Source organism: Gopherus evgoodei, chromosome 12, assembly GCF_007399415.2.
Source record: "Gopherus evgoodei ecotype Sinaloan lineage chromosome 12, rGopEvg1_v1.p, whole genome shotgun sequence".
In the NCBI taxonomy this organism is placed as follows: Eukaryota; Metazoa; Chordata; order Testudines; family Testudinidae; genus Gopherus; species Gopherus evgoodei.
In genome coordinates, this window is record NC_044333.1 from 17114945 (window position 1) to 17259123 (window position 144179).

General features: G+C 40.8%; 3 protein-coding genes across 18 annotated transcripts; 1 reads left to right on the top strand and 2 right to left on the bottom strand.

The window, feature by feature from the left end:
* Window positions 1-11381: 11381 nt before the first annotated feature.
* HEATR3 (HEAT repeat containing 3) lies at window positions 11382-46127 on the bottom strand. 4 transcript variants are annotated; one of them, XM_030581389.1, is made up of 15 exons: window positions 46041-46127; window positions 37991-38163; window positions 36686-36773; window positions 33103-33215; window positions 30334-30443; window positions 29465-29605; window positions 27760-28043; window positions 26442-26532; window positions 22853-23010; window positions 18204-18286; window positions 17697-17833; window positions 15518-15606; window positions 13711-13854; window positions 13434-13610; window positions 11382-12460 (listed from the first exon to the last, which is right to left on the bottom strand). In XM_030581389.1, the coding sequence occupies exons 2-15, from the start codon at window positions 38107-38109 to the stop codon at window positions 12338-12340; spliced, it is 1857 nt and encodes a 618-aa protein (XP_030437249.1). In that variant the 5' UTR covers window positions 38110-38163; window positions 46041-46127; the 3' UTR covers window positions 11382-12337. The 4 variants fall into 4 exon arrangements, with proteins under 4 accessions (XP_030437249.1, XP_030437248.1, XP_030437250.1 ...); XM_030581388.1 differs by lacking the exon at window positions 46041-46127 and adding an exon at window positions 45053-45282; XM_030581390.1 differs by lacking the exon at window positions 46041-46127 and adding an exon at window positions 44784-44958.
* On the bottom strand, window positions 46059-56658 carry CNEP1R1 (CTD nuclear envelope phosphatase 1 regulatory subunit 1). Of its 6 annotated transcripts, none has more exons than XR_004002786.1 (7): window positions 55809-55910; window positions 54000-54071; window positions 51934-52007; window positions 49604-49713; window positions 49444-49498; window positions 48799-48900; window positions 46059-46140 (listed from the first exon to the last, which is right to left on the bottom strand). XR_004002786.1 is itself a non-coding variant. In XM_030581393.1 (6 exons), exons 1-6 carry the CDS (start codon window positions 56551-56553, stop codon window positions 48859-48861), a joined length of 378 nt encoding a protein of 125 aa, XP_030437253.1. In that variant the 5' UTR covers window positions 56554-56658; the 3' UTR covers window positions 47530-48858. The 6 variants fall into 6 exon arrangements, 4 of the variants coding, with proteins under 4 accessions (XP_030437253.1, XP_030437254.1, XP_030437252.1 ...); XR_004002785.1 differs by lacking the exon at window positions 46059-46140 and adding an exon at window positions 46256-47434; XM_030581393.1 differs by lacking the exons at window positions 46059-46140; window positions 55809-55910 and adding an exon at window positions 56529-56658 and having other exon boundaries at window positions 47530-48900.
* Window positions 56659-60461: 3803 nt separating this feature from the next.
* Window positions 60462-92082, top strand: LOC115660303 (nuclear receptor coactivator 5-like). Of its 8 annotated transcripts, none has more exons than XM_030581581.1 (12): window positions 60462-60567; window positions 64750-64816; window positions 69038-69070; window positions 72338-72418; window positions 73218-73300; window positions 74062-74277; window positions 79231-79357; window positions 82037-82236; window positions 83115-83390; window positions 84116-84334; window positions 86599-86736; window positions 91713-92082. In XM_030581581.1, exons 2-12 carry the CDS (start codon window positions 64758-64760, stop codon window positions 91772-91774), a joined length of 1494 nt encoding a protein of 497 aa, XP_030437441.1. In that variant the 5' UTR covers window positions 60462-60567; window positions 64750-64757; the 3' UTR covers window positions 91775-92082. The 8 variants fall into 8 exon arrangements, with proteins under 8 accessions (XP_030437441.1, XP_030437445.1, XP_030437440.1 ...); XM_030581580.1 differs by having other exon boundaries at window positions 60464-60686; XM_030581583.1 differs by having other exon boundaries at window positions 60464-60686; window positions 74065-74277.
* The last annotated feature ends 52097 nt before the right edge of the window (window positions 92083-144179 follow it).

Consider the following 144179-nt stretch of genomic DNA (forward strand, 5'->3'; position numbering starts at 1 on the left):
GCTAAGCATTCTAACTGTTCCGGGTCAGATTCTGGAGTAAGGTATTGAAGGGGAGTAAGGATAGCATGGCCCACTTCAAGCATTGCTTTGAGGGAGTGCTGTGGAAAGTGCTAACTGTATTTAAAAATGTAAGTACAGTGTTAATCTCAGTATTTATGAGATGATTACTATGGAAGGTCACCTTCCTGAAATGTTAAATCATTTCTGACAGAAGGAACATATGGGGAACTCCGCAGGCAAAGTCTTTAACATAGTTCTGCTTTGCAGTTTAAAAGAACCTTGCAAACAGGTCCCACTACTGAACTTCTGGCTAAGAGTATACTGCAGGTACTAGGTTGACATGCTCACACGCACGTCTGTTCAGAGAGAAGCAGGACCTCACTTATCTATTCAGGGGGATTTCTGAGTTTCTCTTTGTGCTCTCTTTCCCCAAGCCTCTTCCTTTCCTCACCTTACAACTTCAATAATTATTACATGAGGAGCACTTCAAGATACTTTACAACATACACTCTCTATATGCTAAGTGTTATAGATAGGGAGAGTGAGGTACGGAGGGTGCTGAATGACTTGCCAAGACAGGAAGACTGTATAAACTGGGAATGGAACCCAAACTCCTGCCATCCACTCCTGTGCCTTAAACACAAGTCCATCCTTTCCTCAATTTTCCACATTTACACAATCTATGTTACTTCACATTGTTTTCTCCCTGCCTCACAGGATCTTTCCTTAGTCAATTATACATCCTTCAGACCCCTCCTACTTCCAACTGCCACTCTTAACTGCCATGGAACCTTCTCATTCCCTCCTTTTTCCACACTAATGGGGCATCACAAAGCATGTTTTGCCTACTCTCTGATGAGCAGTAGGAAGGAAAGGAATGTAATTGCAACCAGCTCCATTGGATTAGATTCACTTTCTCCTCTACCCCATTCACTCACTTGGCAAAGTATTTTATTTCAAAAACTTCACAAAATTTGTATATATTTTCAAACCATTCAGCCAGCTCTTTAACCTGCCTTCCATCCCAGCAGTAACTGAATTGGAACGAAGGACACTAACACCCGAATCTTTCTCCATGGGTCCTTTAATTTGCTGGATCCCACAAATCCAACTGGGAGTATTCTATTGTCTTCTATACATTAGCCAGTTACTGTCTTGGTACACAGATCATGCTAACAGACAGGGCAATGAATAATAAAGCATATAGCATCTTTCATAGACATTATTTTGTTTTCTTTCTGTTATGTTGCCAGTAGAATTTAAAAAGAAAAGTCAATCAAGAGATACCCACGCTTTCTACCATTCAACCCTCTAATATTAGAACAAAAACACAACACAAATTTACTACTTGATTAAAACAAAACATTTTTGGTCCAGTGCAGCATCAAAAACAAGTCTCAGGGTTACTGATTATAAAAATCTTAACTTGCAGTGGAAGGAAGACGCACGCTGTTTAGGTAGTCCGCAGGTGGTGATGGGAACATATGAAGGATCTAAAAGTGACAGTAGTGGGGATGTATAGGACATATAGAACATAACATTCAAAAGCATAGATAATCTTTACAAGGAAGATTTGGAAAAGGGTAACAGGATGCTCCACAGGGGAGTGAGAAGGAGGACTAGAGTTTGAAGATGAAAGATCAACAGAAATCAAATGCAAAAGCTGCTGCCTCAGCAATTTGTCTTCCTCGTTTGTGCCTTTATCATAGATTTGGGCCCTGGCCACAGAGATATGGATGCAAATGTCATACAGTGGTCGGATTGTACAAATAATTATTTTAATAGTACAGGGAAAATATGATCCTCTCCTTTGTACTGGCTGCCTAATGATTGCGACATGCTAAAGATCTGGAGACTCAGACCATTGTACGGTTGCAATGTAACTGACCAGGTAGTTCTTTTAGCTTGTATTGGGGCTCAAAGCTTACAAGTAGTAGTCATCTGCAACTTGGCTTAGAATGTGCAGCTCACGGTGTCATGAAGGATCGTGTTCACTCAGAAAGAGTGCTTTTTGGAAGGAAAAATTCTAGCAGCTCATCAGTCCTACAAGGACAAAGGGAAAATTGTACCGGATATTAGAGCAGCGGGGAAAGACTGAGGAAGGTAAAGGCTAGAGGGAGCAGACTGCACTGCAGAACACACTATTGTGGAACATTTATTTCTTTTTCTAGTGGTAATAGTAGTAGTTTTCATAGTAGCTCGTCATGTTCTGGAACAGTGCTTCTTGTTCTGTCGTATCTAAATTAGGATACCTTTTCTTGTCTTCATACCTCAAAACCATGCTTATGGACCACAGGCGATTAACTTCTTGATATCCTAGGGCTTGTAAGTGTCGTGTAATTTTCCATGTCTAAGGGCTTTAACATAGTATGGACAGTTACCAGGGCTAACTTAGAATCCTACAGTTTATCAGCTCTTACTTGTCAGTGCCCTAAACATCCAAAGTATCAGCTCCTGAGGACAAAGCCCTTTCTATCTTCACAGACTGAAGACGACAGGACAGTGCAGGCCAGGCAAGAACTCAGTAACACTCTTCACTCATGAATTCTTCAAGCTCAGCCATAATCAAGCCTGGAAAAGGCTACAACAGGCTGCAAGGCTTAAATGACAGAAAGATACTGAAAAAACAAAAATTTGAAAACCCACTAACAGTTAGGCTAAGAACTGCAAAACCAAAACCTAGCACCAAGGGTATGGACAAAAATTAGGCAAGAATTTGCTGTCCGTGCTATTGCAGACAGCTGACCGTGGAAGAAACCAAGGCAGTTGGGCACCATGTAACCTCATTGGGTTTCTGTACGCACGGAGCTCATCAACCAAAGTCCCTGGCAGAAAATGGGTCTGGGCTTGTGGTCAGAGTTGCATTACTTAAAGGGTGGGGCCTATAAACAGATTTATAGATTATAAGGCTAGAAGGGGCCACTGTGATGATCTCGACAGCAAGATTTCTTACCCGATAATTTCCTTTCTGCTAGCAACATCTCTCATAATTCTGACACGTATTGGCTATTTCCCTATCTCCGGGTTCCGGAGGCAGTTCAAGCCTATAGCACGGCCAATGCCAGCCATGCCCCTCTTCTGTGGCCTGCTGCCACGTGATTCATTCCAAAACTGTGTAAAAACTCATACAATGTGATTAGTAACAATAACTTCAATGCCAGCTAATAAATTATGTACAGTAGGCTATGGCCTACAAGTGTAACTACCAAATTAAATACTGTTCCTTGGCTATTAAGCCATCCAGAGAGGTTAGAATTACGGAAGATACTGCTAGCAGGAAGGAAATTGTCTGGTAAGAAATTTACCATTCTGCAAGCTCCGCATCTCCCACTGTTATGATAGTTATGGGAAGCAGCAAGAACTGAACAAAAGTAGGGATGGATAAGAAAAACAGAATGAGATAGGGAAGAGCCCTGTGATGTTTCTCGGACCACCCAAAACTGAGTCACCTTGTTGCCATTGTCCTGCAGCCATTGACCCTGCAAAGTGTCCCCCTGGTGTGTACAATCCCTGTTCACTGGACACCCACAGAAGTCCCAGATCCTCCATTTTCAAAGGAACAATTCACGCCAGTTAGCCAGTTTTACCTTAGACCATCAGTCCTGCATCAGACACAACACCTGAGTTCAAATCACAGTAAAACAAAAAGAAATGTATTTTAAGAATAGAGATTCAAACAGATTCTTATCCCACAGTTCATTACAGCCTTTGCTGGCCCCAAGGAGCCAGGGCAGTCTTTCATGAAGCACCTCATTGTCTCAAGGTGCCTAATCAGCAAATGGCTCCCGGGTGTCTTTTTCCACCCAATGATATACTGACTCAGCCTTCTGTCTTTACTCACATACAGGGCAATCCCCTCACTGTCATACTGTTCCTCTTCACTTCCAAGTGGTTTCTATGGGTATAGTATATCTTTGATGTTTTTCCTTTGACTTTTCTGTGTTGTTGCAATAGTAGGCAATTAAACAATACATTATATAATCCCCTCCTGCTTGAATGGACCATCACCAAGACACATGACTCCTTGGTGACTCACTTGTACTCCAATACCATGCAGTCATAATTTTCAAAATAGTTACATTACTCCTTAAATATTGCCCATACACACATCTCACAATGATTATGGGTATCAGTAAGTCACAAGCTTTCAGCAGACCTTACATCTATCCTACATGGATAAATACCATGAAAGTGGTGTAATGGGTGCACCGAGTTTGTCAAGTCTGAGACAGGAGCTGCTTGTAAAGAACAGTGAGTCTTTTGCCAATTGGCACCAATAGGCCTCTGTGTCACAAGCCCCTAGAGTTAATTGCCCCAAATGGCAGTGCTATTACTAGATCACTGCCTGCAGCACCTTCTGCCAAAGGAGGTATCTGCAAAGGTCAGAAAGATCATTTTATAGTGTGGACCCAGCTTGATGACCTGGACTTTGCTGACGACCTTGCACTCCTTTCGCACAGTAAACAGCAGATGCAAGAGAAGACCAACGTAGTAGCAGCCACGTCATCACAGGTTGGCCTCAACATTCACAAGGACAAGACCAAGATCCTTAGGATTAACTCCATCAGCAATGACCCAGTCACACTGAATGGAAGCCCCCTGGAAGAAGTGCAGTCCTTCACCTATCTAGGTAGCATCATCGACAAGCAGGGTGGCACAGATGCAGACATCAAAGTAAGGATTGGTAAGGCAAGAGCAGCCTTCTTACAGCTCAAGAACATCTGGAGCTCCAGAGAGCTGTCTTTGGCAATAAAAATTCGACTGTTCAACTCCAATGTGAAATCAGTCCTACTGTATGGAGCTGAAACCTGGAGGACAACCAAAACAACCATCAGGAAGATCCAGACCTTCATTAATAGCTGCCTCAGAAGAATTCTCCAGATCCGCTGGCCAGACACCATCAGTAACATCCACCTCTTGGAGAGGACCTGTCAACTCCCAGCAGAGGAAGAAATCAGAAGGAGAAGGTGGGGTTGGATAGGACATACACTACGTAAGCAGCCAACTAACATCACCAGACAGGCAATGCGGTGGAACCCCCAAGGCAAGCGGAAAAGAGGCCGTCCAAGAAACACCTGGCAACGCGACCTTCAGGCTGATAGCAAAAAAATAGGCTATACCTGGAACCAGCTAGAGCGAATGGCCCAAGATAGAGGACTCTGGAGATCTGTGGTTGGCGGCCCATACCCCAATTGGGGTGACGGGCATGAGTGAGTGAGTGAATGAATAAAGGTGTTAACCGATCACCATGTTACTGACCCACAGACCTCTGGTGGAACCGCAAGCTCTTTCTGCCCACAAGGTCGTCATAGATTTTGTGGCGTGTGCCTTGATGCCATCTAGCAGAGAAGCACCTGGTGCTTTATATGCCTCAACAATGTATAGCTTGATCCATCTAGCTAGTGGGAGCTTGGATACCCTGAGCCCTTGGCACTTCAGATGAAAGGAAACAAACAAGGAGCCTGGTCATTTAGTTGATTTGGTGTCCTTGACATAACTCTTCAGTGCTCTTCAAACATCTAAAATGTGCTACAGCTTTTCTATTGGGGCTCTGGCTTTGAACAGAATGAAGGGAGGACAATCTCCTGTGAGGCATGGAAAAATTAATTCACCATAGGCAAGATCTATTCTGGGATTTTTAGTATCACCTAGTCATGGAATACACAGTGGGATTCCTGCATAGATAAAGCTGCCAGTTCAGAGACTCATGTAGCAGACATGATGGTGACCACAAAAATGGGTTTTGTAGGAAAGGTAGACTGGAGATGTGTCAGTGGCTCAAAAGGGTAGGTTGTTAGGGTTTTTAATCCAGTGGTAGGTCACACTAGGAAAGTTTGGTCTAATCACAGGTTTAGCCAGCCTGACTGCTCTAAGAAATCCGGATACCTGAGGGTTCTCTGTCAAGGAACCAGAGGTCTCGTAAATAGGACGCTATTTCCAGATGACACCTGACATGCTATGAAGCTGCACTGAAATCTCTTGTCTATGGCTTCCTGAAGAAAATCCAGGATAACTGGGATACCAGGATCCATGGGATTGTGTGTGTTCTCAACACCAAAAGCTAAACCTAGCCCAGATGGAGAAGTAGGCTGTGTGTTGAAGCTCGCCTGCAGGAGAGTAAAGTTCCAATCACTTTGGAAGATAGTCTGAGCTAACCTTTCCCTTTCAATAGCCAGGCTATTGGTTGTAGCCAGTGTGGGTCTGGATGGAAGAATGGGCTTGGGTAAAAGATATCTGGTCTCAAGGGCAGCTGAAATGATAGTTCCAATGTCAGTTCAGAACTCGCACCATCACCTTTGCTTCTTCTCACCTCATCCTCTGGATCACCTTCCCCAGAAGTGGAAAGGGCAGGTCTTGTGACCATCTGTGTAAAGAGCATCCCTTCCCAGGGATTTGAGGTCTGCTTCCAAGGTGAAGTTCTTTGATCGGCAATCTGGTCAGCTGCTGGAAGACTGCACTCCTATGAAATCAGAGTGAAGACCTTCTGACTCAGACATCATTCTGAGTTGTTGACTGAACCAGACTGAGCAAGTCTGCCTTTTGGTTCAGCCCTCCTTTCAATTGTATTACTCTTATGGAAAGAAGGGTCCTCTCTGCCCATTCCATTATCTCCATCACTTGTGCAGGCAGAGTTACACTCCCTGTTCTCCCTTTGGTTGTTGATATACACCACAGTGATCCTGCTGTTGGATTGGACCAGAACACATTCACCCTTTAGGTAGTTCTGGAACCTCTGTAGGGCTAGTCTGACAGCTCTGAGCTCCAACAGAACGCTGCTATGGTACCTTTCCCTGGGGTTCCAGGCACCTTGCACAGTGCCTGTGCCCCAGGCTGGCACTGATTGTACCTCCTGGTCTGAAAAGCCTATAGGAAGACCTTTGCAGATGTGCTGTGTGATTGTCCACCACTACAGAGAGATCAGCACCTAGTTTGGAACCACTGCCATGCATTACAGTGACCAGTTCCATGCTTTGAGAAGAAAGGCCTAAATGCACCTGATATGGGAACTTGTTCATAAGGTGATTCCTGAACACAAAACCAAGAGGCCAAGTAGCTGCAGACAATGAGCTATGGTCAGCCTTGCACACTTTACCAACATGGATATCAGGTTATGGATCTTGTGAAATCGACCAGTGATGGGTACACCTTTACCACAGAAGTGTCCATTTCCACTTCCATGTGAGCTATTTTTGAGGATTGAGTCAAGCAGCAATTCCTGGTGTTTATCACAAATCCATGTGCTTGAAGCAGATCTGGCATCTGGATTGTGGCACTGTCGGTTGGAGCTCTGATCAAGATGTCATCTAGGAAGAGATACAAGTAACTGCCCTGAAACCTGACCGTGCCTAACTTGGCAAAGACCCTGGAGGAAGAAAATGCAAAATAGGAGCATTTGGTATTGGTAGCAATACGCAGAAGGAGAAGGTGGGGTTGGATAGGACCATACGCAAATCTGTGCCATATGCAAAGGTGGCACGTGAGCTGATTTTCAGTGGCACTGACACTGCCTGGGTCCTGGCCACTGATCCAGGGAGCTCTCCATTTTAATTTAATTTTAAATGAAGCTTCTTAAACATTTGAAAAACCTTATTTACTTTACATACAACAATAGTTTAGTTATATATTATAGACTTATAGAAAGAGACCTTCTAAAAATGTTAAAATGTATTACTGGCATGCAAAACCTTAAATTAAAGTGAATAAATGAAGACTCGGCACACCACTTCTGAAAGGTTGCTGACCCCTGTGCTAAGTCCACAGAAATGAGGACGTCCCCTTGGGACAGGTATGCTAGTCTCTCCATCCCATTTTCTTCACCTAGTTGTTGAGCCATTTGAGATCCAGGATGGCTCTGATACCCCTCACCCCCCATATGCTTCTGGACAATGAAGAAAATGAAGCATAGTCCTAAGAATCTTTCTTCTGAGGCAATCCTTTTTATTGCTCCTATGTTCAGGAGATAGGAACATAAGAACAGCCATACTGGGTCAGACCAAAGGTCCACCTAGCCCAGTAGCCTGTCTTCCAACAGTGGCCAATGCCAGGTGCCCCAGAGGGAATGAACAGAGGAGGTATCATGAACTGATCCATCCCTTCACCCTTTCCCAGCTTCTAACAGAAGCTAGGCACACCATCCCTGTCTATCCTGGCTAATCTAGTTCTTTTTGAAAACTATTATAGTCTTGGCCTTCACAACGTCCTCTGGCAAGGAGTTCCACAGGTTGCTTGTGCGTTGTGTGAAAAAAAACTTCCTTTTGTTTTAAACCTGCTGTCTATTAATCTAATTTGGTGACCCCTAGTTTTTGTGTTATGAGAACAATGTGAGATTTTGTTTTAACACAACTCACATTGGATGGGGTCACTCAAGAAGGGGGATTGGATGAAAGAGAAATAGGGCAGGGCACTGAGTTCAAGGGAGTATTTACAACTCACTACCTCTCTCAACCACCTGTCTGTGCTTGACTGAGACCATTCTTCTTAAAAGGGTAGGTCTACACTGCCACTTAAGTCAATCTAACTTACGTTGCTCAGAGGTGTGAAAAAGACACCCGAGTGATACAAGTCAAAGCGACCCAAGTGCTGTCCACACTGGCACTATGCTGGCAGGAGACGCTCTCCTGCTGACATATCTTCTGCCTCTTGTGAAGGTGGAGTAATTATGCTGACGGGAGAGTGCTCTACAATGCTGCACTGCTAGTGTAGACTTGACCTGAGAAGTGGGAAATTCTGCCTCCTAGATTCAGGCCTGGGAGGAGGCATGATCATTTGTCATAGTGGGATCTTAACCCTGGTCTACACTGAGATGGAGTGGGGGGGGGTGAGGGGGCATATCTTAGATCGACTTACCTGGCTGTGAAGACGGCAGCGAGTCGACCGCTGCTGCTTCCTCATCGACTCCACTTCTCCCTCTTGTGAGCTGGAGTTCTGGAGTCAACGGGGAGCACGTTTGGGGATCGATGTATCGCATCTACACGAGACACGATAAATCAATCCCCAATAAATCGATCCCTACCCGCTGATCTGGTGGCTAGTGAAGACCTGCCCTTAAGAGATGGTGGATCCACTCTGGATTTTTCTCTTGATCCTCAGTTCCTGGGTTTTCCCCAGTATACCTGCTCTCTTTCTTCTGGTACATTTGTGAGGTAGATGGAAGGAGCATTTTTGTCTGTTACTGGGTTTGTAGTCCCTTCTCAGAGTACTGAGTTGGGAGGGAACGGGTAAGACTGTTTCAGTGCTTTCTGCCACTATTTTGTCTGTTGTTTACCCAAAGAGTAGAAAGCTTGTGAATTTAAATGATCACAGAATTTGTTTGGAGCAAACATCAACCTTCCTGGAGCAAAGCCAGATGTTGCATCTGGCTGATGAGTTGGATCCATGGCTCTGGCTAAAAATCTCATTGCATGCATTGTGGCATCTGCCTCTAAAAGCTGTTGCTACGGAAATTTTCTTAAGCGTAGACAGAAAATCAGGATAGTCTCTGTCCTTCATGGCTTTAAGGTCATCAAGCCAGGACACTGGCTTTTGCAAATCATGTAGATGCTCTATGAATGGACAACGAAGTTGAGAAGACCATTCTGACAGTGGCTTCCACATTTCTATCAGTTGGATCTTTGGGAAAGAATCCCTTTCAAATGGGATTACCCTATCTTTTGCTAGCAATACCACTGCACCACCTTTGGCGTACCTATAATGGCATTTTTTGGCTCTTGCAACTTGTAATGTCTAACTACATACCTGCTTATGCATTTACTCTTATCAGGGTTTCCCATTCCTCTCCAATTACATCCACGAAGGATGCGTGCAGTAAGATTTCTGTCTCAAGCAAGGATTTACAAGGTAGGCATCTGCCTTTGGGCTTGTCTTCTAGTGCCTGCTCAGGTTGGATCTACACTGTGGATGCACGTGGTTTCAAACAGAAGGGTTAGACTAGATGACCTTTGCAGTCTCTTCTAACCGTAGGATTCTATGATCTCAGGGGAGAAAAAAATATTTTATTGTATCTTTTAAATGTCCTGCTCAGAATCTGAACCCAAGATCTCCCCTTCCTCAGTAGGGGATAAGGTATCAGAGTCAGAAGAAAAACATCTTTTAGTTTTTATTATTATACCTTTTCTTTTCCTTTTTGTTCTGCTCTGAGTCTCCAGATTGGGCTGTTCTGTGCTGAAGTCATGGTTCTTGAGTGAATGTGGAGACACCACCACCCAATATGGCTACCCAATTCAGTGCAACTGTCAACTGACTGAGAACAGGAAGGGCATAATTAGTTCTCCAAAGAGCCTGTAAAAGCTGCCTCACAAATAGAACACTGCTTGGATTTAGCTCTGTATTTGCATAGCTTAATATCCGAATCAGGAGAGAGGCAAGAAAGAAAGGCTACATGCTACTGCTGGACAAAATGGAAAGAAAGACCAGGAGCCAAGTGAACAGCCACTTGACTGCTCTTGCAGAAGCAGATCTGTCAGAAGGCCAGAGAAGTGACATGGATAGCATGGGCTGTGCTACAGCTTCTCACTGCCTGCAGAAACTGAAGACCTGAGGGACTAGAACAGAGGTATCAAGAGTTGTAGGATGCGGAATGACCTGCTGCATAACACAGGTCATAGGTCTTCCCTGAATTAATTCCTGTTTGAACTACAGCATTCTTGAATAACCACCAAGTTAGTTTTTCAACACTGATTTCTCTAACTTTTACTGCAAAAAATATTTTATTAAAAAGTCTGCTAGTTCACACTTAGGAACGATTTGTATATTTACAATGGACAAACTCAACATTGTCCAAAAAGGAAAACCACACATAGAAGCCGTGAGTAAAATCTCCTCTTCCAGAGGAATAAAGTAATATATTTTTTCTTCTCCTCACTGGGACTAGGACACTGAACAATAAAAGCAAAATACATCCATTCCTGGAATCTGGTAAAAACTTCTGGGCTGATAGGGGTAAAAATCTGATCAGAACAGTTAAAACACTGAGTATTTAGAAGAACCAATTTAGTGTTTGCTACTAAAACCTCTGTGGAACTGACACAATAGCATCAGAACATTAAAGTCTTCAAATACTCCATTTCAATCATGCAACAAGGCTTAACAGGTAAGCTCTAAAAATACCCCCCACTTCCCCTCCCAAAGGTTTATACAGTATTTTACATCTTTAAAGTGTTCAATTCTTCCCAATTTTATTTGTCTTTGAATAAGGCTCCACCTCACATAATGAATAAAACTGACAGGTTTTTAGATGTAATGTCTGTATTCCCAGTTCTCCAAAGACACATACACACACACATCCCCTAAATTTATTTTTCTACATTGTGTATTTGAGATACTTTTGTTTTCATGAATTAAACAAACATATTTTTAAAAATTAATAAAAATTGTTTCATATATAAAAGTCCATCTTTGTCTTTATGCATCCATAATCAGTGACACTTCTTTCAAAATAGGTAACGTATTTTACAGGCATTTCACGGGTCTCAGTTTAAAATCCTTAACACACACATCTGAGTTGATATCATTTAAACAATTTTTAAAAAAATCTTTTATATCACATATCAATACAAAAATAGTTGTATTTGTTATTAGGTGTATTACTTCCCTGAATCCAAACTTTTACCTTAATGTAGGATCTACATAAGGGAAATAAAGCCTATTGAACTGATTTTCAGAAAGCTGAACACCCACAAAATGAAGTGAAAAATCAGGCTGAATATCTTTTGCAGGTTTCTTCTAAACTAACTTCCACAATAATTGCCCGTCATGTAGGAATTTATTGTACTGGATGAAAGTGAGTTTGACATAGCTTCTTCTTTGACAAGCCTCAAAGGACAAAAAATCCAAATGCTGATCATAATCTATGTACCTATCATACTTTGCTCAGGAAACTTGCCCAAGCTTCCCTTTCAATTTTGGACACAGCTGACAGTATACCTTAACTTTCGTAGGCATTCAGCCACTACTTAGATCCTCTTAAAAAAAGTCTAGGCTTCTTATGAGTTTTCTCAAGTTTTTAGGTAACTGTGATTTTCTTTTTTTAACTAATTTCTTGTGGTATAATTCTGTGCCAAGGTATATGAAGGTTTCCACACAATGAGAGTAAACTGTATTTACATATCCCAAGATTGCAACATCATTTCTTGCCAGCATGAACATGAAATTTCAAAGTAATGCAATACTTTCATATGCTGAATCCAGCTTTAATATTGCATCTTCCCAGAGAGTATAAAATACGTATAATGTAAGAAATGCAATGTTAACATAAAAACAGAACTCCCTCTCCCCAAAATTCTAGAATTCAAAAAACTTATATATTTGACAATCAATAAAGAAAACCTTAAAGTCCGTTTCAAGAAGTCTTTTTTCCCCCTAATGTCTCTTGATAGGCAATGAATCTTCTCAAATTCATTTTGACATTGTCAAGAACACACAACTGATCTGTACTGTACTGTCCTTTTCCTTCTTTTCGCATCTGCAACAACAACAAAAACACACACACACACACACACATATATATATAAAATTGAGAAGGCAGATTTTCAGATTAGGACAGCCAATCACTCCTCAGATACCCTCTGGCAGGATATGATGCTCCTGCCTTTCAAGAATTACACAGTTAAATCTGTAACATGTATTTATCCTCTGTAGATATTTTAGGGAAAAGACCTAGCACTGCACTCAGAAATAAAATGAAGTGCAAAGCACTCACATTTAATGAAGGGTCAATTGGTGGAGTATGACAGCCGGTTCTGCTAGAGTGAATTTGTTGTGCCCTAGAATGCATCCAGCAATAAACTATAGAAATAAAAATGTATCTATTTTAAAACTTTATTTGAGCTTTTAGCCTCCTGGGTGTCACCTGGCTAAAGGAACACAATGCTTTGAAAATTTACCCCCCTTTTAAAGAAAAAAAAATTAATTTGAGTGATCAGAAGTTTCACTTGTATAATTTCACTTAACAGTACAAGATTCTGGTTAGGACCTATCTTAACTAAGCAGTAACAGGATAAATACATGCACATTTGGACACTCATGCAAATTAAAACAAGAAGTCAAACTAGCTTCAGAAGAGGATTTCCTCTCTAAAGGTTAACCATGTTTGGCCCTCTCTACCCATGGAGGAATTTGGAGAATCAATGTACCAGGATTTCAGAAAAAGATGGCCAATAACACCAAAGGCGCCTTGTAGTAAATATGGGATTAATTCTTTATGCACATAGTTAAACTGACTGTCAAGAAAGGAATTTTTCTTTCCATCTAAAGCATACTAAGAGCAAGTGAGATTTTTTTTTTTTTTGCTCTCTTTTGTGCACTGAATTTTTTAAAATCATGTGGGCATATTTCACATAATTTCCTAGTAGTACAAGCAGCAAAACTAATCTCAAGTGTTAACTTAAACTGTGTTTTGAGGCCTTGGACTGGTTACTAGTTTGTGAGATGCCTACCCTTATTTTGAAGACTGGCTGGAATTCTTTCAGTGCAGGGAGCAATTTAATCTGAACTGCTGCTTTTTCAGCCTCTGTCCCATCTGCAAAAACATCAAAGAGAGCATCCAGAGCTTCTCCAGCTACCACAAGAGAAGAATCCTTCATAGCAACCTCAAGAAGAAATTTTCCAATCATCTGAAAAAAGAGACTTATTTTTAAAAACATGGCATTATAAAACAATGGCACGTAATTGTCACTAAAGCAGTTTCGGGTTTGCTACCCATGTATTTTTTACCTTTAGTGTTTCAGCTGTATCTTCTATTTTTGCCAGCACGCTGCCAGCAATTCCCAGGATGCTAACTACGTTTACTCTAACACTGATATTACTGTTATGAATACTGGCTTCACATAAAGTCATCAGCTGCTCAGGAGTCATACACTGTTTAAAAGAAAAGTAAAGGTCAGACAAATTTAAATTTCCAGAGAAACACTATTTCAAAGACAAATTTTTAGGTCATTTGCTTCTATATAAGACAGACAAACCTATAGGAGATAAGCAGTATCTGTATATTATGAAAAAAGTTAAGACTGAAGATGGAATCAGCATGGAGATTATTAAACTATCCTTTTACTCCTTTAGGAATTTCCTCCAGAAAAGGCTCAAGGCTCATTGTCATGACTCTGTAGGTAAAAACCTGAACCAAAAGCCACATATTTACCCGAAATATTTGAATAACTCCTTCTAAACCATTAATAGACACTAAAGAAACTCTTTACTCATAAATTGATAGCATTTAAATCCAGAAAGGACCATTAGGTCATCTAGTCTGACAAGTATCACAGGCTATTAAAGTTTCCCCAGTAACCACTCAAATGAACCAGTAACTTGCATGGTTAAAGTACAACTTCTAGAAAGGCATCCAGTCTTGAAGCTATCAAGAGAGACAGAATCCACTACTAGCCTTGGAAGTTTAGTACGCAAAATGTTAAACTGTGGCTGCTGCACAAACAGATATAGCTTGGGTTTTACATTTCCTTTTGTTTTTGAAAAGTCAGCCCAACTGTTTTTCTTTAAATATGTATACAAAACAACCACCAGGCTCAGAATTAATGTGAAAAGTTTCTTCTAGGACAGGGGTGGGCAAACTACAGCCCGAGGTCTACATCCAGCCCATCAAGACCTCTTAATCTGTCCCTCAAGGTCCCGCCGGGGGGGGGGGGGGGTCAGAGGCACGGCCCGCTCCGCATGTGCCATGGCTCAATGTGGCTCCCGGGAATCAGCTGGCATGTCCCCCCTCCGGCTCCTACGTATAGGGGCAGACAGCGGGCTCTGCACACTGCCTCCATCCCCCCGCAGCTCCCATGGCCAATGAGAGCTGCAGGGGCAGCAGCTGCAGATGAGACAGCATGCAGAGCCACCTGGCTGCACCTCAGCCAGGAGCCAGAGACAAGACATGCCACTGCTTCCGGGAGCTGCATGAGGTAAGCGCCGCCTGGAGCCTACATCCCTGAGCCACCCCCTCTGTGCCCCAACCCCCTGCCCCAGCCCTGATCCCCCACCTGCCTTCTGAACCCCTCAATCCTAGCCTGGAGCCCCCTGCTGTACCGCACACCAGAGCCCGCACCTCCAGCCGGAGCCCTTATCCCCAGCTCCCGCACTCCTGCCCCAGCCCAGAGCCCCTTCCCACACGCTGAACTCCTCATTTCTGGCCCCATCCCAGAGCCCTCACTCCCAGCTGGAGCCCTCACCTTCTCTCACACCCCTACCCCAATTTCATGAGCATTCATAGCCCACCATACAATTTCCATTCCCAGACGTGGTCCTCAGGCCAAAAAGTTTGCCCACCCCTGTTGCAGGAGCATACTTTTTTCAGCAACCTTAGTTATCTATGAGAAAAATTAGGATGAATTTTGTTAAACCTGTAATTCTAGCAGTGTTAATAAGCACTGTTACAACGCTTAAAACATTAAACATCAAGTTACAAGAATTTAGCACTCTTTAAAGATTAGTTTGTTTCAAAACCATTCAAGTACAATCTGATGTAAATTTCCTGAACCTGTATCTACCAGAATGCCCAACGTTTGGTAGAAAAACCTCTCACCTGAGATATATTCTTTGATGCCATTGTTTGCAAGAGAGCCCTCATAGCACTAGTTACGGCTTCCAGGAATTCAGTGTGTGTAGGAAATTCTGCTCAAAAATAAACACAAAGCTGAAGAGTTAGAACAAATTTTAAATCATTTTAAGGACTTTCTGCACTGAGAGCAGAGAAAAATGTCCTTCCATTCCACATCTATTGGTGCTACCCCATGTTAAAACCTAGATTTTCAGAGACTGGGTCTCTAGCTTTGTGGGTGGAAATTGCCAACGATTTCATGTTCATATTTGTATCTGCAACTTATGCCATAGATGTCAAAAGTCCTAGTTTTCAGACACAATCCAGGTCTAGGACTTCTAAGTGACATCAAATATAGATGTAAAATTATGCATGCAAAAAGTGAGGCCTAATTAAGAACAAACTGAAAATTTAGCACAAGTGTCCCACACCAATATTTCAGACCATAAGCACCACTGGAGCACTAAGAGGAGCACTGCAAAGAAGCTAAGCAGGTATTTTAAAACTCACTTCCTAGATCTCTTAAGAAAATTTGTAAGACGTCCAGAATTTTTCCAGGGACTCAGAGCTCCAACATGCACTCAGAATATTAGCATCTCTACATCACCTGTTAGTTTCCCCCTGGCATGCAGTAAACCCAGGACTCGAACTGTGCCCACAAAATTTTGAATACTCAACTGCTCCCCAATACCAACCACCTTCTTACATGCATGTTCTTCTGTATTTTAACACTTTTCATTCTCTGCTAATGTTCTTTTGTTGCTATTTATAGGCTTTTGCAGGAGTAAAAACCTGAAGTGGCACCTTACCGATTCCTATCCCAGTTAGGAGGCAATAGCTTTGAACAGCTACTTATACCAGTAGTCCACATAATTCGTTACAGTGTTTTTAGGCCTGTCTACAAGAACCATGTGTTAGCATGATTATCTGCTACAGCTAGGAGCATTTGTCATCCGACACACCTATCCACAGCAGAGAATCATGAGCTAATGTTGTTCTTGTAGTGTAGGTGGGCTCTTAAACTGCTGATTTCCAGCACGCTTGCTCATCAACTGGTCACCTCTCAGTCTGAAAGCAGCATTAGTAACTGGGAAATCTTCACAATAGCTCTCAGTGGAATTAACAGAGAAGCTTTTTAGAGACATAGGAATAAGTTTGTTACTCAACAACAGTACTGTTTTAAAACAAAATTGTCCAACAGGTTTATCATCTTCATTCAAATCAAATCATCACCACACCAGGAAATCTGATAAGCAGTATTCATGTTTAGTCCTAAATGCAAAATGTTTGGGGCAAATGATTAAATTTATTAGACATCTACGTTTTCAAGAGTGGTACACAAAAAATACACGCATAACTTGTGCCCCAGAGAAAGAGAGGCCTGCTATATTTCCTATTTTGATAAGTATGCAAATACTAGAGAGTTTGTTTCAGCTTTGGAAATCACTTTGGGAATAGCGTCCTGTGATGCCTAACCTGAATTATAATGCTGGTGACATGCCATTTCAGATAAGTGAATTCTCTCACATTCAGATTTGTTTACATATACTCAGGAGATGTCCTGCTCTCCCTGACAATAGCTTGTCTTATGTGATCAATTGAAAAAACTGCCACCATCACAGGTATGACCAAATGTAGATGTTGTGGTCTCATGTTAGGATGGGGCTCCCACACTGGTTAAGTCACTTTATATTTCAGTGCTTGCATATACTGATGTAAAACATACTACGCACTCTAAAAACTTTATTCGATCAGAGCTTTCCTGGGTAAGGAGATTATATGAGGTTTACATAGCCTTGGTGCATGGCAACATATTCCCAACATCAGTTTTTCTTGCATCTGGAAGGCAGTACGGAGGGGATTAGTAATAAAATTGTATTAAATTAAATGCTATATACACCTCTACCCCAATATAACGTGACCCAATATAACACGAATTCGAATATACGCGGTAAAGCAGCGCTCCAGGGGGGTATGAGGCTGCGCACGCCAGTGGATCAAAGCAAGTTCGATATAACACAGTTTCACCTATAACGTGGTAAGATTTTTTAGCTCCCGAGGACAGCGTTATATCAGGGTAGAGGTGTATATAAAATTTACTTATAATAGAAGCAAACAAACCCTTCTGAGTTAAGTTTCTCTAATATTATGGCCTTAAACCTACCTGGCTGAGAAAAAACTAGCTGGGAGAGGTGCTGTGCAAGTGACTGAAGTATTGAAGCTCCTCCAAGACAATCCACATCTGATACTAACAAAATGCTATGGAGACAGGTTAGAGCTCTGCACTGTACCGTGTTCATTCTGGAACAAAGTAAACAACAGGAATATGCCTTTTGAGGCTCTATTAATTAAAAAATGATCAATATAAACAAGGAATTTTAATTTAATTATGCAGTGTTGAGGTGGGGTATAATTTACCTGGGGATCACAAAATATCTGCATGTAAATATTTGTATCTTGTTACTAAAACAATGTAGCAGACTGGTAAGGTCCAGCTCTCTAGGGTGACCCAAGAACCCCACACACATTAAAGTATCAATGTTTATAATACAGAAAATCTTGAAATTGAAGATCTGGTGTTACGTTCATAATTATGAATTATGAATGTAACACAATTTAATTACAAATGCACTGAAAATTAAAAAAAAAAAAAAGTCAAAGAAATTCCTACTTTTTAATTAATGGCTTCCAGGATGGACTGTGTGTACAGATGTCTACAGCAACACTGTTCGGAAAAGCGGTTTTTTCAAGAATCTGGAAAAAAAAAGTTAGGCAACAGTGTTTTGGGGGGTGAAGGACAGTTTAATGTTTCCATATTTAATTAAAAACCTCTTTAAACAATTGAAAATGAATATGCTACATAATTTCCACAATGCTGCAGAATCCAGGGACCTTACCAGAGATTTTGGCTTCAGTTTGCCACAGAGTACACAGGGCCTTGAATACAGTTAACCTTACGCAAACACCCCCTTTGTTCTCAATTCTATCACACTGCCATACTACTACTACTACAAGATGAGGCATGTTACCTTCGCAACCCACAATTAAGAATGAGCTAGGCACTTTACAAATAAACAACCTTGAACTTTTGCCAATCCCTCATACCAAGTTTTTAAGGTTAAAAAGTTTAGGTAGGATTCCCGCAGCCGAACAGACAGAAAGATTAACTAGAGAACTTCCAAAAAGTTCTTCCCGTTGTTCACACAAAGAACTTGTTAGCAAGTAGGGAGCAAATTAGACTATTAAAGAATGACAGGAAAGGCTTTAAAAAAAAAATCAGATGTTATTCAGACCATCCAGTGCCATTCTGGATCCTCGTTTGAAAGAAATCAAACTACTTCACCTGCACAACTAGATGAAGCAATTTTATGGTAACATCAACCCCTAATGGCAGAGTCCCCAATATGACTATATACTATCACTGAACAAAATGTTTGGAAGTTTGATCTTTTTATTACAAAGGAACAGCTTCAATGTGAAATCAGTCAATTTTCTTTCTAAATGTACTCAAACTTGTCTCAGATTTTACACCTAGCCTGAAGTTCCCCTTTGAATTTTTGTTATTTTACAGTCCTATTTTCTTATCTTAAAAAATGTTTTCCTCTTCCTTGTCACTGCATGAAAAACCTACACACACAGGGGAAACTCACTAGCTTTTTCTGTGTAAAGTCAAGAGTGACCAAGCAAAAAACCCCAAAACACTGTCAAATAAAGCAAACAAACTAAAACAAATATTTTTCTCATGTTGCCAGTTACAGTTATCTGAGTTGTTACTTGTAAAAGTAGCAGGTGAAATATTTTTCCAGAAACATGATTTTTTTAAGTTGGTATCCTTTTAAGTTCTAGAGGATTAAAGTTATTTTCTTGGGCTGCATCAGTTATAAAGATGAATTAGAAATAAGTTTTAACAACCCAAACCTCTTAACCTGTTAACAAAATATTGTGTATTTTTGAGAAGGATCCAAGCATATGTACATATATTCTAAAATAAACAGTAAGAGTCATGGCTCTGCTTCTGTTAAAGTGGCCTAGAGAGCAAAAGCAAAAATTGAGCTAATCACAGAAACCTGTGCGGAGACTGGGGCAGGGAAGGGTAGGAACAGAAATAACTAGATTCATAGCTTCCAAGGCCAGAAAGGATCACTGTGATCATCATCTGACTTCCTGTTAACAGGCCACTGAACTTCCGTAAAATAATTCCCAGAGCATATCTTTTAGAAAAACATCCAATCATGATTTTTAAATTGCTAGGGATAGAGAATCCACCAAGACCCTGAGTAAACTGTTCCACTGCCTGATAACCTACACTTAAAAATGTATTCCTTATTTCCAGTCTGAATTTGTCTAGCTTCAACTTCCAATCACTGGAGTGTGTTATGCCTTTCTCTGTTAGACTGAAGAGCCCATGATCAAATATCTGATCCCCACGTAGGTACTTATAAACTGTGATCTAGTCATCCCTTAACCTCGTCTTTGTTAAGCTAAATAGATTGAGCTCTTTGAGTCTATCACTACAAGGCATGTTTTCAAAACCTTTAATCATTCTTGTGCCTCTTCTCTTAACCCACTCCAATTTATCAACACCCTTCTGGAACGGAAGACATAGTATGCCAGTAGCAATCACACCAATACCAAATACAGTAGTAAAATAATCTCTTTACTTCTACTTGAGATTCCAGTATATGCATCCAAGGACTGCACTAGCCTTTTGGCCACAAGAGCGCATTGGGAGCTCATGTTCAGCTGATTATCCACCACAATCTCCAGATCTTTTTTCAGAGTCACTGCTTCCCAACAGAGAGTCCCCCGTCCTGTAAGTATGCTTACATTCTTTGTTACTACATGTATATATTTAGCCGTACTAAAATGCTAATTGCTTGCTTGTGCTCCAGATTGCTATTAGTGATTTGTCATCTTCATTTTTAACCACTCCCCCAATTTTTGTGTCACCTGAAAACAGTGATTTTATGTTTTCCTCCAGGTTATTAACAAAAATGTAAAATAGCTTAGGACCAAGAACCGATCCCTGCACAACCCCACTAGAAACATACCCACTCAATAATGATTCCCCATTTACCATTACATTTTGAGACCTATCAGTTAGCCAGCTTTCATTGCATTTAATAGGTACTACGTTAATTTTATACTGTTCTAATTTTAAAATAAAATGTTATGTGGTACCAAATCAAATGCCTTACAAAAGTATATTACAGCAACACTGTTACCTTTATCAACCAAACTGGCAATCTCATCCAAAATAGATATCAAGTTAGTATGACAAGATCTATTTGCCATAAACCCATGTTGATTAGCATGAATTATATCGCCCTCCTTTAATTCTTTATTAATTGACCCGTATCAGCCACTCCATTATCTTGCCCAGAATCAATGTCAGACTGAGTGGCCAATAATTAAGTAGGATGTCCCATTTACCTTTTTTAAATATTGGCACAATATTTGGCACATCTTCAATACTGCAAACAGATCTGGTTGTCCCATCTCAACAATGATATATTGGAATTGGAAAAGGTACAGAAAAGGGCAACAAAAATTATTAGGGGTATGAAACAGCTTCCATATGAGGAGAGATTAATAAGACTGGGACTCTTCAGGTTGGAAAAGAGACAACTAAGGGGGGATATGATAAGAGGTCTACAAAAGCATGACTGGTGTGGAGAAAGTAAATAAGGAAGTGTTATTTACTCTCTATCATAACACAAGAACTAGAGGTCACCAAACAAAAATAGGCAGCAGGTTTAAAACGAACAAAAGGAAGTATTGCTACACAGTCAACCTGTGGAATTCCTTGGCAGAGGATATTGTGAAGGCCAAGACTATAACAGCGTTCAAAAAGAACTAGATAAGTTCATGGAGGATAGGTGCATCAATGGCTATTAGCCAGGGTGGGCAGGGATGCAAAATCATGCCCTGAGGTGTCTCTAACCTCTGTTTGTCAGAAGCTGGGAATGCATCACTTGATGATGACCTGTTCTGTTCATTTCCTCTGAAGCACTTGGCATTGGCCACTGTCAGAAGACAGGATACTGGGCTAGATGGACCATTGGTCTGACCCAGTATGGCCGTACTTATGTTCTTAAATCACAACATTAGTTTTCTTCCAGTGTTCTGGAACTTCCTCAGCATTCCAAAACCTAAAATCCATGTTAATGGTCCTGCAAGCTCCTCAGCCACCTTCTTTAAAACTTTTGGATGCTAGTTATCTGGAACTGCTGATTTTAAAATGTCTATCTTGAACAGTTACTGTTTAACATCCTCTTGAGCTAATAGTACACTAGAAAGAACGTTATATGATGCGAGTAAACTATGCAGTTTTCAGTGTTGTAGCTATGTAGGATATGACACACACAAGATGGGTGAGGTAATATATTTTATTGGACCAACGTCTGTTGGTGAAATAGACAAGCTTTCAAGTTCCACAGAACTCTTCTTCAAGTGACCTCCAGCTTCAGCTGGAGCTCACAAGCTTGTCTCTCACTTACAGAAAATGGTTCAATAAAACATATTACCTCACCCACCTTGTCTCTATCTAGGTTGTGAAGGGTAATCAGCACAGATGATTTATTTTGCCCTTCTTACAGCTTCTACAGAAATCTTCTCACTAGTTAAAGGCTAGTTGTTGAGGTTCCAGAACAGTTCATGCTACAGAATCTATCTAAGCACTGATGCAACAGAGAGATCCTCAAAGTGTGTAGACACAGGGACTGGTGTACAGTGTTCAAAAAAAAACTTTACTATAGTCACTTTAAAAAATGACCATTTCATATTTTCTGATGCCTGTGAAATCCTACTAAGATGAGTTCTGGAGACCCAACAGCAAACTCAGAATTGGCAAGTGGACTACTGAAATTAACAATTTAAGGGGTGGGGGATGGGGGGGAGAAGTTTGTATTTATTTCAGTTTGCTCTCTGGCATTCTCCCCCAGCCTGGCTAGGAGTGAACATTGGCATTTATTCCCATGGCTTGTTCAATTTCCATTTTCGCTATGCAGGCACCCTTAACATATCCAACTTGTAAAATCATGCACAGTTTCAGGAAAGACCAATATCTGACTTCATTCCTGACATACCGGAGGAATTGTCTTGTCCCATTTACACCACAGAATTATTTAAGTTAAGTCAACTTGTATGAATTATGCTGTATATCCAGGATTTTTTAAAAACGCTAAAGGTTGATTAAAAATAAATCTTCCTGTACTGGAGTTGGATTAGAATAATTTGTTGGTCTAAACTGAAGTCTAAATCAAAACCAGTGAAAAGACTGAATTTGAGTTGTGATCAGATGATATACAGCGATTCTACCTTCTTTGGAATGAGGTTGTTCATGAGTGCTGCGTGAACCTCGGCAGAGAGGCAAAGGGGTGACATGGGCTGCTCACTTCCCTCATCGAAGGAGTTCTCCATAAACAGATCACTCTCATCACTGCTGGAGAGTTCTTCCCATTCGTCATCAGAGGGATCTGAGAATAGAACACAGCTTTAAGAATGAAATCTGAAGTCACACACAAACTAGGTACCCCCGACTCCTGAATTATCAAGTATGCAAATCAGTGTCTGATGCCCAGTTTAACTCCAGAAAAATATCACAAGACAGTCTTTAGGAACTAGTGCTCTAGTACATTTCAAGTCTACAGCCTTGTGCATGACACACACACAGTATCATATGAATTATTTTAATAAAAGGCTCATGTTTAGGTTAAGCTTATTCAATTTATCAAGTACTACAGGATGAAACGTACTGCTGAGTTTGGTATATTTTTATGAATTCTGAGACTGCATCTGTAGAGGGCAAGGGATATATTTACATATATACATATACTACAGTATATGTAGCTATTTCCTCATTACAGCTGATCCTCAATCAACCCACATTTGCAGCCCCACTTGACAACTCCTGCTCCCTGCATTATGCCCCCATTGAGAGGAAGCTGGGACCTGGAGTGTGGAGTCTGTCTCATGCCAGTTCAGCTAATTCCCTTGGGTCCCCTGGTGAGCAGAGTATGTCTGTGAATTCAGTACACTGAAGTTCAGAAATCAAAATATCTTTGTCCCTTAGCAACCTGAAAATTAAATGAACATCCGTCTCTGGATTCCTCTTAATTCCTGCAGACCTTATTTCTGTCTAATCATGGACTGTAATAACGCAAGGGGGTTGTATTTTATAGTGAGTAAACAAACAGCACGATATTCAGCTACCCACAAGAGATTTTCTAATTAAATGAGGAAATCTTATGAATTACTGTTCATTAGATTAGATATTCAGTTTTAAAAGACCTTCATTTACTAGGTGCAGAATTTCTCACATGGCAGAAATTACCAAACAGAATACATGGTGTTAATAGGGTTTTCATTAGAACTGGCAAGATTTACTTAAGAAGTTATCACCTAAATGTGGGCAGCCTAGGGATCAAATTTACATTATAGTCAGGAGCAATAGTGTCAGAGTTTACAAATTCCAGCTGCTCATTTTAATATTCATGTTGAGGACTCCTCAGTTATTTGATTATTTTATTAACTGTCAGAGGAATGACCAATAAACTAGGATTGAAAAGAAGAGACAGACTAACTACTGGAGAGACTAGCTAAAACTGGAAAAAATATATATATATTGTTCCACCTTTAAAAATAAACAGGCTGTTTTCAAAAGAAGCTTCATGTATGTAAAGCCCTGTGAACTACTCGCACAAAGCACATTGTTCACATATAATTCCTATTGTCAGCAAAGTACAAAAGCTGTCTCTCCTCCCACTTTTGAAGTTGCATTTCATAATTTTAGGATGCAAAGACACTAAAGGAAAAATGGTACAAAACAATAGAGAACAAGAAAGCCAATGCAAGATGAAGATGATAGCTCCATAACAAGAAAGTGATTGCACAGCAGAAGATCGATCTACTGTAACAAACTGAGGTTCCGATCCTGCAAGTGGATCCAGGTGCTCATGGAATCCTACTGACTGTCCAGTATTCTGCTCAAGAGCCACCTTTCTCCATACAGATCCAAATGTAAGATCAAAGCCTTTAATAGCACTGAAAGCCCTGGGACATAAAGAACGGGGGAGGGGAAGGTTGGGGGGGGGGGAGACAGGGGAGAGAGAAAAGGTTTTTGTAAGTTATTCTTCAAGAACCATCATCAACCTGAAAACCACATTTCCAGCTGAAAATATTGTACCTACCATTCCTGCAAATAACCATTAAGTTCACTAGAACAAAAAAATTAATGAAAAAAAATCTATTTTTCCAATTACGAGGTATATTTGCACAGAAGTTCATGTATTAATCAGTTTCTCTTTTGTTGGCGGTTAGTTCCACCTCTTTCATGCATTGTTCTAGGAGGAATTTATGCACATATTCTTCCCCAAGAGAGTGTTTATCAGTAACAGCAGCAAAGCTAAAACCGAAGAGGTGGATCTATGCACATAAAGGAAGGGGATGGGAAGAGAGGTGGGCCTGGGTAGGTTTAGTGGTGTTGCTCTCTGGCTTGCCCAGGAAACTCTCATAAGCAAAACAAGGGATCAGAAAAACCTTTATTTATTTATTTATTTCCCTCTTACCGCCTAATAAATAAAAAGGAAAGTCTGGACATGCTATTTAAAAAGGGGGTCTATCAGACAGTTAATTTTTTAAATTACTTTCATGAAGCTCAAGCTGACATTTTTAAACAGTTGCAAGACGACTGGGGAGGTTCTTAATGTCCGCAAAAGAAAACTATCTCATGCACAGATTAACAAAAACAGACCTAGAGTTATTGTAATTATTTCAAATCTAAAGAAAGCAACTGGGATGCTCAACTGCAGCTGCTATAGTAAGTCCGATAGCAAAAATGGAGATAAAAACCATATTATATATACAAACCATGATTTAAAAACAAACTCACGATTCTCTGACATTGCTGCACTCATAAGAGATTCCTCACACAGAAGGTCAAAAGGATAAACAATGCACATTTCAATGGCGTTGTCCATTTCTTTTAAAACCAACCATTTATGACTTTATCATTTAGTGAGTAAGCAAAAGAATTACTGCTCCAGCTCCATAAAAAAGACATTTGCTACATTACTGTTTAAAACATTTCCCTTCTGTGTTTTTGTTTGTTTGTTTAAAATTTAGAAGTATCAATGGTATCAGGTTCAAATTTCCCTCTTTGATGGTAGATCTGGATAGCAACACCTAAGGTGACCAGATATCTGATTTTATAGGGACCATTCTGAATTGGGGGTCTTTTTCTTATATAGGCTCCTATTACCTCTCACCCCTGTCCTGATTTTTCACATTTGCTGTCTGGTCACCCTAGCAACACCACAAAAAGCTGAAACCTGAGCTACAGTGCTCCCAGCCCTTACTGAAAATAGCTATTCAGTCTTTGGCCCTGCCTATATTTGAAAGCCAGGCAAAACCTTCCTACCATAGATGCAGTTATCCCAGCAAAAGCTGATACAGTTTTTGTGTGTTCAGCCAGCAAAATAAGCTATGCCAGAAAAGCACTTCTTTTGCCAATATAAGTGCAGACACTAGGGCTTCTGAAAGCACAGCTATAACATGAAAAAAAGAAAAACATTACACCCCTAACCAACACAGAAAAGTCTAGTGGAACTTAAGTGGAGATCTGGCTTCAGATTGTGTATGATTTTGCTGAAGGATTCCAACAAAGAGGAAACTGATACACCTCAAATCTGCAATGTCAAACACATCGAAAAAAGGATTAGAAATTAATATCTTGAGATTCTTTACATACAGTAAGGGGCATTAAAGGATGCAAATCTATGGTTTGTTCACTTTTAAGAATGAGAGGATTAGCAGGTCAAGTTAGATAAGATCCCGGAACAGTCCAAGTAAATTTGCCATGTTACTAAAAATGGAATCCTTGGTAACAATGAAAAAGCTGCCTACATACCTTCACTGCAGCACATATTAACAATGATTTCCAGGGCAGTCTGCTGAGCCATCAGTAAGGCTGTCACTTGTTTCAGCTCCCACTTATCAGACTAGAGAAAACAAACAAAACTTAATTTTGGAGGATAGCACTCTAGTTTTAAAGTAGCTAGACTGTCAACCAAAGCAGATAAAATACGATAATTGTGAACAGGTGTCGCATAAAAAGCTAACAGAATAGAGAATATCAAATGTTCTACTAATACTGATGAGTGCCAAACTTCAGAAATTGTTTAATATTTCGTTCTGCAGACTAACAGAACCTACTAATTGCACAGATCACTTGTTATCCTGAAAGGTATAATCTCATCAAAACCTGCCAAAAACTCAAGAGTTGTTCCGTTTTCCCCCTTTTCACTAGGTCTGAATTCTCATAATTTGTACAGAATTACAGCTGTGACTGGTACCACTGTTTACTAAGGTTGCCAGGCACTTCCCATTGATTCAGTTACTTCATAAACTTTAACCATGTGGGCTGAAATTTGACAGCTGGGTGTCTGCCTCAGGCTGAATGTAGTTTAAAAAATTCAGCCAAAATGACTCAGCGGTTTCTGAGAATGAGGCTATTGTTTTGCCCTTGTTAAATTCTGGCACTCTAATTTGAAAAGGTCTAGCACCCCCATGCTTTGGAGCAGGGACCTGATATTTGGCAAGGGTTGGGCTTTGTGTCAGGCATATGCCTTTTGTGGTCCCAATGAAAATCTGCCCAAATTTGGTCTAGTTCTAAGACCTTTTGTAAACTGCAGGGTTTAAAAAAAAAAAGAAAAAGGAAAAAAAAAAAAGAATCCCAGCAGAATCATGGGTAAGGGTTGGAATTTCACAGGTCAGGCACAAGTGCCAAGCTCCCCTTCGTCTCCCACTCTGTGAAGAGGCTGTGGCTGCATGATGGGGGTTAGCATGATGGCCCTATACCAGAGGTGGGTGGGTAGAGGAATGGGAGGAAGCCATGCTCCAGCCCCAGCAGCCACTGTGGCTTCCTGTTTGGGCGGCCAGCTGGCAGAGAAAAGCAGGTGGCACTGATACCATGCTGGTAGCTCTGCCTATAATTAAGGGTGAACCTTCCATTATAGGACCCTATTTTCAGTTGCTTATAACTTTGCCAAACTTTAACAGATCAGGATGAAATTCTCTATGCCAGGAGTCTGAGGCTGAATATTTTGGGAAAGTGTCACCCTTCTGCAACTGAGTTATGGAGAAGTGAGATTGACAGTTAACCAAAGACTAATCAGAAGCATAACACTGCACTAAGAGCTATGTCAGCCACAATCGGCCATACTTACTGGAAGTAGATCTGAAATGTCATTTTCTCTTTTGACTTTTCCTTTAAGTGGTTCTTCCATTTCATCATCTTCGTTCAATACAGAGTTGTCTATTGTATCACCCACATTTTCCTCAGTTTCTGCCTCTGCAGTGAGTTTTAACCTTTGTGTTTCAGCTTCCTTCATGTGAATAACTGTTTCACCAGCATCCACCACTAGTGATTCTGAGAAAATCTTCAGGATAGCATTAATTGTGCTTGCCTGGCTACTGGATGGAATGGTGCCCTTTATATTCCAGACAGAGCCTAAACATGGGAGAGTTAGAATGTCAAAACCTTTAAACTACATGGTGCATGGCCTTCTTATAGCTATTGCAAAACCAGAGCTTGTGTTAACTATAGTACTCAGTATCTATGTCACACCTTTCATCAAGAATCTCAAAATACTTTTCAAAGACAGATATAGATCCCCATCTTACGAAAGGAGAATCTAAGGCACAAAAAAGTTTCCCCGTGATCAGAGGCTTCATGGCATGGCTGAAAACAGAACCCATGTCCCCCGATTTCTAATCCCTCGCATTAACTGAGAAACAACTGCCTCCTTCAGAAAGGTAAGAGTACTTTATGAACTGAAATTTCAGGAGTTTCCTATAAACTTGTGACTTTCAAGTGCCAACCTATATTGAACATTCAGGGCCCAAAACCGTAAGCTGGGGCAAACCTCATCATGTGAAGATGGACAAAATATTTCCATAGGGAAATCCTGGTGACACTTTGCCTGATAGATATAGCAGATCTTCAGGACACTGAATGATCTTAATTTTGAGCTATTCATGGTCTTAAAAGGACGAAGGGAGAGATTTTCTTCCACATTACATTGCTTGATTTTATTATTTGTCAGACCTATAAACAGTCAAAAACTAAAGAGAAATTAAATAAAACCCTCGCTTTCTAAGCACAGGTACTGAGTGCTTTAAACTGGAGAATTCTAGTTAATTGTACTTCAGTGTCAGAAAGCATCTTAACTGGAAGGTGTAACACAAGATGGTGAAGCTGAAGGGAAAGGACGCAATGGCCCAGGCACTTTATACTGGGCTTTAAAAACCATGTTTGAAAACAGATTTTCAAAGTCTGTTTCAACACGCTTCCAGCTAAACCAATTTCAGACAAATCTTGATAGGCCAGCCTGTTGTAAAACTGCTTTCAAAATCTCTGTTGCAGTGTAATAGAGTGGCCAGATAAATCACGTTAGAAATGGTTTAAACATTGTTCTTGCTAAACCAAAGTTCAAAAATGATTTCCAAATGCTTCAAAGCCTAGCATAGGTAAAGTCAAGAGCAACACGGTTTCTTTAATATTTATTATTGCTTTATTTCCTTAGTAAGAACTAACGAATGAGTAACACCAAACCAAATTGGGACTGAAGTCACAATCAAGAGACAGCATTGCCTTTTGACATGATTCAGATATTGGCTCTCTTACGCTATCTGGTTGTGAAAGATGACATATGAAACCCCAGGCTCCATGACAAAGGTATAACAGTGGCAGGAATAGATCTGAGAACAATCTATCCAGCTCTTGCTTCTAAGCTGGCACTTTGGCAACAACGTAATTTGTTGCTATTACTTTGGCATGATGGAGAACTAAAACCTCTGCCTCTCCCATCCCACTTTACCTTCTATACAGCATGTTCCAAATACAAAAGTTAGGGTCCAGTTGAATCATACCTGCCAACAATGTCCTTAAAAGAATATACTCCATGGCATTGTCTTGGGACAACATTATGGATTCCAATACTTGACGTGCAGAAGCATTGAAAGAAAAAAGCAGGTCTGGGTTATCTTCCGTCACTGTCTGCAAGCAATGTGCTGTGGTGACAAAAATCAACCAGACAAAAATGTAATGTTTTCAGATCTCTAACTGGATACTACACTATCATCATGAAAGCTGCTCAATTTCACAAGGGTGGGATAAAAGTAGTTTATGGTACTACACTTCCCCGACAATAATTTATTCTACTAAAGAAGGGTTTTCTTCTCTTTTTTTGTTGCATGAAAGACACGCATAAACAGGTGAAAGCAATGTAAGAGCTTAATCTTGCAAACCCTTTTGGGCAGGAATAACTTTACCAAGGGAACAGTCCCACTGAATTGAGTTACTCATATGCAGAAGTATGTGGATAAAGCCCTGACTGACTGTACAAGAGAAACAGTGGAAGTGTTGTGAAGTTCTTGTAACAATATTAGTTAGAGCAAGCATTTTCAGAGAGAAGTGAGATTTTTCAATTGATGGTGCCCTCTTGCATTACAAACACATCCCCTCTCCCCAGAAAAGCTAAATTAGTTTATTTTTCTCTGGAAAACCTTCCCTCTCATTCGAGCACTACAATACATCACTCCCCTTTTGGAGTGAGAACAAGCATACAAGATTTCAAACTCCAAGGTGTAATTTTTAGAAGGAGCCTTTCTGAAGTTCTTATTTTCAGTTGTGACTCAATAGGATCATTAACATGACCATATAATACAGTGTATTGCAAGGCTAGATATATATTCGTAGCTCAAACTACATGATGATCACTACCCTATCCACCACTTACCTACTGAGATAGCCAGATCTACATTTGTGGAAAATTTCTTCAAATATTGTAACACAACATCCAAACACCCTTCTTTATTAAATATGGATACTGCCGTACCATTGCACTCACTAAGAAAAACAAAGAATGATAAAACATTTTTCACTTAACAAAAGTCACTCTAATAGAATTCTAACAATTTATTCAAACATTTTATTTTTGGAATTTATATTTTTATTAATCCATTTTTTAAAAAACTAACAGCTCCAGGACACATTTTCCACTTTAAAGGGTAGTTCTTTTCCAGTCAGTAATAAGAAGTCATTGTTCCAGCACAGATAGCTGGCATTCAGGAGTCTGTACTACATTTCTAAAACCATCTGAAAGGTGCCATTTACTTTAATTATCTTACTGATTTTATTTGTATTTATTTAAACTGCCTCACCTATTTCACTTAGAACTAAAATATTAAGACAGGACCGTGACTTCTACAGATCAGAAACACCGCAGAACCCAACCAATGGCCAGGAAACTTGAGAGAATTATTATTTGTCTAGTTCCCAAAATATGGTAAGTGCTTTACAAAACATGGTCCCTGTCTCAAAGTCACTTACATTTGAAATAAGACCTGACAACTGACTAATGAATACAAGAAATCCAGTTCTATTAAGGAAAAGGGTTACACAACAAAAGGTTACGTGGCAACACAGAGACTTGTGCATGCAGTTATTTTATAGTTCTATGTGTCTTAGGGTACGTCTTCACTACCCGCCGTATCGGCGGGTAGCAATCGATTGCTCGGGGATCGATATATCGTGTCTCATCTAGATGTGACATATCGATCCCCGAACGCGCTTATATCAATTCTGTAACTCCACCAACCCGAAAGGAGTTGCGGAATCGACAGGGGGAGCCGCGGACATCAATCCTGTGCCGTGAGGACGGTGAGTAATTCGATCTTAGATACTTCGACTTCAGCTACGTTATTCACGTAGCTGAAGTTGCATATCTAAGATTGATTTTCCCCCGTAGTGTAGACCAGCCCTTAGATGCTAAGGCCCCAGCCCTGCTACTACTCCATGCTGGTAGATGCCTGGAGCCCAAATGAAGACAGTAGGGCTTCATATAGTCTCAAGTCTTTGTCAGATTGTGTCATCTCGATGTTTGCACTAGAGTTTCTATTAATATTGTTTCCGTTTCTCTTTGCGCAACCTGTAATTTTCTTCATGTCAATTACACAAATTAATGTAAATTAGTAACGGGACCATTCACATGCTTAAATATGCTTAAGAACCCATCCTGTATCCAAGCACTAATGGGCACTGGGAACATCTGCAGAGCAAGGAGGAAGAAAATAAATCCTCATTCTTTCCACCCATATGGCCGCAGAGTGGTGGCACCTAATAGCTAGAAAATCATAGCTCTTATGTATAGTATAACTGGATGTGTTCCATTGCTACAAGGTTGCCCATCTCCACACAGCAGGTGGCAGGATTTGACCCAAGAGAGATGACTGCCTAAAACAAGTGGCACTTCTCTTTACAATGTCAGATAGCAGGAGGGAGGGGGAAGCTATTTCTAGCAAGGGTGGCATGATCCATCATTTTAATCTTCCCCTTGTGACTGCAGTACCTGGGGAAAGCATATGGTGGACAAATCTGTGTTATCAGGTTGCGCATTGCTTCAGTTGCCTTTAATTTTAACATTTTGCTGAACTTAGTTCCCAGTCAGTGTCTCCTTTCTTTATGCTACAGATCTGCATAGGTCACTTTAAGGCTCCTATCTGAGCACTCTCTTCACTATTCTGTTATTCTTCTGCAGCATTCTCTCCATTACAGACACCCCAAAGGTTTACTAACCTCTATGTTCTATAGGTCTTAATTCTTTCCCTATTTCAATATCCCATACACCTATCTAGACATTCTGCATTTTCCTCTCTCTCTAGATTCAGCACTCTTTACACTTTCACGTAGTGATCCCCAGGTGCTGATAAAATGGGCATAGCACATGAAGTTCAGGAAACTTCACTCTGCCCCTTCAGTGGAGAATGCAGAGCCCAGCAGTATATGGGGCACCCTAGATTTCCATTCTGTGGCTTCGCTATGAATTCTAGGTGACTCCCATTTATATAATCTATGACTTGGAGCATTCCAGAACTCAAGAGGCCTGAACTCAACAAAATAAATTATAAAACTCCTATTGGCTTCACTGAGTGCATGATCAGGCCCACAGAGAGTAGTTTAATTGTAGCAAAACGTTAGGCTCCAGCAGCAGGGACTGAAGTGGGGCCTACATTCCCCATTGAGGCTGGGACAGCACTGGAGTCTCCGGGTTGGAATATAATGTTCCCCTACTTCTGCATTACAGAATGGTCCTACAGAAAATTTGGGAGGTGTAGTCTTCATTCTCCCATGAACTGCAGAAAGTCTTCACTTTCAGAGTGACTATGATATAGTACAAAAGCCAAAATCACGATTTAGGCTGAGTTGCTCTTGGAAGTCAGATTTCAGCACAGTCCGACCTGTTTGATTAATAATAATTTTAAAATAATAACTCTGTGGAGCTTCAAGATCTTTCACTTACAAAATATGTTTTATTTTATTTGCCATTTATGGAGAAAGGTATATAAATACATTTTTCAAGTTTGAAAAGGAATAACCATGTTGATATATAAACTACTTTCAGGAATTAAGTGATCAGATATTATTGCTTTTATCTTCACTGGGGCATACAGGGTCAAACTATTTTTCAAAAGAAAAGCATCTGTGTTAATATTAAAATGGAGCTTACCATACATTCCACAGCACATTAACAGCCTCATTGGCTATGTCTTCAACACAATTTTTCTTTGTATCTTTGCATTTCATGGGGGAGACCTCGTTGGCCTCTAGTCCAGCACTGCACTGTAACCAAACAGGCAAAAAAAGGAATTGGAAAAGAACTGGACAAGAGAAAAAAAATTAAAAGCAGAGATCTCAGGACAACTACTTAATGACAGAAATTACAGTGAATCTGCAACTCTTCATGGCAAATAGGATCATATACGAATTCAACTATTCCTTTCTACAGAAAAGAAATTACACACCTTTACAAAATCACCTTGTACTATGTCCTGTCACACATACCCTCGTTTTCAAAAGCACTTTCTTATAGACAAATAAACTTGTTAAATTTTTGTCTGACTGTCACAAGAAAATACAAGGCCAGATGCTTCTCAGAAACACTGGAATGTCCATTAATGCTAATAATTAAATACTTTTACAGAATGTCATCTGCGTATCTCTCAGCACTTTACAAACATGGCTAACCTGGAGAACTGGGAATATGTTGGTTTTTTATAAATGTCATATGCCCCTCTGTGTAATCACCCTGTCTGAATGCATATTTAGACCAAAAAGGATTGTTAAAGAAACCAGACTGGAAAGAGTCAGAATTTAGGAGAAACATTGTTCTGTTAAATGACTGCCCCTATACTTAGGGAAGCTGTCAGGCTGACACAGAGACCTACTGGAAGTTCGTAAATACCAGTCACCTGCAGCAACCATGCTATAACATGGTGGCCAAAGAGAAGAGAGGGACACCAGAGCTAAATCAGATCTACCCAGGGCCTCAAGGGGAATGCCAAGTGTAGGTAAGACAATGTACATGTAGATCTCTGTTAATTTAAATCCACTTCTCTAAGAGCTGAGTACCCTTTGGCAAAACAAATATTCTTTATTTCAAGAACACTGTGTCACTGCATACTATGCCCGTCCACAAACCCCACAAGGAAAACTCTTGCAGGTGCCAAGCCCATGGGCTTACTATATAATATGGTTGACAGCTAGCAGATATAAATCAGAGACCCAATGGGAGAGTGGAGGTTTGTGGAATTTGTGGAGACCTTCCACTTAAAAGGGATGCACTCAATGGACTCGAAAAGAATCTCAGAAGGGCAGCCTACACAGGGATTGACCATTATCCACATTTTATAAATGGGGAAAGTTAGGCACAGAGGTTAAATAGCTTGTCCAAAATATAGTAAAGTCAGCAGACAGATGGAACCCAAGTCTTGACTCCCAGTCTTGGGCCTTATCCACTGGACCAAATGGAGACTATATAGTACAATCAGAAGTATTAGAAACACTTTATCTTACTATGACTGGTACAATAACAACGTTGCCAACTGTAAATTCAATCATTAATTTGGACAACAGCACTCACTGTGAACCTCAGTAGACATAGCATGTAATGTAAAATTGTAAAGATCCTGCAATCAGATTTGCTTGCATGATTCACTCTCCCTACCTAACTTCAATGGACCTCTGTGTGCAGAATCAGGTCCTTGCTTGGGATCTTTTACTAGATTTGAATATAATTTTGGTAAACTCTCATAGAAATAAAGTGTTCCATTTGTATAATAATTTATATGAAAAGGGATTGGTAGCAATTCCTTAGGGAGCTGTGCATTTTGGGGATCATCCCAACTACTAAGGGGCTCAGTCACTGCCTGCCCTCTGACCTTGAGGTGTCTTAATGCTCTACTGCTATGGCTCTGATTTCAAACATAAGCTCCCAAGCTTCTTTTTATCCACTGCATACGAAGACTCTGATTTTCTCATTCTCTCCTTTCCTTCATTATTCCTCTTGACCCGAAATAAACAAAAGAAAATAACAACTTGTGAGCTTGTACTTTGTTCCCTCACTTTTGAATCCACTAGAGTTTGTTCAGCAAGTGTTTGGAGTGTGAACCTCAGTTCACTGAAACTGGAGTGCAACTCCTGTACCAACTACACTACTGTGACATGCTGGAGATCATCCAGATGAGTCAGGAGCTCTGTAACCACCCGCCCTGCACCTTGGGGTGCCTTAAACGCTGTATGGCTCAGAACTCTGATATCAGTAGCTAGCCCACAAGCACAAGGTCTCACCCTGGCCTCCACCAGCTTAGTCACTTCTTGAGGGGTGACTCCAACAGCCCTTGGAGTCCTGAGTCTCCCCACATCCATCCTCCCCAAGTTCGTAAATACCAGTCACCTGGACCATTCCCCTGAAGGCATAAACCAAGCCCCCTAGTTATCAGTTTACTTTGGCGCACACACTCCATACAGTTTGCACAACAGGCCTGCTTGGGGATAAAAAACAAATACAAAAGAAGTGGATTTAATAGAAAAACCCCAGATTAAAATATGAAATAGTAAAGGAAAGCAATCATACACAAGCTACCAAGCAAACAAAGATGCAGCATCGCCCTTGGTCTACACCATACATTTCCTTCAGTACAACCACGTCACTCAGGGGTGTGAAAAATCTACACCCCAGACGACGTAGGTATACTGACCTTATCCTCCTGTGTAGACAGTGCTACGTCGGCGAGAAAGCTTCTCCCATCGACATAGTTTTTGCCTCTCATGGAGGTGGAGTTATTAATCTGACAGGAGAGCTCTCTCCCATCAGTTTAAGCATCGTCACCAGACTCGCTGCAGCTGTGCCAATGTAACTTTGTAGCACAGAACTGCCCTCAGGCTTTACACTTCCATTTTCAATAAAATCCCTTTTCTAATGCAAGTTACCTATTGCCTTTGAACAGTTCAGCATACACCCTAGATACTGGGGGGCACTAGCGTCCACAGACTGCTTCCCCTCTAGAGACTGTCCCTCAGTTGCCTTTCACTTCCAAACCCTTCCATTTTAAAAGGGTTTGCAAGGTTTTCTTTTTCTTTAATCACTACAGATATTCAAAGTGGGAAAATACCCACTTGTCTCAATGACTTTCATTAACTTTAATGGCCTATCATTGTCTTTTCCTGGGCTGTGCAATGGTTATTGAGTCTGATTTTGTGTGAACACACCTGGCTTGGGAGGTGCCTCTCCCTGTTTGATTGCTCAATGTCCTGCTGAGAGGTGGAACTGAAGTTTATGAGCACAGTTCTCCGTATACACAAATATATAATTTCATAACCATAGTCTGTATACATACCTAATAATGATTTTTAAGTTTAGAACTTTACAACCTTTCACAAAAGACCTTATTTGGCATGTCTGTCTAGTATAACATCATCATATATAATCAGTTGATTCAACTTCTTATTCTTTAGAGTTCAAACCCCCTGCTCTCCCCTTGAGGTGTCTGGTTGCTGATCGTCACATGTGCAATTTATTTTCAGCTAATATCCTAATTCTGCTTGATTGTGTCTACTACAAATAGAAAAAAAAACCATTTAGAATTCTAACACTATACGTTAATCTTGCCAGAATTTCTGCTTAAAATATCAAGTGACTTCTTCAGAACAATTTTACAAACACTTCACAGTAGTTTTGAAAAGAGAAAGACCTGGAAAGTTTAAAAATTGTATAGAAGTAAAAAAAAAAACAAAATATAAAAAAAAAATACCTCTTTCAAAAGTGCTACAAGGGGTGTCATGATATCTTTAGTCACCATGTCATCACAAACTTCAAATCCTCCACAAGCACTGAGATTTCTGGAAAAAGTTAAATGCCTTGGATCACATACTATAAAGTTATCTGCCTTGAATATTTCAAATATATTTAAATATTTCTACAGTAACAGATTTAGAGGTTACAACAGGTTTCACTTTTTTTTTTAAGTAACGTTTAATTACTAAGATGATACTGCATGAATCACCTGCTTTTAGTCTATTACATGTCTTAATCTAAAAATATATTAAACTCAGTTTAAAAAAAAAACAGACCTATGTAAATAGCATAGCAATGAGCCAAAGCCACGGCAGCAGGTCTCAGAGCCCAGATCAACTGACTCAGGCTTGCGCTACGAGGCTAATAACAGCAGAGTAGATGTTCAGGCTTAGGCTGGAGCCTGGGTTCTGTGACCTGGTGAGGAGAGAAGGTCTCAGAGCCCAGGCTCCAACCCCAAGCCCAAATATCTACACTGCTATTTTCAGTCCTGCAGCACAAACCCAAGTCAGATGACCTGGGCTTTCAGACTTTGTCATGAGTCTTCCCGCCGCAGCGTAGATGTACCCCGAGCCTATTTTATTCCTACTAAAATATAGCAACATTTCATTTGGGAAACAGATCCCCAGGCCCTTCCTTCTGATATCCTGGAAGCTAATCTTTAAAGCATGTGTGCGCAAAACATTTACAGGAAACTGTTACTAAACACATTTCTAAAGGAAACACTAACATTATGTCTTTGTGCAAACAAAGAAAAACCAACAGTAGGTCTGGGTGCAGTACAGTTAGTCCCATACAACTTTGTCACATATAAAAGCTAGCTATTTTGAATTTTCTCACTAACGCGCTGCTCCCAAAGCCTTTATCAAAACAAAGATTTCCACATGAAACATTTTCAAGCATTTAAAATTTTATCCCTCAGTAGTTCTTTCTATTAGAGATGGAAAACAACATACCACAAGAAGCAGGAACCAGAGTAGCAACAACTACTAAGGTAAGCTGTGATCTTGCAATGAGACCCTTGTTGTGCTTTACTGAAGTTAATGAGCATCTCTCCATATGAATCTCATTGTGAAATCAGGATCATAGTCATTCATACATCAAGACTTTTCTGATTACAACAACATATATAATAGGGTTAAAGTAAAAAACCCCAAAGATGACAATATTCAAGTTTGTTTCCTTCTATCAGAAATTCCTCTTCTCCACTGTACCAATAGCCAATAGTAACTCCTTCTTCTATAATACATTATTAATCACTTACCGGAGAGCTCCCGCAGCTGTTTCACGAACAGCTAAACTTTGATCAAGCAACATGGGACCTAAACACCGGACAACATCTCTCTGCAGAAAGGATGGGATTGCATGCTTCTGCTGCAACATTTTGGAAATGCTGGCACAGGCAAACTCTCTTACATCAGCACTTGGATTCTGCAGCTGAAGAGATAGGACAAGGGAGATTAGAAAGCAAGTTTACCAGAAGGTTACATTGTAGGAAGAGACAAACACTTTCATTTTCCCCACCACCACACACTGCATTGTCTTCCCCCTCGTTATCATGTTTTCTTATTTCTGTAAAGGAAGACAACTTAACAATTTTTAAAAGAAATAAAGACTTAAAAATCAGAAGATCTTCACCTAGGTTTTAAACTCTGAAAGGAGAAAATCATATCAAAAGAAAAATGAGCATACAAGAGACAAGGGAAGCAATGATTTGTTGAATCAGTTCAAGTAATCAGGGACTACCACAAGTCTGATTATTGAAAAACAGATTTGATTTCTCACACTCATATAACATGTTTACATGAGTTTTAAGTGCAAATCTCTTCAATGAGGCTACTGAAAAATGAAGGGTTATGATGGGCGAGTGGCTACATCTATTCAGGGGTAGAGGGGAATTCATGTATGTTCTCTTGGTATTGCTGAGTCCTTGACAATCTCCTCTCCCTGTCTGCAGGCGAAAGCTCCGCTCAGGTAGAGTCAGTTTTTCACAGGGTTTACGGCTCACTGGACCAACAACAGCTTTCAAAGCGCAGGAGCAGCAGACAAGTGGAAAGAGGCGGAAGACGCACAGCTGTGCCACCCACCAAAGACTGGCTATCACTGCTGCCCCTGCCCTCTCCAGTGGCGTACTAGGTCCCCAAGGCAGGGCTTCTGGTGGCAAACAGGAAGAACACAGAGGAGTGGGTTGCTCAGGGGACCTTACGTGTCAAAGACTAAACTACACTATTTTTCTTTCAAAGGGAGAGTAAGTTTGGCCATTTACTCTGTGTGACCTTCCCTTTTACGAAAAGCAACAGTCAGGGTGAAAAAAGAGTGAGTCAAACTTCAGATGTCCAGTTGCATCCTCTTTCCCTCCTCAAGAATGGTACCAAGACTCAAGGGAAGAGCTGAGGTACACATGGCGCAACAGATGACCGGTGAGATGGAGGCACCTGAAAGTTTGCCAGTGGAGGAAGGCAGGGAGGTATGGTTGTGTGTTAGACTCAGACTTTAAAGCCAGAATGGACGGACCAGCATGATCATCCAATCTGACCTCCTGCACATTACAGGTCACAGAACCTCACCTGCTCACTCCTGTAGTAGACCCATAACCTCTGCCTGAGTTACTGAAGTCTATAAATCATGGTTTAAAGATTTCAAGTTACAGAGAATCCACCCTTTACACTTATTTAAATCTGCAAGTGACCTGTGCCTCATGCTGCAGAGGAAAGCGAAAAAAAACCCAGAGTCTCTGCAAATCTGACCTGTAGGGAAACTCCTTTCCAGCCTCAAACATGGCAATCAGTTGGACCCTGAGCATATCAGCAATGCCAGCCAGCCAGACACCTGGGCAAGAATTCATTGTAGTAACTCACAGCTCTCCCCATCTAGTTTCCCATCACCAGCCATTGGAGACATCTGCTACTAGCAGTCACAAATCAGCTACATGCCATTGATGGCAATCTTACCATACAATTTACCTCCACAAACTTACCAAGCTCAGGCTTTATATGTTTTTTGCCCCCACTACTACTCCTTGGGAGGCCGTTCCAAAACTTCAGTGCTCTAATGGTTAGAAACCGTCCTCTAATTCCAAGCCTAAACTTGCTGATGGCCAGTTTGTATCCACTGTTCTTGTCTCAATATCGGCACTAAATAACTCCTCCCCCTCTGTGGTATTTATCCCTCTGGTGTATTTATAGAGCACAATCATCCTTCTTATGATTAAGCTACACAAGCCAAGCTCTTTGAGTCTCCGATCATAAGTCAGGTTTTCCATTCTTCTGATCATCTTAGTGGCCCTTCTCTGCACCTGTTCCAGTTTGAATTAAACTTTCTTAAAAATGGGAGACCCAAATTGCACACAGTATTCCAGATGAGGTCTCCCCAGTGCCTTGTATAATGGTACTAACACTTCTGTCTCTACTGGAAAAACCACGCCTGATGCACCTTAGGACTGCATTAGCCTTTTTCACAGCTGCATCACACTGGCAGCTCCTACTCATCTTATGATCGACCAATACACCCAGGTCTTTCTCCTCCTCTGTCACTTCCAACTGATAAGGCCCCAGCTTATAGCAAAAATTCTTGTTGTTAGTCCCTAAGTTGTTAGTCCCATGACCTTGCACTTTGCACTGTTAAATTTCATCTCATTTCTATTACCCCAGTTTTCAATGTCAAGATCTTCTTATATGATATCTCAATCCTCCTCCATACTGGCAACTCCTCCCAACGTTGGGTCATCTGCAAATTTTATTAACATACTCCCTCTTTTTGTACCAAGGTTATTAATAAAAATGTTAAATAAGATCGGTTTTAGGACCTATCCCTGAAGAACTCCACTAGTAATCTCTCTCTCCAGCCTGACAGTTCACCTTTCAGTATGACCCATTGTAGTCTTCTCTTTAACCAGTTCCTTATCCACCTTTCCATTCTCAATGTGGAACTGTACCAAATGCCTTACTGAAATCCAGGTAGATTAGATCAACTGATTGCAGTACTGTCATCTTCTCAAGGAGGAGATCAGGTTAGTCTGGCACCATCTACGTTTTATAAAACTATGTTGCATCTTATTTCAATTACTGTTTACCTCGTGTCCTTAACTACTCTTTCAAATTTTGTTCCAAAGCCTTGCATACAATTGAGGACAAACTAACAGGGCTGTGGTTTCCCAAATCACTTCCCCCCCCCCCTTTCTGTTGTTGGTTTTGTTTTCATTCCCCCCCCCCCCCAGCCTCCCTTCCCTTAACTTACAGGTACTCTACAACAAAGAACCTGCCATGGAAGACAACAATGGATTGCCAAAACCACAGCTAGATTTTCCTCTATCTGCACCTATGGGGCCCTCGCCAGACAACCTGACCCTGGAGGCTTCTGCCCAAGCCCTGGTCTTGACTTGCTGAGAACGCAGCTTGCACATTCCCACCTGCTGTGAGAGGTGTCTGTTGATTGAGTCTTTCAGGAAACAGGTAAGAGAGCTGCAGGATGAGGCAGCTTGTCTGCACAGCATCCAAGAGCATGAGGACTTTATTGACAGGATGCAAATGGAAACATCGGAGATGGAGGATGCTAGCGAACTACAGACGACGACTGCACCAGAGAAGGAGAACTGGCTGCCTGCCTCCTCAGGCCATAGACTGTGTTCCACCCTCAACCCAGGTCCCCCATTCACCAAGGTAAAATACCAGTATGCATTATTAGCAACAGGAGGAGAGAAGCAGACCTCAATGGCTGAGGAGCAGCCACCTGCCCCCAAGCTGGGAGGCTCACAACCACTGCACACAAGAGGAGGCAACACAGGGTGCTGGTAATCAGAGACTCTCTTCTGAAGTAGACAGAGGCATCCAACTGCAGACCTGACATGATGTCCTGAGAGGTGTGCTGCCTACCTACAACTTGCATCTGAGACATTACAGAAAGGCTGCCAAGGCTCATCTGTCCCTCTGACCACGACTCCAGGTGGCTCATCCGCATGGCCACCAATGATACTGACAGGTATGACCCTGAAAAGTTCAACAATGACTACAGGGCTCTGGGAGGGAGGGTGAAGGAATCAGAAGTGCAGGCTGTATTTTCATGTATGCTCCTGGTTGAGGGTAAGGGAGGAACATGCACATCCTGGAGGTGAATCCATGGCTTCACAGATGGTGTTGACAGGAGGGCTTTGGTTTGCTCAACCACAGGATGCTGTTCTGGGAAGGTGGTCTGCTGGGAAGAGATGGGGTCCACCTGACCAAGAAGGGAAAGAGCATCTTCATGCACTAACTTGCAACCTAGCAAGGAGGGTTTTAAACTACATTCAAAGGGGGCAGGGGATAAAAGCTCACAGATAAGCATAAAAAAAAAGATGACCTTAACAGAGTACTTGTTTTTGGGGGGTGAGGGAGAGAGACAGAAAATTACAATTGCCATAGGAGCAACAAGAGGGAAATTAGTGGAGAAATTTGCTCTACATCTTAGATATCTGTACACAAATTCAAGAGGTATGGAAAACAAACAGGAAGAAGGGGAAATAGGAGTACACAAGCTATACTATGCCTTAGCTGGCATCACTGAGACTTAGAGGGATAAATCTCATGACTGGAATACTGGTATAGAAGGGTATAGCTTGTTCAGGAAGGACAAGCAAGGTAAAGAAGGAGGAGGTGTTGCGTTACACATCAAGAATATATAGACTTGTTTTGAGTTCCAGGGGCTGAGACAGACCAGTGGAAAGTATCTGGGGAAAGAGAAAATGGATAAAAAAATAGGGGTGATGTCATGGGAGGGGCTACTCCAGACCAAATCAAGAAGAGGAGTTGAATGAAGCATTTCTACAACAAACAAGAGAAATATCCAATACACAAAACCTGATAATAATGGATTATTTTAGCTAGCTAGACATCTGTTGGAAAAGTAATTCGGCAAAACACAAAATTTCCAGTAAGTTCTTAGAATATATTGGGGACAACTTTTTGTTTCAGAAAGTGGAGGAAGTAACCAGGGGGACTGCCATTTTTGATGGATTCTGACCAACAGGAGGAACTGGTAATGAAACTGAAGGTGGAAAACAATTTGGGTGAAAGTGACCATGAAATAACAGATTTCATGATTCTAAGAAAGGAAGGAGTGAAAGCAGCAGAATAAGGACAATGGATTTCAAAAAGACTCAGAGAACTAGTAGGTAAGGTCCCCTGAGAAGAAAATCTAAGAGGAAAAGGAGTTCAGGAGAGCTGACAATATTCAGGAGACAATATTAAAGGCACAGCTGCAAACTATCCCATTGCAAAGGAAAGATAGGAAGACTAGTGAAAGATCAATATGATCGTATCACAAGCTCTTTGATGACCTGAAAATTAAAAAGAAATCCTACAGAGTGGAAACATGAACAAATTGCTAAGGAGGAGAAAAAAAAAGAATACCACAAGCACGTAGGGACAAAATCAGAAAGGCTAAAGTACAAAATGAGTTACACCTAGCACGGGATTTAAAACATTATAAAAGAGGTTTTTTAAATACATTAGAAGTAAGAGAAAGATGAAGGAAAATGTAGGTCCTCTACTTAATGGGGAAGGAGAGCTAATAATAACGGATGACATCCAGGCAGTTAAGGTTTTGCTTCAACCATCACTAAAAATGTTAATAGTGACCAAATATGCAACACAATTAATATTAACAGGCCAGATCCACCCCCAGTCCCACTTCACTCCCTGTTCCACCTCCTACCCAGCTCTGCCCTCATTCCTTCTCTGTCTCCCAGATCAGTTCCACCTCTAGCCCCAACTGCTTCCTCTCCCCAGTTCCACCTTTGGCCCAAGCTCCATAGCTGAGGAAGCCTTGGCTGTGCAGTAATGGAGGGAGGGGTGAGAACAGATTCCATTAATGCTAAGGAGGGGTGGTGACTGAAAAAGTTTGTGCACCACTGGGCCAGGTCATAATACTGCTGAAAAGGATATGGAGGTTAATATGAGTTGACAATATGATGCAGTTTCAAAAAATGCTAATATTCTGGGGTGTACTCACAGCAGCATCATATGTCAGATACAGAAAGTACTTGCTCTACTTGGCAGAGATCAGGCCTCAGTTGGAGTAGTATGTCCAGTTCTGAGCACACACTTTAGAAAAGATGCAGACAGACTGGACAGAGTCCAGAGAACAACACCAAAAATGATAAGAGATTTATTAGAAAACCTGACCTATGAGGAAAGGTTTAAAAAAAACAACTAACCATGTTTAATCTTGAGAAAAGACAACAGAGTGGACCAATAACAGTCTTCCAATATGTTAAGAGCTTTTGTAAAGACAACAGTGATCAATTGTTCTCTGGGTTCACTAAAAGCAGGACAAGAAATAATGGGCTTAAAATCTGCAGCAAGGGACATTTAGGTTAGATATTATGAAAAACTTTTGAACTATAAACGTAGTTAAACTCTGGAATAGGCTTCCAAAGGACGTTGTGGAATCACCATCATCGAAGATTTTTAAGAAAAGGCTGAAAAAAAACCTGGTCAGGGGTGGTCTAGATTTACTTGGTTCTGCCTCAGACTGGACTTGACTTCTCAAGGGCCCTTCCAGCCCTACACTTGTATGATTCTCTACTAAGCAGATGACAACCCACTACTTGATGTTTGACAGCAATCTGTGCATTTCTCTCTCACAGAAGCTACTGCCCACATCATAGCTCCTTCCCCTCTGAAGAGATGCAGGGGGCCGGGGGGGGGGTCCATCTCCCTGTATGGCAATGGCTCTCAAACTTTTTCTTACTGGTGACCCCTTTCACACAGCAAGCCTCTGAGTGCAACCTCCCTTATAAATTAAAAAACACTTTTTTATATATCGAACACCATTATAAATGCTGGAGGCAAAACAGGATTTGGAGGTGGAGGTTGACAGCTCACGACCCCCAGTTTGAGAACTCCTGCTGTATGGTGCTAGCATACACATTCCAGGTGAGAAAACTAGCCAGCCAAAGCTATCTACTGCCCACCACAGATCAAGCCTGAGCCAGGTGCAGCATGCAGCCTCTTCCGGTACAGACACCACAGCTCCCCTCCCAGATTCAGGGAAAGATAAAACCAGGCTCAAAAAACACCTACCCATCAATCTGCCCGAGCCTGCACGGCTCAAAGCACGCTACTGAAGCCACACAGAGGCCTCTTCTCCTCCCTGACACACGTGAGCAAACTCCCCCGTCCCTGTGCAGGCTGGGGGCTCCCGGCCCACGAAAGGAGAGACACCCCCCCACACACACTGGGAGAGCTGCTTGCAGAGCACTGGCCGTGTGCAGGAGGGGGGGGAACAACAGGGCTCCAGCTCCCCATACACCGACATGCAGGGAGGAAGGGGAGGAGCTGCTTTCGCTTACTTTCTCCAGGAGCTCAGCGGCCGAGAAGCCTCCATCGCTGTCTTCCCCGACCGGCCCCTCCCCGCTAGCTGGCCGCTGCGGGCCTGCTGGGGAGAACGGGGAGCTCCGAAACCTCTTAGCCTTGCTCTTGCCCATGGTGTCTGCCCGCGGATGGGGGGCAGCGACCCTGCCCCGCCCGGCCGGAGGACAGCGCAGAGCCCCCACGTGTGCTGCCGCAACCCGGCCAGCCCTGTGCCTGGCGCAGGCGCCGCGGTGGCTGGTTCCCGATCCGCTAGGGGGAGCTGCGCCGGCCCGGCAGCCTACGCCGCAGCGCATAATAGCGCCCTGGGCTGTGCGCAATTGCAAACTCTCTCGGCGCCCCAGCCCGGCTGGCAGCTGGCACGGGCCGGTGGCAGGACATCCAGGGGCACAGGCAGCGCAGCGCACATTGCTTTGACACACACAAGGCCAGACCCCGCTGCTCTGTACTGGGATGGAAAGAAGCTAAGCCCTCCACTCCTTCCTTCCCCGGCTGCCCCTGCTACATTTTTCATAGGTGAGAAGAGAAGAGCAGCGATATCAACTCTGTTTGATCCCAAAGTGCACAGTACACGTTTTTCTTAAAGCTCCTACGCCTGGAGTCACAGCATATAAGGCTTTTCTCTGGTGGACATAGCGCTGTCCACCCCTGGGCTTCTGGTGGTGTAATTTATGTCAGGTAAGGGGGTGTTTATTTCACATCCGAGTGACATAAGTTATACTGACAAAAGTGCTAGTGTAGACATAGCCTATGTCTGCCTCAAATAGCCTTAGGCTGGGTGTACACTACCACAGGATGCATGCTCCAGCGATCAATACACCAGGGGTCAATTTAGCATATCTTCAGAGCACTCCCCGATTGACCCTGATTCTCCATTGGGAACAAGAGAAGTAAGGTAAGTAGACAGGAGAGCATCTCCCATCGACCCAGTGCTATGTAGCCAGAGATGTGTAACTTAGGTCAACTTACCGCAGTAGTGTAGACATTGCCATAGGAATAGTCTTTGTTCTAGGTTCCTACAAATCCAACAAAGCTCTACTCAGTGGACTAGTGGAGAGCTTAGGAGCCCCTAAATAGAAATAAACAATAAAACATCTTAGTCTACTACTACCCTAGCACCTAGAGTAAACTGCATCTCATTTGTTCACAGCTGGCTAGCACAAGTGATTAATGTAGATGGACGCTTCTGCACAAATGTGATGTTTTATTTGATGGACAGTTTGCTACATAATACAGCTACAAAATATGTACAGAAACCACTTCATCAGATACAAATTATTTGGATGCTTTTTTTAATCTGTCCCTAACACTTAGCTGCATATTTATTACAGGCTGTTATAGAGTAATGGAGACCAGGCCAAAAGGAGGGTGTAGGTTTTCTTTAAAATGTTGTACAACAGCAGCAAAGGCAGATTACTTTAATAATCTAATGAATACTTTTGAATTACTGTTCTTGTGTTGTATCCAACATTGAAGCCACAGATGGAGCAGCACCCCAATAGGAAATAAAAACATCCAGATTCTTCCTAAATTATCCAGAACTGTTATCCTTGCCTTTTACATGTGGCACACTGGTTTTAGTTTTTGCAGTCTTTTGGAAGTTATCTGTCATAGTTATATGCAGCATTGATGTAGCCAGGTTGGTCCCAGGATATTAGAGACAAAAGGTGGGGGAGTTAACATCTTTTATTGGACCAACTTCTATTGGTCAGAGAGACAAGCTGTCAAACTTACACAAAGCTCTTCCTCAGGTCTGGTTTACACTACTAACCTATATTGGTACAACTGTCACTCAGGCGTGTGAAAAATCCACACCCCTGAGCGACATAGCTTGGTATAACTAATGCCCCCATATAGACAATGCTTTGTCAATAAGAGTTTCTCCTAGCGACATAGCTACTGCTGTGCCGGGAGATGGATTAACTATGCCAACAGGAGAGTTCTCTCCCATCAGCCTAGAGTATCTCCATTAAAGCACTACAGTGGTGCAGCTGTGCCAACAGAGTTTTAAATGTAGATGTGCCCTGTGTCACACCTATATACAAGGTGGACCAGATTGTTTAATGTAAGTAGTTAATACATTTCAAGGGCCATTCCCGGCAAAGTGGCCCATAGTGGTGTATCTGATGAAAACCAATCATTAAACTCTTGAATGAACTCACACAGAGATAGAGACAATACCTGCTCTAGGCATGAGAAGATGCCTGGAACAGGGTTGAGGTATACTGGTAGATTATTGTAAAGGGACTAAGGGCTGCTGCTTTCCATGCTGTCTCTATTTTGGTGACATCAATATCCAGAACAAACATACATGACATTTCACAAAAAAACAAGCGCCATACTTCCGTCACTGGAGTCTTCAGCTGTTCATAAATAAAGTACATAACTGTTCAGCTTTTGTCACTTCCCATCCTGTATCTACACATTTGTCAATTTACAATACAAAAAACCCCAAACATACTACTATATAAAGTATTTATTTAATGCACATATTTACCTACAACAATTTACATCAGTTAAAAACAATGGAAGGACAGAAGTACAAAACCTCTGGAAGAGACTTTAGGAGCAAAGGATTTTATTGCCTCAACTGAGTGAAAATTTAACATACATGAAAGTCAAACTATGCTCACTTTAAGAGGCAGCCTTGCTAGTCTTATTTGTAGTGAGAGGTTACTGTGCCAGCAATAGCTTTGTGTTTTTATGCTGACATGCTCAATTAAATTTTAAAAATATCTGAAACAGGTAAAAAGGCACCTTGAACACTTAAAATTAAACTGTTTTGATTATTGTTAATATTTCAAGAACTATTGTACTGTGTATACATAACTGCCACATTTAGTTTCTCTTAATACTTTAGAGAGTTTTATTAATTTATTTGTGGCACTGATCATATATTTTCTTTATCAAATGATTTGAATCCAGAGTTAAATATTTGCAATACTAGTTTCATGGCCAGATTATCACAGCATAAAATCCACTCTTAAAACAGTGTGATTATGGAATTCAGATACAGTACAGAACTTTTGTAATCTGAAAGATGTAAGTATATTCAAGAGTTTTTTAAAAAGTTAAAATAATTAAAAACAGGTTGTACTGTGAATTAGATGAAAGCATTGAACTAAGGATAATCACAGTGAAAGTGGCTGAAGTACTGCATATAGACAAAGTGATACTTTAACATACTTGCAATATTTTTAAACATAATAAGACCTTTCTCCCCATACCATAGATTTCTCTTTTAAGTCTCTTTTGTTTGCTGATTCCAAAAATATTGTAACCAGGAATGAAAAAGACAACTGTAATTAATAAAAAGCTCTGGGAATGGCAAATAAGCATCCCTTTAAATACTGGTTCACAAAAACAAGAATTCACACAGCATGTATTACTCTTTGCTTAACATTGGCATTGATTTGCTATTTACAGTAGTTTGCAAAAAAACACATTATAAAAAACAAACGAGGTTTGGTTTCCAAATTTAACTTAGTAACCAATTAACATATTTCACCTGCATGTTTTGCTCTACTTCAAGAACAAAAGTGACACTAATACTGAAAAAGAGGTAATCAAAGGTAGCAAAAGCACTGATAACATGAGGGTAGTCAAAAGAGAATTTAGACAAATATGCCAGACTGTAATATTGCACACTTTCACTGTCAACTGTAAATAAGACTCGCTCCCAGGCAACTGAAAACCAGTCCTGTTTGGCTTTTTTGTGCCATACTACCTTCAGAAAAGGTCATTTTTGATTTCCATGGCAGTGGACAGAGTTGAAGGAAGATTGCGATTATTGAACATGGGGCCTAGGTTTCAAAATTAGTTTTCCAGTCTGCAAAAGAAAAATTAAAGTTCAGACAAACCGTGAAATAGCCTTACTACAAAAGTGAGTGTTATCTATGTTAATTTCTCTTTAGTCTGCAACTGGGGTGAGAACTAAGGGTTTGCATCCATGGAACCATTAAGTAACTTGTAGTTTCACATTTTAACCATACATTATTTGTAAAAATGTAAATATGCACTCTAGACTGTCTACTCTTTAACAGCATGTAGAGTACAGGTGCTGCAGTGAAAGGCTCTGGCAACAGGGAACTGCCAGAGCTTTTCACTACTGCTCCTCCCCACCAGGGCCTTTCCCTGCAGCACAGAAAGCTCCAATATTGGGATACTATGCTGCTATGTGAGAGGCACTGCTCAGGTGATTCATGCAAGTAAGCCAGTCTACACACTTAGCCTTGTCTCACCATCTACATTGCTATTTATACCTGTGCTATCTGGGAATGCAGTGTCTATTCAGAAAGAGCAATTTCATCTTTTTTGCATTTATTCCTGCCTTAAACATGTACATGTAGTCAGTGAGACCAGAGTCACTTACATCATCGCAGGACATATTATACTCTGCCAAGACTGTTCGACATCGGGCTGCTATGCTGTGTGGATTTCGTCAAAGAAAAGTACTGAACAAAGATTTTATGTGGGCTGCAGTTACAGTAAGAATTACCTCAACTTTCATCTGACAAACTATCAAAGGATACATTGATGGTGCCACCACTCTTTTGTGTATGCCAGCAAAGAACAAGCCTATTAGAGTAATACAGCTAATTGTGAAGAATGGATGATTCCAGAGTGATGTGAAAAAGGACACCTAGGAGAGAAATAAAATTGTCTTGAAGAAAAATTATTAAAAGATTCCATGACTGAAGGTATGACATCAAGCTGGAGACTAAGTATTGCAAACCTGATGTTTAGGCCACTAATCTAAGATGGATTAGATCTCTTAAAAATTCCCTTGTTACTCAGAACTTACTCCTTCTTTGTAACCCTGCTACTCTTCACAAAAAGTGCTTCTGCCAAACATCTTCCCAATGAATATCCCTTCTGCTTTCAGATATTTTGGAAGGTAACAGAAATCTGCCCATCTCTTCTGACCTTAAACTCTGTGAAAACAGTCTCTGATTTCCCTGGGAGAAGTTATAATTCTTGATGTCTGAGTTGTGTCCATTTATTCTTTTACGTAGAGCCTGTCCGGTTTGGCTCGTTCACCTGCACATCTACCAATGTGATATATGCCACCATGTGCCAGAAATGCCCCTCTGCCATGTACATTGGCCAAACCGGACAGGCTCTACGTAAAAGAATAAATGGACACAACTCAGACATCAAGAATTATAACATTCAAAAACCAGTTGGAGAACACTAATTGAGTGGCCAGGGAGATTGAACAGACCTAAAAGTCGCAATATTACAACAAAAAACTTCAGACAGACTCCAACGAGAGACTGAAGAATTGGAATTAATTTGCAAATTGGACACCATCAAATTAGGCTTGAATAAAGACTGGGAGTGGATAGGCCATTACACAAAGTAAAACTATTTCCCCATGTTTATTCCACCCCCCACCCCAGTTCCTTACATCTCCTTGTCAATTGCTGGAAATGGGCCATTTTCAGTACCACTACAAACAGTTTCTCTCCTGCTGATAATAGCTCACCTTAACTGATCACTCTCCTTATAGTGTGTATGGTAACACCCATTGTTTCATGTTGTGTGTGTGTGTATGTGTATATGTGTATATGTGTATATGTATATATATATATATATATATATATATATATATATATATATATATATAATCTTTTTACTGTATTTTCCACTACATGCATCCGATGAAGTGGACTGTAGCCCACGAAAGCTTATGCTCAAATAAATTTGTTAGTCTCTAAGGTGCCACAAGTACTCCTGTTCTTGATTTGATAACAACATTTCTCATTGCAGTAGTGCTGTTTGAGTCTCTGTAATTAAGCTAAGTTTTTGTTTTAAAGTTCCATGGAAACAGTCTAAAATTAAAAAGTACTTTCTTGTTAATGACACAAAAAATCAATTGTTCATCACTCATGTCATATTTTTTCTTCCACTTCTGAACAGAATATAATAGCTCTACCTCAGTTTATTGCTAAGGCGTAAAAATGGAAATAAGTTAAGAATTCTTTATCAGTTTTCTTCAGTTTAGTGGTAAAGTTCTCTTGCATCATGTAAAGTTCATTGAACTATAGTTTCAGATTCAGTTTCACAGATACAATGTAGCCTAGAAGTCTGGCATCATTTCAATACAAGTCTGGTCTGAATAGGGTGACCAGATAGCAAGTGTAAAAAATCAGGATGGGAGTGGGGGGTAATAGGTGCGTATATAAGAAAAAGCCCCCAAAATTGGGATTGTCCCTATAAAATCAGGACATCTGGTCACCTTAAGTCTGACATTTAGAATACCAAGCCTCAAGCTACTCCACCCACACAATTTAGGAAAAAATCAGTTTGATCATCTTAGATATTCACGTTAAACAAAAACAAATGCATAGCTGGTGTATGCATATCTAGGATGACAAATTTTAAACTGTTCCACTGCTACAAAAAGTTATTTCAAGGAGAAAGGGGGAGATATTTCCAAAGTGCAGAGGTACATAAGAAAAAACTTTTAGGGCTAGTTAACTTGCTAGCGTTCTCACAAGTTCAATTCTCTTGATCATGGATCAATCTAGTTGAAGGTGGCCTTAGCAGACTATGCTATATAGGTAGAGAAAACAAAGTTATTCTTTGGGGGAAATCAACCCTATTCAGCACAGCTGCAGAATGCCTCTAATATTCTTAGTTCCCCCTTCAAATCAAAGTGCGATTCCTGTGATGTAAATAATCCACTGAATTTGCTCTTAGTCACTAATGTCTTGAGTTAGGCAGTCAGGGAAAAAACCCTGCTATTAGCTTTTCACTCTTCAAAGCAGTCCAACTCCTCACTACATAAACCTGGTTTTTATTATCTAGATTACAAACACTGAGACATTTAATATTTCAACATTAGAGTATAACTTACCTTCTGTGTCTCAGGATCTATTAACCAGTTCCAAGCACCAGTTGCCGTGCACACTGATACCACTATAAGAATCACTGATGAAGAATAAAAGTCATAAGCAACACATCTGGTTCATATTAATTACAAAGTATTTAATAGCTCATGAAAAGCTTTGAAAGAGATTACATTCTATTTTATTTCCCCTCTTCATTCTTCTATTAAGAATGTCCAAAGAAGAGCAAGATTTATTTGAAGAGGTCTACCTGCATATCATGTTTGTTTCTCATCTGGACTCCCACCTTTCTATTTATGCAGTCAAAGTGGAAGGAGGTAAAAAAATGTTTTACCATTTAAAACAACGCAACCCTTTGAAGATTCTGTTGGCCTCCTAGAGAGGACAAAAAGGTAGTACAGATAGTGTTTTGATAAGTAAAGACATGTTGTGGTGTGGAGGGTATGAGAAGTTTTTACTAGAGACACAGATTTAGAAACATTAGTCAGAAAATTGAGGGAAAGTAGTACAGAATAACTTTCTTGAGCAATAGGCTAAAAACCCACACAGTATTCTGCATGTAACATCCAAGAGCCAATAACAGTAAGGTGCCAGTCCTGCAAGCTGCTCTGCACAGAGGCAGGCACCCTTGCCAACTCTTTCAATTTCATTGCAAGTGTAGCAATATCAGGTATTTTTCTTAAAGCTCCAGCTCCATGAGGCAAGTGATTATGTGAGAATCTCAGCTTTTATTAAAAAAGTTTTATTTCTAACCCTCCACTCATAATTGTGGATAAAAGCCAGAAAGATGTCAACAGTGCACATTCTAAAGGTTCAGATCTCAATGCTTGTAAAGCATATTCATGTCATCTTAATTTTGGGTGCTGATAATACTGATAAAATAAAAGTGGACCAGTTAGGGGCTGGAATTGGCACATTCGAAGGGGAATGAAAGAAGTTTATATGCCATATAAAATGAAAATTATTACTCCAATTTCACACAGAAAGATAGTAAAGATCTACCTATATCAACTACTTTATTTCTGGGAAACTGGTATTATTAAACAGATAACAGAATTATGAAGTCACTAGATGCCACATCCAATTTTTATTTAAAACTTCTTCATGAGTGTGCTTTAAGTCAGTAAAACTTTAGCCTGCATTTAGATATATTTGAACAAGTTTGGAAGAGATTGCCAACAATTGGAAAGTGAACACACATTAAAAAAATAAACTATAGAACCAGTGAACTTAATATATTGATTTTGGGGGAAACCTTGGACAATATACTAAGGAATAGGAGAAAGCCATCGATAAACAGATTGTTTTAAGTTCTCACGGTGAAAAATTGCCCAACTCGGAAACCTAACCCCTATATACAGCCACAAAATAGATACACGACTGAAAAAAGGTAGTGCAGACTTAGACTATGCCTATAATAGAGAGCTTACAGTGGCACAGCTGTACCTATGCAGCTGCGCTCCTATAAGATCTCTCATGTAGCCACTCTATGCTGACAGAAGAGAGTCCTCCTATTAACATAATTAAACCACCCCCAATGAGCAGTGGTAACTATGTTGGCAGGAGCTCTCCTCCTGACATAGCACATGCATACTACCAATATGCCAGTGAAACTTATGTCACTCATGAGGGGAAATGGGGGGGGTGTTACACTCATGAGTGACATACATTTTGCTGCCGTAAGTGGTAGTATAGACATGACTTTAATCACAAAGCCTCAATATGCCTCAAACTTGTCCTGAGGAATTCCTTTTAAAGAGACTAATTCCTTTTAAAGTAGACTAATATCTACTTTTGAATAGCAATTGTGCAAATGCTATAAGCATTTTGTGCACACGGTACAGATGCAACAAAATCAATCCATTATTTTACTTTTGCTATTTTTGTTAAATTTGTGTATGTGTAGTACCTTCAAATATTTAAAAGATTTTTAGGCTCACATACAAAGTACATACAATAAGATTTTTAAAGCCTAGATTTGTTTTTGTAAACATAATCCACAGGAATATACATGGGTAAATGCCAACTGCAGTATTAAAGAGTCAATCCAACTTCTTTAAAATATTAAGCTTACTTCTCCAACGTCCTGTAGCTGGTTGCAAACATGCAATATATTCAGTAAGTCTTCTTTCAAAAGCTTTGAGATCTGAGGAAAAGACAGGCAGAGATCTAATAAGTCTTGGTCTATTAGTTGAAGACTAATAGTTAATGCCTCAGATTCTATTGTTACTTATGTTCTGTGCAGCTCAGACCCATGACTTGCAGAGGAAAGCTGTAATGGATTGATGATGTAATTATCAAAAATCACTTGCATCTCAGATTAAGCAATAGATAATGGAAAGATGTTTAGCACTACATCTCAGCACATTAGCTGTAGAATTTACCACACTTTTTGGTTAAGCACCCCACTAAAAATTAATATATTAAGTGACAGGCATTTCCATATACAGAAATATATACTAAAGAGATTAGAATACCTTGACATGGTATCCCTTTGTAAATCTAAATGCAAGCCATTTATATTGATAGATTAAAATGCTCTAAAACAAGGTATAATTTGAAATGTAAAGTGTGTTAGGAAAATCTTGTTATACTCTATAGTCTGTGCTAATGATAAGTAGAGTTTGGTATTTTGTTTGTGATTAGAATGATTCTATCACCATAACTCACTACAAAAATTCTTATCTCAGTTGGCATCATTTGAGATTTTTTTACAGTCCTTTCAGTTTCAATAATCTATTTTTACATGCCACTCATCTTGGACAATGAAAATACAATCATAAATTATTTAAGTTTTAGCCAGCTTTAGAATCTGACTCATGAAATAGAGTGTTTGGCTTTGCAACATTACAGGGGAACTATTTAACATGAAGAGAAGGCTACTTTATAAATATTTTCAGATTTTAAAAAAAGTCAATTATTCATTTTAACGTCTGTGAAGATTTCCTTTTCAACCAGAGAAGTTTTGGGCTTAAAAGTGTCCCACTAATTTATTGTTTGAAATTTGATATTTATTTATAAAGGTATATACACTTTAAAGGCAAACTGGCTTCAAGTAACAACTACTGTTCTTTGAAAGAATTTCATGTTATATTAGAATGTCAAGTTCCAATAAAGGTAACAATGCAAAAACTACAAGAAAAATACCTTCATTAAAATGTATGCCTGTTACTGAACTGTGTACTTACTCTAAAATATATGCAGAGATTATTTCAATGTTTATTAACTGGAAAAAATATAACTCCTTTGTTAACCAACAGAAAACATTGGTAAATTAGATATGATTTTGTGTTTTAAATAAAGCGTACATAAAAAAATAAAGGCTTGAACTACATTTTAAAAGTCTTGGAAGCCCAAATTGTTAAGAACCTCTTTCAAAAAAAAAAGGATGGGTGGATGGGTTTGGTGTTTTAAAAGTTTGTCTACCAGTGATAACCAAAGAGATAATTCTGATATTTACAGTGTTACAATAAGTGTTGACAGTCATTTCAGTATTCCCATAATTTCTAGTATTTCTGCTAATGTATACACACATCTTGTTTGTTCTATATATGACATTTACTAATCTAATCTTGAAGTACTGTCTCCTGTATTGATTTTTTGCAGAAAGAAAACAGCTTTAAAGTTCCTTTTTAATATCCTTTACTAGAAAACTGTACCAAAACTTAAAACAAGGATCCGTTTTAGCAAATCAGAATGTGAAGCTGTATTTTTCCTGAAGAAAATAATTATTTGGTTAGATTATTACATCTCAATGTATTTGAGATATAGAACGCAATTAAAGAATTACAGCTATGTGGACTATACAGCTTACATTAAAAAAAGAACAGGAATTAGTGAATAGTCTATAACAAGTTTCTAACTTGTACAGCCAATCTCTTACCAACGCAGAAACAACAGACCACACTGTAAAAGCCAAGCTCCGTCATGAAACAACCCAACCAAAGAAAGGTGACAAAAAGGAAGTTGTGCAAACTACTGGAGATCTTTTTTAGTCTGTCCCCGGTGGAGAAAGCCGATGCACACACTCTCGTTCATATAACTTGGCTCAGTTAAAAGGCAGAGCTTTGCCCTTTTACAACCGAATCCGCTTTCTATACTATATTTTTATTCCAAGAGCCGCTTGCAGAGCAGCAACATGCCCCTCCTCCATCAACAAGCGAGCAAACAAAACACTAAACCACCCCCCGGACTGCTCGACTCACCGGCCCCTCGCCTTTGAGCCATTCCCCCAGTGCGTGAGGCTGTGGGCACTAGGAACCTTGTCCTGTGGCAGGTTTGCACGGCGCCCTTCTGTCCCTACAGAAAACCGTGACCCCCGGGTGAGGGGCGCCCCTCATACCCCTCGCTGGATCCCGCTGTCACTGGGCCACACCGCGGAGAACGTCCCTCCCCACTCTCGGACTGAGGTGGGGCGGCCCCCAGGCAGCGCCCTTTGACACCTCCAGCTGAAGGGGCCGGGCTCAGAGCTCCCGGCTCGTGCGGCAGAGGCAAGGGACCGCTCTGAGGCGCGGGAGCCGCACAGAGAAACTCCTCCCGCGGCGTGTCCCCGGGAAAGGGTCACTGGGCCCGGCGGGGCGGGGCGGGGCGGGACCGCAATTACCTTCTGCCTGCTCCAGCGAATTCATGGCGGGTGAGGGAGGGCGGTCAGAGCGCACAGCCGCCCCCTCCTCAGCGCCTCGAACCCGCTCACATCGCAGCCCAGAGAGCCGGCTCCTAGTCCCACCCTCCGCCCCTTCCGCAATCCCCCGCCCCCCACAACAACGCCGCTCTCCATTGGGCATCCCTTCCACACCGCACGCCTCCCAAGCAAACCCCATGCCCGTTGGCTGGGAAGGGAAGGGGCGTGGCTGCAGGAGGAAAGATTCCGGCAAAGAGGTGGTGGTGTATCGGCTCGTGGCAGTGCTGTAACGTTCGATGAGAGCGGCGCGCTGTGGAGCTGCGGGCGGGAACCTGTCCGAGCAAACTGCGGTGCTGCTTTTCTTTTGTATGTGTCACAGCCCCGAGGGCATCGGTCTGCACGTGCAAAACCAGAGCGAGAAGGAGGGGCCCGATCCAAAGGCCACTTGGGATCCGCCTTGGTCTCTTACACTTACAGCCCTAGGGACAGTTCTGCGATTCTTTCAGACTATTCCCCTAAAAATGTGGGCAGGGTAATTTTCCATTTCAGTAAATGTATCTCCTTAATGTTAAGTACTGCAAATTCCTGCATTGGGTTGTGTAGGTGTGGGGGGTGGGGCAAAGAAATATTAAACCAATTTATATTTATTATATGTTAATCAAAAAATAGAATCTGTATAAACAATACTCGGATGTGGACTATAAAAGGCCAGCAAAAATAACTATTTGGTTTGGAGGTTGCAGTTGAAAATAAATGTGAGAAATTCTCTCACAGTTCTTTGTTAGAGTATTTAATACTTTCTTTTCTGTCCGGGGGGGAGGGGGGAACAGAGGCCACAATCCTGCAATCTGGTCCACACAACAAGTCTCAGTCACTAAAACTGGGGGTTAGACTAGACGATCCTTGTGGTCCCTTCTAACCCTATGGTTCTATGAATACCTGTTTATATTGGCACACTGACTGTATGTTTAATAGGTTCTACTTTAAAAATGTAGTCCAAAAAGGGGTATAACTTATTTTAGTAACTATTATACCATCAAACCTCATTGTTTTAGTGTTGCAAGTAGGTTTGATTAGTTTTGAGGATTAATGAGTTGATGTCAGCCTTCAATATATGTAGTAAAAATAACAACGTTGAAATGCCCCCTTTGAGTAATGCCATAACTCCACAGCGAGAGCCTGGTTTTCAGGATCATTAGAAATTATGTTTAGTTTACAAAGAAGACACTTTCAAACGCACAGCAAGGATCAGAGCAACTTACATGGGTCTGAACAACCATATAAAGTAGTGGCCCTGGCAGTGACTAGGAAATACAAAACAAAAACCAAACTCCCTGTGTTTTTTATGCATGGATTTAATTTTTTCAAAACCAACAAGGTGTAAATTCACACAGATGTAGTCCTTTTCTGTCTCTATCTGCTTGTGAAAGGTATTAATCGTTGTCAGGACAAACAAAGTGTCGACCCCATCTACCGTTCCAAAGAAACATGCTACTATGGACCCAAAAAGCCAACCTCATGGTTTTGATCTGCCAGGCAGACTTACCAAATAAACCATGGAAGATGAAGCTACTTGACCCACAAGTGGAAAATCAAAGACTCCCTTTCATGCAATTGTGATGAGAACATCCAACCCATCCAATCATAATGCAGTGCCCCAAATGTGGATTCAAATGTGTATTGAATGATACCCATGATATCACAGAGGAGGCCTTGAAAAGGTTTATGGATGTACAACTGCATCTATAGAACGATGCTCTGCACAGGCTTCCATATACTTGAGAGAGAGAGGACAAACATTTGAAGAGTGGAGAAATTATAAAAATGCTTGGCTACTACTTCTAGACTATCATGAAACATGCCAGAGTTTAATCTGGATTACTTGTGTTGCTCTTTAAATGTTACACTCAGAAAATGGCTTGTTGATTTCTGCTTAGAAAAGACAGTGGCCAACAGCAATGTTTAAAGTTTATATTTTCCTAGGATCTGGCCTCTCTTGAACTGTTAGAGTTCAGCTCTCATGGCCTCTTCTAACTTTATTAAAATTGTTGCTGCTCCTACAAAGATGTTGGTGCTTGGCTTAATCCCTTTCTCCCATTCAAACAGCAAGGTTTTCTAGTTAGTGACATGTTTTCCTTGGACCAGTTCAGAAGGTGACATCTCTAAACCATGCCACATACATCTAAAATAGCATTATGTGCTTTGTCTTTAGTTCCTTAATAATGGGGTTGGAGTGTCCTGTATCAGTCAAAAGGAGAAAGTTGGGTACTTAGAAGGTAAAGGGGAGCCCCTACAGATGCAGATTCTACATAGGGAGAAATGAGTGCTTAGCCCATCCTGACTGTGCCCTAAAAGTAGAGTATGGGGCTGGAAGGTAGAAGAGAAGACTGCTTTGCACTGTCCTTAATTTTCTGATATTGAGAAAGGTGGAGAGATGGATGCTGTTGTTGGAGAGTCCTGTGAGACATACAAATGTCAAATATGTCATGAATATATTGTTGATAACTATAGGTTGGTTTTCTGGTCTTTAAATAGAAAAGAAATACTATTTCCAGATCAAAGACAACTAAGGCTAAAGAATGTTTGTTTACTCCACCTCTGTTTGCCCAGAATAGAAGACCAACAATACACTCCTTAAACTTGTGAGACAAAGGTCTACGCAGGGAAATTGACGGCAAATTTCTGACATTTCTCTCTATGTATAAAATTATCTTGTTCCTTCACTACAATGTCTCTTGTTCTGTTGTAAGCCCTGAGGATGTGAAATTAAAGTCATGATATATAATCAAGGAATGTATGGACTATGTCCACTAAATTTAGAGGAACTGTAAAGGATTTTTTTTTCGAAATGATTGTTGGCTTCTAGAAATGATATGAAATGATAGAGAATGAAAAAGAATATTGAAAGATATAAGCACCTACTCCGTGTATGCATTTAAAATATTGAAATAAATTACTTAAAGGGGACATTCCAATTTATAGTTTGGGTTAATTCAGAAATACAGTAATTGAAATGAATAAAACAAAAAAAGCCTCCGAAAAGAAAAGGATAAAAGACATTTGTTATACACCATTGCCATCTACTGGATATCAAGGTAAGTAGCATAGAAACTGAGCAGAAAAGTGGGAGCCTGACAAATGACCAGTACAAAATAAGTGACTTGCTCTCTTCCAATTAAAACTGAAACAGTGGAACCTCAATGTGGAACTTCAGAGTTTGCTGAACCCATCAAAGAAGCTGCAGAACCCTGTAATTGCTATTGGATGATTATACCAGCCAATAGCCTTTCCATTCTCTTAAGGTTACCTTGCTGTCTGCAGTCTTTCCGTTGACACCCCAAGTAAATATATTTTGGGATTTTAACAATGTAATGCTGTATATATATATGTTTCTCCTTGTTAATCCAAGTAAATTGGCTTAAGAGAACCTCAAATAAAACTTCTAAGCTATTTCTTTTGATGCTTTAAACTAGTCCCCTTCAAACCAAACACTAGAAACAACAGGGACACCATTCATAAGAGTGCCTTAAGACCAACTATATTTTTACTCATTGGCAAGGGGGCAGGGAGAGATTGGTGCTGGGAGGGGTCCCCATGGTAAGTGGGGACTCACAGAGGGAGGGGAAGGATAAATGCTGGGAGGGGTTCCCATGGTGACCAGGGCCCCACAAGGGGAGGGGAGAGATGGATGCTGGGAGGGGTCCCCATGGTAAGTGGGCCCCACAGAGGGAGGGGAGGGATGGGTGCTGGGGTGGTTTCCATGGTGACCAGGGCCCCGCCGGGGGCAGGGAGAGATGGGTGCCCCAATGGTTCTTTCTCAGGGGCACAGTTCCCCGGCACCACCAAAAGGGGTCACTGTGGCGGGAGGTTGCAGCCGCTGCTGGCCCCGAGGCTCCGTCTTCTCCTGGCAGCGAGAGGGAAGGGGAGGTGCCCACCCCAGGCAGCCTCTGGCAACCGGCCGCCGTTGCTTTGTGCGCGAGGAACGGAGGCGGCGGTGGCTGCTGCGCGGAGCCCCCAAGCCGTGAGTGCGAGACTCCCAGGCCCTGCCGGGCCGCGGCCTAGAGAGGAGCAGGTCTGCTGGGCCGGGGCTGTCCGCCCTCCCCTGGTGTCCCCGCCCGAGCCTGGGAGCCCAGGAGAGGGGTGGGTGGCGTCCACTGTGCGCCCTACGGCCGAGGGTTAAATGTCTGGGTCCAGCCCGAGCTCGGGAGGCCGCGGGGAGCCCAGAAGAGCTGGCGGGGGTGAAGCTTCGGCCGCTGATCACGTTGTTAGTGCAGAGCATCCTTTTCCCCGAGGCCCTTTCTGCCCCCGACGCGCAGCCATATCGGGGGTGGAGGGAGCCGGCTGCACTGACGGGCTGCGGCTCCTGCGGTCCATTAGCGAGCAGTGAAGGGAGGCTTCCGTTCAGTTAGTTATCGCTCTTTAACTGTATCTTTCCAACCAGTTGTTAAGCCAGGTAGAGATGCAGCCATTTGTTTCTCTCCGTTTATATTGCACCATTCTGAGATCCATTGAACTTGGCACCTCTATGGGTGTTAAGCTTCCTCAGCTGAAAAATACATCTTTTTGCCTGTCGAGATGGGGCCTTGGTGTCTAGAATGCTGCTCTAATCAGGTCACCCTGTTTTCATAAACTATATTTTGAGAATACATCCAAGTGTACGTGTATCCAGACCATTTTGCGCACTCCGTTACTTCTGAAATTATGCTGCAAAGAAACCAGTACTTAGGGTGACCATATGGTCCTGATTTGCCTGGGGCAGTCCCTTTTTAAAGCCCTGATCAGTTGGCAGGAGCAAATAGGACAAATGACCACTTTTGTCAAAAAGTGGGTCAGGCGGAACATGCAGTGCCAGCCCTGGGCGACGCAGCGATGCTAGCCCTGCGTAGGGGTTCAGGCCAGCCCCACACAGTGTCCGCTTTCCCTTGGGGAAATATGCTCACCCTACCAGTACTGGACTTCAAATTCATATTGATAAAATGTACGAGTGCTTATATGTGAATGCTGAAAGTCTAAATACTAAGATGGGTGAACTAGAGTGTCATTTAAATGAGTATGTTGGTATAATGGGCATCATGAAAATTTGGGGAAATGAGAATGGTCAATGAGACATGGTAATACAAAGGCTCAAATATATAGGAATAACACAGTAGGTCATGCTGTTTGGGAATGGCACTAAAAGAAAGCATAGAGTCAACATAAAAATCTTAAATTAATCAAATTGTACTGTAGGATTTCTGTGAACAGAAATTTTGTGCTTGAACAATAAGAGTTCAGTAGAAGGAATATATTACTGACTACCTGACTAGAATGGTGACAATGATTGTGAAACACTTAGGGAGATTAGAGAGGCTCAAAGGTAGAAAATGCAATAATAATGGGGGATTTCAACTATCCTCATATTGACTAGGTATGTCACTAGAAGCAGGGACAACATGAATAAATGCAGCTTGTCTTGGAACCTATGTAAGGAGAGGCAATTTTTTATTTAGCACAGGATCTGGTCCAACTGGTAAATATAGCTGAACCGCTCAGTAATAACAGCCATAATGTAATTAGATTTAACATCCTTGTAGAGAGGAAATTGCCAGAGAAACCCACCACAGTGGCATTTAACTTAAAAAAGGGGACTAATACAAAAATGAGGAAGCTAGTCAAATGGAAATTAAAAGGAACAGTCACAAAGGTGAAATCCCTGCAAACAACTTGCAGACTATTTAAAAACACTGTGATAGAGACTCAAGCCAAATTTTTTTGTCGTCCCCCCCCCCACCCCCCAACCAAAACAAAACAGTGAGAGGACCAAAACAAATGCCACCATGGCTAACAGCAGAGTAAATGAGGTCGTTAGAGGCAAAAAGGCATCTTTTAAAAGTTGGAAGTAAAATCTTACTGAGAAAAATAGGAACATAAACTCTGGCAAGTCAAATGTAAAAGTATGATTAGGCAGTCCAAGAAAGTTTTTGTGTTTTTGGCTAGTTGCTCTAAAAAAAAATTTGCAGTTAGAATTTGAAAAGTATTTCAGATGCAGGAAGCCTGCCAAAAAGTCAGAGGGGCCACTGGATGATAAAGGTGCTACAGCACGGGTGGGGAACCTTTTTTCTATCGGGGCTGCTAACCCACAGAAAAAATTGGTTGTGGGCCACACACAGCCCCGTGAGGGGCGGTAAGGCTCAGGGCTTCCCCCTGAAGTGGGTCAAGCAGGCTCTCGTGGCTTCAGCCCCAGGGGTGGGAGTCTGGAGGCTCAGGGCTTCTCCTAGACTCTGGGCTGGGGCCAAAAATGAGTTCAGGGTGTGGGAGTGGTCTCCAGGCTGGGGCAGGGGATTGGGGTGTCAGAGGAGTGAGGTCTCCAGCTGGGGGTACAGGCTCTGGGGTGGGGTTGGAGATGAGGGGTTTGGGGTTCAGGAGGGGGCTCTGGGCTGGGGCCAAGGGATTTGGAGTGTGGGAGTGGGCTCAGGGCTGGGGCAGGGGTTTGGGGTGTGGGAGGAGTTTCGGGGTGCAGGCTCTGGGAGGGAGTTTTGGTGTGGGAGGAGGCTCAGGGCAGGGGGTTGGGGTGGGGCTGTGGGTTCTAGGAGGGATTTACAACCTGTTCCAGGGGGTTGAGGTGCAGGTGGGAGTACAGGGAGGGAGTTAGGGTGTGCAGGGGGTTCCGACCTGGGGTAGGAGGCTGGGGTGGAGGTGTGGGGTCTGGGAAGGATTTAGGGTTTGGGAGGGGGTTTGACTCTGGGGCAGGGGATTTGAGGTGTGGGCTTCGGCCAGGTGGCTTTTACCTCAGGTGGCTCCCAGTCGCTGGCGCAGCGTGGCTAAAGCAGGATCCTTGCCTACCGGGGCTCCGCACCGCTTCCAGAAGCGGCCACCATGTTCGGCCCTTAGGCGGAGGAGCCAGGCGGCTCTGTGTGATGCAAGCCGCCCGTGCCCACAAGCACCACCCCCGCAGCTTCTGCTGGCCATGGTTTCTGGCCAATGGGAGCTGCAGAGCCGGCGGTGGTAGTGCGCGGAGCTTCCCTGATCGCCCCAGCTCCTAGAGGCCACAGAGACATGCCTGTCGTTTCCGGGAGCTGTGCAGAGCCGACCGGACTTTTGGCAACTCAGAGAGCGGAGGCTTGCTGCAGGCCAGATGAAATGAAGCAAAGTGCTGGATCTAGCCGTAGGTTCCCCACCCCTGTTCTACAGGAGCACTCAGGAAACACAAGACATTTTCAGAAAACCTAAATGAATTCTTGCATCAGTTTTCGCTGCAGAGGATGTGAGGGAGATTCCCACACCTAAGCCATTGTTTTTAGGTGACCTATTTTAGGAATTGTCCAAGTTTGAAGTGTCAGTAGAGAAGGTTTTTGAATAAATTGATAAATTAAACAGTAGAGTCACGGGGACCAGATGGTATTCACCCAAGAGTTTTGAAGGGTTTCAGACATGAAATTGCAGAACTTCTAACTGTGGTATGTAACCTATCACTTAAATCAGTCTCTGTATCAGATGACTAAAGCATCGCTAATGTAATACTGGATTTTTAAAAGAAGCTCCAGAGGTGATCCCGGCAATTACGGGTCATGAAGCCTAACTTCAGTACCAGGCAAATTGATTGAGGTTATAGTAAAAAATAAAATTCAAACAGCTGGATGAACACAATATGTTTGTAAAGGGAAACCAGGCTCCTTAATCTATTGGAATTTTTTGAGGGCATCAACAAGTATTTGGTTAAGGGTGATCTAGTGGATATAGTGTTCTTGGACTTTCAGAAAACCTTTGACAGGATCCCTCACCAAAAGCCCTTAAGCAAAGTAAGCAGTCATAGGATAAGAGGAAGGGCTTCTCATGGATCAGTAACTGGTTAAAACACAGGAAACAAAGAGTAGGAATAAATGGTCAGTTTTTGCAGCAGAGATGTAAATAGCAGAGTCCCTCAAGGATTTGTATTGGGATGAGTACTGTTCAGCATATTCATAAATGATCTGGAAAAGGGAGTGAACAGGGAACTGGCAACATTTACAGATGATGATAAAAATTACTTAAGATAGTTAAGGTTACTGCAAAAACATACAAAGGTATCTCACTCAACTAGAGATCATCCACAAGCTTGATTATGAAATACAATATTTTTAACAAGTTGCAAGCTGTCAGTTTTGCAATGTACTATTGCTGTTTTAAGACTGTTTTCTCACTTCACTTGTGAAGAGAGTAAATGCAATGTATTTTGTTTTCCTAGGAATTAAAATGTCATCTTGGGTTAAGGTTACCAGGGGTCAAGTTCAGAAACCTATTGTGGATAAAAGGTAAAGTAAAATAAATATAAATATTTCAACAATTGTTTCTACAGATACTTATGAAAATATGTGTTAGTGTTTTCATATACGAGTATGAGAATTGTGCTCATTTCACTGTCATTGTTTTAAAATTCAGTCACTTTAAAGAGTTGAATGTCTTTAACAAAACAAACATGCATGTATAAAGAATATATAAGAAAAGAAATAGAAACCGCCACACACAATTCTACTTTACTATAATTCTATGAAATACATAATTGTATTCTTTAAGGCTCCCGTCCTGCGAAGACTTCAGCATATTAACTTGATGCAGTGAGTTGTTCCATTGACTACAGTGGGACTACTTAGTGTGTGAAGTTAATCACACGCTTAACATTTGAGCCTATGTTTAGCATGAAACAGTGATATTCTACTTCTATAATCTAGAAAACAAATTAGCTTAGCATTTAAAATATCAACATATGAGCATTTGGTATCTGCTGGAAATTGTTACTTTTATCGTGTGCATTTTATGTTATGAAACAGTAGATTGAAATGAACTTTGTAGTCAGTATCAGAACTACAATTTTGTAAAATTTTCTGAAATGAATGTTGTATATACTGTTAGTGTCATTTGTGTAATTTATAGAAGAATAAGGAATTACTCTATCCAGTTGTTGGTAGTACTGTACTGTTTGAACACACCCTGAGTACACCTTTCAGATGTCTGTGTGAATCGGTGTTCAAAAGCATTCCTAAAATATTGTGCTTGGACAACACATTTTCAGTCAGTCAGTTGCATTTTCAATTCTAACTTCTATGGGGTGAAATTCACTCCTGTGCAGAAGACTAGCACAAAGTCTGTGCACCACTTCAATCCCAGGTGATGTCCAAAAGCAGTCTTTACATCCTATGAGAATTCAAGTGGTGCACAGACCTCGTGCTGGTCCTCTGTACAGGAGTGAATTTCACCCTTAAGCCCTGATCTTGCAATTTACAACGTATGGATGGACTGTTGTGCCCATACAGAGCCATTTTGATTTCAGTAGGGCTCCATGAGGGTGCAGTAGTTTGCCTACATGCTGTAAATTGCAGGATCAAGATTTTGAACATTTTTTCATATATATCACTGAGGACCAGTACATGACAAATCGGTTGTTTTTCAAATGTCATATCTCTTTATTTTTGAAGGGGGGAGGGAGGAATCACTGTGTAAAAATATTTTCTTTTTGTGCTTGCATAACAAAACAAAAAAAAGCAATCTTGCGCTGAAATTAAGTATGACAAATCTCATCCACAATGATAAATTTGACATTCTAGTGCTCTGGTGGAAGGTCAGTTTGCGACTCAAAGAATTTTATATACTTCTTTCTGTAATTGTTGCTCAACATTTCAAAGGAAGGGGCATAATAATTCAGAGCTAAATGGATGAACTGTGAAAGTAGAGAGCAGGATTCTGTTGAGGAGCCTAGTCTCCAAGAATTGGGAAGCAATAATTCACAGTTTTCTTACGGAGGAACTACTGTTGCTAATTATCAGCCAGTGTCCTGAAAGGTTTTGTCCTTCCACCCATTTTCAATGTGGATATTTGCTCAAGAAAATGTTAAGGGGTGGGTAAGGCCTATAGTTCCGTAGTTTGATAAATAATAAAGGACCAAAATGAAATTAGATTACAACTTGTCTAAATTAAAAGTATATTAAAATAGATAAGACAGATTATCTTTACAAAATATCTTTTGAACAAACTTATTCAAGGTAACACAGACATCAAAGCATTATTGTATCAAGGGTAGAGATTGAAAAAAACATGTGCCTGTTCACCAGTGGGAAGCGTTCTCTGCATGGAGAGGCCTAGCCATCACTTCTTTGCAGAATTCAAACTTTCATATAAAAAAACCAGACTGTTTCTAGCCACTTCTGTTGTGAAGATGACCTACTGAACATAAGCCAATGTGCGGCTGGTGGTGGTTTCCTGAGTCTGCAGTGCCTCATAGCTGTGCCCACTAGCAGTGTAAAATTAATAAGATTAATCACTCCTATTTGTGTGGGCAGCCCTGTGGGCAACAATGAAATAGTGGAGAGTATCAGTTTTGGTCTGCTGGCATCTGGCAAAATCTCATCAGCATAAATCAATGCTAAAATTTTTCACAACTCCCCCACAATAAATAAATAACAATAAAAATCTGTGGTGTGGGAGAAGACTAGAGTACCAGAAGCTTTTCCTGTGTTTTTCTTACCCTTGCAGTATCCAAAGAGCGTCTTTTCCTTTCCAGTAGCTAGAAGTTGGTGAAGCTTCACATTTGTCAGATATCAAGTAGCCAGATGCTGATATGAGAGCTGGAGCCCAATTCTTGAATTGTAGCACTTCCGTTACCTATAGCAGGAGGTTGTACTTTACAACACATGATTCTTCCTGGAGCTCACTGATGTGAAGGCTCTCTACTTATCTTTTGTATCTGTCATTGACTAGTAGGTTTACTCCTCTAGCTAGTAGATATTTAGTAACTTTGTCAATTTTCTGACCTTTGGGACACAAAGTCTTGGCCTACACCAAGAAGCAATTTTCAGATCTATGAGAATTGACCCAGGAGGCACTAAGTCCAAGCCTATTTCTGTATCTTCAGACCTCATGTAAAACTTCCAGGATATTTTTTTTTTAACTCAAGCAGTTAAATAGAACCTGACACCATCAGTTGAATTTAAGTAGCTTTTACATTCTCCTGTCCAATGACATTCATTTGAGAATAGTCAAAGTAAATGAAGTAAGACCAAACAGCTGTCCTTATTATATACTACCACTGTAGCTTGAAGAATCTTTCTTCTAAGTAATACATCTGTCAGTGTAATCCTAGATGTACCTTTCTGCTGTTGTGCATGAAGCCTTATAACTAGAAGGGCTTAAATAGAAGGGCTTAGAGTGCGTTTTGATTTCTCAGTATTTAAATACACAGAATATCTGAAACTCAGAGTGTGAAGACCCTTGCATTTTTAGCATAGAATTAGATATGAAGTGTCTTCTCTTTGTGGTACAGAGAGAAAAAAAAATCTCTCTCTATTGGTACAGGGTCTTTTGGTATCCATTTCTAGATCTCATCGTGATACTTTGAGCATAAGCAAGAGCATCTGGTAGCAGTGTCTATAGGAGATAATTAGGACAGCTCACTTGTTTCTTTCTTTCCTCCTGTGCTGGTCGTCTTGTTATTTCTCTGTACAGTCCACTCTCCTATTGCGCCGTGTCACTTTAAAGTTCTAGTGTTAAAATTTCAAGCTCTTGTAGAAAGTGATTGAAACTAGATCTTCAGTCAGTCCCACTTTTGTATAAGACCATTTATTTATTATTGTAGCTACTTCATCCAGAAGTTCTGGAGGATTAAGATTATTATCCTAATTTTTGTTCAGTTACCCAAGGGTAATTTCTTACTCAATTTCTAATTCTTTTCTGAACGGCGTTCTAAATTTCATGTTTAACAAGTAATTACCTTTATTTCTTTCCAAACTCATTTCTGTAAACAAAATTAATGTACATATCCAAGAATGTCTTTTGGTAAGGAGATCAGAATTTAGGATTTCTTATTTTGGCCAACAGTTATTCTTGCCAGGTGAACTAAATCATATATTTCAAAACCCTTTGAAGTTTGTCATGGGAAGGCCAGATTTACCAACAATCTGCATCTGGAGAAAGGGAAATCTTTTGTTAGACAGTAGCAGAGCAGCCAACTGGATCATTTTTTGGGTATGTTGTATAAATACATATAAAATATTCCTCTGTACACATCTCTTGATAGAATATTAGAAATGGCAATTTTAGGAGCAATCTAATGCCCTGCTATATGGCTCATAACTGCTGCATAGTTCATTGCATGAGGGATAAAATATAGATTGCTAGTGTTAGTAGTTGAATTTCATTTAATCAGTATCGCTAACTCTCCTTTCTTTGCTCTCTTTCTCTTTCTACAATTGAGGTGAGTAAGGTTTGCATATGCCTCTGGGTACTTGGGGCCTACAAGAGAGAGCTTGAAGGAACACACTTACTTCAAAAATCAGATTCCTTTACAACACAACACAGTTTCCATTTTTTCTTTAGCTTGTCATTCGCTTTTTAAAACATTTTGTGATAATCTGAAAGTGTGGTGCATAAGGTCGTGCTGCTGAAGAAACTCAGCACATTTTACTAATCTTTATTTAACTGCTGTTTTTTTACGGTTTGTCGTCAATATAACTTAATCCAAGCTCTTTTCATTTTGGGTCCAGGCATAGACCCGGATGGATTCCACGCCTTCTGGAGTAAGTAATATGTAACAGATTTATTGAGTTTTTAAGTAGATTATAAAAAGGTGGACTTTTTCTTCATCCAGTTTTGTGTGTAAAAACGCTATTGTGCATTCTATTTGTAAGCATACACTTGTTTTCCCTTCTAGATGTCTTCATAAGTTAGACTTGTATCAAAGTAAACAAAACTCCTTTAGTAAATGTTAGAGGGGACAATCTTACAGCTTTTGTTCAGTTTTTCTTAATATTCCTTTAGTACTAGCATGAATGAGTTCTTGATCAGTCTTCAGGTCTTCACAATGTGCTTATTATTTTCCCCAGTTTCTTCAATTATTACCATTTTCTTTTTCCAAGTAGTGCCTCCTTAGCCTCTTATCTCCCTCTTCATTTCCTTCCCACATTTTCATATTCTGTTCTGTATTACCAACACAGTGATTTAAGATTTTTGTCTGTTTCTCCCGATTATAAGATAAACATTGATACTTCCCAGAATGACTATTTTTGAAGAAATCCTGAAATGTGAAGTAACTACAGTTGCATTCTTTTATTGGCTTTCTCAAAAGTTTTCTGATAATGAATGAAAACTTTTAGAAGTTACTAGATTTGTGTTGTGGAAACACTATTTTATTTAGAATGATCCACCATAGGTTCTTGGCTATATCAGATTATTCCATCAAAATAATTAAGACTCCTGGAGAATCCAAATTCTTACTAACTAGGTTGAGAAACTAAGTTTTTAAAACTAAACTTCTAATCTTTTGGATATGGAAGTGTTCTCTTCTCTTCTTTGCAAAATAATTTTTGGACTAGTATTGGGACCACCACTTTTGTCCATCCAGTCATCCTTTCATCTTTGTCTCTTTCTTGCTATCTCAGCAGCAACCATGGAATAGCACAGCCCAAAAGTGCTGATACTGGTAGAGCTGGCTGCAAGTGCAACAGGATAATGTTGCAGGATCCCCGTCCATTTCAAATGTCTGATATCTCCCAAGATGTCAGCACTTCAGTACTTGAGCAATGTGATAATCTGTATTACCTGCTGCTGGTACCATTTCTCTTATGGTAGATTGGACCTATCTTGTCAAGGTGCCTGACATGCAACTAAGCATTAGGCACATCCAGTTTATATATAGTTAGTTCCTGAATAGTTTTTTGACGTGCTAGGATTTCCAAAGCAGTTTTCTAATTATCGTGAATAGCTATCAGTTCCATTTTTCAGGTGATAAAATATTTGTGACTTTGACAACATAGTTAAAAATATGAATAACTTAAGTCAACTACAGTGTTTATTTCAAGTGAAGCTGGCTCTCTACTGGTGTCGCAAGATTCCTGATCTCTTGACAAGAGATTTTTGTCTTAACTTTGTCTTTTCTCCAATTGGTTGGTTGGCATCTAAATATCATGCTACTTTTCTTTGTGGCTATTGATTTTGGTTTTGGATATCATCCTAGTCAACCTGTGTTCCCATTCAAAGCAACTTACTTTTGACTTGTTCATGTTGAGCCATTGCTTATTCCTTTTATCCTATAGACTTCATATTTGGCACTACCTTCATGAAACAAAACTTTTACCAAGCCTATGTGATCTTCATCAAATCCCCAGGCGCAAGGTCTATTCGTGACTTAAGTTTCTCATACTAGCCTCCCCTATTCACCTCAGAGTAAGAAGGTTTTCCCAAATAACTCTTGTGAGCCTTTCTGTGTGTCCAGTCCTTTCTATGTCAAATCCTATCTTGCTCTTCTTTCTGATGAAGTAGAACTGAAATATTATAGACATTAGAGATCAAATTCTATTAGGGCTTTTAGTCAGTCCTCTTGCCAGTGCAGAAAAACTGCATTCTCCTAACTGTAATACATAAACTAAACTCATTTTCTATCTTTAATTTGTATGCAAATTTAGGGTGTCTCTACATCAAGATAATTAAAACAGTATGTATGTGTATATTTATTTGTCTCCCTGTTCCCCCACCCTTTTTGTGTTGCTTATCTTAGAGTGTAAGCTCTTTGGGGCAGGAACCTTGTCTAACAGTTTGTACAATACATAGCACTTTGAACCCTAATCCTCACTGGGGTCTCTGGCTACCACTATAATGTAAATATTAAGAATAAGAAAGTGGAGCACTCACTTTTGACCTTTTGTGTGAAAATATATTTGGCTTTGTTAGCATAGGCATCTCTTGCAGAACAAAGTGAACCAGTATATAGGATTGGATTTTTATAGCAAATTAAATGCTTAAAATTATAGGTAAACTGAAGTTTACTACCATTCAAAAGCCTTGCTTAAATTACATTTATATACTTAGTTTTTACCACATCTTGTTATGGACAACAGATCAGTTAGGTCTTAACTGCAAGATCCAAAATCAGTTGTGTTAACTTGTGCTTAACAGCATGTGCTTCAGACTCTACACTCACTAGCAACTATGGGTTCAGGGGGAAATGTTAGATCATCCAAAGCTACAGATAGAGGTGGTGTAAGCAGAATGTAAATAACACTTGCCCTAAAATGTCTTATATGTGATTGGAAAAACTTCGTAACAGCTGGTATGACATCAATGTTTTATTAAAAGGAAGAATAAAACATCAGCAGAAGCTGGCTATAAACAAAATGGAGCTGCCTTGTTTTATGTTATAAGGCATTTTTTCTAAGACCGTCTGCTCTTCAGGCTGGGGATGTGATTTCCCCTGCTCCTACACACATGCTAGCTCTTGTTGAGATAGCACAAGTATAAATAATAGTGCAGCTGTGTTAGCACTGATAGCGGCCATGGAAGCATGGCTGAGCTGGTTTCAGGCGAGTACATACTTGGCACTGCTCAGCCATGCCTCTATGGCCATTACCATAGTGTTACTGTGGCGGCACTGCTATTTATGCTTGAACTATCTTGATGAGAGGTAGTGTAAGTATGTGTGAGGAGCAGAGGAATCGCACCCCTAGCTTGCAGTGTAGACCTAGCTCAATGCAGGCAAAACCTTACAAGGAAATATGAAAGTGTCACTGGCTTGCAGATGCCCAAGATTTGTGAAGGGAAGTTTTTGGGAATGTTTTGTCTTCCTTTAACTGAAAGGAAGATATGTTTTGCTTCACCATAATACTGCAGCCCTGGAATTAAGCAGATTCTTTTATAATGGCATTTGTTTTAAAACCAAAACTAACAGGAATTTGGAAAGTCCATTTAGAACTTTAGAGTACTAGTATATAAAACTTAAGCTTTTTAATTGTAGCCATGCAAAAGCTCTTTTGATCAAACATATCTAATCTCCTATTTCTTGCCTCTTTTAGCATAAATCCTTATAGACCATACCAGAAAAGTCCTTATTCTCCCCAAGATGGTTATTCAAAGGACTTTGAAGATCTGAATAGGTAAGACACACTTTTCAATAAGATAACTATATAAATTATTTAAAGACTTCGTGAACAACCCATCTGTCTGTAGGAAAATACTTCTGTCTATAAACAGCCTCACTTTTATAATGACTATGGTTTTGTTGCTGATATTTACATGACAAGAATTTGTGTATCTGTTTAAAACTTCCTAATTAGTTGTTGAGTTTTTTTTAAACACCTAGTTTGTTCATGGTATCTAATGCTATAGCACCTGGGCACCCCACAGTTGTTTTAAAATAGAGTTAAAATAAGATTATTTCTATATGATGGTCAGACCCCAGTAGTAAAACTTATCAAGGTTGCACCCTGAAAACACCAAACTTTGAATCTTCACAGGGGTGAATTTTGGAGGAGAGAGCTGTCTGTTGAAGATGCCCTGCCACTGATCATAGAATTGAGTCTTGGAGGCATTTCTGCTCTCTGCTTCAACCAGTCTTGACTGAACTTTAGCAATTGGATCCAAGAACTTTCAGGGCTTTATAGGTCATTGTACAATGATCTTTTTTTGTAATGTACTTTAGCTTTAGTGAAGCTACTTGGGAAGTCAAATGCTTTTTAATGGAAAATTAGCTTAGTCTTTTACGTATGGAAAGACTGACACTTCTTACCTCTCCATGGCTTAAAGTTATCTATTCTGAAACTCAGTATTGACAACTTTTGCACTGCAACTGTTTAAAGCCTTTATCTTCCTAGTTTGTGTATATATCTATATGAACTGGCCTGCTATCATGTTTTGAATATATTTTTTTTCCCCAAAATATTATTTCCTCCTTAGTTTTGAAGAACTATTTGGACAACAATATGACTATTCAACCGGAAATGAAGATTACTATGAGAGATATCAGTATTCCCCTAAAGGTAAGAATTTATAACTAATTGATATTCCTTTTTGTTAGAATATACCCCCTGCAGCCTTTGTGTGGGTCTGCAGGAGAAAGAAGAACTCGGTAGTTTGGTCACAGAGTGCCTGGCCCTTAAGGGAACTTGGGGCCCAACCTCACCTTTGACTGATCAGTTAGGGATCAGGTTACTGTAAAAGACAGCAGGTGACTCGGTAGCAGGCCTGGAGCTGGGAGGCTCTGGTAAGAAATTCCTGGCTCATGTGGGAGAGCTACAGGAAGCAAGTTGGCGCCTTTGGCAGGCCCTGGAGCAGGATGATTCTGGCAAATGGCTGGGAAAAAATTTAATCATGTGGGGAATCAGTAGGCCTCTTCAAAAGACCTTGCACTGAGAGGAAGAGACAGTTGACATATTGTGTTAGTTTATGTGGGAAGAATAAAGCTGAAGCCTGAGAAAAGGGCCCGAATCACACTCTAGTTATGGTGTCAATCTTTCCTGGCTGGGGAGATAGGCCAGCAGTCTACAGGCTTCTTTAAGGGTCTCTCACGCCCTGTGGGAACTCAACTTCCTCTTAGGTTTGGAAGGGATAATTGGGTTTATCCTGGAAAATTGTCTGGTCTGAGCAGCACATTAGAAGCCCAGGGACTCCTATGCATCCAAGCCCTTTCCCCCTGGCTGGGGGGGAAAGGCAGGGAAGTAGTCCAGCAGAGTGGGAGCATGGGGTGCCTCCTGGTGTGAGGGAGTCCCAAGATACATCAAGTTGACGGCGGTGGTCCCAGCAGGTCCCAGTCTGCATGAGACCCCAGGGATACCTGGAAGACAAGAGGCAGCAGTGGCAGCCCAGCAGCCAGGTTCTTCCAGGCGACAGGATCCGGAGCATGAATCCTCAGCAGTGGAAGTTGGCCCAACCGCCCCTTGCTCCCGAGAGAAGTGGAGAACAGCAAGGGCTGCAAGTGTGGTCCCCCCAGCAGGGGTATCTCCTTTGCCGGTAGTGGGTGAGTTTGGGCTCTGGGGAGTGCAGAGGGCATGTACTTCGGAAGATGCACCCGGACAGGTGGGGGGCGGAACAGGACGGTACAGTGTGGAGGGCCATGCCCCTTCCCCCATGGACAGAATCAGAGAACTAGACAGGCAGCAGATTTTTCCACAGGGATAATGGAGGGAGCCTCTGAGCTGGAGGATACCCCTGGAGCTCCTCTTGGGGTGACTGGGTGGGCTTCCACAGAGGGTTCCATCCCATTTGCCCTGGGTTCCCCAGGCAGTCTGAGGTACAAGCTGCAGGAGAAATTACTCTTCCAGCCAGGTGGCCAGACTTAAACACCATTGTGGATTCTCTGGTCCTCAAATTACAGAAGTTTGTTCTCCTTATCCCCTAACTTCTGTTGGGGAATCTAGCATGGGAACCACTACATGCCCAACATGGACTCAAGTTTGGAATAATGGCAGCAGCCAAATCAATTCTGGTCTCATTAGCAGGGTAAAAGCTACCAATCAAGGAGGGATACAAATGCAGGTGCTGAATCTCACTTAAGCTTGCAATGTAGGGATAGGTGCCAAGGCCATAGAGATGGGTACATCACAGGGTGGTGGGGAGCAGATGATATGGCGGATTCCACTGCAGCTGTCAGCTTTTTGTCTTCCAGGTGAAAATAAGACAGGCTTGTACAGGAATGCCATCTCCAGTCGGGGGTGCACCTCCTCAAAGCCACTTAAAAACCCGCACAGAAATATTCTCATTGTACAGGGAAACAATGATGGAAGGTAGAGTGCAGAGGAATAAGAGGCACACTGAGAATGCGAGGTATCAAAGGGTGGCTTGAACCTGGGAAAACTGACAACCTACCTTTCTGATATATGCTGCGGTGATGTCTGGCAAATATCCAGAGAGGCTTAGCCTTCTACAAACATATTCTATTGGATCTGGAATACATTTGGGAGTATAGCATGGGCCCAATAAGGTGAGGAATGTAAGTTGCCGACTGAATGCTACATATTCACAAATGAGGTATAACAGGGCTGATAATGGCCTCTGGTTAGAGCAGATGATCCTGACTTGGTCAGTGCCATTCATACATACCAACAGCAGTTTATTGTTTCCACAGCAGGCTAACCAGAGATCTGATTCTTGCAGTAAAGTATGCTGGGACTTCAGTGAAAGTGGATGTTTTTGGAACTTCTGCAGATAAAAAAATCACATGCGAGAAGTGTTTCGGTGTTCACCGGGCACTCATTTGCCACAGCATTTGTGGAAAGTTGCAGACCAGTAGAAGGAGGGATCAGTCAGATGCTCCCTCTATCCCCCCACACAGGACCAAGTAGCAGGAATGGAGGAAGGAGCTTTATCTCCAGCTCAAGGTGCTTTGGGTGTTTCCTTGGGTTTACCCTAATAAGATAAATGGGGCATATTTTTGGGAGGAGTTTATAGTAAGATTTGGGATACCATATGAAGGAGTTGGAATTCACACATCTCAAAATTTGACATCTGTAGAGGGTTGAGAGACATAACAAGGAGCAAGATTTAACAAATTGTTTCTAACAGAATTACAGGGCTATTCATGCACTTACTTATGACTGACCTGCAAGTTTCTCCTTTGGGTTTGGTCCCCAAAAAGGCATCAAGGAGTATTGGAAGCTCCATGTGTGATGCAATAGACCAGGAATCATGTTCAGTGTGTTACTCTTCTTTTGGTACCACTGTGAACATGGTGAGAACTTGCACCCCCAGGGCAATTTTAGTGAAATATAACATTAGATTGGCTTTTTGACTGCTACCAGTAAACCCCCTCAGATTTCAGACCTGTGGGGTTTTATCTGGTAGGTCGACTTTTATTGTGACAAGGCCATAGCAGTGGATGCTCAGTATTGGGCTCAGCCCAAAACTGGAGGTCAGTGGTGTGGGAATTGGGTTTACAGCAAACTACCTGGATGCCTTCTTGTTTATGGGCAGGGCAGATTCTAAAGTATGCCAGCTTGTTGATCTCCTCTTAGCCAGTGCCTGTGATAACTGCTATCAGAAGGAAAAAGGGATCCAGTTAGATATAGAGACTGGCATCCCTAGACTTTCTGTGCATAAACTTGCAGAATTATTGGGATGAAGGAGGACAGAGCAGCCAAGTAGATTATGCTGCATGAACTGCAGGCTGTTGTTTGCCTTCTTAGTTTTGCATGCAGACTGATAGTGCCCAGATAAGCATTTTGTGCCCTGCCATCAGCCATGGGCCATGTCAAGGATAGGTAGGCCCAGCCATTTTAAAAGTATGAATAAAGAAATGAAGATGAATTTATGGGCGTGGGAACAGCTCAGTTCCTAAATCACTTTAATTGAATTACTTTTTGGAGAGAAGAGTATCTCCTGCTAGAAGCCTAGCTGGGGTAGAGACAGACATGAAAGTTCACTCCAGAATACCCAAGTTCACTCATTGGGGACACCAGGTTTGAGGCCTTTACCAGGGCAGGTCGTGCACTTGGAGATGTCTAGTGATCATATACACTGGGAGATACTGTGCTGGGTTTTTTCCCCCATTTTAGTTGCAGAGATGATCTGGGGGAGAGGAGCTCCCAAACAAGTGAAATTCTATAGTGACAACATGGCATTGGTACATATTAACACCCACTCCTCCAGATCCCTCAGAGTTACAAGGTTGGTGAGAGCACTTGTCCTGCAGTGCTTAACTTGTAAAATCTGTTTTACTGCTAACATATGCCTGGGATTAATAATGGCATAGCCCATGCTGTCTTGATTGCAGGTGGATGGATTTCGAGATTTGGCACCAGGAGCTGACAAGGAGTCTGAACAGATGTCGCTGGCCCTTTGGAACCTTGGCTCGTGACTGTGCTTGGATTAATGCAGAGATCAGCAGCCCAATGAATGTTTAGGGTTTTAGAGAATTGACTCAGTTTTGGGGTAGGCTTGCCCAAGATTTGGCCAGTTCCTGAAGTGTGTGGTGTCTGATACCCCATGGCATCAATGACTGTCTCAGTTGTTTATCAGCATTGCCTTTTGTAACAGGATGTTGGATGTTCTGGATTTTTAGTTAGGAGGCTGTTAGATGGGTGGTCTCGCCCCACAGGCCTTACAGAAGATCCCTGCTGAGCCATCATTATTCAGATTCTTTGGGATCCAGTGGGAGTTCATCAGGTATGTTAATAGAGCCAGTATGGAGATTTGAACAAGGCAGCTGTTTTAATGGTTTTTAGTATTTAGTCAATGAGCTCGTGCCTACATCAGCAAGGGAGTATTTCAGGTAGAGTTTTGGAATTTAGGGACTTACATTGGGGGAGTGATCAGTCATTTTGACTCTGATAATCTCAATGGATTAGGGAGAGGAAGGGGAGTCTATAGTATTGCAAGAGTTTGGGAAGGCAGGGACTTGCCCAATCAGAGCATTAAAGACCCACATATTGCTGAGGCTGGCTAATGCTGGGCCACTCTTTCTTCCTGTTGAAAAGAGTTTCTCAAGAAAATTCCAGTTTGTGTCAGTCTTCTAAAAGGGGCTTCCATTATCAGGTTCCCTGCTGGTGAATTTGGGTGCCATTCTTTCAGGATCAAGACAGCAACTTCTGCAGTGCAACTGGCAATAGGGACTTGAGGAATATAATTGGTTGATGGCATCCAAATGCATACTTGGTGCGTATGAGGCCTCCAGTTGAGAATTAGAGACCAGTGGTGTGAATGTGCTATGTTTTGCTGCATACCTGGTTTTCTGGATCAAGGGAGCAGATGACAAGAGATAGTGATTAGATCTGTGAGCGCGATATTGTTCATTGGGCCCAGAAGTGGGCAGACAGTTGCCCAGAAGGTTCACAGTATTAGGCCTTGGTGAGGGGATGATTGCATAGGAGGAGAAGCATGCGCTTGGATTATCTGATATCTTCTTACACTCTTTGGTAGCCATCTGAAACGATTATTGTGCACCAAGGTGAAAACAATTTGGGATCTTGTAAGGGGGTTGACTTAACAACTAGGGCAAAGAGAGAGGGCAGAATCAGGACCTTTTCCTATGGGTATCGGTAATCTAGTTTGAAATCTTGCAGCAGAGATTATGGTAGAGAGCTACCAGGCCTCCACATGTTCATGAGGCCAGAAAATGTGTAAATCAGAAAGTGATTAAATTTGTAAAAATCTATTGCATTACCGCAACTATTCAGGGAAGACTCTGACAGGGACTGAGTATATTTTTGGCCAATGTCAGGGAAGGAGTTGTTAACATATGGGAACCTGGTTAGGGATGTGGGGAGGTAGCCATGCTAATTGCTGCCACCTCCTGATTGCATGTTTCCGGTGCAAGTACTTTTTAAATAGAGGTCTGGTTCCTTGATGAACCAGAGTGGGAAGTGGATTTAGGGGAAGGCATCTTTGAAAGAAGATGGGGGAACACGGTTGGACAGCCAAATGTCTCGTACAGTGAGGAACCAACTCTTCCCCCCAGCATTTTAGACCTAATATGAGGAGTGGGCAGTGGGCTAACAATGGGCTGCGTTCAGGTTTGGAGTGGGGGTCTGAAGACAGTCTTCCACCAGGTAGAAGAGAGAGAAGGAGGAAGGGTGACATGCATATATATACCTGCCCCTGGAAATTTCCACCACATGCATCTGAAGAAGTGGGTATTCACCCACAAAAGCTCATGCTCCAAAACGTCTGTTAGTCTATAAGGTGCCACAGTATTCTTTGCTGCTTTTACAGATCCAGACTAACACGGCTACCCCTCTGATGCATAGGATTAGTTATTACTAGATAATTCCCAGATGAGTTAATAAAATTGCTGCCTAGTTAAATAACATTCCTTGTGTCATGTCTAAGACAAATACATTTTTACTAGTTTCACAGTTCACTTTTCAGTGGACTTCTCTGTTTCCACAATACTTAACTGAGTGGGAAAAACACCTGAAGCTCTGATGCTGGTTTCCAGTCACTGATACCTTTTAATCAATTTGTTCTTTGATTTTAGATGATGACTATACCAGGGATGATCGTAGGGAGAAGCTATACCTACAGTTTTACCAGCAGATACAGAAAGAGTATGATAAAGAAAGACCTTCTGACTGTATCATTGTGGCCATCAGCAAGGAACAAACGTAGGTTTCTAATTTAAAAATGAGGTGCTTAAGGTTTCCACTTAAGATGTTCACTTAATAATACTGTTCTCTCAGAGCCGAGGATGTAGGTAATATTTGAGTGTTAAGCCTACTTTTTCCTCTCTGAAGTTCCTTAACATAATTCTATTTAGTCTTTTCTAAAGTATTTTAAATTGTTATGCATCTCTTTGGTCATTGAGCACATTAAGTGTGCATGAGGGCACACGGAGGAACTTTTAAAAAGTTACTTCTAAAGCAAATTAACTCTGACTCAACTCTTAATTTTTTTGTTTACATTTTAGCATTTAATAGGAGAATCTTCTTAGAAACCATGAAATCTAATCAATATAAAATAATGTTAAAAGTAGGTTCAGATCCTACACCTGTCCTTGAGTCACCTTGACAATTTTAATATTTTACATATTTTCCTAATTTAAAAAATGTTTTTCTCTGCAGCTGCAAAATGAAAGATCCACATAAACAAAAGGGAAACTGGCTATATACAAGCCACTATCAAATGTGCAAGCTCAGATAGGTTTTATTCTCTGATCTTTTAGTCATGTTAAATGGTGCTTACAGCAAAAGAAATTTAAAAAAAAAATCTGGAAGTTTTAAATGTAACATCCCTTTAAACTGAAAGCAAACTTTCTAGTTTTTTTTTCCTCTTAGGTAACTTGGTTTTCTTTCAGATCAATCCTTATGAGTAGTGAAGTCTTCATAGCAAGACCTTACATTTTCTGTTTAAAGCATTCAGTGTCATTTTCTAACAAATACAAAGTAAACACTTGAAACATCGTGAAATTACATATATGGCAAAATGAGAGTTAAATGAGGTAGAGTACAAATAACTTTCTTCTTGGTTATCATAGAACTATTAACTTTCATATCATAATTGTCCATCTTCTGGAGATGACCAGGATCAACTTCGATGTGGAGGTCTTGACAATCCATTGATACATTCGTCATAAGATTTATTTGAGGACCAGAAGGATTGGTGCAAGAAAGCTTAACTTTAACATCCAATGTTTAGTTAATGTTCAATATCACCACTTAAATTGTATTTATTTCCTTTCTCTCTTGCATTCTGCATTTCCATAACAAAGTGAGTGTTTTATATTTAGTGTCCAATACAAAATTAATTACCAATATACTATTTTTAAATGGGTTAACTACATGGAAACTTATAGATAATAAACCATACTTTTTAGAATCTTTCTTCTAGTAGGGGAATCAACAAACTCATCAGTCTAAAGCGGTGCTGATATTGCTGTTCTCCTTCAAGTGTTGGATTCTGGTGCTGTAAATACAATACCTGAGAATCCCCTTTCCTTCCTCTCTCCATCTGACATATTAGTCTTTTGATATTCAGATGTTACTTGGATTACACTAGATATTTTGTTCATCTCTTAATTCGTGGCATCTCTTAATTCGTCTGAAAGATGTTATGGTGAGTGATCACTTCAAATGCAGTTGGCAAATCCTCTGTCAGTACCCAGCATACCATGATGTCAGGGGTCAGTGCTCTGTGAAATGTCTCTTCTGTATTCAGTAGTAGAGATACCTGCAATCATGGTGAAAACACTACCATTACTATAGCTTTGTCTGAAGGAACAACTTAGCCTGGCTGGTTGAGTCACCTGAAGTGCAGTGATCATATTCAGTTGTCTAAGCTGTTAGTAAAAATAGACTTCTAAAGTTGATACAGTTAGAAATAATTGTGTGTAAAATTGATATCTTGATCACCATTTTCCTTCACTGGCTTTCACATCAAATATACTTAATTTACATGTTAAAGCAGAATCTTCCTAATTGCCAAAACAGAAAGTACCATGTGGTACACAAAGTTATCTGCATTTTTGTCTTGTGTATGTAATAATATAGTTATTGGCTGTTAGCTAACAGTTACGATGAGGAAGCCGAAATGACCAGGACTTGCTTTTCCCTATCTATGTTGCTTCCCTAGTGTTGACACTAATAAACTTTCAACTGTAAAATAAGCAGCTAAGACTCAGAAGTTACATAGGTAGCAGTGTACATATAGTATGATGTGTGCTATACATTTGCTGAGCATAAATACCTATTAAACCTAATGTCCTTTCTTTATCTTCACACACTTATTTTTAAAAAGCCAACTGGTTAATGTAACTAAAAGGCTTACACTAAAGCCAGTCATAACAGTTTATACTATTGTGAAAAGAGAAAAGAAGTCAAGTTTTAATTGACTATATCAACGATGATATATAGGTGATGAATTAGAATAAATAAAATGCTAAATATAAATAGTTTGTCATTAATGTATTAATATATATACATACTTTCCAAAAATAGCACTTAATACATGACCCACAGGGATCCTCAATTAAAAAATCCCATATATGAAGGGATCAGATTTCCAAACAGTTGAACCTTAATATAAGTATTTTCTAAAATAGTCAGTACAGTATATATTTTTTTTGTTGTTTTTTTGTTTTTTAAATATCTCCATTCTGTCATCTAAAAGAGCTTGTCTGATTTAAGGAACATGCCATTTGTGGAAAGAAAATTGTCTCTTACACTTCACATAACTAGAATTGTTACCTGTAACTTAGAGCATACAAAACATGAACTACAGCATGGCAACAACTAACAGTGACACAGACTTTTATTTGTAAAATAACCAGCCTCTTTTTTTTCTTTAAGGGAATATGCAACAGTCATAGGCCATCGGTTGCAGGATCATGGCCTTGTGGTGGAAATGATATACCTTACATCTGAGTTGGGTCTCACACGCGCCCTCCAAGAAGTTAAAAATGATGGTTCCCCATTTTGTATTCTTGTTGAACAGTCAAATGTAGCACTTTCCTCTTGCACCGTAATCATGCTTCATGAGTCTATCAAAAGTAAGTTTAGCTTCATGTAGAAATGTCACTTAAAATAGTCCCCATTCAGAACTGCAATTTAATTTTCTCTGAACATGTTAAAATATTAAATACTGACACATTACACCTCTTGGTAACAAAGCCTGACCTAGTTAAGATGTGACAGTTTGTAAATACTTCATTGAATTAATTTCCTATAATTCACAAAACACAAATCCATCTGCCCTGAATTTCTTTTTCCTAAATGGCATGAAATAGACAACAAAAGCTGTCAAACATAGTAGGGCATTATATATAAATAACATGATTACAGTTCACATTCTTATCTTACTGCTACATAGATGGATCAAATTAAAATCCATCTATTTTAAGACTTCAGTTTTCTGAAACTTTAACTTCAGATTTCACATCTTTCCCCTTAACAAGAACACAGCTGTTCTAGTCATTATTAAAAAGGCACTTCCTTTTAAAATGAAAAATACCTAACTCTCCTGTTCCCCCATTCACGTAAAATATGTTCTGAATTTAAGAAAAAAGTCTATGCTAATCCTACTTTTCCTCTTATTTCAATCAGATGTGTGCGCAACTGTTCAGGGGTGAAACCAGGAATCTTTTTAGCCCAAGCTTAAATTAAGATGACAAGTGACTTGTATCTTTTAATTGGGGAAACTTTTTTTAAATGTAACTTGTAATTAAATAACATTGCACATAGCTGTGCTGAATAAAACTAACTTTTGTAATTACAGGGTAACTATGTCAATACTGAAACAGAAACCTTTTAAATTTCATTCATTTGAATTACACACAGACTTAACGGCTCTGTTTTTTGTCTTTTTGTAAATGTGTCAAGTAGATGGGAACACAAGACTGATAAAGCAAGCTATCTCTCTTCTCTGTAGTACACCGTAATATGCCCATGGAGGATGCATTGGCTCTGGTAGTCAAAGCATTTGGGAAAATTTTTGCTGAGCGTGAGCAGCAGGAACGTGCCGAAATTTCACACAAAGCAGCTGATCTGGCGGATGACTACCTAGAACGGGAGCTCTGTGGGAGTTACAGTGTGCCTCTAGGCGTTAGACATCTCCTCTTTCTGTTAAGTGAGGGAAAATATTTATATCGTGAGGAGTTGAACTCAATAAGTGACTACCTGAAGACCAGGAAAGATGAGCTTGAAGGTATTCATGCTTTTTTCCCCAAAATACAACTTCAAACATGTTTTGTAACACAAGTTGATTTTAAAAAACAGCTTTCAGGTACATTACACATAAATAGTCTACAAATATAAATGATAAATGTGAAAAAGGTCAAAAGTCCACCTGTAAATGTCAATGTATATTAAAGCACATGTATATCTATCCTAAAATCAGATACATATTCCCTGTAGAAATGGTCACACATCAAACACTTCATCTTCATATCCAAGCAACCCAATGAGCAATCACTCTCCCATAAGATTCACTGTTACAAGTAAATTTTTGTAGCTCTTCTGTTAACGCTGACACACATTTAAGTTTTGATAATACCATACACATATAAAAGCATTCTAAATTAAAGTCACTTAGAAGGAATCATTATGCAGAATTTCACGTGTGGTTTAATAAAAACCATTAATTCAACCATTATATATGTTTTGCAAAGTATTCAAGAGAAATTCAGCAGAACAACTTTAACAGATAAAACAAACCAACAAACTTGTCTAAGTTGCAGAAAACGTGTATTTTGGAAAGATATTCTGGTGTTCTCTTGATCCCTGGGAGCAGCCCTATAGAAACTTCTTGAACCTCTAGGTTAAGGGGTTAATAATTAGAAATAATCTTATCATTATAGGTCACGCCGTCTTTGTAATGATGTACTCTTAAGAGTTACTCTGCTGCTGTTTGTTTTTGTTCTCTTAAACTAGCCCTTGTTGAACAAACTGATCCTTCAACTGAAGTTGAAGACACGTTATATCAAGCAAACTTGATGCCAAGTACAAGCACTGCCACCCATACCTTAAGTAAACCTCCACCCCTTCTGCCGACACCCAACAGGAACGTTCTTTTAGGCCAGTCGCCCCTTCCTCCAGCTAAACCTGCATTGTTGGGTGATAGGCCATCAGGAGCTCTTCTTCCAACACCAGGTTAGTAACAATTTAACTTCCTCGTATGTCAAATTTTATATTTAAAACTATTTTACTACTTGGATTTTTTTTTCATGACTGATTTGATCATTTGTGCAATAGATTTGCTCACAAAAATGTAATAGAAATATTATAATCAATGTTATGGGAAGTATAATAAAATGAAGGGATGTGGACCCCCAAAATATCAGTCGTTTCCAAATATTTAGAGTGGTGATTCAATTTTAGCGTAGCCAATTAGTTTATTTTATCATCCATGTATCATTGTGTTTTGTTTTTATGGTCAATTCATATGGTATTTCATATATAATCAATATATGCTAAGTATATTTAAATTGTCAGTCTTACACTTCTATAATCTACAAGTATTTAGGAGTGATGAGTATGTATTGGGTATATAAGTAAAGCATGGCTGGAATGAAAGGCCTGCAGTCTGAGGCCTGTAAGATTTTAGCTGCACCGTATTAAGCCATAGGCTTAAGAATGCTTGACATGAGTGGTTGATCTAGGAATAACCCTATGCCAGTAAGGTCACAAGATTACTGCAAAAGATGTGCCACTAGGTGATGTTACAGAAAACTGGAATAGACTGCAGTGTATTGTCCAAGAGCACGAGACACCTGATTGTAACATCATGTCCTGACCACAGGTTACATGTTGTGTGTAGATGCTAATGAGAATAAAATGAACTAAGAAGTAACCTATGAAAAATGAGGCACCCCAGTATGCATGGGGTGTGGAAGTACAGATAAGGGAAAAGAGGGTTGAAACGCCCATGCATATGCATAAGGTGTTAGATGTGGTCAGAACAACAATATAAAAGATGTTTCCTGGTTGGGTAAAAGTGGAAAGATCTAGCAGGAACCATCCTCTGTCGATGATCATCTGTTGAGAGGTCCATCGGACCCTAGAATATCTGAGGATGTCAATATGACTACAGTCTTGGGTTTTGTAGGATTTATATATGCATGGGTAATTATAGCTTTGCTTATTGGTTTAATAAAACTTGTAGTACAGATAAAACTTTGTACTTGATTGTCTCTATGATCACTATGGCCTTGTGTTCCTGGAGTCTCCAAATTTGAGAAAAGCACCAGAGGTGATTTTCACTTTGAGCTTGAAACTGTAGCACCAGGAGCTGAACCCATGGGAGTTTATATTGAATTTAGTAATTTTGTATTAAATAAAAAAGGCTACAATAATTTAAAGAAAAGAAAAGTTGGATGATTTTAGCCATACTACCTTTCATAACAAACTTTCCAGGATAGGGGTAGAGAAGAACAACTATTCTGTTCCTATCTAAAAATGAATCTCCTGTAATATTATGAAAGTATAAGGACTTTCTTTTCCAGTTGCCAAAGTTAAGCTCTAGTAAAAGAATTCTTTGAAGTTACGAAAGCTTATAGAAAACCAAAGGGGCGTCGGGGACATTTGAGAGCAGTTCAGGATTTAAAGATGAATTCTCCTAGATCTTAAGACTTTTGTGCAGTTCTAAGCCTGTGCTGGGTTAATTTAAAATTAAATGCTGGTTGCTTTTATGATTGGGATGCATATTAACAATTATTGGGAAATCAGCATAACTTAATGATAAGAATATAAGACACTCACAATTTTGTTTGTACATGATCTGAGTCTTCAGCCTCGGGGCTAATACTAGGCACAAATTTGCATCACAGCTGGTGTCCTGCTGTGTTCTCTTAACTTAGTCGTTATTGGGTCTGCTTAGGATCTTTTGTCAAATAAATATATTTGACAAGAATTGTAACATAGTAATTTAGTCCTGTTTTACTTGCTGTCTTTATCAATCTTCCTTTACTAACGAGGACACTTTATTAATTTAATTTGTCTGTCTGTCTTGTAGTGTAAACATGTTTACAGGTCACCACTAATGCAGTGGAAAACTGTACTCTGTGGTAGAGATGTAAAACTTTCCAATATGCATGCCTGCATGTAGGTGTAGTGTTAAATAACTTGAAAGGATTTTACTTGTACTTCCATAGTGTTAGACCTTTTATAAGGTAATGCTCTTACTGGCATCGGTTGAAGACTTAAAAAAATCTGAATGATGCTAGTAGATTTGCTAATGTCTGCAACCGTACTTCTTATAGAAATTTCAAATAGTGAAGCAGCATTTACAAGCTGAATGTTTCCAGATATTGTTATAATTAAAATCAATGTTTATTTAAATATTAATGTGAGTATCCTGCTCAAACAAATTAAATGTTCTTTTTATTAAAAATAAAATTACCCTTATTTCCAAACAGGGATGTCTGGTGCAAAGGGTAAACCTCCACCTCTTCTAGCAGCACCTGCTAAAAGACCTGGTCTTCTAGGATATTCACCCCATCAGCCTGCAAAACGACCACTACTTGGAGAGAAACCTGGACTTTTGCCAACACCAGGTGAGGATGGGAAAGCTTTGTAGATTCTTAGAATCTGTAATATTTTGAAACCAGCTACTTTGCTGTCTTTCTGAATATCGATTTAATATTATTTACTGTAGTAGATGCAGTTCTTATAGCTAAAAACTTTCTGATGCTAGCCAGCCAGATTTCTCTCCTAACTAAAAAGTTTTGAGATTTCCAATGAAAACAAATGCAATAATCTTCCTTAAAAAAGGCTAATCTGCTAATGAGGGATATGTTTGCTTTATGTATAATGATTGCAATTAGAGTGAAAGCCACATATAGAATCAGAAAACCCTTGTACTAATTACACTATCTCCAAGGAACCAAGATGTTTTAATACAAAAGCTTTCCTATTCGTTTATGTACTGTACTCTATGCAAAATGCTAAGTGGATCACAGGATCAGGTCCAAGGTTGAGTATAGCTAACCGCTTGATAACAGTGACCATAACATAAAAAATGTTAACATTTGAGGGATTGTAGCTGGGTGGTTACCCGCTCCAGCCCTGACAGGGTTAAGGCCAGCGCTGGGAGAGGGTTCGGGCTGTAAGGAAAAGCCCAGGCTGCTTAGGAAGGCAGCCTCAGCTGTGGCCGCGCCCCAAACAGACTCAGCTGGCCCTATAAAAGCCAGGGAAGCCAGGGGCAGACACAGTCTCCTCTAGCTGTAGAGGGAGACAGACCTGGCTGCTGGGGAGCTAGAGAAGGTACCTGGAGTGAAGCAGGGCTGGGGGAAGGCTACGGCAGCTGGGGAGCTCTGGCATGGAAACCCCCAGGCTGCGGCCTAGTATAAGGCCAAACGGGTACTCGGGTTGCAGGGGATAGCCCAAGGCTAGGCAGAGGCACCAGGTCCAAACCCAACCTTGCCTGTGATGAGTGGCTTATACTGCATCTGCCCCAGGGAGCAGGGGCTCGGTGACTGGCAGTAGCGTACGACTGAGGCGAGGTGGGCATAGGGGTTGGGGGTTCCCCGGGGAAAGGAAACCCCGAGAGAGAGGGGTTACTGCCAGGGGGCAGCACCCCAGATAACAGGGCACTGGAGTACAGGAAGGGATGCGGGGGCCTAGCAGCAGTGAGACATCGGCCTGCAGAGGGTGCGCCGAGGCTAGAAATGAGCTAATTCCCGAGACACCAGCAGGAGGCACCGCAGGGGTGAGTCACACATGGCTACAGGGATGAGGGGGGAACGCCGCAGCAGCCCACCACGGTAGGATATAATTTCAGAAAGGGGAACTACACAAAAATGAAGAAGTTAGATAAACAGAAATTAAAAGGTACCGTGCCAAAAGTGAAAACTCTGCAAGCTGCATGGAAACTTTTTAAAGACACCATAATAGAGGCTCAATTTAAATGTATACCCCAAATTAAGATAACATAGTAAGAAAACCAAAAAAATGCCACCTTGGCTAAACAACAAAGCAACAAAAGCAGTTAGAGGCAAAAAGGCATCCTTTGAAAAGCGGAAGTTAAATCCTACTGAGGAAAATAGAAAGGAGCATAAAGTCTGGCAAGTGAAGTGTAAAAAATATAATTAGAAAGGCCAAAAAAGAATCTGAAGAACAGCTAGCGGGGCCGTTGGACAATCGAGATGCTAAAGGAGCACTCAAGGAAGCTAAGACCATTGCCGTGAAACTAAATGAATTGTTTGCATCGGTCTTTGTTGCTGAGGATGTGAGGGAGATTCCCACACCTGAGCTATTCTTTTTAAGTGGGAATTGTCCCAGATTGAGGTGTCATCAGACGAAGTTTGGGAACAAATTGATAAATAACCATCTGGTCATAGCGACTTATTATTGTTTGTTCACCAAAGAGTTCTGAAAGAACTCAGTAGTTCTGCAATTTCACATTTAACTATGGTATGTAACCTATCATTTAAATCAGCTTCTGTACCGGATGACTGGAGGATAGCTAATGTGACGCCAATTTTTAAAAAAAGTCTCCAGACGCAATCCTGGCAATTACAGGCCGGTAAGCCTAACTTCAGTACTGAACAAACTGGTTGAAACTATAGTAAAGAACAGAATTATTAGATACATAGATGAACACCATTAGTTGGGCAGAGTTAACATCGTTTTTGTAAAGGGAAATCATGCCTCAGCAATATACTAGAATTCTTTGAGGGGCATCAACAAGTGTGTGGACAAGGTCCCTCTCAAAGGCTCTTAAACAAAGTAAGCTGTCATGGGATAAGAGGGAAGGTCCTCTCATGGATTCACAAAGGGTAGAAATAAATGGTCAGCTCTCAGAATGGAGAGAGGTAAATAGCTCTTTCCCTCGGGGTCTGTACTGGGACTAGTATTATTCAACATATTCATAAACGATCTGGAAAAGAGAGTGAACAGTGAGGTGGCAAAATTTGCAGATGACAGAAAACTATTCAAAATAGTTAAGTCCAAAGCATACTGCACAGAGTTAAAAAAGGATCTCACAAAATGGAGTGACTGAGCAACAAAATGGTAGATGAAATTCAGTGCTGATAAATGCCAAGTAATCCACATTGGAAAACATAATCCTAACTATACATTAGGATACAGTTATACATAACTATACAGTTAACTCACATGATTAACTCAAAACAAATAATTGTAATTAAAAACATAAATTGTGATTAATCGCACTGTTAAATAATAGAATACCAATTGAAATGTATTAAATATTTTTGCATGTTTTTCTACATTTTCAAATATATTTATTTCTATTACAACACAGAATACAAAGTGTACAGTGCTCACTTTATATTATTGATTTCAAATATTTGCATTATAAAAATGATAAACAAAAGAAATATTTTTCAATTCACCTCATACACAAGTACTGTAGTGCAATCTGTTTATCGCGAAAGTGTAACTTACAAATGTAGAGTTGTTGTTGTTGTTACATAACTGCACTCCAACAACAAAACCATGTAGAACTTTAGAGCCTACAAGTCTACTCAGTCCTACTTCTTATTCAGCCAATCACTAGGACAGACGAGTTTGGTTACATTTACTGGAGATAATGCTGCCTGCTTCTTATTTACAGTGTCACCTGAAAGTGAGAACAGGCATTTGTATGGCACTTTTGTAGCCGGTGTTGAAAGGTATTTACGTGCCAGATATTCTTAACATTTGTATGCTCCTTCATGCTTCAGCCACCATTCCAGAGGACATGTTGAAGATGCTCGGTTTTTTTTGGTTTTTTTTTTAAAGTTAATTCAATTTGTGACTGAACTCTTTCAGGGAGGATTGTTTTACGCAGATTCTACCATATATTTCATGTTGTAGCAGCCTCAGATGATGACACAGCACATGTTCGTTTTAAGAACACTTCTACATCAGATTTGACAAAACACAAAGAAGGTACCAATGTGAGATTTTTGAAAATAGCATCAGCACTCGACCCAAGGTTTAAGAATCTGAAGTGCCTTCCAAAATCTGAGAGGGACGAGGTTTGGAGCATGCTTTCAGATGTCTTAAAAGAGAAACACTCAGATGCGGAAACTACAGAACCCGAATCACCAAAAAAGAGATTTTGACTCAGATGATGCAAATGAACATGCGTCGGTCCGCTCTGCTTTGGATCGTTATCGAGCAGATTCAATCATCAGCATGGATGCATGTTCTCTCGAATGTTGGTTGAAGCACGAACGGACATATGAATCTTTAGCACATTTGGCATGTAAATATCTTGTGATGCTGGCAACAACAGTGCCACATGAATGCCTGTTCTCACTTTCTGGTGACATTGTAAACAAGAAGTGGGTAGCATTATCTCCTGCAAATTGTAACCAAACTTGTTTGTCTGAGCGATTTAGCTGAATTAAGAATGAGTGGACTTATAGGCTCTAAAGTTTTACATTATTTGTTTTAGTTTTGAATGCAGTTTTTTTTCTACATAATTCCACATTTCTAAGTTCAACTTTCATGATAAAGAGATTGCACTACAATACTTGTATTAGGTGAATTGAAAAATACTGTTTCTTTTGTTTGTTTACAATGCAAATATTTGTAATAAAAATAAATATAAAGTGAGCAGTGTACACTTTGTATTCTGTGTTGTAACTGAAATCGATATATTTGAAAATGTAGAAAACATCCAAAAAAATTTAAATAAATGCTACTGTGTTGGGGTGCTTTGGTGTTTTCTCGACTACAGGGATATTAAATTTTTTTTATGTTATGGTCACTGTTACCAAGTGGTTCAGCTATATTCAACTCTTGGACTAGGTCCTGTGCTCCACTTAAGACTAAATCAAGAATTTGCCTCTTCTCTTGTGGGTTCCAGGACTAGCTGGTTCAAGAAGCAGTCATTTAAGGTGTCAAGAAACTTTCTCTGCCTCTCATCCTGAGGTGAAATGTACTCAGTCAGTACAAGAATAGTTGAAATCCCCCATTATTATTGAGTTTTTTATTTTTATAGCCTCTCTAATCTCCCTGAGCATTTCACAGTCCCTATCATCATCCTGGTCAGGTGGTCGGTAGTATATCCCTACTGCTATATTCTTATTATTCAAGCATGGAAACATATTATTCAAGCATATGTTGGAGCCTTTTCATTGAGGGGTGGTTTTGTACCTAGATAGGAACTGCAGTAATGAAGATGTTGGTCAAATGTATTGATCACTGTGGTCATACTATGGTCAAAAAGTTGGGGGTGCAATCTCTTCTGTGGAAGTCTTTGGCTGCTATTTGGGCTTTCAGTGGCATGGAATCTGAGATGACTCCAGGGCTGTGGACAATTGCTCTTAAATCTGAAGGCAGATTTAAATCTGAAGGCAGTAACAGGAAAGTTACAGAAGAATCAAGTTCTTTACAGTAGCTGCGGAGACGGGCATTACAGAACTCTCTAAAGTGGAGGTAGCTGTTAGCCTTTTGCCAGTGCAATAGGGTGAGGAGTCCTCAGTGATTGTGGCACATCTAGCTAGTTAGGGGGAGGGAAGGGGCAGGGCATTTATATGTAAAACAGCCTCACTATTTATTTTTATCTTTGTCATAGCTGTTCATGTTAAACCTGTGCAACACCAACGGGCAGCTAAACCAAAGCCTTTGCTTAACTGAGACGACATCACAGACACCATGGCTAATAATGGAATACATTAAACCTGATGGTGGCATCCCTCTTCCAAGACAGCAGAGAGCATGATAAACTTGTATTGCTAGTGTCCGTACACCCAGACAAACTTAAATGTATCTCATTTTCTGTAATAAACATTCCTATGGGAACTTTTTAAAATTTCAGGGCGCTCTTCTGTTCAAACAAAATTGGTATTTGTGGAAGGTCAGTGTTGTAGATTCATGGTCTTATAAATTAGGAATTGTTTAAATAGATATGGTCACAAAATAAACTATTTGTTTTACACAACTCATCACTGATTCCTTTGTGGTTAAGTTTTACTTGACTCTTCCATATGATTATTTTAGAAAGATAAGCAGACCCAGTCAGACTTCATTTCAGTGCTTGTGCTGGGTAGAGATGGATACAATTTCTTTTTCTTTCTTGTTCTTTCTTTCTAAATGTGAAAAGTCTCTATGGGTTGTTGGGATTTTGTGTTTTTTATATAATACAAAAGTGTTCTCTCTACTGTCCGTGCATCTTCCTTGAGTAAAGATAAATACACGTTGACCATATCTCAACCCTTATTCAGTATGTCACTTGCTTAGGACTTCTAATATTTTTGAAATATTTTTAAATGAGATCTCATGTTTATTACTATATTATGCCATGATAGCTTATGTCTTCAATGTGTTGGAACGTTAGTCTTTCCATTTCTACTGTAATTTGAAGTTTAATGACAGGATATGAAAGGATTAAGGAAAATTCTATACTAATTGTACTCTCCCTGATGCAATTAAGAAAATTAATGTTGAGAACTACCTTAATTTCCATGTAGTTTCACACAGACCAGTAATGTACCACATTTAACTTGTTAATTTAAAGCTATACAGTTACATTGTGCAAAATGTTTAAAAAAGAATTGTGTACAGTCATTCCACTGAAACATGAAGTATAGTTCCAACTGACATGTAATTTTTTAGTTATCACAAAAAATAACTAACTTGCCAAAAATAGTTTAGCACCCAGTTACCCACTTACAGTGTCAAAGTTCAAAATTACAATATTAGCCCCTTAAATTTTTTTTTTGTTTTATTGTGGGTTTTCTTTTCCTCTCACCTTTTATGAAAGACCCACACAAACAAAAGGGGAAAATGGCAATACAGCTAAAAGAGTCAGTTAGCTCAGTAACTAAACTTCGGAGAAACACAAGTTAAAAGAACTGAAAAAACTTCTTAATCGTAGGTATCACTTGTGATAACAATAGGTAAAATGCTTTTTCAGACAAAAACCTGACTTTTGTAAGTTGATGTATCTTCCTAAGAATAGGAATTAACTTGGAGAGTTCTTACTTTCATATAATTTTGTCAGTTGTATATGTTATAATTGTTCTTAATCATTTTATGATGCAGGATTTTCGAGTCTTAACACATCCAGCTAAAGCAGCACTGACTAACATGGAATCTTTTTTTGTTGGTGTTTCACTGTCATATTTATAGCCACTCTTGAGTACTGTCACTGTAGATTCTTTAGTAGAGCATTTGATCAATTAGAAGCTTACAAAACTAACTTCCAGGGCAATTTTCTTCTCATAGTAGAAAGAATTTAGTTGGCCAGCTGTGTCAAAATTCACTTGTTTCAACAAATGCATTTATTTAACTTTTAGCTAAGGACTCATCTATAAGTCTCAGTTCAGCAGAGCTGCTACAAAATACAACCCCCAACACGAACACTAGGAAAATAGTCCTGGTTTTTACTGCAGGTTAAACACAGTGCAGCAAAGCATGCTAATCTATTTTAATTGGCATTATGCAATCTTATTGCTACTTTTTTTGGTTCTAGTAATACCTAAACCATCCTGAATTAGGAACCAGCTGCCAGATAGCTCAAACTTTTATTCAAACTAAATTTTATGTGTGTATGTAATTTATTCTTTAATCAACTCTTACCGTAACTTCTGTGGGTTTTTTGTTTCTAAGTAGGTATGGGTTTCAAAGCTCTTATGTTAGTAACTAAACTGCTATCGTAGGTCCTCTGAAGTGATTGTGGCCCATTTAGTTCCTACCATGTAATTACCTGAGGGCCTCGAGCATTAATACATGCATCTTCCCTCATATGAAGTACAGAAGTATTATCTCCATTTTACAGATGAGGAACTGAAGCACAGACTTAGACTTTCCCATAAGCACCCAGAAAGTCTGTCACAATACTTGGAATTGAACCTACATCTCCTGAACCCTAGTGTAATGCCTTAATCACAATATCATTCCCCCTTAAAAGAAGGGTTTAAAGATTAATATAGTCTGTATTCATTAAGGGTCTGATCCTTACACCCATGAAAGCCAGTGGAAGTGAGGCTATGTCTTCACTACAAAAAAGAGTGAGTTTTGGGTTTTGGTTTTTACGTCAGGGTAGCTATCTCAATATAAAATCTTAGTGGCGACAAGGCCTTGAGTTTACTTTGCCTAGCTGCATCAAGGTGTAATCTAGAACAGGTGGGCAAACTATGCCTGCGGGCCGCATCTGACCCATGGGACCCTTCTGCCCGGCCCCTGAGCTCCTGGCCTGGGAGGCTAGCCCCCAGTCTCTCCCCTGCTGTTCCCCCTCCCCCGCAGCCTCAGCTCGCGTTGTCACCGACACAATGCTTTGGGTGATGAGGCTGTGAGCTCTTGCCGGGCAGCGCAGCTGCAGAGCCACAGCCTGACCCGGTGCTCTGTGCTGCGCAGTGGTGTGGCTGGCTCTAGCTGGGCAGCGCGGCTGCCTCTCCTGGCACTCTGAGTGGTGCGGCTGTAGTGCCGTCAGCCAACCAGTGCTCCAGGCAGCCTGGTAAGGGGACAAGGAGCAGGGGAAAGGGTGTTGAATAGAGGGCCAGGGAGTTCAAGGTGGTGCTCAGGGGCTAGGGGTGTGGATAGGGGTCAAGATGGTCAGAGGGCAGGGAACAGGATGGTTGAGTGGGGGCAGTGGTCCCAGAGGGGCAGTCAGGAAGTAGAGGGGGGGTTGGATAGGGCAGGCAGGAGTTCAGGGGGTGATCAGGGGACAGGGAGAAGGGGTGGTTGGATGGGGCGGGGTCCTGAGGGGTACGTCAGGAAGGAGGAGGAGGTGGATGGGATCTGGCAGCTGTCAGGACAGATGGGAGGTTGGATGAGGCAGGAGCCTCGGGGCAAGAATCAGGAGGGTCGGATGGGGGTGGGGGCCAGGCCATGCCATGGGGGTGGTCTTCCCTAACCGGCCCTCCGTACAATTTTGGAAACCCAGTGTGGCCCTCAGGCCAAAAAATTTGCCCACTCCTGATCTAGTGACTATAATATTCAGTCATGTTTAAAATAATAAAAAAAAAAAGTCAGGTGAGATTTTAACCAGAAACTTGGTCTAGGACTAGAGTAAAAAAGTGAAGACACACTCACTGTGAACTTGAAGCCAATATGCCCCAGGATGCTTGAATTGTTAAACATCCCTCACACCACTAAGACTTCAGTTGACTTCTGTGTTTAGCGGTTGAGTATCAGAGTTTCACAAAGCTGTATTTCACTTCTCACCCTTCCCCATCTATTTCTGGTTAGCTTTTCTGGCAGTATGTCTCGATTTTTCACTGCTTTTCCAATGGATACCTGTCTGTTTCTGAACTCAGCGTTGTATGTGTAGGAACTGGAGTAAAACAGAAGTCTTGTGGATGAAGCCAAGTCTCCTGTTCAGCAATGATCCTGTTCTGGTAACTAACACTAAAACTGCGGGGGGGGGGGTGTAATTGCTTTATTCACTTGACTTCCCCTTTTGAAAAAGGAAGATACTGGTGACTTAATGACCAACCTTTCTTAGTTTAAAAAAATAGGTTACTCTGGGGTAGGGTGACCAGATAGGAAAAATTAGGACAGGGCGATGGGTAATAGTTGCCTATATAAGATAAAGCCCAAGTATTGGGACATCATTTCGCTCTACTCTGGGACATCGGATTCATTTTCCCTTTTGCAAATAGTTTAATACAGCAGCGTCTGATGCCAGGTCACATCAGTCTAATGCTTTCAATAGCAACATCAGCCTGAAGACATTGCGGAGAGAGAAGCAAGAACTATGGCCTCTCCCCCCAAAATAAATGGGAAAGAGAAGATGCCTCTGAGCTCTTTGAAAGATTGTAGGGGCTGTTGTGGGCACTTCAGTTTAAAGGGCTGACACAAAGAGAGCAGGACCCGCCCTTCTCTCTTCCAGCTCTTCACTCTGAATCTGGATTTACACACACAGGCTAGAATGGTAAAAGGCTGTCGGGGGTTCCCTTGCACTAGCAGATCAAAGGGCTACAGGGGTCTAGAGAAAACCCTGTAGTTGCTACAATCTCAGCAGCGTGTGACAAAGCAGATCATTTCCTTCCCTCAGCTGTCCATTTATTTTAATGAGGATAAAAAAGACCCATAGTGTCTGCCCCCCAGCTGAAGAGAGCTGGGAGCAGTTGCTATTTACACACACATCTAAGCTGCCTTCTGTTGTTGGGAGCAGCAGCTGGCTGTCTGCAGGCAGGTGCTGCTGTGGTACCTAATATACCTACTCTGGAAAAGGGGAAATTGGGTATAAGCCCTAAATTAATTGTTAAAGAAATGAAACTGACCATGACTAGTCATTTAGCAATTTACTAAACCCCATTCTTGACAAAGCATTTTACTCTTGTATAGCTACTCATTCACCAGAGCTAGGGGTGAGAATGCTGGATTATGGTCCATTTATGCATCACATGCAGAATTTTTAACTAAATTCCTTCTGCCCCCATATCCTCTCAAAGAGAAGGAAGAATGTAGGACTGAAATTTTTTTCTTACGGGTTATGATACATAAGCAAAACTAAATAGTTGGTCTTTCAGATTCCTGGCTAAATTTGCAGGACTAGCAGCTAAAACATCTTTTCTTGTAAACTCACTCAGAAAACAGTGCTGGGATTAGCTGAGACAAAGCATAGAAGCCCACAATGCCAGTTTTTACAAAATTACTTTTCAGCATAACAGTTTAAGGAATGTTTGTTAGAAGTGGGTAACCTGCATTATACAAAGGCTGCAATGGAGAGAATGCAATACCCTGGACCAGTTCTGAAGGATTCTATTTGAATTTCCAGACCAAAAAAAATTTAAGAGGGAGCTAAAGTTGAGAGTTAATATTAAAAGGAAGGGTATAAACATAACAGAGATGTTGGAATGATTGCCAAAGCCAAGTGATACAAATGTAGGAAGTTCAGAATTAAGGTTAAACCTAAATTCCAATAAAAGCAGCAAAGAATCGTGTGGCACCTTATAGTCTATAAGGTGCCACAGGATTCTTTGCTGCTTTTACAGATCCAGCCTAACACGGCTACCCCTCTGATACTAAATTCCAATGTGTTATGCTGAGAAAATATACCATTTAGGCATTGAAACAGCCCTCGCTCTGCCCATAGTGAGGCTGTGCAATAACAACACATTTAGGATTAATGCACGTTAGTGTTTGCAGCCCCAGAATAGATTAAAAGTGATATTTAGAGCATTGTTTTTCATGGTTGTCTATATGTAGTGTCACTACAAGTCAGTGTTCAAAGTCTAAGAAAGGTTGGAGGCAGACTGATCAGAAGGGACATTTGGTGGATGAGGGCAAGGGTGTGAGTTAGGGCTGAAGATGAGGAGGGAAGAGTGTTCTGTAAGTGGGTCAGAGCGGCTGAGAAGGGATCTAGGAGAGTTCAGTGGCATTAATGAGAGTGCTTGGCCAGAGATATAGCTAGGCTTGGGGCAGGGAAAAAGCTGTGTGCGGAGATGGCCTGTGGGGGAGAGGGGAGATGCTGGGCTGTGCACCAGTCTGTGATGGGGAGCTCAACTCTACTGTGCAGTGAGGCAAAGGGGACCCTTAAGGTGCAGAGACATTAGCATTTAGGTACTAGTCTCATTCATTCCCCTCTGCAGAACAGCAGTCTCTGTGAGATAGCTTTAATAGAGGGGAAGAAACACAAACTAGCTTTTAACACATTTCCACTTCAGCAGTTTTGTAATGGCAGCTAACACCTTGAGCCATAATGCTGTACTTGTACAGGGGGAAATGTGTACTTTGGTAAATGGCTATTTTATGATACATGTGTCTATGATCAGAATTACCTATGAATTAGCACAGCTTGCTTCAGTTAGAGGTTTGTTTAGATCTAAGCTGGTTGTTTAAATGTAATTGGAAGAAGGTGAAGGAAATGACTTTGTGCCCATTTGCTGGCTCCTTGTAGTGCAGAAAGGAGAGCTGAGCCTTATTCTAAGGACAAACATTGCAATGCTTTTGTTACATTAGGGGGGGAAAACCTCCAAGACAAGCACATAAAGAAATCCCCAAACACATAGGGCAACTGTGTGGCTCATAAAGAAGAAAAGGGTAAGTTTCCTTTTTTCTTTGCAAGTTACTTAAAAGCAAAACATGCAGGCCAGAAGCTTGGCTACCTTCATTCAGCTTGTCATGGTAGTAAACGTCAGTCTGCACCCATGAAACTTTCACAAATGTATGCTGAAAAATACAATGAAGTTGAATATTTTAATTGTAATACTTTTTATGAGAAGGTGAATGTTTACTTTTATTTATTAATGCATGTTGAAATTTTGGTAAATAAGCATTTTAATGTTTTTATAATACCTTTTTTAAAAAAATATTGTACTAATTCTATCATTCTTCCCCAAACATTTTTATGGAAGTTATTTGTGGTAGTCTGTCAGCTTATGGGTCAGTTATGCAAAATACTTTTTACCTTGACATAGTTAAAAAAGTTTGTAATAATTAAACTTGAGTTCTTTTAAAGATGGGGAAAACTGCATGGATATCCAGCAAGAGATTTCCACTTGTTACACATAGTTAATTATGTTGTATGGCACTTGATTTTCCTTGGGCTGTAGACTAAGTTAAATGGGGGGAACACAAAGTCCTTTTGCTTTCTTTTGTGTTAATTTGTGTACTGTAAGCTTTCTGATGTTCGTAAAAATAAATATTTTATTGCATATTTTTCTTAGTACTTTATTTTTGCAACTTATTTTACTACTTACTATTAATGAACTATAACATTGTTACACATTGAAGAGATGTGTTTGTGAGGAGAAGGATTTCCATTCTCAGGTCTGTCATGAATGAAATGGTGTAAATTGTTGGCTTATCAGTACTTAAATTGCTTTGATATCTTGTTGGTTTCTTAATATCATTTCAGTGAGAACTAGTTATTCAGACTTGTTCGCTTTCATATTCTGTATACACTGTAACTACAATTCCTTATTTCACTAGTAGATCTTAGTCTGAATGGCAGCTTCTGAAATTAATAAAAGGGGATTATCAACTTGCCATCTGGGTATTGCTATAGCACTGTGTGTAATATATAAAAACTCTATGTTAAAAGAATATTAAGGTTGCAAAGTCAAGCACTAAAAGTTAAGAAATGCAAAAATTAATGTTGCCTGTGCAGCCTTAATTGAGCCCTTGCATGAGTATGCATCATGATAAAGTCTTTAATTACATGATTAGAGACTATATTTTTCAACAGGACCCCTGCCTCATTCAGACCACAGGGTAGACATGAGCATCTATTCAATATTTTGTTTTACCCTTGTTGGTCAGTGAGTGACCCCAGGCCTTATTTGTAGCACACTATTCAAACTCTGTTCTGAAGACAAAATTATTAATTCCGTCCTGGGCTGTTCTGTAGCATTCATCACTATAGCACCTGAGTGCTTCACAAATACTAACTGATTTATCTTTTCAACCCCTGAGGTCAGAGTGTCTGTGTATTATCCCCATTTTACTGATGGGGAAACAGAGCCACAGAGAAGTTAAGATGAAAAGTCCCTGCTAAACTTGACTTTGTCAGAGTACTTGGCATTATACAGCATGTCATATGTTCAAAGCACAACTCCCATTGACTTCAGTTGAAACTGTAAGTGCTCAGCTCTTCTGGAAATCAGACCTAAGGGTATGAACTTGGGCATCCAGAAAATAAGGAACACGTAATTGGTGGCTACCAGTGAAAAGTTCAGTTTAATTGACTTGCGCAGATCACACAGAAGTTCTGTGGCAGATTTAGGGATAGATTCCAGTTCTGCAGGGCAGCATTCAACTGCCTTAGCCATATGACTGTCCTTTCTCTTCCTGCAGCCCTGTCTCATTCAACACACACCTTCCAACTTCTGCAACAAGAGAACCAGGGGTCATGCAGCCAACAGTTTTCTTCACTCTATAACCTTGATTCGTTCCCAAGGCAAGTCTATTCTATGTGCTGCAGGAGGCAGAGGTCCTGTGGCAAAAAAATAGCAGGTTTGGTGTATAACTTCCTAGGTTTTAAAAAAAGCAAACAGCGAACTGCTAGATGCACCTTACAGACCTCTGCCACTTGCGCTAACAGAGTAACTAGCAGCAGTAGGTTGTCATCCTCTATGTGAACCAGCACTTGCATGGTATGAGACGTGTGCTTTGCCAGTGGGTTTCACAGATATGTGCAGAAGAATGTTGAGACCTGGGAATCTTGAGTTCCATTCCAATCTCTGGAATGCTCCTAGTGGACACACTATTCCTCCCTGCCCCCTCCGATCTGTCACTGTCCTAGTCCTCGGTCTTCCCATCCCTGGCTCCTTAACCCATTTCTTGCTTACTTAGGCTTCTCACCCTAGTCCTAGTCTCCAGCAGTCTCTGTCTATGGCTTTCCCTCCCCATCTTACTCTAGTTTTTGTTCCCTTTTCATTCCAGTCACATGGCTTTCTCCTTCACACTGCCTGAGTGCCATCAGGGAGGTCATTGTGAGCACAGAAGAGACAGGTTCACTGCTCTCTGTTCCAGGGCTAGGCCTCACCCTAGCCCAAAGCAGCCTTTAAAGAAGAAGTCCAACTTCACCCTTGTAGCCTTGGGCTGGAGGGAGCATGTGCTCAGTTGCTTTGTGGAGGTGGGTCAAATCTAATCAATGCACAAGCAGTGATGGGTTGGAGCATGCTCAGTTGCTTTGTGGGGATGGTGCATGTATAGGCTGGTCAGCCTAGGAGATATGAAAGGCTTAAGCATACCCAGGAGAGACTCTTCAGAGACTTAAGCTGTTAAAAGTCTCTACGTCGCATGTGTGAATTATGATTTTTTTTCCCAGAGGCTTATAATGGCCAAATCTGGGCAGATTTTCATGGGCGTGACAAAACATACAGCCCTGATGCAAAGGTCATCCTCCTTCCAAATTTCAAATCCCAGCTCTAAAGTATGGAGGCACTAAAGCTGTTCAAAGAAAGGGTTATCTGAATTTTTTAACATGGGCAAAATTAAGTTTTTTCCTAGTTTTGTTCTTGGAAATGGCAGAACCATTCTGGCTGACATTTGCTCAGAGAAGTCCAAAACCCTGCACGCAATATTTCAGTCCAAACAGTTGAGTCTGGCGAAGATGTAAACAACTGAAAAAAGAGTCTTATTGTATGAAGTGTCAGACAACCTAAATAATAGGTGGCACAACCAGCCCTATCTACAATGACTTTCTATTTGGATTTCAAAAGAATTGTATGATGTACATTGCTAAAGGAATAATTCATAGGTTAGTGCAGGGGTCGGCAAGCTACAGCACGTGTGCTAAAGGTGGCACACGAGCCGATTTTTGATGGCATGTGGCGCGGGCTGAGCCACTCAGCCCACCGCCACTCTGGGGTTCCCGCTACTGGCCCCTTGCCAGCCGGGGTCCCACTCAGCACCTGCCGCTGGCCTGGGGTTCCTTCCCACAGGCTGGCAGCGGGCTGAGAACCCAGTGGGCAGGAGCCAGCAGCTGAAACCCCAGAGCAGTGGCGGGCTGAGCGGTTCAGCCCGCCACTGCTCTGGGGTTCCCACTGCTGGCCCCTTGCCAGCTGGCGTCCCCCCTTGCTGGCCTGGGTGAAGGACCCGTTGCTGGCCTGGGTGAAGGAACCCCAGGCTGGCAGCGGGCTGAGACCCCGGCTGGCAGGAGCCAGCAGCTGAAACCCCAGAGCTGCGGCCGCGGACTAAGCCACTCAGTCACTGCTCTGGGGTTCTGGCTGCTGGCCCCTTGCTAGCTGGGGTCCCCACTGCAGCCCCACTCACCTTGCTTCTGGTTGGAATTCCAGCACAGGCCCCCTGACAGACAGGGTCCAGGTCTCTGGCCGTGCTCACCCCTATCAGCCACCAGTTCCACTCACTTCAACTGCCAATCTGGGGTTCCAGCCAGCTAACAACCGATCACTCAGAAGCCTGTGTGCAGCCTAAAATATCCTAATACGTGCCAGACATTGGAAAACTCAGCAAGGAAAAGCAAGGGCAAGGATCACACTAAAATAATATCTGCATTTTAATTTAATTTTAAATAAAGCTTCTGAAACATTTTGAAAACCTTGTTTACTTTACATATAACAGTAGTTTGGTTATATATTATAGACTTATAGAGAGACCTTCTAAAACACGTTAAAATGTATTACCAGCATGTGAAGCCTTAAATTAGAGTGTATATGTGAAGACTCAGCACACCACTGCTGAAAGGTTGCCGACCCTGGGTTATTGTGTTGCTTTAATTCTTGTCATATGTAACAAAATTGTGAAGATATTGGAGCTGAACTGAGACACTCATACCCCGTTACTGAACTTTATTGAAATTAGCCTTTAGAGCTTCTGATTAATGTTAAAACTGTTAAAAGATGCACTTTTACATAATTTAAAAGCGTCAGCTCCCAATTATGAGCAAATGTAACTGTCACAATCTTTCATTTTTTATAGATTTCTTGACAGTTTCTGTTCCTTTTAACTCGTCAAAGTAACACGCTTGACAGCAACAACTGTAGCAATCCATTTTCTATTTGCTCAATGGCAATTCTTAAGTGTAGTACAATACAAGACAATTATGGAAAGAGTAAGTAACTTTTCCTGCTCTACGTGTCTTTTCTGTTGATGACTTTGCTAGTAAACTGACTTTTAAAAGGAACAATGCTGGACGTAATTTAAAAATGCATTAGGCACTGGTAAGAAAGGTGAATATGACACATCAATTTAGGCATGAGAATGTGTATGATGAAAGTTCATCTGCCCTGTTTTCCCTCATGAGCCGAACTGAAATTGCAAGAGCAAATAAATCACTGTTTTTAAAAGGAAAAGGTGAGGTTTCAGCCTGTCTTAACTTTTCACTGAAAAAATTGATTCTCTCCTCAAAGGTTGCAAAATAGCTTAGAGCGTTAAAGTACTATTAGCCCTTCATTTTTTTTTTGTTGAGTTAGTAGTACCAAGGAATAGTTACATAATTCAGGGCTTATGACAGAAAAAAAACTTCAGCCTGGCTGAATCACAAGCAAGAGGAGTTGATCTGAAAATTAATTTAATATGTTCATGGACCTCCCCATAAGTGGTTACTTTGCAAAGTGCTTCTAGTTAATACATTTAATCACAGGTAATATTTTTTTGTTCCATTCCTCCATTATAAATAATCTTAAACATTAACTGTGCCTCTACAACACAACCACCACGCCATTAAAACTAAGAACTGATTCCAGCTGTATTCTGTCACACAGCAAAAAAGTACGCACTAGCAGTAGCCCTCTCCTTGCCCTGTGGCTGTCAATTAGGGTGGGCCAGACCGTGCTCTGGTATTAATGCAACTCCACAGCTAACTTGCTGTATTCTTGTCTTTGTAGCTGAAGCAGTGTCCTGGTGTAGTGTCACCTTTATTGGGCCATTTAAGGATATTGCTGATTCATTACATGAATTTTGCAAGTTTACCAATTGCACTCCCAACCCACCGCAGCCCACTGTACAAAATATCACTTGCCATTCATGCTGGAAGGTGTCTAGTTGTAGCTGATCAGGTGAGACTTTGGGTGAATTCCTGCCCCTATCGAAGTCTATGCAAGTTTTACCATCAAGTTTAACAAGGCTAGGATTTCACTCATGGTCTTCAGTCCTCCCAAAGCAAACTGATTGGCAGGTCATGGTTTCCACTTGTGCTGAGAAGAAGGAATTTGCGGAGGGATGGTTATCTCTGGACCATTCTCCTATTGCCATCCACTTCTTTGGGAGACTGAGAGACTGTTACCCTCTGAATGTTTTATTTAAAGCTGATTGGATCAGTTGGGCTGAAGGCCTGACCTTTGAAGGGAACTGGACAACTCTCTCTAGCAATTCTGTGCTGCACAGGTGCACTTATTTCATTGCACAACTGCATGTTTTTGAACATCCTGGTTCCTTGCCTCTACAGGGATCATTCTAATCCAAGGCCAGGGATCATTTAGTGCGAAAAGTCCTTCCTTAGAACTAGTTTTCCTATACATAAAATGAACCATTATTTGGAAGTCCTAAACCAGTACCAAGTTAGCACTTGCCAATGGTCTGCTCCTCTTGTAATGTGTAGTAATAGGCTTATAGCAGGGTTTCCCTGTGGAGGAGGATGGCCACTTTGATAAGGCTCTAGCTTCTTGCAAGAATAGCTGAAGAAGCAGAGGTCAAATTATGAAAAACAGTAGTTTTTTCTTTATTTAGGATTTGGCAGAACCAAAACCTGGCACTGAATAGTGAGCTCATTACTGACTACTTAAGATGGCGCCTTGTTTTATGAGTCCTAAGTGCAGTGACCCAACAGGAAATGGAGGGAAACATTTCCACTCTGCAGAATGAAAAGTAACCTCCCCAGTGCACCATTACTTTTCAGATTTTTTCCCAAAAACTTCCCTTTCCTTCCTCCAACCTGCGAGAGGAGGATCAGAACTTGCCCCTTTCTTTGTGTTGCATATGTGTAAAAATCTTAATTCAAGGCATTGAAGATATTTTGCATGGTCTGGGGACTGATTTCCCCTTCCATATTTGTAAACGGTCTCAATCTCCATTCCCATTTGGAGTTTGAGGATATTTAAAAAGGGGTTTTGACATGCAGCCTGTGGAGACCTGGGCAACCATGACAGATGGTGCAGTCACCATTAAACAGTAATGGAATTACTCAGCGGGTGCAGAATGGGAGAGAAGGGAAGAGAAGACAGTGAGAAAAATGGACATTGGAAGATACAAAAATAAAGAGAGACAAAGAATGGACACAAATGGAATCCCTGACCAAGGGTAAATAATGGGCAAAGTGAGAAACTTCTCTGCAAGTCAATGTTCCAGCAACAAAGAGAACCGTGTTACAAGCAGAAGAAACCGAAATGGAGAATGGGAGGATGAGGATCTCTGAGCTATTCTAATCTGGGTAACACTTTGTACAATCCTGCAGTCCTACTCCTGCAGATAAACTCCCATTGATTAAGCGCATCTGGTTGTGTTTTCACATAACAGATAAAAAAGTCCAAACACTGGCAAGATGGTGAATGCTTTTTAGCGATCAGAGATACCAGGAAACTTCTGAGAGAAGAACTGATTTGGCTCTGTTATTCCTGAAGGGCTGCCAGTATTTAAAAATATAGATATATATTGTGACAGCCACACACTACCTCCCATCCTAAAATATCCAGCTTGTGTTTATATTGCCACATTTCGGAGTGTAGAAATGTTGTGTATGTGAATGATGAGCCTGGCACGTGCCCAGGAACAGAAAATTATATGAAGAAGAGTAACATGCGCTCACACCTACAGCGTCTGTGCTGGGCTGGAACAGTGGTTGCAGTTTTAAGTACCCAGAAGTCACCTACTACAGGACAGGCCCAACAAAGAAAGTAACAGAACGCCACTAGGTGTCACCTTCAGCCCCCAACTAAAACCTCTCCAGCACATCAAGGATCTACAACCTAGCCTGAAGGACGATCCATCACTCTCACAGACTTGGGAGACAGGCCAGTCCTTGCTTACAGACACCCCCCAAATTGAAACAAATACTCACCAGCAACCACACAACACAAACACTAACCCAGGAACCTGTCCTTGCAACAAAGCCTCATGCCAACTCTGTCCACATATCTATTCAGTGGACACCATCATAGGACCTAATCACAACAGCCACACTATCAGAGGCTTGTTCACCTGCACATCTACCAATGTGATATATGCCATCATGTGCCAGCAATGCCCCTCTGCCATGTACATTGGTCAAACCGGACAGTCTCTATGTAAAAGAATAAATGGACACAAATCAGATGTCAAGAATTATAACATTCAAAAACCAGTTGGAGAACACTTCAATCTCCCTGGCCACTCGATTATGGACTTAAAAGTCGCAATATTACAACAAAAAAACTTCAGAAACAGACTCCAACGAGAGACTGCTGAATTGGAATTAATTTGCAGACTGGACACCATTAAATTAGGCTTGAATAAAGACTGGGAGTGGATGGGTCATTACACAAAGTAAAACTATTTCCCCATGTTTATTTTCCCCCCTACTGCTCCTCACACCTTCTTGTCAACTGCTGGAAATGGGCCATTTTGATTACCACTACAAAGTTTGGTTTTTTTTCCCCTCTCCTGCTGGTAATAGCTCACCTTACCATACACACTATAACAAGAGTGATCTGTTAACACCCATTGTTTCATGTTCTCTGTGTATATATCTATATATATCTTCCTACTGTATTTTCCACTGCATGCATCCGATGAAGTGGGTTTTAGCCCACGTAAGCTTATGCTCAAATAAAGTTGTTAGTCTCTAAGGTGCCACCTGTACTCCTGTTCTTTTTGCTGATACAGACTAACATAGCTGCTACTCTGAAACCAGTTTTAAGATGGTTCAGGGTAATTCAGTGTTACCAGGCCAGCCACTATATTTGCCAAAGAAGACTTAATGTACAAAATATCTGTGAAAGGAAGTTTGCAAAGGGGGAGATCGAAGTGGAAATTGTTTGAAGCCCCTGTGCCCCTTCATCTGGGGAAGGCAAAAGATCCCACTCCAATTCTCTAGCCTTCCCAAGGACTCCTCCAGCAAACACGAGGAAGGAAAACCAAGACTTGACACGTCTAAAGTGTTTCCACACAAGACAAAAATGAAAAAGAATTGCTTTAAAACTGTAAGGTTTTTATATGCCATGAAGAAGCACACTGGAGCACAAGCCTTGTTTTGCCTTTACAGTTCACATAAACAAAACCAATAAAATAGAGAAAGATTTATACTTTAAAGGCACAAGCAGAATCCTAGACTCCATTCCTGAGGCTGCATGTGAATTTTCCTCTCCCTGGCCCCCTTTCCTGGAGTTCCAAGCAGGACAGGATGTGTCTGTTTCAGGTCTTTTACACAGCAACAATCCCCTTCTTACCTTCGTTCCCATGTATTCCCGATCGTCACACCTGTGATTCTTTGAATTTGCTCCAGATGGAGCCTGTGCCCAACAACAGCAGTTGTCAGCGCATGGCAGCTCTGGTAATTAGGGAGAGGCTGTTAAAACTGGGTTGGTCAACAGTTTTCATTAAAACAGGTTTTTTGATGAAAAATCAGATTTTTCAGGGAAAGTTGAAATTTTCACAGACAGTCTTCCATGGAGAATTTTGACTTGTCGTCAAAAACTTGATAACCAAAAAGTTTCTGGCTAAAAAGTAAATTTTTTGGTCCCCTAGAACTCCATTTTCTCACCAGTTCTTCTGAGGTAAAATGATGCTTAGAACAAGGCAGAACCAAGAAAGGAACTGAAACTAAGCAAAAATATCAGACGGATAGCCGTATTGGTCTGTATCCACAAAAACAACGAGTCTGGTGGCACCTTAAAGACTAACAGATTTATTTGGGCATAAACTTTCATGGGTAAAAAACCCACTTCAGGCACATGGAGTGAAAATTGCAGATACAGGCATAAATATACTGACACATGAAGAGAAGGGAGTTACCTCACAAGTGGAGAACTAGTGATGACAAGGCCAATTCGATCAGGGTGGATATAGTACACTCCCAATAATTGGGGAGGAGGTGTCAATTCCAGGAGAGGCAAAGCAAAAGGTCCTCTAGTCCCTTCCTCCTGGCACCCCTTCCTCTTTCTTACCCCCTTTTTAATTTAGTTATTTCAAGAAAGAAGAGTGGGCCAGTAGCTGAAGCACTGGACTGGGACCCATGTTGACCTGAATTTGATGGGTTAGTTTTTATGGCTTGCCACTGATCACATCCGACCAGAAGACTTATAACTTCTTATCCAGTTCAGACTACAGAGTTCAAGAACTTAGAGAGTTCTATATCAGGAGAGGATTCTCGGGGTGCTTGGCAAGAATGCATACACTGAGGACCATACCAAATTGATTAAAACCTTTATTGCCATTAACATAAAAATAAGGAATGCAATGAAACTTATAACTGCAAAACAGTAAAAGAATTCCAAAACTCCTGGTGGTAACATTTCTATTGTAAGTACCTTAACCTGACATACTTGCACCCTTCCCTGAGCACCTGGTAATAGGAGGTGAAGGATCAGCCTCACTCCTGGCATGCCCAATTACACAGTGGTGCTGGCTTCCCCAGTGGTTAGGAATGTTGAGTAGTTCTACTACACTGCACGAGCTGAGCTGACAGTGTGATAGAAGATAGAATAGATAGATGAAAAGCACTCCAACTAACCGAAGCTTCAGGAGTTGGAAGAGCTTAGAATTTAGAGAAGCGAAAGCTTACTAATAGCTCTCTTACAAGGTATTTTATAGGATCCTGACCTATATAATTCAGGCCCAACCTACTATACCCAAATCTTATTTCTGTACCCTTCTATAGGTTAGTGGATTATGACACTTACTTTCTAAATATATTAATAAGGATTATCTCACTCCAAAACTGCCAACGTAGGCTCTCTTGATGACCTCGAATTGTGGTGTACCCTGTGGTTACCAACCGGTTGTAGATGCCAGATAAACCTGTGATGTGATGTGGATAGTTCCTCCCTTTGGTTCCCCAAAGTTCAGGGACCATTCTTATCAGTGCCAAAGGTTTGCCAGCTTTTATGATATATTTATAACTAAATCTACTTTATGCTATATAGCAGATCTTACTGGATCTTACAGGCCAGCAGGCTTCTTGAATTTCAGCAAAACTTATTATTAGGAAACACGTGCCTCAACACATCCTAAATTCCAAGGAATTAATACTGATAAAATATAAGAATAAAACTGGATGAATTTCAGAAAAATAAACATTAAGTGAAACTGCTGGCTGAATTAATAAGATATAATAGCTAGCAAAATAATCCTATGGGCTACACCCAGGAGTTCTTGAGGTATGCAGGAAAGGATGGTTTTTCTGCCATTTCTGCTTTGGGGAGAAAAGACAGAATGTTGCAGTGATTTAGAGGGGGGAAAAATATGGATAAAATACCTTTTAGACTTCATCTGTCCACTCCATCTCCCACACACAGAGTGATCCCATGCAAAATTTAAATATGGGCAATAAGAATGAAACAGGCTGGTCTTGCTATTTAACAAAACTCCCCTGGAAGAAAGTTAGAAAGCAACTTTGCCACAACTCCTTTGTGAATTACACGATCACACTGCACATCATTCATGTGAGAGTGCATTACAGTGCCCCGCCTCCCACACTTTCTGGTTACAGAAAGACTTGCTTTCTGCCAGAAGGGGGCATCCATTGACTAAAATATGGACAGTTACCATTTACTTGTGAGCAAGGAAGAATGACATTACAATTTTGTTAACAGTACTAAACAGCGTGACAATGCGGAAATAACATTTCAGTATAAAAAACTATTATTTTATTATTCCCCCACCATAGGAAAAATATTCTATGGAACAATGGAAAAAATCCTATTAGTGATATATGACTTTCTCTATTTTATCTTTATGATTTAGATGTAACTCTGATATTTTAAAACATTTAATAGTTCCTTTCTGTTCCTGTCAGATTTTGGCAAGTAAGATGCTCATAGTACTGGTATAAGCTTTTCCTTTCTCCCAGCCAAACTGGGCTCAGCTGGGCTGTGTTTCCCTTTCGCAAACTGCCTCAGACTCCACATTTTAGCAGTTTTGTGGTGTATCTACTTCAGGAAATGTCTGACTCTGGTAAAAATCTGGAATGGATGTTAGTGTCCTCGCAGAATTGTATTTTCTGAAAAATAATGGTAGTTTAAAATGTATTTTCTGGTAATTTCTGAAAGCAGGTTTATGCAGATTCCAGAGGTATGTTACTAAAAGACAATTTAACAAACAGCAATGTGAGTGAGTTAAGAATGAAAACCATTATATTTGTATCATCTTGTGGGTTTTTTTTTAAATGTGATAGGCTCTTGCATTTCAGCTTTAAAATTAATAAATCATTAGGTACTTATGTGTCTGCTTTTCTCAATACACAGGAAAACACTTGTTCCATACAGGCAAAATTGTCAACATTGTAAACAGATAAAACAGCAAACCATATATTCACAGGTATTAAATCATCGGATTTTTTTTTTCCAGGGGTGGGATTGTTGGAGGAAAGAGGCTATGGAGAAGAGAGTGTGTTTGTTTAATAAACCCCACCCAACCGCCTTTATTTTAGAAGAAGAAAATGAGAGAAAGTGCAGCAAGAAAGGAAATGATGAAAAAGCAAAATATTCACTAAACTTATTGGATGGAGAGAGAATATTTGTGTGTGTGTGTGTGTATATATAATATATATATATATATGTCCAAAGGGTCAGCAGCATGGCACCTTCTCTGTTATAACTGATGGTTATTTTTACTTTATGTGTATGTGTGTGTGTATGTATATATATATATATATATATATATATATATATATATATATATATATATATATATATGTATATATATATATATATATATATATATATATATATATATATATATACACACACCATATTCTCTCTCCATCCAATAAGTTTAGTGAATATTTTGCTTTTTCATCATTTCCTTCCCCCCCATATGTATATATAAAAGCAAAGTAAAAATAACCATCAGTCATAACAGAGAAGGTGCCATGCTGCTGACCCTTTGGACAGTATTGTCAGTGGCGGTTTTTGCCTGCCTGCTCTTTATCTGGGGCTCTGGTCAAAAGTTTCATTATTGTGATTCACTGGGTTATTTAAGTGATTCCTTGAAGGTTAACCAAGAAGGAAGGTAGAGAGGTGCAGAGTGGAATAGGAAGATAGAAGGGAGAAAAGAGTAGCAGAACTGGCTGTGGTCTTTGCAGAGAGGTAATACGAATAACCCAAGGTAGTATAGGTGAGATCAGAGGTGGCTCCAGGCACCAGCACGCCAAGCGCATGCCTGGGGCAGCAAGCCACGGTGGGGGAGGGGGCGCACTCTGCCGGTCACTGCGAGGGCGGCAGGCAGGCTTCCTTCGGCGGCATGCCTGCAGAGTGTCCACTGGTCCCACGGCTTCGGCGGACCTCCCGCAGGCATGCCACCGAATCCGTGGGACCAGGGACCTCTCGCAGGCAAGCCGCCGAAGGCAGCCTACCTGCCATGCTTGGGGCAACAAAATACCTAGAGCCACCCCTGAGTGAGACTGATCTTATGGAAGCTCCCAGGAGGGAGAAAAAATGCATCCAAATTTTGCTTCGTGAGGAGCCAGCCTTTTGAAGTCACTGATTTTAGTGGCACAGGCCCTGAAAGTATAATACTACAATACCTGACTTAAAGATTTTTTTTATTTTTTTGGGAGCAGGGGTGGGGAAGCTGGCAGGAATTGTCTTGGTCTTTCCATTGGTGTAAATATTTGTGCTGGATTTGGTACTCTACAGTGTGCTTAGCCAATAAACAGCTCTTTCTCTCAAACTATGAAATAATGAGCAGATGGAAGGAATACAAAGGGAAAAGTAAGTCTGCATAACATGAGATTTTTCAAATGAAACTGTAAAACCAAGGGGAAAACCACGGAGTTAAAAGGCAACAATCTGAAAACCAGGGTTGGGGGAAATAGGGCAGAGAGAGACCATGAGATAAACGCTCAAATTTCCAAAAAGAAAATGGTGTTCATAGAAGAACAATGACATCTGTAAAAACCATTTTCTGTGGGTGAGCCTTGCAGCTACAACCTTGGTAAAGCAAGGCCCTGAGTCTATGACAATCAAATGCAAAGGAAAGTTCGCTGAAAGCACTGATAGGAAAAATTTAATCAAAATATTTTTTCCCCCACAAAATGAAAATTTTCATTAAAGCCTTACAAGGAAAACTATTTGTTTAGAGTTTCTTGTGCTGCCCCTGCCCCTCCAATTTCCTTTTTTGCAACTGGAAATGGAAATAGGAAAAAGGAGAGAAGGGGAACAGAAACTGAATATTTTAGGGTTTCTGAGAACCTCCAAGCCCAAATAGTTTGGGTTTTTTTGTTTTTGTTAAAAAATTAAAAATGTCAATGGAAAAAAGGAAACAATTTTTCATGTTGTCTGAATGTTTTCAGTGACAATACCATTTATTGCCCAGCTCAAACAGCCAGGACCTGAAAAGCCTGAGTCCTCAGCTAGGATTTCATTTGAAAGGCCTTGAATTTGTCCTATCATCTTAAGGATTTCTTCTAAGCCACACAATATGAAGCCTTCGAAGAGGCAAACAGAGCTTGTACCATCTAACTGGATATTGCAAAATTTAAGGTGATTTCAACCTAGAAGTCATCTTCAAATCAAAAGTTGTATTAATTTGTCATACTGAGCTGTAGCAGATGGAGTTTCATTTGTGTTGGTTCTCCTATGAATCCTAGACTTTCTCAACAAATGCTATTGAAAAGCTTCTATCTGTCAAATGCTTTAACAATTTTACAGCATTTGTTTCCCACTGAATCTGCCTCGTTGAGGAAAACTCATGGGCTCCTTCCTGTAACAGCCCAACACATTGTAGTGGCAAAGTTAATTTACAATATTGTTTTTCATGAGTTTCTAAAGTGGCAAAATGAAACAAAGTGATTTGACGTGGATTCAAATGCAGCAAAATGACCATCCGTAATATCTCAAGAATTTACTTGATACGTTTATACGACAGGGATGTCCAAACTTTGCCCAAATGAGTGAGCACCACACTGGCAACAAGAAGCTGTACCTAATTTACATAAATGGAGCAGCTTGTATTTGCTTTCTTCTTTAATGGACAGGTGCCTTCCAGAAGGATGATGATCCACCTTGCTCCAAGCAGAGATGGCTCCGCTGGAAGCAATGGTACTCGCACACTAGGGCTGGTCTACTGGGGCTGGTCTACACTGGGGGTGGGGGGTTTCGAAGTCGAAGTATCTTTGTCCAACTTACCTGGCCGTTCTCACGGCAGCGAGTCAACTGCCGTGATGCCCCCATCAACAGTGCTTACTCCTCCTGCCGAGGTGGAGTACGGGTGTTGATTAGCAGATCAATTTATCGCATCCAGACGAGACACGATAAATCAATCCCCGATACATCGAACACTACTCACCGATTTGGCAGGTAATATAGACATACCCTAAGGTGACTAAGGCCTTGTAAATAGCTGGACAGATAGGAAAGATGAGGGTAGCTGACTGTATCTATGTAGAACCTCATGGACTTACTTTGGCAGGCCCTGCCAAACCCTTTCTTTCACAGCTCTCTCCTCTACTTCTCACTGACTTATCACTTCCAATAGCACTTGTGGGTAGACCTGTATGACTCAGTTGTGGCTCTGCCATTTGTCAATAAGTCATTGCATGCTTCTGTTAATCCAACCATTAGTTTGTCTGGGGAGATCCATGGGGAAAGGGATCCTCTTCCTCAGCCTAAGAGCTGGCATAGCCTCCATGGTACTCGCAGCCCCTGTTAGGGAGGGAGGATGGGCTAGGGGGCTTTGTAACAAAAGATCCTCCAGCCCATTAACCTCCCAACTTCCCTGTGTGTAGCAGATCAGAGACCACTTTCAGGGTGTGATCGCCCCCTGCACGGTCTCCCTATGTCCTGCCTTCCACTGCGCTGATTTTGCTGGTAAAGGAGCACATACAGAGGTGAGGGCAGAATTTGTCCCTGTAAACAAATATCTGTGGAATATCACGTGTTTGGCCTCCAAAAATGCTAATTTAGCAGAGATGTATTGATTTAAAAATAAATGTACTTAGAGACCAAACTGTAAATCAAAACAATGTATCAAGCTGGATTCGTAGCTGTCTGAAATAATGTCACCCACTGTATTCCAGCTCGGCTTCATTACACCATTGCCACTAGAAATTAAAAACAAAAACAAAATCTCAGGCCATTGCTCTAAATTTCAAGCAATAAAAAGATACTGTTTATATCACAGGTCACAGACAGAGATGATAAAACATATGTGATCCCACTAGAAAGCAATGTTAAAACAAGGCACAGATCCTGCCTCTCTTACTCTCACAATAGCTTCTTGGATGTCAGGATTACTGATGTGAGTCAGACAAGCAGAATTAGACCCAAGATAAACAAAATGACAAGATTAAAAACAAGCATATTTTGTAACTGATAAGGCTACAGTGGAAAACGGGCTCCTTTCCATAGTGTGGGCCATTGTTAAGTGTTGTCTTGTGGTCAGAACAGGATTCCTACTACCAACTCTTTGTGGCCTTACCCACACTGGGAAATTACAACATGTTAGACCACACGCTAATTAGCAGTTTACAAAACAGAACTTAGCACTCAGTGTAGACAAGGACTGTCCTATTTAATATTCTGTTATCTGGTTGTGTCTAACTATACCCTAGGAATAACCACAACTAGCTGATGTGATGTTAAACTAAATAGGCCTGATCCACATGGAGTGTTTTACACTCCGGTTAGTTTCTGGAATGCAATTTACCAGAGAGGACCAGCCTCATGTGACCCTGAGCAAAACACTTCAATTACCTGTGCCTCATTTTGCCCTTCAGTACAATTGGAATCGTTACCTTACAAAAGAGGGGGTTATGAATGATTTGGACTTAACGAATAGTTGCAAAGCACTTAGCAATCCTCTAGTGAAAGATACGGTTTATCTGTGTATGTAAAATATGATTGTTAGAGTTATTTGTTGGGTAGCATCTGCAGTTAGATACTACTTTGGATATTGTGCAGGCTTCGGCGCCTAACTGCAGGATTTGGTGGCCTAATTTTGATGCCAATCTTTGCAAACCAAGCCTTCAATGTGCAACAGAAAATCTGTACTTAAAAAAAAAAAAAAAAAAGGCATTTCGCTAGAAAGTCTCCTCTTGCCTGCATTTTAGAAAAGCAGAGCTCTGAGGCTGGCTATACCAACCTCATTACTGTGGAATGTAGCTATCCAAACATTATCAGAGGTCTGCTGTCACACACTATACCCTTGAAGGTTAACACAGCTGGATTTGTCAACATTTATTTGCTTCAGTGAGAGATTTGTTCTTTGGGAAAGTCTAAAAAAAAATCCAAGTGTCTGGTCTTTTCTGCTGTAGTGAAAATGCTAGGGAAAAAAGAAAATATCACTTTTTAAGTTTTGAAAAGCTTAACCTTTCTTTAGGGACACGTTGCAGCCTTAGTAAGAAGCTGAGTCTGAATGGATTTGGTCATGGCCGACATCTTCCTTCAAGCTGACCCTGTGGTCATGGTTGAGACTACTATTAGTTCTCTCCTTTAGCACTAACAGCTGCCTGAAACTTCTTATTCAGTGGGGACCACTTCTCCCTCAGCACTTCTTCCCTCAAGAGCAGTAGCTTCTTCATTATAGCTCACTGTATCTTCTCTTAGACTGCCCTCTGAAACCTTTTTCCCTTAGACCAAAGCCTGCTAGATCTTACTAGAATCACCGTCTGTTATGCTTCAAAGCATCTGCCTGGCTGAGACACCATCACTTAGACAATTTGAGGCATCACTGAGATGCAGGCCATTGTGGTGTCTATATACAGACACTCATGCCCATCCCAAGTGTAACTTGCAGTTGTAACTAAATTGAGCACAATGAAAATGTTACTGAACTATGGCAATAAGAGTTAGCTAGTGATGGCTGCATGAATAAAACATGGGACGGATTTCATGGAGAAATGACTTGAGAGCAAATTGCCATGGATCAATTTAATCTAATTTCTTTGTCTTCCTTCTGTGATCTAAATAAATGCATTAAATAATTTATTAAGAAGGGCATCTAACAGGTGGGAGGGAAGTGAAAAAAGATAGTTTGATATGAAATAGGAAAGGAAAGCAATACATTCCAGACAGTCATTAAAAGCTAGCTGGTGTCTAAGTAGTTAAAGCAACATGATACCGGGTGGAAGACGGGGACAGACTTGCTGTTTAGCCTTCATCTATTTTGTTGAGGATGGTGATATATGCCACACAAATTTTGCAGGAAATAATGAACTAGTCAAAAGTCCCAGGATAAGATAAAATATAATAAAATCACCAACGTGAGTCCTGTATTTGAATTTAAAATTACATTTTAAAAAAGTGTTTTAGGGACACATTATGCATTTTTGGGGTCTCAGCAAACTGCTGTTCATTCACCAGCTTTTCTTCTTCCTGAGATTCATTATTTATTTTAATTTGTGAAAGGCTTTTTATTTAAAGGAAACTCAGTACCCCTCTCTGTTCCCTACCCTATCCACACTAGTATTCGAGTTATACCACATCATAGCCCACACTATGGTCTCTGCTCTGGGCTTGTCTCAGCTCACTGCACAGGTGGTTAAGTATTATCCATGATTATAGGATATACTGATTTAATTATACCAGTACAACCCTAATGTGAATGCAGTTATATTGGTATAGGGCAGGGGTAGGCAACCTGTGGCACACGTGCCAAAGGCAGCACGCAAGTTGATTTTCAGTGGCACTCACACTGCCCAGGTCCTGGCCACCAGTCCAGGGGGCTCTGCATTTTAATTTAGTTTTAAATGAAACTTCTTAAACATTTTAAAAACCTTATTTACTTTACATACAACAATAGTTTAGTTATATATTATAGACTTATAGAAAGAGACCTTCTAAAAATGTTAAAATGTATTACTGGCACACAAAACCTTAAATTTAGAGTGAATAAATGAAGACTCAGCACACCACTTCCGAAAGGTTGCTGACCCCTGGTATAGGGTAAGTTATGGTGGTATACCTTATTTCCTTTCTGATATGAAAATAGCTCTACCAATATAAAGTGCTTTTATACCCATATAAATGCATACACACTGGGCGGGGGGTACCATTTTAACTATACTGGTACAGTTAAAGCAGTACAACTTTTATGTATAGACAAGCCCTAAGAATACATCTGATCAACTGGCATACTACTGAGTTGGATATTTAGTGTGACACTAGGAAGTGTGGTCAATGGGAGATGAACCTATGCTCTAGTTTCTTCCATTTTGTGGTGTGTGTGTGTGTGTGTGTGTGTGTGTGTGACTGCAGGAAACCTCAAGTTGGAGCAAATTTCATTTGGGGGCTTGTCTCTATTTCACTCTTAATTGGGACTTACTTTCTGGGCTAGTGGGAAAAATCTGTGGCATTTTTAAGAACTGCATTAGTACTCCATTATTCATTGCTAGAAGAATGGTTTGTGTTTGATCCTCTTGGAAATCAAACATTAAATGCCAAAATATTCCTGATCTCCACTAGTCTGGACGCGGTGTATCGATCCCCGAGCGCGCTTACATCGATTCCGGAACTCCATCAATCCGAACGGAGTTCCGGAATCGACACGGAGAGCCGCGGACTTCGATGCAGCGCCGTCCAGACTGGTGAGTACCTCGATTTTAGAAATTCGACTTCAGCTACGTTATTCTCGTAGCTGAAGTTGCGTATCTAAAATCGATTTTAATTCCTAGTCTGGACGTGGCCTCAGTAGTTTCTCATGGAAGCACAGGGTCTGGTTCCACTTGTTTTCTCAGTGGTGAATTTAGATATGAACTGTGCAATCTATTTTTTCCTAGCATACTACCAAGGCGGAGGTCCAACAGTAAGTATACATTCTTTTCCTTGTACCAGTACAAAGTTTATGGAGGCAACCTGGGTCAGATGTTAAGGCACTGGGCAGAAAGTCAGGGAACACAGGTATTATTCCTGGCTCTGACATTGGCTTGCTTGGGCAAATCATTTACTTGCTCTGTGCCTTGGTTTCCCTGTCTGTAAAATGGGAAGAATAATGTTCTCTAACGTCTAGAGTGCTCTGAGATTTAAGGATGTAAAGTGCTATCTAAGTTGGCCTAGCAAATTAGATTTTTATTTTTATTTTTATTTTTTTTTAATAATTACATGGATAATATCAATGTTTTTTAATTTTTTTTAAATTGATTTAAATGTTCACAGTTGTGGGAAATTATGGGGAAGGTCAGACCCTAAGGGAGGCTGGACAATAATTATTTAATGAGTAGATGCTGAGATTCAAAAAGTTAAAGCATTTTAACCAGCAAAACACTAATTGTCAACATCACATATCAAAATATACACAGTAAATATCCTTAAATCAAACTCTAAGTTCTCAAGCCAGCTTTTTTCTTTCTTTTCCTATCTGTAAATTTTGATTATTATCAATGGAAGTATTTTTTGTCAGTTTGTGTGTCGTGAAATTGATGTTTACTGACTTTTACCAATAAAAATTGAATCCTTCCATACCAGTGTATAAATATTAGATCTATTCTAATGATTACAATGTAAAGTGGGGATAATAGCACTTCCCTGTCTCACATGTCTGTTATGAGGAGAAATATATTGAAAAATAAAAGGCGCTCAGATACTATAGTAAATGGGAACATACAAGTACTTAATATAGATTTAATGATTTGCTCAACGTATCTCCAGGTTTGTGCCCAATAACCACAATTTGAGTTCATGTGGAGTTGTAATTTGCATTGATTTAAAAAAAATGTTTTTGTTCAATATTTTCAGAAATATACTCTATAGAATAATAATATGGATCTATTCCTTTATATAATTATAGATCCTGCTTATTTCAGTGCAAGGTGCCTGATGAGTTCAGTATTGATAGTGTTTGCGGTCAGTGTGTACTGTACATACTAATGTGCTAATTAAAGGCAACGTTTTCCAGAGAGTTTTGGTGATTTCACAGTATCATGAGCTGAATTTCAAATAAACTCTGACTTGGGATTCACATAAATGATTGTGAATTCTGAATTTTGTTTAAATACATCTAGCTGTATAACTTATCCTAGTATATCCAGGCAAGACATTATATTTGACATGTTGTACATACCTGAAACTTAGGCTGGTGAAATCTGGGTAAGAGAAACACAGATTAAATGAAAAATCCTAATGTTTTGCAAAATGTTTCCATCCTAAACAAAATTGTTTCCCTCTTGCTCACCTCTAATTATCATTGAAAACCCTTTGCGATAATAGCCATACAATAGTTAACATTTCTTATAAGCTGAGGCTTTAATTTCAGCATTTTATATAGAGCTCAGAGGCAGTTCATTGGATGAAAACCACAATAGGAAAAAAAAAGTCATGACAGAATGTATGGGAGAAATAATGGTTTTGCTTTGTACATCTGTCAACTAATGCTTAACTAATGCCGAATTACTGTCAAACTCCTATGGTGTTCACTTTACATTCCACCTGAATACACAATGACTTCATGGCAATGAATTCTAAATAAATGCATAATGGCTGGACATTTAGAAAATTAGGAAGGTAAAAGAACTTTGTTTCATTTGTTTAATCACATGTTTTCCAAGCTTTACTGGCAGGTGTTTGGTAGCTTATGTGAAATTTGCTTTTTGGTCTCCATATAGTTATTAGGGGACAGGCATTCACATTACAAAACCACATTCCTCATTGTCCCTCATCGGCACCATTCTTGGCATTCTCAGCAGAAAGGGCAGTGACTATATGTTATGAGAAGCAAGGTGACCTATTGGATAGAGCACTCAGGACACCAGGGTCAACTGCTGGCCTGTTGGGTGACCTTGGGCAAGTCACTTCACCTCGTTGGGCCACAGTTTCCAGTTCTGTAACTGTGAGGATAATGACACTGACCTCCTTTGTCCAAGACTTTGAGATCTACTGATGGAGAGCACTGTATAAGAACTAGGTTTCAGAATTTAATATTACTGTTACTGTGTACAGGAGTGATCCTTGCAGAAGACGGTAAAAACAAAGGGGGAACTTGCTGCTCATGCTGTAATTTTTGGGGCGTTATGAGGACTTTAATCTCCACAATTATCAGTCTTGTACATTTACAGAAGATGAAGCTCTATTTGAAAAGGGATAATAAAAATAGCATTGTGGGGTTGCTTGGTTAGGTCTCTCCATTGTTCTATATCCAGTGTGTTCAGTTTCTGTGAGCAAAGTTTTTTCCTCCCAGGTATCAGCCCTGGAAATTCAGCCTGAGCTGAGATTCAAGGTGGGGTTTTTCTTTCTTATTTATTACTAAAGACAAAGCTTTAGTGGGCCACATCATGCCCTTGGTCAGACCTGAACAGCACCCTTGCCTTCGGTGGGTTTGCATAGGTCTTACTGATTGGCCTTATAACTGGAATGTAGTAAACAATTCCGATAATGATGCACAGAAAGGAATGGAATCCATCCATAGCAAACACTTATTTCAACAGTTCCCATCTGCTGGTTCCTAGATATTGTACCATGGGATATATGGGATTTTTTTTATTAATACAACGGACCAGATCATCTCCTTATGATCTGTCTCCTGCAGGTCTCTCCCTCCCCCCGCACCCTCCAAGGAGGCAGTGGTATAGCTACAATGGAGCACAAGTGGTGCAGTGACACCAGGGCCCAAGAGGATATGGGGACCCAACGAGCAGAGACCTCTCTACTTTCGGCATCATTGTAGTTGCGCCACAGTCTAGGCGGATGGGGCTTCAAGGAGCAGGAAGTGCCCCCCTGCTGGGTTGCCCACAACTCAGCTGCTCCTCACCACCACCCTGGCTAAGATTGCAGCTGTGACTCAGGTTCTGAGCAGCTAGGGCCTGCTCCTGGTTAGGGCTTCATGGCAAGCCCAGCCCCCAAGGGCCCTGCTCTCTGGACAGCTCCTGACTGCTACCATGGACTCACACTATGGCCATTGCTCCAACAGGGAGGAGCTCATCTGGACAGGTGTCGGGGGCAGGATGGGGGCGTAGGCGGGGTATGTGGGCTGGGAGTGCAGTGTGCAGGTGGGGTGCAAAGAGAAGGGGGCTGGATGGGGTTCCTGGGTCCTGCTGTGGTTGAATTGAACAACGCCAGGGGAACAATTGCAGGTGGGGGCAGGAGGCCCCAGCCCGCTTGGGGTGGAGGATGAGGAGGCTGGGGGAGGTTTGTGGAGGGCAGATGATGAATGGTCTCTGTCCCCATGAAGTGAAAGAGGAGATGGCAGCCAGGGGAGGGTTGCAGGGGACAGACAGGGAGCAGCCCTTGATCAGAATCAGTCTCCTTACTCTGTTAGAATGTGTTCTCTGAACAAGTCTACGTTCACTGGTGTACATTTATTGCCCAGCTCAAATAGCGAGGACCTGAAAAGCCTGAGTCCTCAGCTAGGATTTCATTTGAAAGGCCTTGAATTTGTGCTATCATCTTAAGGACTTCTCCTAAGCCACACAATATGAAGCCTTCGAAGAGGCAAACAGAGCTTGTACCGTCTAACTGGATATTGCAAAATTTAAGGTGATTTCAACCTAGATGTCATCTTCAAATCAAAAGTTGTATTAATTTGTCATACTGAGCTGTATGACAGTGGAAAACCATCATCAACCTTGTCTGATCTGCCACTTAGTTGGATTTATGGAGTGGTCCAAAGATAGCTGGGGCTTGGTAGTGAAACTTGCCCCATATGGGGCAGGATCAAACCCTATCTGAATAGCATATCTTAGAGATACTTGGAAGATGTTACAGCTGGTAGTGGTGACTGGCTTTTTATCTAGACCAGTTAACATTTCTATGGTACAGAAGCAGATATACAATAAGTGCTTGATTTAGATAGCAGTGTAAAATGGACTAGCTATCATGATATTTGAAAAAGTGCTGAGGGAGTAGTTGTTTTAATAGACTAGTGGTTTTTGTTCGTTTGTTTGTATGGCAGTATGGATCCTTGTGTTCTGCTTCTGTGACTCAGACACCACATTTTCAAGAGTGCTTTGTATATTTATGACAATCCTTGTTTGCATTTGGTGCCCAGCCATGTGATTTGTGAATGCAAGTAAAATCCTCTTTATGCTCAAATTGCAAGTTTTGCTCCATTGGTAAAATTGTGGGTTCAGGTTTAAAGATTTGGGGCTTGATTCTCCATTGCATTATTCCCCTTTTAAAGCAGTGTAACCCTGTTCTCTTAATTCCAGAAGAGTTGCACAAACTTGAAACTGGAGTAATACAATGGTGACTCAAGCCCTTGCGCTGTTTAACTAACTACATATGCACCTTACTACTTAGTTGAAAGCTGACATATAAAAGCTGAGTTACTTGGGTTTTATGGTGATATGATGTGTGTTAGATAAAATTTACTTGTAAAAGTTAAGTTTTGAGTATAGATGCTTTATCATTTGATGACATCACGTACGATAGATTTTGGCGACTATTTCACATGTGACAGAACTGCTAGCTAGAGATCATTTCTGCAGGACTTCTGCACTATAAGATGTAGCACTACGTCGCTGCCAGTGAGCATTTTGTATAAAGGTGTACATAGAACCTCTTGAGTAGCCTGCACAGTGTGTTTATGTATTTATGGGTAAGATGGCTTTTTTTTTTTAATTATTTTATTTTCCAAGGCAGTGAAGGAGAGCAAAATTTTAGATTTTGGAACTGGGAAGGGGTCCTTTATCATATTATTGTACCAGGGCCTTCTGGAGCTTTGCTATGCCCCTGAGAGGAGGGTTTTCCAGGCCTGAGGATCCATGTTTGGGTACAGGGTACTCCCAGGAATGAGCAGGGGACTCACAGATATATTAATACTCTCTGGGAGCCCCTCTACACTGCTACTCCCCTGAAAGACGCTTCTGAGGAAAGGCATGGTCAAGAGAGTTACTGACAGTGGACTCAGGTTGCCTGGGGCAGAGGCTACCACAGTTGCTACGAGGAACCAGGCTTCTGTGTCCCCTTGTAGTCCATGCAGCCCACATGGAGCTTCGGAGAGCCACAGTATTTGTGGATCTGATCCCTTGCTCTTCCTGTAAGCGAACCCCGTACCTCCCTGCCCCCGTAATGGAGAAATGAAGAGGAAACCCTGTGAGGATTCAAGAATAATCTGGCAGTGCTTCCTGCTGCTATGTGAGTATTACTGCACAGCTGTATGATCTGGACCAATATTTGTATTAATTCATTCAACTGCATCTATGAATCATCAGTCCCATGCTACGGGTTTGGTACAAAAAGTTACAAATAGAACAATTCAACAGGCCAAAAAGTCCAGAAATGGACTTTCCCGCCCCTCTCACTAGACTATTCCATCCGTATATCAGCCTTGCAGGAAAAAGTTGTTTTACTTGGCATCTCCTGGACTTGTCTGCCTACCACCAAGGCTGCTTAAATGAATTGCCTTATTAAAGTAGCAGCAGCAGAGCTAATGCATAACAATAGAGATTTCAGTCCCCTGGGCCATTAGTGGTATTCCACCTCACTCATCCCATACAGCAGTGTAAATGGACATGACCTTCTTCACTTCTTGTCCTAAACTGTCCAGCTGAATAGCTATGATCTGTTAAACAGCTGCAGCATTTCACCCCAGAAGCAGCTGCATTTCAGTGGTGAGCGAAGGCAAGCAACTGCTAGACTCAGATCTTATCAATGAGTTTGTAATGCCCTTTGGAGTAATAGAGGAGGAAAGATGCTATCTCATTGTAAGTCATTACACTGACTAGCTGGATAGCTCAGATCTGCATGGGCCAGTGCAGAGCCCCTTGGACATCAATGAGGCTCTACATGGGCACAAGAGTCTGCTCATACTGTTGGAACCAACAGCAGGATGGGGCTAAATAGCTATGCTCACCAATGCTCTGAGCCAGGGATAGGCAACCTATGGCACACGTGCCAAAGGCAGCACACAAGCTGATTTTCAGTGGCACTTCAGCAGGCTGAAAATGCCCTAGAATGCAGAAAATGACAGCAAATTTCTAAGATTTTGAAATTCTGATGAAAAATTAAAAGTGATTTTCAGAGGTCCTCCCCCCACTTTTCCAGGCAGCCTTACAGAAAATATTCAGGAAGATCCTTCCACAGTCTATGTTGAGAAATTTAAACATACTGCACTTTGCCAGTACAGGCACCGGGGAATAACATAACCCTACATAAAAATGTCATCCTACATAAATATGTGCATGGTTTTAAAAAGAAACCATGTTAGAGGTGACTAGTGTTTTAGTCTTTGAAATACTGCATGGAAACAGTGCTGTTTGAAAACAAAAATATGGGTCTGTAACATAAAGCAAGTACATTCTTCACAAGTGCCACTTACGTATTCATAATGAAGTGGAATGATCTCAACAAACCAGACCAGAGTCCAATGACTGACTCACAACGCTATGGTAACACCACTGTGATTGAGTACTACAAACCTCTGCCAATATAGCTCTGTGGGTCAGGAGTGTGAAGAGGTATGATCCTTGATCCACAGAGCTATATAGAAAGAAGTCCTGGGCACAGATGCAGCTCTACTAGCAAAACTGTGGGGTGGGGGTGTAGTTATTTTTTTTCCACTTGGGGTAAGGAGTTTGGGGCTGGAATAAACTCTGCTGACAAAAGTTCAGTTTTGCTGCTGTAAGCTGTGTCCACAGTACAAGCCCTTTGCAGGTATAGCACACCTGTATAACTACACTGGCAAGTTGCTTCTAGTGTAGACATAGCCTATCAGGAACCTGGTTTCAATAAAGAGTACAGTATAACAATTCCCTGCACTCTGGCTCCAGATATCCATAATGATGATAATATCTAGCTCTCACATAGTGCCCTTCATTCATAGTTCTCAAAGCACTTTACAGAGGAGGTAAGCATGATTATCCCCATTTTACAGATAGGAAAACTGAAGCTGACAGAGGTCTAGTGACTTGATGAAGATCATCTAGCAGCAGAGCCAAGACTAGAACCTAGGTTTCCTGAGTCCTGGTTTAATGGTCTAGCCACTAGACAACACTATCTGTTTGTACAACAGCCACATCTGCCTCAACTTCTTGTTTCATTTCTGATTACTTGGACCATTAACAATGTAAGTATAGATTGACTTCAATAGGCTTTGGAACAGGTCCTCTAAGAATAAATGGGCAGTGATTCCTGTTAACTCATTAATAACCAGAGCGGCAACTAACAGCTGGCCTTAGAACTTAATGGAGAATATAGTTATTATTTCATAAAAAGAAAAGACAATTGAGATGCCATATAAAAGTTTCATTCATGGAATGACTAGCCCAGGGCCGGCTCCAGCTTTTTTGCCGCCCCAAGCGGCAGGGAAAAAAAAAGAAAAATCCGATTGAGCTGCCGCTGAAGTGCCGCTGAAGAAGAAGAGAGGAACTGAAGGATTCGCCACCGAATTGCCATCACAGACTGGGACATGCTGCTCCAATATTGGACAGAGTGCCGCCCTTTTCCATTGGCTGCCCCAGGCACCTGCTTCCTTCGTGGGTGCCTGGAGCCGTTCCTGGACTAGTCCATACTTTATCACATAGAGGGTGATGGTGTATAGCATTTACATTAAAACAATTTCAAACAGGTACTTCACATATAAAGAAGAATAAGAAATACAACATATCTAAATGAAACCTTGGTAGAACTGGACTCATTTATATTAATTTTGCTTAAAGAAACAAACCTATTAAGAGAATACACGTTCTGTGAACCAAACAAAAAATATATTCCATAAACAAGTGAAGCCCTTTTAAGTGAATAATTGATGAAGACTTGGTCTTTATAAAAAAAAAATTCCAGACTTAACATTTTTGGAACCCAGATTGGAGAATTATCAGCATGTTTTTTATGCACAAGATCTCAGTATCTGTTTAATCTTTCCAACATAAATCCCCACCATTTGTATAGTGGTGTTATCCACATGACAAACTACAAAGCTATTACTTTATCATGCATATTTGTCTGCTTCCCTCTCTTCCTCTTCACTAACCAAGAGTCTGGAAACTTCTCCACAGTGTGGATCTTAGTGTGGAAAGATTCTTATTATCCACCTCCCCTTCCAGTTACAAGCACCTCTTCTCTCATTTGCAGTTTCTTAACATTCCTGTGGCAACTACAGCAATTGCTTATTTGGAAAAGTTGATACAGTCAAAAGTGTCTACATAGATCCAGTATCATGTTAGCAGCTTGCTCTCTGTGGACCACCAGCAAAAGTTATACAGACTAGTGGTCCTTGGCTGCACTTTGAGAACTTCTGTACTAACCTATTTCCACTAAGACTACTTCAAACATCTGAGCAGCTTCAAACTACCACACTTTTCATTTGTTCACAACATTATGCCAGATAAATTTTTACTAATTTCTGCAAAATCTGTGATCTGGGCTACAGAATGGACAATATTGGTTGCTGGACCAGTGATAGCTTTAAGGTCTGGTAACTTGTAATCTATCAGGTCTAAATGTGGGAGCTTTAGCCCAGTGGAAAGAGGAGAGTCTCAGGTTCCCAGTGGACACAACACTTGCTTCTTGCCCCAGCAGATCCCTAAAGTACAGTGAGTGTAGAAATATTATTGTGGGGTTCCATGTTGACTGTAGCTGACTGATTCCAAATCAATTTGCTCATTTTATACAAGTAAAAGAATAGTTTTTCTAACTGCCAGCCCTATAAACACAGTCTGGGCTCTGAGGGTCCAAATGGGCTGTTTCCTTTTCATGGAACATCATTGGTAATAAAGATTCTGCAGGCCAAATTTGGTCCCCAGAGACTCTTGTGCCAACACAACTAAGACATGTGCAGCTCTCCACTTGCGAGTGACGTGGCCAACCCATATTTATGGTGATAAATTAATACAAATGCATGGATAATATTTGATAAGCAAAGGATTTTGTGAGCAATGGTGTATCGGGTTCCACCATCTATCCAATAAAGGGGAATCCCCAAAGACACCAGTCCAATATCCCCAGGCAGACAAAATTCCCATTGAAATTCCACTGACTTCACTGGTAGCCTTGCCTATATTAGGGATATGGAATTGGGTGTTTATAGTGAACCTGGGTAGCGTGAAATTCCCTCTATGGTGAAAGTAGAGTGAAAATCTCATTTTTTTTCAATACAGGTTGCAGTTCCAGTGTTCCAGGGATATTGGAGGTCTCTGGAGACAGAAGCTTGGTTCATTATTTAGCTCCCAGGCAAACCTGTACTAATGGCCTCTACATACCTATCGTTTTATGTGAAACTCACGTGATTTAGTTGTAGATATTTCTCCTTACAGATTTCATGAAACACAGGACTTGGGTTGCATTGCACAGTTCTTCTTCTATAAACTGAAGCAAATGTGAAGTGTTTACAAGAACTCCTTCCAGGTTGATAGAAGAGTGTGTGGTAGGTATATTGGCATGGTCTTAGACATTGCCCAGTCATATGAAAAAATACTGAATCAACCCTCACTCTAGGGTAACCAGATACCAAGTATGAAAAATCAGGAGTGAGGGAGGGAATGGGAGGCGTAAGAGGTGTCTATATAAGAAAAAATTCCCAAATATCAGGACCGTCCCTGTAAAATAGGGACATCTGGTCACCCTACCCTACCCCCATATTTCTGTTCTCAGCACTCCATGTGATCCTGCCATTCAAAATGAAGCTGCTACATCCACAACTTCGGTTATTACAAGGTTTCTGCACCTCAGCTTCAGTCAAGGAATGAACAGATACGCTTTATATATCCTAGGTCTTCCTTGTCTTTCCAAGCCAAGCTTCAGCAACAGCCAGTGGTCAGTGACTGCTTCTTAATTGTGCTAGGGGCCCCAGAACACCCCAGGGATCAGATTTGATATTCAGAGAACCATTTTCAAATTGCATAGGTACATTCCCTACAGCATCTTCACTTTTCTTCCAACTACTACCATGGTGGTTTTTTGTTGTTTTGCAGATTTTGTAATGTCCATGATCTTTTTCTGCATTTCCCCTTTTGAACTGCAGGCTCCACTCTGACTTGTTCAGGCAGGATCAGCAGACCTAAAAAGTCAATCTCCATCTCTTCTTGGTACAGTACCATCTACAGAAACCAGAGTATAAATGCAGAGCGAGAAAGGGCAGCAACGAGAGCAGAAGAAAGCAGTGTGCCTGGGAGAGGGGTACGGAGTGAAAAAGGGAGAATTGTTTTTTGATGTATTCGTTTCCTCTTATTAGTATCCTTCTAGTGGTGTTCAGGCTGAGATAGCTGACCTGTCCAAAAGTTAGTGATCCACACACAATCCACTCCCAATAGTGCAAAAGTAGAGACATCACAGAACAAAAATAGCAGAAGTCAAGATAAAGGAAAAACCATGGGCTGCTAGATATGAGTGGGAATAACCTAAGTTCACCCAAGTGGCAGAGGTACTATCTTAGTTTGCGGAGAGTGAGGAAAAAAAATCTTAACCATCTCATTCTCACACCTATAAGCACATCTCTCACTCTGTTTTCTACGCTGCTACTGATAAAGACTGCCCACACATGAAAGGATTTGACAGGGTACAAGGTCAACCTTATACAATCTCCTCTAATTATGTGGGTCTGGCTGACCTTATTCTAGAGCAAGGAAGGGTAACATCAGACAGAGATGAGAGGGGAAGAAACTAGCAAAACTTCTCTTGTCACTGAGGCAAGGATGCTGCCTATTATTGTGGTCCATGATTTCCATAATATAGACTCATAAATGCAGACTGTCAATAAGCAGGACACTAAATAGAATAGTCAGGTGACTATCCAGGCAACCACCAAATTGTTAAGCCCAACAACCCCACCCCAGTGCAGTTGCTCATGTCCCAGAGGAGGTGGAATTAAAGTTACACGGCATTCCAAAACCTAACTAAACCAGACTGTCCACAGAAGAAACATGACAGGTCTCCACTTTTCTGTTTGCTCAGCATTCTGCATCTCCTTTATCACAATTGCTTTTTCCCAAAGGCCTGTGGAGAAGAGAAGGGGAAAAGTACCGACCAAGAGTCTCCATGCACAAGTGCTGTAAACTGATTTTGTTAAAATGGTCATGTGTCTTGCCACTTTTTCTTCCCTTGCTCTTTGTTTTGAAACAATTTCTTGACTTAGAAAACAATTTTCTTGACTAAAGTGCTTTGTTTTTATTTTCCTTGCATTGTGCACGTGGATGTATGACACAGTCAGGATCCCTAGGATAGTCCAACCCAAATGTTAGCTGCTTGGCTGCCTGCAGTTGGTTTCTCCTTGGGCTCATAACTACCAGGTGGAGAATATTGTACAAACTTTTCCTAGCAACTTTCTTGTGGCTTTGTCAATTCTGTAAAGACATCTAAAGAGTATTGTCAAAACAGTATCTCAAAAGTGTATCCTGGAGCTTTGTGTCACTGAGTTTGGGAGGATTAGAAAGTGACAAGAAGAGATTTCATAGAAGAGGTAAGTCAGTATCAGCTTTCATAAATATTACATAATAATGCATACCCAAGACCTGAGCATCACTTTTCTTGAAGTAAAGTCTAGCTCAAGAAAGAAGATGAAAACACAAATTGGCACAAGATATTAGTAATCACGTATCACTAAGAAGCTGCATAGTCTCTTCCCTTAATATGTAGCTTCTTGCGGAGACAAAGATGTGGATGAACAACAATAAAATAAATCACTGGCTCCCAATGCCAGGGGAAATGGGGTCACAAAACATGATTATTTGTTGCCACCAAGTAGTTCTGTAAATGAAAATATGTTGCAACAACATACTTACTGCGGCTAATAGAAACTGTGGGGGACATCTGGGCACATACATGGTCAACTTGATATACCATTCTCCAGAACACATTCTGAAAAACAAAGTGTAACTTCTCATGAGAAATTTTGTCATGTAGGCAGCATTCTATTGATCCCAAGATACAAGATTTCTTGATTCTCATATGTTCATCATATTTTGGCTGTGGGAATCAAAGACCTAGAAGTGTATGAGTGGATTCAATGGGTTTATTGTTTTCCCATCAGGTCACAAGTGTGTTATTGGGCTTTAAGACCATATAACCATAAGATTTGGACAGGGTTTCTCCCCCTCCCTCTTACACTCTTTCCTGTGAGAAATGAAGCCAAATCTGACATGCCTATGGGCTGATTTTTAGAGTGCTGACTGCTGAGCATCTGCAGTTCCTATTGACTTCAAGGACAGTTACATGTGCTCATCATCTCTGAAAATTGGGCTCACAAAGTTGCTATATCTCCTCATAATACAGGATTTTTTACAGAAGACCTTAAAGGTTAGAGTAAGTTAAAGCCAATGTATAATAGCCTTCCAATAGAAAGAATGGAAAAACAGGTGGCTTTATATAGAAGTGGATTATACCAAAATATTATCCTCTCTTTCTGAACTGGTTTGTCTGGCTACTTGTCTTTGAGGGCGTTTAACAATCCCAGCCCACTCACTCTGTCTTGGTATCTTCTTCTTCCTGAAGTCATCCTACTATGAAAGTCCATCCATGAGACTTATTGTTGCCAAATACGTATCTGTGAGCAAAGTGATGTTCATGTGGTATGCGCCTTTACCAAGAACCCAGATTTCGATTCTGTTGTTCCAATGGAAGGTAGCTGTTGTGGGTAGTAGGTTCTTCAGGTAACCTGTGCTAGTCTCCGGAACAAAACTTGGAATTTGATTTTGAGCTCCATATGGAGCTTATGCAGCAAGCAGAGCACTGGGCTCATGGGCCAATAGGAAAGTCTTCCTGCCAGCTGTGGGTAGAAGACTCTCTTTGCATCCATAGCTAGAGGGCTTTTTGTAGATAGTGAGAATCTACTTACGGCTCTGCTGTGTCAGAGACCTGATCGCCATGCTCTATGCCAATTCAATCTTCAGCCTCTCTGCTAGAACTACCAATAAGGTGGCTCTAAATTGTCAATTGTGGTTGTTCATTTTGTGATGTGGCCACTTGTTAGCTGGGAACTGGATTCAGGATATGCAACACATTTCTCAAAGCTCACCAAAGAGCCATTAAATGGTGTTGCTGTGGGTCGTCACTGACCTCGGCTGGATTTAAACCTGCAATCCAAAAGTGAAAGGTTCTGCAGCATAGCCCATTCCTAACCCCCTGAGTCATTCAATCCCAGCAAAATACTTTTATGATTATTACAGTACAACTAAGTAGACAGAAATGTGTAGGGGATTTACAGGACAAAGTACATACACAAAACTAATCTTGAACCTGTAGTGAGTATTTCCTGAGCGGTTTTAATCCCACTTCTGTATGTAAAACTACTGATAAAACCACCTGCTGGCACACGACTGTTCTCCTGTTCATCAGGCTACTCAGCAACTCTAACAAAAATAAACTCCTCTACTCTAAAGAAGAGAATGAGAAGAATAAACTGGCAAAATATGGAGAGAGGTGATTCCTAAATATAGGTACCTAAATACAAAGGAATTTGCACTATTCAGTAGTTGCACTGTTCCAGTAATCTCCTTTTGGCCCAGGAGTCTAATTTTTTTTTTAAATATTTACTGGAAGTGCATGTTACAATAATGAATTAGTAAGCCACACACCCAGTAGTGGTTAAGACAGGTGTAGAAATGTTGAAGGATAAATGTTTGCCACTGAGTAAAGTGGGGCTAAAGTTCTGCCATTCAGATTTGCCATTGTTTTACATTCACTTTGTGCAGATCTGGGTAACTCCACAAGGAGCAAGGTGGTGAAGAATCAGGCTAGACAGGCGTACAACGTACATCTTGACAGGTTTCAGAGTAGCAGCCGTGTTAGTCTGTATCAGCAAAAAGAACAAGAGTATTTGTTGCACCTTAGAGATGCATCTGAAGAAGTGAGTTGTAGCTCACGAAAGCTCATGCTGAAATAAATTTGTTAGTCTCTAAGGTGCCACAAGTACTCTTGTTCTTTTAAAGTACATCTTAACATTCAAATGGAAGAGCTCCTGGAGCTGAGGGTGTGTGAACAGTTTTAGTGCCCAATCCAATTTACATTTTAATCAGTCAGTGGAAAGCTCTCTATGCTCTTTTTCAGGGGCTTGAGCATTAGCTCTCCTTACTACTTTGCTGATCAAAAGCGCCTCCTGATGGCAGTGAGAATTCAAGTGGGGCTTTATTTTCCACCCTAACCGGTGAAACCCTGGCCACATTGAAGTTCACGGGAGTTTTGCCATTGACTTAAGGGGGATCAGGATTTCATTCATCATGTTCAATTTCCTTTTAAAATGCCCAATCTTGCTCCCACTGAAGTAAACGTGTACAATTTTTAAATCAGGATTTGGGCTGGAATTTCAACCTTCCTCCTCCCTGGGCAGATGCTGATTTGAACTTCCCTGGAGCCTGAAAATGAGAGAACCAAACCATCTCAAAGTCTGACATAATGCCATCAGAATCAGCCTCTAGGAGATGCTCAGAAGTGAAGCAAATCCTTTCCCCTCCTTGGAGAGTGAGAGCATTGTGCTACTTCAAAGCCAGCAGGCTGGATCTACCTCAGTCTTTTCATCCTTTATACTACAGTACCATATTCTTTCACATAAACTCTTAATGTATTTAAATTGTATTTGTACGATATTTAACCTAACAATTGTACTTGTCAGTAGCATGCAATAGCTTTGTACAGCCCTAGCCAGGATATTACATTTCGACCCTATTGGACCAGTTTTCAAAAGCAACCACTAAATCTGCGTGCCATGAACAGCACACAAGTACCTGGATAAGCAATTGCGGATGCCCAAGAATTCTGATGGCTGGGTACAAATGGCAGCTGTGTGGGGAAAAGTCTGGTAGCTGTCATCCCGGCAAATTCCCCTTCATCCCCCCAAACCTTGTGCGTGCAAATGCAGAAGTTGGGTTGAGGCCACTGAAAATATGGCCCATTATGTTTTTATGCCTAACTTTTGTTGTTTCCTGGCATGCACACATACAGTCTGGCTCTCTGAAACATATCTAGAGCAGTTAAAGAAACTAAGTTTTTATGCTAAGAAAATAAATACAGGGAAGCTGTTTAATAAATTAAGTTCTAAAGGCAACTTTGATTTACACCTGCTCAGGACATAGCTCTAATTATTTTAATTTCAGAGTGTTTAAAGGGAGCAGTCTTTTATATGGATATCACAGACCTTATTCCAACTTGTAGAGGCCAAACCCTGTGTTCGTCTTCAGACAAAGGGGCAGACCCTCAGGTGGTATACACTGAAGTCAATGAAATTATGACAACTTACACCAGCTGAGGATCTATCCCTAAAACTTCCACTGGGATAAACTTTGAGATCCATCTTCAGTTCTTATTCTAATAAGAACATCACATTTTTTCCCCCAGATGGAGACTGAGCACAGGACCTCAGGATTTGGTCCCCAAATACTTTTTTAAAAAAAATCATAGCAATTTTATCTTGTAAAAAAAGCAGTTGATGGATATTATTGCATTTCAGACTTGTCAGCTGCCTGTTACTGTTAGATGCCACAGTGATGATTTTGATGTCATTGCCTACATAGATAGATATTCATTCTTTACTGCCAGGGACCTTGTTCCAGCTGTTATGCTGGGATCTTTGGGATCTCCAGTTTGCTACACCCGTTTTCTGCCGATGTACTTCAGTTAAAGTCAGTGGAGTCATATTACCACCAAACCGGTAGAATGAGAGGGTTTCATGCCACTGTCTTGATGCTGTTAAATAGTCCTTTCTTCAAGGACAAGAAAACACTAACTACATTTTTGGAAACCCTAGGTGTGTGTATGTGGAGGTCCAGGGGGGAGGGAGAGGGAAAGAACTACAGACACTTTGAGGTAAACTTGTATTCAGAAAACATTTTACAATTTTCGTATTTAAAAATACAGAACGGATGCTATTCCTATAAAAGTTCAAAAGCACAGCCAATTTTTCTCTAATCTAACCTTCTTGGCATACTAACAATCAACTGTTAGCAACAAATAGTCCAAAGAAAATGAAATGTAACCCAAATACCAGATGAAACTGTCCTGCTATAAATCACAAATCTAACCTGTATTCACATTCCAATAGCACTCCATTTTTCCAAGAGTCAGTTATTCTTTGACCTCACATTTACCATTTTTAATGGACCACCAGTAATTAACGTGAAGTCCATTTATTGCAGTGCCATATGTTAGAAACTAGAATATATATAATTGTGCTGTTTGGAACAAAGTCACAAATGTACTTTTTATGGTGATAGTTCAGTCTGAATAATCACAATTTACCATCTGACAGGAAAGTTTTGGTGATGTACAAAGCAATGAAATACAGAGGCATGAAAATCACCCATTGTTTTGCTAAATGTATTTCACTTGGGTCTGCACAGAGATAAAATAAGCCTTACAGACTGTAATTTCTACCCGGGAGCATGTTTTACATGCTTCTCTTTTTAGGGGCACACAGTATTTTTATATACACAGGTAAGTGGAATAGGACTGAAGGAAAAATTGTTATGAAAGTCTTTCTTAATCCTTTTTTTGTCAGAATGCGGATACGGTGTTAACTATAGAATTAGGAACCTAACTTGAGGTTTCTACTTCTAAAACTCTTAGCTCTGCCCTTCTGGAATGCTGGCATGGTCTAAAAGAATGAGCACTATACCACGTATCAACAGTTCTGCTCCCAGCTCTTCCACTGATTTTCTATGTAACCTCAGGCAAATCATTTAACCCATCTGTGATTCAGTTTCCCCTTCAGCCAGATATTATTAGCACTGTCTGACTATCACAAAGGGTTTTTATGAGGTTTAGTTAATGTTTGTACAGCATTTTGAAGATAAGCGCTATGTAGGTGCCAGTTATTGTATTCTTTATCTCCAGGAGCCGATAACGAAAGCAAGACCCCACATGAGCATAAGTGTCCGTTTGCAGGATCAGTGTCTTAGATACTGAAGAAGTCACATAAGTTCTGTGGTTTTCTTAGGCTGAGCCACAGCATAGGTGTGATGAGTCTAATTTATCTGCAAATTACAAATTAAATCTAAGAGCTATTTAAATTTCTGTCATATAAAGTCTGTTGCTTTGACTTGGGATAGGCATCATGGCAATTATTAAGTTTTCAGTTAATTTTAGACTTCAAGAAAACCCATTTCTTTCTGATTGCTTTCAATGCTGCAATTTGAAAAAGTGCATTTTCATTTCCAGTGATCTATTTTCCACAGGGATTATTACAATTAGCACTATTCCATTTAGTTCTGTAAAAACACTCGAACCATTGTAATTAACATATCAAATTCTTATGTCTGATGTCATTAAATGTGTTACACTTATACAATGCAGAGAGTATTAAAATGACAAACTAAAATATTCTGTTAATAAAATTGGATTAAATTAGTCTCTCAACACTGAAAAGTCGTTATTCCAAAACTCTAGGGCCCAGTCCTGAACTATGGCTGAGAATCACTCAGTGCAGCTCAGGAGACAGAAAGAAGTACAAAAGTGGATTAAGCCCCTGTGCTGGGGCTGTCCAGATGCCAGGGTGGTCTCTCACATAAACCAGACTAATCTTAAAACTGCTCTAATTCATGTGAGCTCAACAGGCTATTAAGGCAGTTTAAGATTGTGGAGTGCAGGGTTGCCCCAGCCACAACCTCTTTCCTCCAGCCATGTCTCCTATCCCAACTTCTGTACATCCCCAAAGGATCCCCCAACAGAGGGAGAATCTTCCAGTGACTGGATCCTCTGGGTTGAGAGCTGCTTTATGGAGCAAAGAATCAGCCCTAAGTATCTGTGACAGAATTTTAAGGTCCTCTGATATTTCCATTTTGGTCAAAACAAATATAGCTGATGCAAAAATATTGCAATAAGAACTCCAAGTGCCATGGTGCACAGATACATGAATGTCTGCCTATTGAAAGTTGGAAAATATATCTACTCACACACACACTTTTACTCAGGTCCATATAACACATACACATGGGGAGATGGAGAATGGAAAGTGAAATTATACTTTAAAGAAAAGTTGATAAAACAAGGAAAAATGTAATAGTATTGTTATCCTCAGACTTTGGTATGTCATGTTTCTTGTGCTCCAGGATTTTGAGTTACTCTGAAATGTATATCTCAAATATTATGTACTAAGTTATGAGAGCTAGAAAACTTGATGTAACAGATTTATGAAAATCTTAGATAAGTCTGACTCTGGGCCGAATCTGGAAGAAGTGAATGAGATCTGTGAATTAAATATTGTGCTTAAATGTACCTGTATGAAGCAGTATGTGAATAATTTTTAAAAATTCCCAACCATTTATAAGCCTGAAGCAGAATTTCAGAAAGGGACCCATCACTAAAAAAATTCTCTACCCAGGCAAAGGTGAACAATTTATGTTTTCAATTACACCATTGCCCCAAGTTATAAACCTTTGAACTCTGAAAACTGACTAGGTAAAAGAGAATCTTGTTTGTTAGTTCTCAGTAACTTCATATCAGATTTGTGTGTTTGACAAGTAAATAGATTGCATCTGACTGTTATGCTGGGGTTCTTTTTAGTTCATGCATCATAACCAGTAATAAAAGGTTCTGCAACTGGAATTTTGTCAACAATTTGGCTAATGATACACAAGACAGAATGGAATCCAACTTGCTGTCTCCTATAGCTAGCTGTGTCGGCTCCATGTGACTAACTGGAATAAAAAGCACTAAACCATTTATTTGTGTGACTAGATTCAATGGACAGGACTCAGGATATGCACCTTAGCCAAATTCTGCACTGATTTACATCCTGTGCAAACCCATTCAACTTTCAATGCCAGCATGATAGGTTGTGCTTCTGTGGGAAACTCATTTTACACCTGACGAGTCAGTGGGATTGGTAACAGAATTTAAGCATCCTGCTGGTTCTCAGTCTCCTGCTGTAACCACTGGATCACTAACTGTCTCCTGATCAGAATAGATCTGAGACTAATTATAAATCAGTTGTGCATAAAGAATCCTAATTTTTTAAATGCTTCCATACTTAAAAGAGTGCTTAGCTTTCTTGGTGACCAGAGGTAACTTAGTTCCATCTTTCTGGTGAAAGAGGATATATTGAGGGGAACAGAATTACTTTTCTGGATGCAAAAAGTCAGCTATGTACTGGGCCTTTGATTCCCCAGATGCATCAAACTGCATAATGTTATCTCCTAATAGGAGCATTGAAATGACAGTTGAGAAATTTGCAATATTTGGCCTGTCACACCTTTCCGGAAGGATTTAATACAGGGGCAAGATCAGAAGCACACTGTGGACGCCAGCAGCTTGGCCCCATAGACGGTGTGCCTAAATACTGTTTCAGCATAATCTTAAATTAGATATCTTGCACTCTCATGCAGAAGGATTCCCTGTGTATTGAGTTCCAAGAGGATGCCCAGTGGCTTTTATCTAGCTCATGTCTTCATGACATATTCATTCGAGAGTTCTTTGTAATGGTGTTGGAGGGTTCTGGTAACCCATAAAGGAACGACAGGCAAGCTGCTGTATTGTTATATTTTGCTACCTATCATTTTAATGTTACTTTGAATGTATGACTTATACACCCATTGTGTGTAATTATATTTCTCCTCCCAACCCTGCTCAGGGAACAATGAAAAGATGGTGCTGTTAATATTAAAAACAGCACATGGTTCACAAAAAAGTTAGCGGACACACCTTAATTCCTAGTGCATGAGGATAGTTAATCAAAAAATGATAGGACTAGAATGAGGATGGGGCCAGAAATACCCTTTATGATTTCTGATGGAATTTAATAAGAAAGGATGTATTAATAGCATTTACATCTGCAATTCTATTTTGCTTTGTTATTAGAATTGCTTTATCCAGACCCTGGTTGATATGGAATACATATAACAGCTCTTTATTAAAAAAATAAAGCCTGTTTCTTAAGGAGTGAAATAATGTGGAAAAAGTCAGCTATAATGAAACCTAAAGGCAATAAACTCCAGCAGGAATCTAGTTCTTCTTCTCCACTCTTGTAAGAGTTTATCTTTTGGATCAAGAGATGATTCCAGTCGATGAAGTCTTTTGGAAAAATTCATACTCTCCCTGCCCTAGTAATGAACCTTCAACCTTTAGTTTTCTAAGTGTTGCAAGATTCCTGAATGTGAAACTAACCATTTGGGCATTTATGCTGAAAAAACAATTATCTATGCTAATTGGTGTATGCCTACTGTTTTGACTGCTTCGTGATATTGCCTGGAAAAATCCATACCACCCACAACGACAAACTGGGTAGAGCATGAAGGTTGCACCAGTAGAAAACCTCTTAACTAGTCAGCGCTGAAGCCCAGGCACAATCATTGGTTACTTAATGGCAATAGCAAGGTCCATACGTAAATGAATGGAAATCTTTGCAGTATTTTGCTGAATGGAATGACTGGAAGATTTATATGTACAGATATACATAATTTATTACAACAAAGGGAACTGAGTTTCCTTCTCTTCCCACTCAATATAGAACTAGTTTATTTTCCCTTTTTATTAATTTTTCTCATACAGAAATAAATAGATTTAATGTATTCAGCATACCCTATTACACCATTACTTCACTTGTAAGATATATACTACTGTGTTTCTTTAATGTGTTAATTAAGAAATGAAGGCTTCATTGATCAAGGCTTTATTCAATAAGATTTGCAAAATGCTTTGCTCAAATGGAAGGTGCTATAGAAATGCTAAATATTTTTTCTGATCTATTTATTATTTTCCTCCCTTTCCATTCAGTATTATTTATTTATACTGCAGTATTGACTAGAGGCCTCGGTGAAGGATCAAGATCTGATGTGCTAGGCAGTGTTCACTGCAGTAAAATAAAGACAGCCCATTCCCAGAGATCACATCTTGGATTCTGACAAGAAGAAATAGCAAGATAAACAGAAAAGTGGGAGCAGGTTGTGGGAGGGAGATGTAGTAAAGAAGGACATGAGTAATAGCTTAAAGTAGTCATGGCACTGGAGAAGAGGAATGATGGGGTTAGTGGTTAGGGCATAGGAAACCAGGATTCAATTCTGTGCTTTCCCTAGACTTCCTGAATGACTTTGGCAAGTGTCTCTGGCACAGTTTTCCCACTCCGAAAAAAAAGGTAAATAAGAGCATTTCCCTAGCTCATAAGAGTGTTCTGGAGATAGCTATGGGGACCATAGAAGTACCATAGATAGTATGAGCAATGGCTTGCTATAATTTCCTAGAGGCTTAGTAGTACACATTCCACTCCAGCTTCTCTACCATTAGTATAGTGCACTATGTTGCTTTGGAGTGTGGGCTCTTGGGTGGAGCTGGGGCAGAGGGGTTTGAGGTGCAGAAAGGGACTCTGGGCTGGGGCAGAGGGTTGGGGTGTAGGAGGGTGTACAGGCTCTGGGCTGGGGGTGTGGGTTCTGGGGTGGGGCCAGAAATGATGGATTCAGAGTGCAGGAGGGAGATATGGGCTGGGACAGGGGGTTGGGGTACTGGATGGCGGTGAGGGCTTCAGCTGGGGGTGCGGGCTCTGGGGTGGGACCGGGGAAGCAGGGCTTGGGGTGCAAGAGGATGCTTCAGGTTGGCTGAGGGGTTCAGAGTGCGAGAGGGAGCTCAGGGCTGGGACAGGGGGTCAGGGTATGGGAGGAATTTTGGGGTATGGGCTTGGGCGGTGCTCACCTCAGGTGGCTCCCCACAAGTGGCGACATGTCCCTCAGCTCCTAGGCAAAAGCATGGTCAGAAAGCTCTGCACATTGTCTCTGCCTGCAGGCGCTATCCCTGCAACTCCCATTGCTCCTGGCCAATGGGAGCTGCAGAGCCGGCGTTCATGGCGGAGACAGCGCAGGGATCCTCCATGGCCATTCCTCAGCCTAGAAGTCAAGGGACATGTTGCTACTTCCAGGAGCCATGTGGAGCCAGGTAGGGAGCCTTTCAGCCCTATGCCAACCAGACTTTTAACGGCCCTGTCAGTGGTGCTGACCAGAGCCGCCAGTGTCCCTTTTTGACAGGTGTTGTGGTCGAAAACTGGACACCTGGCAACCCTAGGAACAGACTGAGGAAGTCAGAGACCTGGAGACGCCCAGACCACAGCATTAGGGACAGGGTAGGAAATAGCCCAGGGAGACTAGCCCTTGTGCCAGGTGACATAAGCGTGTTTCAGTCAGATACCTGCTGACTTGGTGCAAGTACACTCGCCACTGCCAGAGCCTTGGGCTGAGACTCGGTAGAGTAGGGAAGACCCAGGCCCCTACCATGGCTGCCACTCACCTCTAGGTGGGGGTCAACTTCTCTGGCCACTAGGCTGCTCAGACCTGTGGAGAAGGGTGGCCTCATAGGCTCTGGGCGTTAGGCCATTCCACTCTGAAGGAGAGGGCAGACATAGTGACAGTGGCCACTAGGTCACCTAACTCTGTGAGGAAGGGTGACCATATAGACTTTGGCCTTTCACCCTCACTGACCTGAAGGTAAGGGTAGTTTGGTAGACCTAACCATTGGGCTACGATGCCCTTGCCGCACCCCCAAAGGGGGATGGAGTGCACTTGCCCTGTGACAGGCTGCTACAAATACTTTGGATTTAGCAATGAATATATCAGCAATGTGTCTGTCACTGACTCATTTCCAGTATAATAATTTTTAAGAGATGTTTATATATCTGAAGAGGATGTGGGACAAAGATACAAGATGTGGGCAAGACAAGAATTCCTTCAGGAACGTTAGCTTGTGAAAGCATCACGTGGTATCACTACTGTACCATCTTTCATAAGTCATTTTATGAGAGCCAGAGTGCTTAATTTCCCCCGAGCAGCGCAAATGCTGGAGTTGGTGTTAGAGACATAAGAAGTAAGAGTTTGCTTTGTACAGGCAAAAGGCACCTTCAGGGCTCTCTATCCAAAGTAGGCCCGTGGACCAATGTACTGCACACACCAAGGTGAATAGAATGGGAGTAGGGGAGAAATGGTGGCCTACTTTATAATGAACTAAAATGCCTTAATTTTTTTTTCTGCTGCTTCTGCCCACCTCCCTTAAAAATACGAGGAAGCATCATGTTGTGTGCAACTAGAGTTGCCCACTTTGGCTAGATGAATTCCTGGAGGTTTCATCACATGACATTATCTTTAATTAAAGATTAATCTTTAATTCCTGGAGACACCAGGACAATCCTGGAGGGTTGGCAACCCTCTGGGCAGGAAGGAGACGGGTTGATTGCTGTTGGAGGACCAATTGGCTGACTCAGCTGAGTACTGGGAACTTTCTCAGTCCTTAACTGTGAAGGGGATGCAGGGGTACTGGGGCCTTAAACAGAGCTTTCTGCCCAGGGGGTTTTAGTTAAAAATGTGTTCAAGAGTTTTAAACAATTTGAATAAAAATCACTCCCCTTTTCAGTTAATCAGGTTTGACTTCCTTGATATCTGTTTAGGAAAGACAGAAATAAAGGCAAAGGTGGTGGAGTAGCATTGTATGTCAATGATGAGGCTAACTGTAAAGAAATAAGAAGTGATGGAATGGATAAGACAGAGTCTGTCTGGGCAAAAATCACACTGGGAAAGAAAGCTACTAGAGCCTCCCCTGAGATAGCGCTTGGGGTGTGCTACAGACCGCCAGGAACTGATATAGATAGAGACCTCTTTAATGTTTTTAATAAAGTAAACACTAATTGAAATTGTCTTATGGGAGACTTTAACTTCCCAGATATAGACTGGAGGACAAGTGCTAGTAAGAATAGTAGGGCTCAGATTTTTCTGGATGTGATAGCTGATGGATTTCTTCACCAAGTAGTTGAAGAACCAACAAGAGGGGATGCCATTTTAGATTTGGTTTTGGTGAGTAGTGAGGACCTCATAGAAGAAATGGTTGTAGGGGACAACCTTGGTTCAAGTGATCATGAGCTAATTCAATTCAAACTAGATGGAAGGATAAACAAAAACAGATCCGAGACTAGGGTTTTTGACTTCTCAAGGGCTAACTTTAAAGAATTAAGGAAATTAGGTAGGGAAGTGGATTGGACTGAAGAACTTGTGGATCTAAATGCGGAGGAGGCCTGGAATTACTTTAAGTTGAAGCTGCAGAAACTATCAGAAGCCTGCATCCCAAGAAAGGGGAAAAAAACCATAGGCAGGAGTTGTAGGCTTTCTGCTTTTTCTTAATCACCTCTTTGAGATGCTTGCTCATCCAGCTTGGTCTACAAGGAGTGGAAGAAGGGTGGGATTAGCAAGGAAAGCTACCTTAGTGAGGTCAGAACATGTAGGGATAAAGTGAGAAAGGCTAAAAGCCATGTAGAGTTGGACCTTGCAAAGGGAATTAAAACCAATAGTAAAAGGTTCTATAGCCATATAAATAAGAAGAAAACAAAGAAAGAAGAAGTGGGACTGCTAAACACTGAGGATGGAATGGAGGTTAAGGATAACCTAGGCATGGCCCAATATCTAAATAAATACTTTACCTCAGTCTTTAATAAGGCTAATGAGGAGCTTAGAGATAATGGAAGGATGACAAATGGGAATGAGGATATGGAGGTGGATATTACCACATCTGAGGTAGAAGCCAAACTTGAACAGCTTAATGGGACAAAATCGGAGGGCCCAGATAATTTTAATCCAAGAATATTCAAGGAACTGGCACATGAAATTGCAAGCCCATTAGCAAGAATTTTTAATGAACTGGTATACTCAGGGGTTGTACCGTACGACTGGAGGATTGCTAACATAGTTCCTATCTTTAAGAAAGGGAAAAAAGGAGATCAGAGTAACTATAGGCCTGTTAGTTTGACATCTCTAGTATGTAAGGTCTTGGAAAAAATTTTGAAGGAGAAAGTAGTTAAGGACATTGAGGTCAATGGTAATTGGGACAAATTACAACGTGGCTTTACAAAAGGTAGATCGTGCCAAACCAACCTGATCTCCTTCTTTGAAAAGGTGACAGATTATTTAGACAAAGGAAATGCAGTAGATCTAATTTACCTCGATTTCAGTAAGGCATTTGACACGGTTTCACATGGGGAATTATTAGTTAAATTGGAAAAGATGGGGATCAATATGAAAATTGAAAGGTGGATAAGGAACTGGTTAAAGGGGAGACTCCAACGGGTCGTACTGAAGGGTGAACTGTCAGGCTGGAAGGAGGTTACTAGAGGAGTTCCTCAAGGATCAGTTTTGGGACCAATCTTATTTAACCTTTTTATTACTGACCTTGGCACAAAAAGCGGGAATGTGCTAATAAAGTTTGCGGATGACACAATGCTGGGAGGTATTGCTAACACAGAGAAGGACTAGGATATTATACAGGAAGATCTGGATGACCTTGTAAACTGGAGTAATAGTAATAGGATGAAATTTAATAGTGAAAAGTGCAAGGTCATGCATTTAGGGATTAATAATAAGAATTTTAGTTATAAATTGGGGACACATCAGCTAGAAGCAACAGAGGAGGAGAAGGACCTTGGAGTATTGGTTGATCACAGGATGACTATGAGCCGCCAATGTGATATGGCCGTTAAAAAAGCTAATGCAGTTTTAGGATGCATCAGGCGAGGTATTTCCAGCAAAAATAAGGAGGTGTTAGTACCGTTATATAAGGCACTGGTGAGACCTCATCTGGAATACTGTGTGCAGTTCTGGTCTCCCATGTTTAAGAAGGATGAATTCAAACTGGAACAGGTTCAGAGACGGGCTACTAGGATGATCCGAGGAATGGAAAACCTGTCTTATGAAAGGAGACTTAAAGAGCTTGACTTGTTTAGCCTAACCAAAAGAAGGCTGAGGGGGGATATGCTTGCTCTTTATAAATACATCAGAGAGATTAATATTAGGGAGGGAGATAAATTATTTAAGCTTAGTACCAACGTAGACACAAGAACAAATGGGTATAAACTGGACACTAGGAAGTTTAGACTTGAAATTAGACACAGGTTTCTAACCATTAGAGGAGTGAAGTTCTGGAACAGCCTTCCAAGGGGAGTAGTGGGGGCAAAAGACATATCTGGCTTTAAGACTAAGCTTGATAAGTTTATGGAAGGGATGGTATGATGGGATAGCTTAATTTTGGCAATTGATCTTTGATTATCAGCAGGTAAGTATGCCCAGTGGTCTGTGATGGGATGTTAGATGGGATGGGATCCGAGTTACTGCAGAGAATTCTTTCTTGAGTGCTGGCTGGTGAGTCTTGCCCACATGCTCAGGGTTTAGCTGATCGCCATATTTGGGGTCGGGAAGGAATTTTCCTCCGGGGCAGATTGGCAGAGGCCCTGGAGGTTTTTCGCCTTCCTCTGCAGCGTGGGGCATGGGTCACTTGCTGGTGGATTCTCTGCAGCTTGAGGTCTTCAAACCACAATTTGAAGATTTCAATAACTCAGACATAGGTTAGGGGTTTGTTATAGAAGTGGATGGGTAGGGTTCTGTGGCCGGCTTTGTGCAGGAGGTCAGACTAGATGATCATATTGGTCCCTTCTGACCCTAGAGTCTATGAGTCTGATGTCATAAACATCTAGTGCTCTAGTCACCCATACAGTCTTTCAGAGTAAACAAGACCTGAATTTCTTAACAATCACTAAGCAGATCTGCACACGCTTCCCTAGCCTCCCCCCAGATTAACAAAATAAAAATTAGCCAGGTCCTCTACAGACCATAAAGAAGCCAAGAGAGCACAAACTCAACATCTATCCTTTACATGTCACTCTTAAAAAGTGAACCCATCTGTGGTGGAAATACGATCATATACACAAATCGGTGAGAGACCCGATTCCACACCTTGTGCAAGGTACTCCTCGT

Excerpts from the sequence above, each read along its gene's own strand:
- HEATR3 (XM_030581388.1), bottom strand. The coding sequence starts at position 45,187 with ATGGGCAAGAGCAAGGCTAAGAGGTTTCGGAGCTCCCCGTTCTCCCCA. Across the intron at positions 33,216-36,685 it reads TTGTAGCACTTTTGAAAGAG|TGCAGTGCTGGACTAGAGGC; the intron begins GTATTTTTTTTT and ends GTTTGGTTACAG. Across the intron at positions 23,011-26,441 it reads TAATATGTGCTGCAGTGAAG|ATCCCTCTGATGACGAATGG; the intron begins GTATGTAGGCAG and ends TTCTATTCTCAG.
- CNEP1R1 (XM_030581392.1), bottom strand. The coding sequence starts at position 55,854 with ATGACGGAGCTTGGCTTTTACAGTGTGGTCTGTTGTTTCTGCGTTG. Across the intron at positions 49,499-49,603 it reads AGAGTGGTGGCACCATCAAT|CATAGCAGCCCGATGTCGAA; the intron begins GTATCCTTTGAT and ends AAATCCACACAG. Across the intron at positions 48,901-49,443 it reads ATAATATGTCCTGCGATGAT|ACTGGAAAACTAATTTTGAA; the intron begins GTAAGTGACTCT and ends TTTCTTTTGCAG.
- LOC115660303 (XM_030581581.1), top strand. The coding sequence starts at position 64,758 with ATGTCATCTTGGGTTAAGGTTACCAGGGGTCAAGTTCAGAAACCTATT. Across the intron at positions 72,419-73,217 it reads GACTTTGAAGATCTGAATAG|TTTTGAAGAACTATTTGGAC; the intron begins GTAAGACACACT and ends TTTCCTCCTTAG. Across the intron at positions 86,737-91,712 it reads TGGACTTTTGCCAACACCAG|CTGTTCATGTTAAACCTGTG; the intron begins GTGAGGATGGGA and ends TCTTTGTCATAG.